Below are 102552 nucleotides of genomic sequence, written 5' to 3' on the forward strand. Positions count from 1 at the left end.
AACTCGACTCTTATCAAATATCCAGAAGCAAACAAACCAACCACATATTGATTTACGATAAGCAGTGAATCGAAGTATTCTCCAACATTATCACGTAAACAGCTCACATATTGAGAATCAAGCGACAACACATTAAGAGCAAGATATGTTTGAAGCAAAATAAGTGTTACCTTCCAAAGTGCAGCGAAATTGGGACGGCTGATGAGCTTGGAGGGCAGCGACTTTCGAAGATTCCGAGAGATTCCGATGAACAAAGAAGCAAGCGAAAGACTCGAGCGATGCCTAGACTCTCACCCTTTCTACTTCTAAGTCCTATTCCCCCAACTTTTATTTGTAAATATTTGTAACTAGTAGCTAACCATGTTTTCTCCCGAATTTCAACTAATTTCTCTAATATTTTCTCCAACTCCCCAAAAATAATCCCCTTTATCCCTTTAAACAGTTGACCATATATAGGAGGGAAATAGGGTTCGGGAATGGGGGGGAAACGGATCCAAATTTGGACAAAAAGAGCCCAAATTCAAATTCAAACTTCAAAATTTCTTTCACCAAATTAGGCAAACACCTTTTTCTTGCAATTTTCACCCCATTCCGGAAGAGGAAAGGGGGGAAAATGCGTGTGTCTTCCTCTGCTACCTGCTGCTGTACGAGCTCTGGGTTTCTTGTCGTTGTTCGCTGGAGGAGAAAGACGTTGGGGTCATCTGGTGTATTGTTGTGTTGTGGGCTGTTGTAATACTGGACAGAATTGGGGGTTGATGGTTGCCATTATATTGGGCTGCAATTGATACAAGATTGGGCCCAAAAAATGGTATAAAATTGGAGATGAGGCTTGGCCAATATGGCAAATTGAAAAAAAATTGCAATCATGGCCATGGAAGTTAAGGCCTTAGCCAAATTGATCAAGTTTAGTAAGCTTGGCTAATCACTAAAATTAATATAAATTAATTAACGAGCTTCTAAATTTTAAACAAAATAAAATAATTAATTTGAACATAAACTAACCGATTTCAATACTCAAAATTGTAACTATAAATTATACTAGACTAAATTAATAAAGTATTTACTAAAACAATGTAGAAACCTTTTTGATATGATTTTCAAATATTTATAAAATATACTAATTACGTATATAATTATATGAAGTATATTTGTTATTCGAAAAACTATAAAAACCGATTGAGATTACTTAAAATCCTTGAAACTATTTGAACTTTATAAAGCTAATTATTCTAAATCGTTCGAGAATCAAGAAGCTCAAAAACTAATTATTATCGGGGAGGGTCAAAATTGGGTGTCAACAGTAAGTTGTTTCTTCAGTTCCAGTTCAAGCTTATGTCATGTTAGATTTACCCTTGCATGCTTGTACATTCCATGTACTGATGTCATTTGGCCTGCATATTTTATGATGCAGATACAAGAAATCAAGATCAGCAACCGACACTCCATTGATCCAGTCGTGTTCCATAGTTGTTTGGTGAGCCTCCTTGCTTCCGGAGGATCACTCTTTTATGTTTTATCATTTTAGTTTTGTTATTGGGACGTCGTTGATCTTGTCCCGATGTCCATCTAAGTTAATAGAGGCTTCATAGATAGACAATAGTAGTTCATAAGTCTTTTCATTTCCTTTGTTTAATGCTGAGAATTGAGTTGCCTCTTTTGGCAGTGAATGTTTTTAAATATTATGAGTTATCTCTTTTAAAGAAATTGAGTAAAGTTTGCTTTTGAGTTCATCTAATTTATGAGTAAGTCTTCCGCTGAGAGTTGAGCGAGGCCAAGAATTCGCTAGGGGTCAGCAATGGTTTTCGAGTGCCGGCCACGTCCAGGATGTAGGCTCGGGGCGTGACAACATCAAATGCCAACTAAGAAAGAAGGTAAAAACAATAAGAAATGATAGAATCTAGACATAGAGAGGTCAAAGCGGATATGAAAAGAAAGCTCACGAGCATATCAGAAATAAACTAAGTACAACTAAACTAAACCTAAATGAACCCCCAAAAGACTAGAAGGTACACTCATTTGCAAGGTTAAGTAAAACCTGAACGAATCCCCATAAGCCCGACAGGTACACAGAATAACTAAATTGCCACAAATTATTATTCCTTCAGTAGCAACACATTTCGCTGCAATAGTGAACTTATGCATTTCTCTTATATTTCAACATATACCATCAATCGAAAAGTTTATTTGGGCGGTCATTGCCTGACAAACTATTCCCTTCCTTTTTTTTATATGTCATTTTTACTATTAATAGTTGGTTCATAATACTTGCAATTTCATAAAATCAATGTATAAATTACAATATTCTTCCTATTATACCGTTGATAGTTAATTAATCTTGAAAATAGATATTTGACCAACTTAGAAAAATTAATAAGTAATTAATGTTCATTGTAATTACTTCATAAATCATTGATTAATTACTCTCATCATTGCATTACTCTATAAAATCTTATTTTGAAAAAGAAATCTCAAAAAACAAATTAAAAATAAAAGATGGATTTATTTATCATTTATTGAAAAGTTGACTTCAAAAAAATATTTAATAAAAGTAGAATTGTAAACTTACTTAGTTTCTTAACGCAAGTGAAATCTAAAAAAATGACATATAAAAAGGAATGAGGGAGTACTTCCTCCATTCACTTTTATTTATTTGCTTTGAATTTTTTCACTCTCTTAAAAACAATAATTGATATGAAGATTTTAATGTAATACTCATATTAACAATGTTTAGTATTAACTTATAAAAAAAAATTTAAAAATAAGTAATTAATGTTAAAAATAAAATATAAAAAAATATATGATTTCATAATATATTAAAAGATACAAGTAACATGGAAAAACTATTTTTGGAATAATATACGAGTAAAAGTGTACTAAAAGGATATATAATAGAATAAACAGAAAAGGAAAAAAAAAAGGGCAAATAATGATTTGGATTTTGGAAAAACTTTCCAAAAATATCAAACCTAAGTAGAATAGGAAAAACGTTTCTTTTTCGTAAAACAAACGCTTTATGCCTTAAAATAAAATTAATCCGATTCCATATTGGAAACAATTTCTCCTAATCCTTTTAGAATAATGACTTTTGCTTTTCTATATAACAATCACACATTAAGCTAAGAAATTACATTCTACATTTGTAAACTTTCTCGTTACTTAATACCCCTACTATTTCATCAATTTTTTTCTTTTTGGTATTTAATCAAATGGAGGAGAAATCAAATAACAAGGATGCAACAACAATTGATTCTACAAAAAAGTCAAAGTACAATCTGGTTTTACAAATCTTATTACTTGTATTAGCCATAGCTCTTGGTGCCACTCTAGCTTTTCGCGTGTTCTATGTTGATCATGAAGATACTACTATGGTACTTCGCAATCCCAAATTCAAAATAGAAGCAGTGTCATCAACTTCCTTTTCTGTATTGACTCGTTATGTTCATCCTTTGATAATGTACAATCCAGACAATTGGAACCTCACTTTCTCAGTTCAAAATCCTAACAACAATTATGATTTCTACTACAACGATTTCAAGGTTAACATATCCTATACTGACACCCTTCTTTGGAGTGGCAATGTGTTTGATAAATTCCATCAACATGCAAAAGATCAAAGCTTAATTGATTCAACGTTTGCAGCTTTACCTGAGGCATATGAATATTGGATTGGTACATCTATTGCTGGTGACTTTGTGTCTGGTCAGACTACAAGATTTTCTGTTAGTCTGAGTGGAAAAATTCAAATAAGTGATCGTAAATCACCTTCTCACATAAGTTGTCGCGAAGTCGAGGTGTCTTGTGGAGGTTTACGCGTTGAGAATTTACAAGACAATACTCAAACAGGAGTATTGACTGTTGATTCTTCAAAAGCTTGTGCTGTTATCTCTCAAGATTCAACATGTTGATTATAAGAAATAAATAGGGGCTGCTTCAAGAGCATAGGGATTAAAGTTTTATATCTTTTTTTCTTTTTCTGTTTTTGTGGAGAATATTATGAAAATATATTAGCAAGTATTGTTCTGTTCTTTATCTTCTATTTAGCATGTTTAATTTGCATTTACTCACGAAGTGGCTTCACTGGAATTTCAATACAAAACCAACTACTATAAGTTACTACAAATCACTTTAATTGTGAATCACTAAGAATACGACTCAACTTGTGCATATTTCAACTATTTCATCAATCACCATTAAGATTTAACTTTGGTCAATTTAAGCGCTTATGGTAGTTCCAAAATGGCAAGTTACATTTTTTAGCATTATAGTGTAGTTCTCAGCCTACCACTGGAGAAAACATACAAATATATCTATACATGGTTTTGTTCAAAACTAATACTTATAAGCATGAATAACAAATATATGAACAAATTAATTGGTTTTAAGATAAAGTGAAATCTCAATGGTTTAGCTTTGCCTCTTCAGGAAATGCTCATTCACAAAGAGAAGTATGTCGTAGAGCCTTGATGATGATATTGAAGCACAAATTAAGCAAAGCAAAGCACTCAACGCATTTGGAGCATCACTCCAAGGCTTAAGCGCACCTTTGATAACATTGCTTGAAACCTAAAACTCCTCCAAAATGTAGTGCATTATGGGAGGATTTGACATGGGCATGGTAGCATTTTTGGAAAGTACGAGCAACACAACCTAAAAGGGGATAGTTGTAGAGGCATAGACACAATAAACACACAATTCTATCTAATTCATTTGTAGAACAAGGATGCTTCGCGCTAAGATACATTTTCGAAGAGTATCAAACTTTTTCATTGTCTTGTCTGTCAACAAGTGATGGATAGAATCATATTACAAGATCAGAATTTTTTCCTGAGGCAATTTCAGAACATACATTACGAAATCTAATTTACTTGAGAGCTCTAGTTAGTCCAGGAGTAGAGAGTAGTTTGTCCGCGCAAGTTTAAGATAGCTGTTGCAAAGTTAATAACTCATTCATTTCTGCAACTATCGTAATCTCCTGGACCCTGCCATGTAAATTATTCACTTTTGTAAACAAAAGCATATATTTTGGTTCGACTTTTGAAACTTATATTACTTGGCTTGCTAATCGCATGACAATTGAACATTGATATATTGATGAATTTCAAGATGTGAAGACTCAAGAAACAGCCCAGAAAAAGAGAGCACGCGAGTTGTTTACCTCAAGCCTTTTCTCGGTCAAAAAGATGTTGGCTACAATCTTCAGAATTGACGTCTGGGTGGACGAGCTTCAGCAGGACTTACACGGATGGCCCTGCCACCTAGGTCCTACACCACAAAGTTTAACATGGAAAAACAATCAAAAACACGATCAACAAAGCAGTAGTAATTACAAGTATGACTAAAAACTCATTTTACTACAAGAAAATCATATAGAAGTTTGTAGAAAAGAATGCAAAACAGATTCATAAATAACATTATACCAGACTAGATCAACGGTATATTACATATCTACAAACGCAGACAAGTCAAAGGGAAAAATATCTAGAAGATTGAAACCCACGCTTGATAACTATATAATCATGCATATCTACATCGTCATTTAGAAGACATATTGAGGGTAAAACTAATCCAACACTCTAAACCATGCAAATCACATAACATTAAGTAGCATGCGCTACACCAAAAATGATCTTTAGTGGCAATTATCACTCTTTGTAAGTGTCCTTAAAGTTTATAACAACATTGAATCTAATGACAATAAACTAATGCCGGTAAAGGCTTTAGCACTCTTTGTTTAATGTGTATATTTATTCCCGCTAAAAGTTGTTCTTGTTGTAGTGATGACAGATATCATCTACGTGGGGGTGGGGGGGTTTACAATAGATAGTACATGTGAAGCCGGTACAAAACCAGCCTGAATGGAAAATGAAATCAACATGTGAAGACACATGCACATACAAAACATAAAGAAAGATAATTGTTTAGCTGAGTAAGGATGACTTACAACACCATCCAAGCTTTCAATTGCATCGTTGACCTCCTTAGCGGAACTGTATGTTACAAATCCAAAGCCCCTTGATCTACCGCTATCTCTATCATAGACTACTTTGGCATCCACGACCTTTCCTTGCTCACTGAACAAGGTCTCAAGTTGTTGTTGGTCAACACTCCATGCAAGGTTTCCTACGTAGACTCTGTTGGAGCTGTCCATACTCCCTCCACCCCTACCTCCCTGGTAAGAAGAATTGCCCCCGAAAGAATTCTCCCTTTTGGGTGGTGCTGGCCCAGAATTCACCCTCAGTGCCCTCCCGTCAATTTCCTGCCAAAGGAATCAAATATGCTTAGTGTTGAATTTCAGCAAAGAAATTTTGCATAAAGAAAGTATTACTAACAACAAGCGTATTAGGATCCACAAAATGATGGTTGAGAATGAGAGCTGAAATCACTTAATCAGCAATTTTTATAGTTTTTTTTTTTTTTTTTTTGTGTGTGTGGGGGGAGGGGTGGATTTCATCATCAAAATTAGTATTGAAATCTGCAGTATGGCACATTGCAAAATATGTTAATATTAAAAGGGAGTACTGGTCTTCCGTTATACCATTTTTAAAATTGTTAACTGAACACAACAGTTGAATTCCAAAAATAGATTAAGATATCCAAGAACACGGAAATTCAGGACTTAAGGGAATATTTGGACACACACGTTAGAGCATAATAACCAAGAAAAGACAACAAAGCAAAAGACTTTACATAGCCATTAAATTGTTGACAGGCGGCTTCAACTGCCTCTTTGGAGGACATTGTCACAAAGCCAAAACCTCTGCTTCTTCCTGTAAGCTTGTCATAGATAACCTGAAAAAGTTAGCAGCTCCAGTAAGTCCGATTAAACCTCTTATCCAATTCTTCACATCCTCACTCTCCCAATCAAGATTGAAAACAACGACCATTTATGCTAAAGTCACACAATAAGATTATATCAATAACAAAACCTTAAATGCTCAACATGGTTGTCTATTCAAACATTGCCAAGCGGAATTTCAATTTAACAAGTCCATTAGCCTACCATCAAATCCTTAATATCCTAACTGTACACCAAAAAATCAAGAAGCTGGAACAATTTCCTTCTATAACACCTTAAGGCATAAATAAAAATTTCTTCTATATGACAATGGAACCACACTCCTTTGCCATAGCTTGCAAACCACACACGAGGGGTAAACCGCACTAGCAAACCCTGTGCAACGAGCTCACCCCAGAAGGCCAACCCAACTGACACAGGCAAGGAGTTTCGAACTTGAGACCTCCATTAAGGAAGTCCCAAGCCAAACCATTTGAGCAACCCCAAAGGATTCGTAAGGCATAAATAAACTTATCCAGTAAAAACCTTGTTGAATAGTATAAAAAGCCTCATCTTCAAGTTTAAGTTGTTAGGATAAGACACATCTACTTGCTACTCTTAGATATGCTATATATCCCCTCATGTATGGGATTGCTCTGATAATATGTTGAATTGTGGGAACATGTTATCTAACAGACTAAACTGTCAGAAATAGCCCCTTTACTACTTTTAGGTTAGCACAAACAATAAAGATTCAAAGGCACAAGGTTAGTTATTTAAACATAGCCAAACAAAACTTCAAATCATCTAAACAAGAAGCCTACTCAAAAACAATTAATCATTTACTGCTCTATTAACATGTTGAATTTTGTGAACATCTTATCTACTCAGAGATATCCACTTCAATTTTACTACATTTATGATTTGCACAGACCTTAAAGATTCAAACTTCACAAGGGTTCTCACTTAAACATAGCCAAACAATCCCTCAAAACTATATAAACACATAAACACCACAAATGAGATTAAATCTTTCTCCCATAACAATGTATTACAAGCAGCAGAGTATAATAAACACTTCAATTTCACTACTTTTTTTTATGACAATGGAATCCAGTGCAGCTACCTTTGGATGCACACAAGGTAAACCCCACACCTATCCAATAGCTCGCAAACAATGCAAGCCCAGTGGGACGAGATCGACCCAAAAGGCCAATTCTACTACTTTTAGGTTTGCAAAGATTCAATTTTTTTATTACCTCAACCATAGCAAACAAAACCTCAAATTACCAAAACAACTAAACCCCACAAAAAAAGATTGAATCTTTTAATTACCTCAACCATTTCAACATCTCCAGCACGCTCAAAAAGCTCAGCAAGAGCCGCACTGTCAACACTGAAAGGCAAATTACCAACAAAGATTTTAAGGTCAGGATTGGCATTACGTTCTTCATATGAAGCACCTTCATCACTCAAACCCCCCTCCTCCTCATCATCACCACCAGCCTCAACTTCCTCAATTTGGTCAAAATCAGAAAGGGTTACTTTACGAACAAAACGAGAAGATTCGAAGTTTCTTGTGGTTGAAGAAGATGATAAAGAAAGGTTTAAAGAGGAAGGAGGAAGTGAAAAGAAGGAAATTGAAGTTGTTTGGGAAGTGGGTTTTGGGAGTGTTTGTGGTGTAAGTGAAAGGAAATGGAGGGAAGAAGAAGAAGAAGCCATTGGAGAAGGAAATTGAAGAAAATTTTGAAGATAAGGTTTTTATTGAAGCAAAAGAATTGTGAAGACAGAGTGTGTTGTATGTAGATACGGGGATTTATAATGTGAAATGTTGGATATTTTATTGGGAAGAGGAGATGTGGTGTTTGAAGAGATATTTTGGGTCCATAATGAAGGAGATTTTTGGGTTTGGGTTTGTTTTTAGAGGATAAGGCCCATGGGCCATGTTTGTTTGAGGCATTAAGCTGGGTGTATTGTCTTCGAAAAATTTCACCAGGGGTCGTTTGGTAGAGTGTATAAAAATAATGTTAAATAGAGTGTATTAGTAATGATTGCATTAGCAATGTATGTATTAGTTATGTTTGCATTAATAAAATTATTTACAAAGATACCCTTCACTATTATGGTGGAAAAGATATATAAAAAAAAAAGGTATTGAGGGGCAATTGGGTCTTTAAGTGAGTTAATGCATGCATTAAAACCATTGCATTGCTAATACCTAGAAATCCATGGTATTAGCAATACACACCTTAATATACAATAGAGTGTATAACTAATGCTTATAGGTTGGAAAAGAGTACCAAACAAGGTACTAGTAATATACAAGGTTAATGCATGCATTATTTTTTTTAATACACTCTACCAAACGACCCCTTAGTTTTTGTATTTTTCTTTCAAATCATAGCAAAATATATTGTATCCGTGCGAACAGTGGCGGAGGCAGGAATTTCACGAAGAGGGTCCAAAAATTAAACAACAAAAACTCTTTTTAAAAATGGGAAAATTTGTTGCAAGTGAGATTTGAACACATGACACTAGCTCATTAAAGTTGTCTAAACACACATTCAAGACATCTTAAACCACTAGGCTATAACAACCTATTATGTTAAGGGTGTCCAAAATATATTATTTAATCACTTTGTGTATCATTTTACTTGTATATGCAGTTTTTTTTGTGATGAAGGTGACATACATGTGCCTACTCCCCTGCGTGCGAATATAAAATCTAATTCTTACTGAAATCATGTGAATACCATTTTGAATATTGTAACTTTATGTGTATGTATGTGTGGCTAATTGTATTTGTATGTATTTATTTTCAGAGCAGAAATTGGATGCATATGTGGTTAATTATATGTGTATGTATGTATTTTCAAAGCAGAAGTTAGATATATTTGTATGTATGTGTGGTTAACTGGGTATGATATATGTGTTTTCAAACAGTAAGTGCACAACATTGACCAACTGTATGGGGGAGGCCAACAGTATGTAAAGTGTATGTGATTTTTCCATGTATTGTGATTTGTGAGGACTGATCCCTAGTCTTCTAGGTAAATAACTCAACATTTAACTAAGTGCATCATTTAGCTTTTTTGTAGTATGAGTGTTGACAAAAAATATTATATCAATTCTGAAAAATATATACATTTACAAAAAAAAATCATGAATTCACGTGCCCTATATTTAGACTATAAACTCGTCACTGGGCAGGGGCAGTTATGTTTTCTAGGAAAAACTATTTTAGAGTCTGAGGACCTTTAGTAGTGTACTTTACTTGAACTAGCAGATGATGTGTGTATTAAATGTTAATTTCTTTCTGAAGTCATTGCACAATATAAAGTAGTAATGGTTTGGACATGTGAAGAGGTGATGCACACATCCCTCAATGTGAAGGTGTGAGATGATGGTTATGGATGATTTTACGAGAGGTATGGTAGGCCAAAGAAGTATTAGAGAGAAGTAATTAGACAGGATTTGGCATAGTATCAACTTATCGAGTACATGACCTTAGGTAGGAGGTTCTCGAGGACATGGAATAGGGTAGTAGGCATGGAGTAGGGTAATAGGTAGTAGTGTTTTGTCTTGTTATCCATTTATTCTAGTAGCCATTGTATTGCTCCTAGAATACAATTAGCCACACATACATACACATATAATTAACCACATATGCTTAGTGCTTTGTTAACGGAAGTGAAAACATAACAAAGCACTAATTATAGTTTCTAATTCTTCAATTTCTGTTATTATTTGTTGTTTCTTGCACTTCAATTATAGCAATATTTTGCTCTGTTATGTTTTCACTTCCGTTACTCTTTTTTCTAGATTGCTTTGGATTATTTTTCTTTGAACAGAGGGTTTATCAGAAATAGTTTATCTACCTATGAGATAGGGTAAGATCGGCGAACACTCTACCCTCTTCAGACCCTATTTTGTGTGACTACGTACACTGAATCTGTTTGTGTTATTTTTTCAAAAGTACCCTCTAACTTCTCCAACAAACTTTAATACAGTGATTAAACTTGTAGCTAGGTTGTAGATTTTTCTCTTCCTTTTTTTTCAGTGTACCAACTTAATGGAATAAAACAGTTCCAGTTGTAAATTATGCAACTTCTAGTGTTTCACAATAATGAAAGAGATGGCAAAGGCAGTTGCCACTTGCAAGGGCACAGCTGCAAACTGTCTCATTTGCTATATCAATTGGCCTTGAAGAAGCCAAACACACAATATTTTGGACCACATCTTTTTTTTCTTGATTCAAATAATACCTATGGTTGGTGCCACTCCACATAGATACACAACTTTCATACAAATTCATAATTCAAATTGTCCATAAGTTTTTAAACTTTAGTTGCCATTTGCAAAGAGATAAGAGTCATAAATGAATCAATATGGATTTCATTAAAGGTCAATATTTGTCAAGATTTTAGTTTATCAAATACTAACAAAAAATCACATTTTAGAATTTAGTTTATAGAAGCTTGGTCAAACGTACGCTTAGTATCTTGATTAAAGAAATCTTAGTATACCATATTTGATACAGTGAATTCATATAATCGATCTCAACTAAGTAAACTTGGGATGTAGTTTATTCATTATTGAATTGATATTGATATACCCAAACAAGTATATACATGACAAGAGAAGATAAAAGGTATATAACAGTGCTAGTAATAAACATGTTATGTTTGTATGCATTTCTTTTCATGGTTTATAAACAAACAAACAAACAAAAATCTGGGCATTGTGCTATGATTTTGAGAAACACAACAACTACTAGGAGAACTTCTGATCAGACTGTCCAAACTACGCCTCAGTCCCAAACAAGCTAGGTGGGCTGTATGAATACTCGCTTCTTCATTTAAGCCTCAATGTGATTAATATCAAAATGGATAATTCCGAAATACAGAGGAAGCTGCAGTTGTTAGATCACCTTCCATCTGATGTCAACATGTAAAATCCCATCTTTAGAATTGATGAGATGGTACTTCTCGTTGATACGTCCATTGAAGATAACATCCTTCAGTTGGATATCGACATAGCCAAGTAACTCCTACAGACGAAAAAGGAAATCAGAATGCAACAAATATCAGTTTTTGTATACAACAATTGCAGTAATGGAAGCTGAGGACATTTGTTGACAATGGTTCGTTTACCTTAGACCGAAAACCAAATCTTCTCTTCTTGCTCTTGACTTCAATATGGATTAGCTCCTTCAATGGAGCTTCTTCCAACATAAACTGGAATTCTTCTTCCCATTTTGGATTCCACGTTTTGTTCCTTGCCTACAGGTAGTCGGTAAATAAAGGTTAAGGCAACAGAAGCAATAAGATGGTTAACCAAAGGTGAACGGAGCATGGGTTCAAGTGAATCTAGTTTTTTTTTAACGAACGTAAACACACACATAAATATTAAATTTTGAATCTTAAAGGTTGAACTATCAAGTTTAAACTATGAAAACGAGTATACAGTTAACTGTATATATGAGAGTGTAAGAATCACCTTAGTTTTCTTTTTTTCTCCTCGAAGCACTACGATTGCATAAGGATTGGTATGGTTCTTCCCTTCTACATCTTCAGCAGCAATAACAGTAACCAAAAGCAAACCTGCTCCACGCAAGGAAATGTCATCTGAAAGGCTTGAAATACTCTCCTTTCTTTCGTGAAAACTAAGAGGTCCACTAAACTTTACACTATCTTCTTGGAAAGGGATGAAGGACATTTCCAACATAAGTTGGCCTCGCGGCTTCTTGTTCTGAGGGTCGTTTGGGTTTAAGCTGTGGACCAAATCAAGAGCTAGTTCTTTCTTCTCATATGGCTTGAGCAATTTCAGTGGCACTACTTGCATACCCAACTTGTCATGTGCCCCAATCTGTGAAACAAAGCAATTTCAGTGGACAATTCGTGTTTTTAAGGAGATTGTTGCAATATATTTTTTTAGAAAGTCATAACACATAAACAAACACTCAAACAGTAAGCACTCCATTTTGAGAGTGCACATTTAGACACCTCAACTGTCAACTAAATGCTCTAACTTATCGCCACTGTGTCTCGTGGACAACCGACGAGTAATTTTGAACATCAAGATGGCAATAAACATAACCCTTTGCATTTTACCACCTCCAAGGATTCAAACTGAAGTTATTCATAGTTCATAGTACACAACTTTGATATTATATCTATTCAGATAACTTCTCTAGTTTACAAAATCTTACGCTTCTCTACCAAGTTGATATTCAACCATTTTACTCTTAAACTCCGAGAAAGTAAAAGAGGGTCTTTGAAATTTGAGATGGATGGTGTACATAATACAATTCCTTTTTAACAGAAAATCAGAACCAGGATTGTAGATATCAGAAAACTGCAAAGAAGTGTACGTATGAATAGCTTTGGAGTACTATGATGGTCTTTGATTCTAAAGTAAAAAGTTTGAAACACCAATGTGGTGCCACAATACCATGATATATCAAATCAAGATTCTGACCTTTTCCCAGTCATATAGATGCAGCTGCAGAACTTGAGCCTCGGGATCCTTAACGGTCAATTTGAAATCCTCATCCCACACGGGATCTAGACTGTTCATCTTTACAGTAGTCTTCTTTGCTGGAAGCATGTCCCCACCTAAGCTGAGTTTAACATATGGATCTGATTTACTCAAAAAGTCCATGTTCAAAAGTTTCTGTGCTCTCAGAACCTTCACGTGTAGTATTCCAACAGGCTTCTTCACAGCTCCTCTATAAAAAAAATACAAAAGCTAATGTTGGTAAATAGATAAGAATTTGAGCATCAAACCCGATACTGTAAGGCTAAACCACTTTGGATGCGTTTAGGTACCGATATAGGAGACATCATATTTCTAAGACTTTCATCTAACCAAACCTTAAGGCATAACCTATATGGCTCAACATACAGAAGAGTGGAGCGGAACAAAGAGTTCATTCAACAGCCTAAAGAGTGTGTCTAGAACAGTGCTAGTGACTCAATGAGCACAAGAGAGAAGCCTAGAGCTAGATTGGGTGAGTGCATAGAGGAAGCCTAGAGCTTTAGAATAGGTAGAGACAACATAAAATTTGGCTTTAAGTAGAGTACCAAGAATTGATTTTAATAATTAGAGTAGACTAGAACCTTTTAAATCCCTTTGGATGCCCTTTGTAGAATGTTACATATTTTAACAATAGAAATTTGAAACTTTTGCAGTACACAAGGAATGGTAAAATACATGAATTCGAAAGACTTGGACAAAGAAAAAAGGAAATTTTAGAGGAATAGAATAAGGAAGATGACTATATTTTGAGAAAACCAAAGTCTAAGAAATTGCATTAGGCTACTACAACAACAATTCATAAGTATCACGACAACAGAAGTGCAAATGGCTGTCAGGAATTAGTCCATTGACAATATTTCAAGTAAATTATTGTTTGTTAACAACTTACATTGAACTGTCAAGAATTGGTATGTCAAGTGTTTGTGGCCAGAGGTAAAGTCTGGCGACTTGCTTGCTTATAGTTTCCTGCCACCCAATGAATTTATCAAATAAAATTAGCTGAGAAGGATAATGTAAAAGATTCCTGTCTGTAATACAGTCAGTTTGAATCTAGAAACACATAGAATGCAAGGGAGAGCTGCAAACTTTATTCAGTCTATGTACTTTTGAGTGTAGGTAAACAACAATGGCCAACTTTAGATACAATGGTATCATAATATTTATATGTTTACGAAGGAAAAATTGATGTAACAGACTCATTCGAGAGCAATACACCTTAACTATTAAGCAGATAAATCATGTTATGTTACTCCCTTTTATAAGCTTTCCTAATTCAGTAACTTTATCTATTATAGTTCAGTCATATCAAAACCAATGCATAAGATTTCAGGGTACACATTTTCTACAACTATTAATCTGCAGCCACGAATTCACCCAAGCCATTTCTATGATGTCCGGTATTAACTATTTCCTGTCTTCTTATTGCATTACAGACTCAAATGCATTTTACATCTCTTAGTAACCAAACATCTTCCAGCTTGTTGATTTACTTTAAGAATTGTACTGTCGAAATAACATAATTAACTCAAATTGCAGATTGTTTTTGTATCAGTGCCAAGTTGAAAGATTTTTTCTGTAAATTCCCTTGATGCATACTAATGATCACGAGTCAAAGAAATAATCTTGTGATTCTATCCTTGGAATCGCAGATCAAATTGGTGAAGTTCTCAGAAATGATTAAACTTGATACCAGTCCCTTTGCAACAAAAAAAGGAGTGAAGGAACTTTTGATTTCATCCAATGCAAGCTTAGCCTATGGAGTTTAGTACTTAAGAAACACACTAGGTAAAAGAGGAAGCATACCTGAACAAAATGGTGTAAACCAGGGATTGCCATGAGATCTCCTCCAATTACTTTTAGCCCAAAGTCTACCTCTGGCTACATATATGATTGTTATTTTTAGTTAGAGAAGTTATAAAGAGTTATTACCATATTATTTGTTGTAATTTAAAACTAATCAGCACGATTAGAATCTTTGAAAACCACAGATATTTTGCAAGCTTACGTACCTTCTTTGTCAATGATACTACTATGTTTGAAAAGCATGGGAAGGTTGGGACAAAAGGTTTCAGTGTCGCCCTTGCTGTAGCAGCCACTTGGAAATCTACCAACTGAAGATAAATATAGCTAAGCTTGGTAAAAAAATAATCCATCAAGAGTTACACTATTAATTTTACCCAAAAGTTGAGTAAAAAATCATTCCTTATGTTTATTTTGTTATTCTTACAATAGCATCTTATTGAAGCAAATTGATTAATCTTAAAGATACACTAAAAACAATAAATTGATTAATCTTATAGCCTTGTAGCTGAACTCTACTAAAGTGATCAAAAGAAATAACATAAATCAGATAAGTTACAAAAAAGCAAATTGCAAAGCACTTTTGTTTGATGATCATGTCAATCTATCCTTCGAAAGAAGAACATAAGGGAAACCAGTCTTACCTGTGCCGAGATTTTTAGAGATAATAACTTCAATGCCACAACTATATTTGGATTTCCAGCCCATCTGACCGCGAACTCAAATACTAGCTCCTTTTCATTGGAATCATATACTTTAATACCTGCAATATTGATCGAGCTCAAATGAAACACGAGCAACTTCCAATTTATAGATGGTGGCTTGTCACAACATTTCATGTACTAGATGAAAAATGGTGTTCACCATGCAATCTAGGAGGAATTGTTCCTAGAATAAGTTGCTCAAACTCGATAGATTTTATCTGATATTTTCCAATATACTCTGCAAAAATAGGTTCGGATGTGCTTTTAATAATTCCACAAATTGCCTGTAAAGGAAATAAAATCAGTCTACACTATTAAGGCATGCTGATATTCTTCAGACCATTTCCATGAAATGATATGTCGGAAATACAAAGTGAAGAATTTGCAATTACCTTATCAAGATAAGGCCACATATTAGCTATAAACTCATTGAACCAGTTAACCTACACACCAATAGAAGCATTGCCTAGATAAGCTTGACTTGGGATATTAGGATGAAAGAATTTAAATTCAAAAAGGGGCAAACACTTACCCGCTCGTAGTCTGGATTCATCACCCATAAGGGAAGTTCAGGTAGAAGATCAACTAACGAGTTTGGCTCAATTTCATCAAATGGTGAACTTTCTGGATAATCCTGCAGATTTGCATTTGAGAAGTTCAGTTCACTTTCAAATAAGTTGGTTTGCATTTGTTAAACCTTATAAAGAAGCAGAAATTTGCTCAAAATGTATCTCTTTCAATTCTATATATTGCATATCAACATGTCTATCTTCATCTTTACATAAGAATACTGGAAATAAGCTGATTCAGGGCGGATTATGTAGGTTCAACTCGGTGGCGGAGCCAGAAATTTATACAAGGGGACTCAAAAGTAGCAACTTTTAGCCTCTTCTTCACTAAAATTTTCACTTATGTCAAGGGGTTCAACAGTTTATACATTATCAAAAAAAAAATTCATTTTTTTCCTATTTCACAGTATACGAATTATAAATGGGACCTAGCTTCACTTCTGGTTCAATTGAACCCATTACTTCAGCCTCTAACTACATGTACATATGAAGAAAAAACTAAAAGACGAACATATAATAATATCACACTCCTTCCAAATCCACCGACTATAGACCCTGAATTTGCCAATGATTTTGCACCAACATTAGTAAAATCAGCTACTTCAGCATCGCGTCATCGAACACTCATCTAATATAACTGAACAAAACTAACAATTTCTAGTGAAACACCATTCAAGACAACAGCATATGCAGAAAACAGAACCAATATACAACAACAACAAAAATCACATAAGGTAGAGACATTGTTTCCGATAGCTTGTCAGCTCAGTAAAAGCATATCAACACCAAGTATTGGAAAGAAATACATTAGTGCAGAAGTCATGCTAAAAATAAAGGAGAAAAGAACAGTAGCAACAAAACATAACCAAAAAAACTACAAAGTTAGTCATTCCAGCTGAAATTTCATCAAATAGCTACTATCCTATTATGATCAAACCAAAACAGTGAAAATAAAAACTCAATCTTTTCCAATTGAAAGCAGTGCATTTTACCTTAATAATCTCTACTAAAACACCATTCAAGACAACAACATATCCAATATACAACAACAACATACGCAGTGCTCAGCTCAAGTAAAGCATATCAAAATCAAATATCAAATAATTACTATCCAATAATGATCAAACCAAAACAGTAACACGAAATAAAAACTCAATCTTTAACATTAAAAAGCAGTGCATTTTACCTTAACATCTCTGGGCTCAAAGTATATGAACAAAAAATACCCCACAATCAAACCAATCGAAATTCCAACTCCAAAACCAAGAATTCCTAATAAACTTCCAAGAAACCCCATTTTCTTTAATCATTCAAAAAATTCAACAAACCCCATTTTTATATCAATAAATAAAGAACATCCAAACCCAAATCCATGATTCCCTCAATAGTGTACATGCCACCCATGAAAATTATCATCTTATAAAGAAAGAAAACAATGTTAAAGGAAAAAAAGGGCTGGCGCCTAGTTATTGATGTTGAGAGATTTTGAACACCTAAGGAACGTGTAGAAATAATCAACTTAAACAAAATTCAAAGACGTGGCATTAATTGAATTATCAATGAATATTATTATAAAGTTTCTTGTTGCACATGAGAAGAATAAATGACATAAATACTCTCGAGTAGGTCTAAAATGGTCACTTAATGGATTTAGTTCTTTAACTATTTAAAAAATTGTCAGTTTTGATCATTTAACTATATACTTATCGGTTTTAATCCCTTAACTATAAATTTATCGATTTTAGTCCTTTAAATATTCACAAACTTATCAAGTTTGGTCTTTGTCCATTTTTTTAATTCAAATAGTTTTGGTTTTTAATACGCACCATCTAAACTTTGATAGTTTTTGTTCGAGAAACTTATCATGCATCATGCTAATCAATGCGAATTTTATTTAATTTACTGAAATTTCTTTACGTAAAATAAAATGAATAGAATAATAAAATTGATCTATTTAAAAAAAAAGTTTAAAAAATTGCAAATCTACCATTTTATAAATTACCTGAAAAATTAAACAAATTCCGTTCAATGAAATCGTTGGAGTACAAACTTTGGATTTAACGGATAATAACTTTTTTTTTTATAATAAAGTTTAACACATTCAAGTCATTAGTAACAATAATATGCTTCATTTTATCCTCTGTTGAATAAAATTATGACTTATATTTTCTTTCCTCGTTAATTTTATTTTAAATTGTTGAGGTTAAGGTTCTTCGCGTAAAGTTAATTTGAAGAAAAAGTAATGGAGAGAGAACCAACAGAAAAAGTTGCTAAGGGATTTAATTTCTCGAGGCATAGATTCTGTTAATATAAACTTAAGCTATTTGTATTTAAAAAAATGGGCAAAGACCAAATTGGATAAGTTTTTGAATACTTAAAAGACTAAAATCGATAAGTTTATAGTTAAGGGACTAAAATCGATAAGTGTATAGTTAAAGGACCAAAACTGACAAGTTTTTGAATAGTTGAAGGACTAAATTAGTTAAGTGTATAGTTAAGAGACCAAAACTGACAAGTTTTTGAATAATTGAAGGACTAAATTCGTTAAGTGTATAGTTAAGGGACCAAAACTGACAAGTTATTGAATAGTTGAAGGACTAAATTCGTTAAGTGTATAGTTAAGGGACCAAAACTGACAAGTTTTTGAATAGTTGAAGGACTAAATTCGTTAAGTGTATAATTCAGGGACCATTTTAGACCTACTCTTATAGTTGAGAGACTATTTATGTCATTTTCTCCACATGAGAAACACCACAAAAAATAGAAAATTTTAAATTTGGGCCTAAAGACTTGATAGCATTTGAAATGTATTTTGTCATTATATTTGGTTTGGGTAAGAAACACAAACACAAGATAGTTTAAATAAGAAATTAGGTAAAAAAAATATTTTAGATGTTTGTTTCCAAACTTTTCTTAAATAGTCATTATTTTTGGGATTTTAAAGTCATTAAAACGAAGGATAATTTTGAAGAAAAAAATTATTCATTATTATAAAAGTCTTAACAATTTATTTATATTGGAGATTGGGTTAAAGGGAGTAAAAAAAATTAATTTACTAATTAATTTCTTTAATTATTCACATAGTGTCATTTAACACTATTTTTAAACCAAAAGAGAGTGTATATCATGCACTTTTAGTACTAGTCGAGTATATTTTAATAAATAATTATATTAAAATTCTAATAAATAAAAAAAGAAATAGTAGGTTCCCTTGTTTCTATAGTTACTTTTTAAATTGTGAGGTCTTCTATATACATTGAAGCTTTATTTCAATTAGAAAACACAAATATTTGATAGTTCATGTAAAAAAAATTCACAAAATATGATATTTTTAGTGTATTTGTAACCATTATCTTATATATTTATTATTTGAGAAAAAACTAGTAAATTCGAATAAATTTGTGTTTGAACTCCTACATCTGCTCAACAAACAAAATTAATTCTGTTTTTATGAATAGAATTTTTTTAATTAAAAATGAAAATATTAGTCCATTCGTCATATCAATATCAATAAATCATGGTACTAATTTTTAGATAGTTAAACAGTTCTTTTTCAAATATAATTAACTAAGTAATTATAATTTACAACAACTTCTGTGTATATGGAGACTAATTAAAATTAATAATTTGTATTTCAAAGAGACTGATTAATTCTGATGTTTTGAACCCCGTCAATCTTCTAGGACGGAGGAATTAATTAATATTATTTGTCACTATTCATGAAATTGAAAGTTTCTTTATTTGAATAAATAAATTAATATGATCAGATTGGTCGAGATTTTTTAAATATCAAATTAAATTATTTGTGTAAAATTTTTAAATTTATAAACCAAATTGATAGTACTTGGGTTTTTCAATTTCGGTTTTTCGAATTTTTGAATTTTTCCGACAAAGTATTTATACAAATTTATAATTAATTTGTGCTCCAAATATTTCGTTAGTCCTACTAAAATATAATTATCTAACGCGTTTCTTAAGAAAACAACACAAAATATGAGATGGGTGATGACACTAAAATATTCAACAAAAAAATAATAATGAAATCGCATAAAATAGATATTGTAAATTAATAAGTCATAAAAAATTATCATCATCATGCTAAAATAATTTGAAAGTCTAAACCAATGTAAAGCTAAAAAATAAATATTCAACAGTATTGTCTTTCTTAATGTTGACTTAATTAATTATTTTGTTAACATTAGTATTGATTTGGTTTGAGCTTTATTAGTTTTACTAATAGAGGCCCTTATTAATATCTATGGACTATAACTTTTATTGAACCATTTAAAATTCAAAGTCTCAAAGCTTGAGTAATATGTTAAAAGAAAAAAAATACATGAAAAAGTATAAGAAATATTTAGAAATTATATCAAAGTAAGTACGTTTATGTATAAAATAAATTTTAAGAATTATATATATAATGTCGGATTGGTTTAGTCTCAATTTATTTATTTTTTAGTTAAAACCAAACTAACCTAGTATAGTCAAATTTTCTTTCCAATATCAAACCAAACCAGTAGTTGGATTTTATTTTATTTTGACTCGATTTTCGATTTTATTTTGTACACCTTAAATAGCTATTATAAAATATTTCTACCGTTTTAATCATGAATTATAAATTCAAGTCTTAAATATAAAATTATTATTGATAAAGAACATTTTATTCTTAAAGCAAAATCTTTTTTACGTAAATCCGATCGAGTTAAGGGAGTCTTCAAAAATAATATTAAAGACCATAGTAGTATTAGTACTTAGTAATTACTTAATGGATAATCAAAGAAAATTAGGAAGGTAGTTGAGTTGATTAAGTTTCCTCTAGGATATTCTATCTAGAAAGTCTACCCAATTTAGGGTTTCATCGATGAGAGTTGGTAATCTTATTAAGGCAAGTGGTTAGCCTATTTTGAAAATATTTATTATGTTCGAATTAACTATATTTATATTATACATCGAGAAAATATATTTAATAAATTATATTTATTTGTATGAAATTATAACTTATCCTCAAATCAGAAAATATCTTAAGTTAGTTCAGATCAAATAATTTATTTCGTTTCATGCAACCCTTCTTATTACTCCACATTGTAAGTGATATTCAAACCTGAAATCTCAAAGAGTTAAATCAATTAATTATATTTTTGGAACATTTCATATGCTTATTATTCTTGTTATTGAATAATGACTATTAAATTCATAATTATAATTTGAATGTCTTTTTCTCTTTGAAGAAATTGGCATGTCTTAAAACAAGACACGTCTTCTTTTGTATATAATATTTAAGGAAATCAAGATTGAAAAAGAAACAAGTAGAAAAAATGGGCACCAAAAAAAAAAAGAGGATGAAATATTTGGTCTGTCTATTTATCAATTTTGTTGTTGTTACTAATTCTGCAATTTGAATTAGGAAATGATCAATAACAAGGCCAACATTAAAACAGTGTCCCTTTCTCTACTATGTGTAGCAAATGAGGCAGTTTTTTCTTTAATTAGAGATTTCAATTTCGAATTTCAAGTGTGGATAATATTTTGATAGGGAGTGTTTTGCCTGAATAGACTCTACGTGATGTGAATTTAAATTAGTCGAGTTTTAATATGAATACTGGACATCAGATAGAAACCAACAAAACGTCCCTTTCTTTCTTCTGATTTCCTAATTAATACAAATATTAACTCAATAAATTTGAATGAATGACTTTCTTTGCTCACTTTCGGACAATTTGGTGGACCTAGATAATATTTTATATTATACATATAACAAATAGCATAGATGCAAAATATTTATATGAGATTTCTTATCTTTTGACTTATGAAATACGTCAAAAAAAAAAAACATTTTACTGAAAAAGTTTTCGAGGGATATTGAAACTACATAATTAATCTCTTTAAAATTGTAGTTAAATATAAAATTTTAAGTATTCTAGGTTCATTTTTAAGTGAAGGGACCTATCCATCGAAAATGATAGTGAAAGAAAAAAAGCGAAACAGAAACTTATTTTACAATCTCTCAACTAATTTTGCCTTTTCAAAGTACTAAAATTTTAGCAATTTTTGAGAAATTGTAAAAAAAACGTAATTGTTTTATCTAAAATTAAAGTGACTTTTCTTTTTTTTTCTGAACTTGGAAAAAGAATTATCTTATCTCGAAAGCAGTTTATCAAAGAAATTGGAAGGTATGATTTGAAGTTAAAAAACTAATTAATTGATCTTGTAATTAAGGTTTGTTTTATTATTTCAACTATACTTTAAATAGAAAATTTAAATTGAAAAGTATGTATTTCAAATGAAATAATGATTTTCACTTACAAAACGTTTACTTTTTATAAAAAAAAAAGAAATTCATATCCAAATTAAATTCGAACTCCTAAATATCTTTTCAACAATTTCAACCAAACTATTATCTAACGCCAACCAAATATCTCAAACGTGATTAATGGAAGGATTAGTTGCTTGACCATAGACTATCCATTATCCAAACTCAGGCAATATGTATATATTGTGTGTGTAATCGTATTATTATTTTCCTTTGCTTCGTTAATCATATTATTTATTATTTATAGTTGTTATTATTTTTTAGTCATTAATTTTAACTTTATATATTTATTGTTTTATATGTTTTACTTGAGTTGGGGTTTATGGCAATAGTCTCTAACAGTGTACCACCTCCCAAATGTCATTTATAGGAATTAATACATTGGATTTATTGTTTTTGTAGTTGTTGATTGTTGATTGTCAGTGTGTGTATGAGAATTATTATTATTTTAGTGTGAAACATATCTTAGGGTCTATTTGGACATGTGATATAAAATTATGATTTGAAATAATGATATGAAGTTGAAGTTTTGTTTAGATATGCAATATGATTTTTTTAAGTTGTATTTTTTCATAAACATGAAAAATCTTACAAGTTGCGAAAACTATCAAAATTTCTCCAATACTTTACAATCTTACCAAATGAACAAATCATATATAATTCATAATAAAAGATATTGAAGTACTATCCTAAGACAATGCATTGGATAATCGTATATCTCCATGTTCATTTTATAAATAAATGTAGGGACTACAAATTAAACTTCCAGATAATGATTTATAAAGATTAACTAGTCAACAATAGTAACAACTAGTTATTTTTTTATATAATTCTTTTACATGAGTACGAACAATCTCTTTACAACGAGTACAAGTCTTTCTTCCAAAAATTTAAAATGATGGTCTTTTTCTTATAAAATACTCAAGTTTTACATTTTTTTTTAAAAAAGAGTCCTGATTGGAAATTCCAAATCACATACCCAAACATTGTTTTACCATCATAACTTCATATCGAATGTTCAAACGCAAGTTTAATGTAATTTTACCTTGGAAAAAATTATGGATGTATACAAATAGTTCAATCTTGCGCATAAATGAGTGGGCTTGTCATCAAAGTTCACTCTTGGGCATAATTTGCAGAGCTATCTGGGCTAAGTTGTCACAATTGGGTTCATTGTTGCTTATTTTGCTATTGGGCTAACTCTCACTATCTAACCTAACCAACGGCCCACTTCATCCTCCACCTTAAAAAAAGGACAAACTGCATAAATCTCACTAGTTTAGGTCCTAATTATTAAGATTCCCAATGGTTTCAAATATTACTTCTTCTACCATATTTCGTATACATGAGTCTGAATCTGCGAGATACATGTATCTGTTGAATTTTAAAATCAAAATACATATTTTATTTATTTAAATTAATTGGTTGTTATAGATTTCCTTAATTAGAGGAGTTATTGAGGATTTTCAAAATACATGGACAATTAATTTTGAAAATTTAAATTAATTAAATCCCTTAATATAAGGCAAAATCAAGGATTATATCTATATTTAATTGATTTCATTTTATTATATTATTAATAAAAGACAAAAACATGTATATATTGGTCATGTAATTTGATTAGTTTTATTTTATTACTCTTAAAATAATAAATTCATTAATTTGATGTATTCATTATCAATATATAATGTATCCAACTAACTAAACACTTAGATACATGATTATCATATAAGTACATTCAAATGTATCATAGAAATATCTAGTATTAAATTCATGTATCTATTTATATGATCTAATATTAATTTTGTGTATCTATTTATATGATCTAATATTATTTCATTTATCTTTTATATGTATAATTTGATGTATCAAGTATCAATTTCATACGTTATATCCAAAAAAATATGTATCTAAGATAAATATGAAAATAGTTAGATACATTGTAATAACACAACAAAAACATATGATAATATTAAGATACATGCTAGAAGACCATATACATAAGACAAGACTCGGATACATGACATAACAAACTATATCAAATACACGCGTAAATTTTTAATAATACGTAAATCTCCAATTTATTCATTATATACATACACACTTAATAAGATACACTGATAAAAACTAGATACATATAATCATATCTCAATAATTATCAGGTACCTCAATAATGTGTCAAATACATGCATAAATTTCCGCTTATTGAAACTTTTCGATTACGTTCGTGACTGGTCAAGGCATCTCACTTCCTCGGTATTGCTCANATTAAGATACATGCTAGAAGACCATATACATATGACAAGACTCGGATACATGACATAACAAACTGTATCAAATACATGCGTAAATTTTTAATAATACGTAAATCTCCAATTTATTCATTATATACATACACACTTAATAAGATACACTGATAAAAACTAGATACATATAATCGTATCTCAATAATGTATCAGGTACCTCAATAATGTGTCAAATACATGCATAAATTTCCGCTTATTGAAACTTTCCGATTACGTTCATGACTGGTCAGGGCATCTCACTTCCTTGGTGTTGCTCACTATGCCTAGATCCGACAGGAGAAGTGACACGAAGTTACTTGGTTGACCTATAGTATACAAGGTATGCAACTGATACTATCGTCAATGTCGAATTTGATAAATCTATTGGGCTTGAAATCTCTACTTTCAACGATACCCATTGTCTCTATGCGTGAGAGGTGTCTCCCCTTGCAAGAAAAAATGGTGGATTTGTGGGAAATTGGTTTGAGAGTGAGAAAATCAATGGCTAAGAATTTGATGTGTGTGTTTACAAACCGTAGAGCATCCATTTTAATGGAGAGTTTCTTCAGTAAATTTTAACTCTTCAAGGGAAGAGGAAGAGGAAAAGTTAAAGTTTGAATTTTACCCTAACTCATACTCTATGAGAGGAAGATATTTGTTTTTAATTAACAACTCTAATTTTGGAGTTTAAATGTAAAGATAATTAATTAATCCTAATTTTAAAGGATACATTCAATAATATATGGTATAAATTATTAAAAGTGGTAATATATGTAATTGTTTAAAAGTAGAGGTAAAATTAATATATTTTGTAGTGATGTATGTCTAATAAAGTAGTTTATCCTTAAAAAAACGTATCTTCCCAACTTCCTCGTGGGCCTTTTCATAGGTAAGGATATTGGTGTTACACAATAATCTATCTTTCAATATCTACCTCATGTAACATGTTATTTTTGGGAATCGAACTTATGACTTCAACTCTGATATCACTTATTCAAATCAAACGATTATCATCATGACAAAAGTTATAGTTGATAGTAAGAGCATAATTTTATTTCTTTACTAAGCCACCAAAACAAACACTATGTTCGATCATATCTCCACTCTAGGGCACTCTATCCTCTAGTGGAACTTGTCATAGGCAAAATGTTGGTGTTACCCAACATTATCAAATATGGATATATAAGATTCTATTACTATTAGTATTTCCTTTACTTTGATTATCTTTAATTCTTTGTGTCATCAACTCGATTTTTTTTCATAGTTTTACTATTGAATTTCTTTCAAACCACTTTTTTTGAAAAACAATTTTTAAAGTTTATCAGAAACATTCTCCACTTCACAAAAATAAAAATAATTAAAGTGTACGTACATCTATGCTCTCTAAACCTCACTAGTTATTTTCTACCATCTGTTTAAACAAATTGATGATGCTTGACTTTTAGTATTTTACTTTAAACGACATTTAATAGTATCCTTTGAACCTCCAATGTATATATTTAAAGAACAATAGCTTTTGAGAAAAAAAATAGAGTAACAATTCCATTGTATTTAGTTTCTACTCTCTCCGTCTCTTTTTTACTTGTTAAATTTTAGCTTGACATACATATTAAGAAAACAAAAATTGATATACTGAATTTATCATTTTATCCCATATTAATTGATAGAGTCTTAAACATATTTACTCACTACATGTTTCAAAGACATTAACTCAATATTAATAAATTGAGGGTATAATAGGAAGAAAAAAATTGTCATTTCTTGATTTGTCAAAAATGACAAGTAAAAAGAAAACTTAAATTAAAAAATACTCCCTTTGTCTCATATTTAGCTGATCACCTTTCTAAAAATATATGTCCCAAATTACTTGATCACTTACTAAATCAACCTAAAAATTATTTTTTTTTCTATTTTACCCCTATAATTAATATTCATCATCATGCTTAATGTTTCCATAATTTCTCTTTAGAAGTTTAAACAAAATTAAAATTCTCAAAATTTATCTTTCCAAAGAGTTCATTAAATACTTAATTACTTATTTGTACTGTTGCTCTCACTCATTTTGGAGTACTGATAATAGAATTGTTTAAGAACAAGTATACACGTGAACAATCAAAAACAACTTATAAAATGAGAACATCAATTTAATGTGAAGATCAAACAAAATAATGGAGCACTAAGTTATAATTAATCTGTCAAAATTTGAAGATTCAAAAATTCCTTTGAAATTTTTTGGAAGAAAGAACTGTTTTCACCATGTTTTGATATTGAAATAAATGTGCATAAGTTCCAATGATACCTTTTGTATGCCTTGTGTCATCATAAATTATGTTGATATCCATCAATATGGATAAATGATAAATTAGTCAAATTAATCATCTTATTTATAATTTCTTAAGTACCGTGTAAAATGAAAAGTGATCAGTTAATATGAAATAGAGAGAGTATTTAACAAGTAAATAAAGACGGAGAGAGTATTCAGTATTTTATAATTTTCTATGCAGTGAGTGTATTGTGAAAATATTATTAAAAAATTGATCAATTTGATAATCGGATTAGAACAAATGTCCCTTTCCATTGAAAACACCTAATTAATGTTATAATTATCACCGATACGTTACGTTGGATAAGCACAAAAATTAAATGAAGATACGATAATAATTAAGTCAACATCTATTTGTTACATAATATTAATCTTAAATGTCCTTATATAGCTCATATAGTTTAATTTAGTCCCAACTTATTTGTAATTGAGGCATAATTTCCGTTGTTATTATAATCATCATAAGCTAATTAAAAGCTTCTTTTAGCAACGACTAGTTAAGGTTTTATTGATTTTAATAATACAAATCATATTAATATGTGGAACCTATCCATCCAGAGGCAAATCCAGAATTTGAAGACTTTGGATGTACCAATATTAATTATCAAAGCTCAAATATGAGCTAAGATAAACTTACAATAAAAAGAGTGGAATAAACATTTTGGCTGGATTCAAATCCAGGTCTCACGGGTGGATCATCTAGCTTGTACCAGTAGCACAACGACACTTCTATGTTTTTCATGGGCGTACTATTAATTATATCCTAATTTTTATACATGATTTTTTCCGAAGTTAACGGGTGCACGTGGATCGGTCCGCCTCTGTACCCACCCCTACAAGTTAAATATCCCAAACCAAAATACAATAAACTGTTGTATATAAATTAATTTATACACAAATTATATAGTGATTATATTGATTAAAATTTATAATATATATATTTCCATGAACTTTATTAGATTGTCGTAAATGAAAAACAATAAAGAGGAATAGAAAATTCATTGTACATTTTACAATTACAAATAATGAGTGTCCCCTAGGTCACAACATCTCTACATTTATAACAAAATTAATCAAAACATGTATATTAATATTATTTGCTTAATCATTAAATTAAACACAGGGACAAGATTTTGAATATGTTAAATATTTATAGGTTTACATGCAATGAATGATGAATCAACCAATCTTAAAATGAAACAAAACTATTCAATATTCACTAGAGAAAATTTGCTCGAAACCCCAAAAATCTCAATCCAATATAATGTAAAAAAAAATTTGTAAAAAATTTAATTATAAAAACAAACAGAAAACTAGATTCTTGGAGCTATCATGTTTGGTCAGATTGATTAACGGTATTGTTAACTGCCCAAAAGGGATGGACTAACAATACTTTGCTAGTAATTTTTGGTTTTTCTTTTCTTTTCGACTATTTCAGGTTTGTATCGAAATGTCTCACTTTAGAAACTAAGTGTTATTTATAATTAAGACGATCATGTTCTCATCTAACTCGATTCAAAGAGTACCCTTGACCTTGTCAAAACGTTTGATCAACACTTTATTTATTAACGATATTGATAATGGATGGATTAAGAGTACATAACTATATATTGATTTTCATTGAGCGTTTGATATAGACTATTTTAAACTTACGCAAGAAAGTCGCAATTTGACTAATAAACACTTCATAGCTATTAAAGACGATTGATCCTATTTTCAGGTCTCAATTTCAAGATCTGATCTCTAATTTGAATTTATCGTACCACCACAATATTTTGCGACCAATACTTTTATACTACTTAGTTTTGTATATTTTCAAGGAAACATTTAAGTTATAGAATCAGATTTTTCTGAGTTTTGTATAGGATTTGTTCCCTAAAAGATTCAATGAACATAGCTTATGATCTTATTCATTTGGCTGGTACACTTAACTAGTCCTTAATTTGGGTGTTATAATTTATACTATTTTGTGGCCTAATAATGTTAATAATACATTATATTATATTGTATTATATTGATCAATTGTTGTTTGGATGTAATGAAAAGCCAATTGTGCCATGTGCCTAATAGATTTTATTTATTTATTTTTTAAAAAAGGGAGGGGGGGATAAATAATAACCTTAATTAATTTTTTTCCTCTCTTTTATGTAATTATTATTTCGTTTTAACTTTAATTAGTTAGCATTTCCCCATGCATTTGGAAATGTTCTTCCTACTCCACCCTTTGATAGGGTCAATGATTGTTAAAATATCAAATATTGAATTTTTTTTCTTTTTGGTTGTTCAAATAAATAACAAAATAAACAAGTTGACTTTGTTCAAAATATCTAATGTAAGTCAACGATTAAGAGTCACCAAGACAATAAAAAATTATCAAAAACAAATATAATTTGTGAAAAGAGAGTTTAAAGTTCAATAATGTTATATATGAAAAAGATATTGAGGATCACCAAAGGCTATGATGTAATGGTATGTACCTTTCATATTTTAATAAGCGATCATCGGTTTGAGTCGTAAGAACGAGATCTTCTAGTTAGGGAGCGTTTTGTCAAACGAAGTTACTCGATGCAAATTTTAACAAGTCAAATTTTAAAATGAGTATCGGACACTAACATAGATTCCTCCCCAATTTTTTTTATTTTTGCTCTCTTTTTCACAAATTGGAGACTTTGTGGTAAAGTATAAGAACTTTAAAGATTTTGATACATCAAATTCTAAAGGGTCGTTTTCGTCCACATATCAGTTAATTAGGGAGGGATTATAATGTAAAATTTGTTTATGCAAGGTATAATGATAAATATAATTGTTTGTGATCAATAATGACAGAGATTATCAAAGGTAAATAGGGTGATTCAGTGCATTAATCTCTTGCTATGCGCGAAATTTGGAAAATGATCGAATCACAAGAGTCTATTGTAAGCAACTTTATTATGTATTTCTACAAGATGTTGTTTCTATGGATTGGATTCATGACCTCTCAATCACACGACAATAACACTACCAGTTCATCAAGCCCAAGGTTACCCTTCAAGATTCTTATATATATGCATTATTTATTTTTTCATGATATTTTTATTTTTAAATAGAGTAATACCCGCATAATTAATACACGTATTAATTATTACTATTCCACATCATGTCCCAGATAAAATTATACAAGGCATATATAACACAATACATGTATTATAAAGTCTATCAAAATACACCTCAAAGCTGACTATATCCAGTATTTGAATATAATTGTCAAAAGGCGTGTGACAAACAAATTTGCCCATAAAATTTTATCTACATGATAATTGATTAATTAATTGTAAGCCGTATGTTGATAAATAATTGACGATAATTTAATTGAAAACTTAGAAAAAAATTGATAATTTAAAAGTGTTTTTGATCACTGTCTCTTTTTCTTATACAACCAATCAAACACTATACTATCTTATTGAAGATTTTATACGTTGGTATTAAAATAAGGAAACTACATGGTAAAGTGTAACGAATTATATTAATTTAATTCCTTATTGGACAAATACTATGATAATTAAAACTAAACTTTTATTTTGTACTTTTTTGTTCATGTAACTTGTTGGATCGAACTTTCTCACCTATCTTGGCTTAAAAAACAAAAAAGAAAAATAAAAGGATTATAAAAACCTTTTCAACACAATTCTATATATGAGCTTTTATAACTCACAAAAGAATTGAGTTGTAGAAAAAAAAAGGTTTAAAGTTTGATAAATGTTCTTTAAAAAGTACATGTATTGTAGTGGCAGAGAATTTGTTTTGGTTGGGGTTGAATTTTTTTTAAAAAAAATATATGAAAAAAGATCTACACCATTATTTTTATCTTTTTTCTTTTTTTATTGTCAAACTCTTTACACGATAAATTTTTTTTGAAAAAAAGCAGGGTAAAAGGAAGAAAATGAAAAAATATTTATGTCGTTTTGGAATATTTTTTCAAATTTATACATATTGACCATTACAGAATTAAATTCACTTAGGTATTGACAATATTGACAAAAGCAAAAGAAAAACATGTTTCACATTAGTCTATATTAAAGTAATCATCGTGAAAATAAGAAAATTCTCAACAAATTTCATGCAAATTTTCAAAAACTCATTATAAAAGTTGTGAAAAATGTTACATCTGCACGGTAAAAATAATACTAGTAATAATGAATTAATGAAATTTATATGCAAAGATTGGTAAATGAGTTGATAAATTTTGAGGAAATAAGTGAGAAAGTAGATTTAAATTTTTTTTTTTGGTTTTATTTTCCTATTTCACATTCGATGTTCGGTATTTATATTGGAGCCTGATTAAATTTGAATTTGCATAAAAAAGTTACACATTGAGGGCAAATGCTCTCCCAAACAAAGAGGACTTTGTATTCTAAGGGACTCAAACCCAAGACCTGTGATTAAGGATTGAGTACTTATCACTCCACTGGTCCCTTGTTGGTAAGTTTTTATTATTATTTTCATGAGCAAAGCACGTACAAGTGTTGTTTGTTGGGTTATGTTAACATCATGGCAAGGACCACAAAGGGTGTTGATGCAGTACGTCTCAGAGTTATGATTGAACATGATGCTTGTTTAGTGGACTTAGTTAAAAAATAAAAAGAGCCCGTTTGGATTGACTCAAAAAAGTAGCTTTTAAGTGAAAAATAAAAAGTCAAACTTAAATGACTATTAAGTCAAAAAATAAAAAGTAGAGGGAGGCGTACTTTTGATTTTTAACTTATTTTAAGTCATTTTAAACTTATTTAAAGTTATCTTTTAACCTTGTCAAACACTTCCTAACTTTTTTTAAGTCATTTTTGACTTATTTTAAGTTATTTTTATATTTATCAAACACTTCCAAAAGTAAAAACTAACTCAAAAGTAGGTTTGACCAACTTTTAAGCCAATCCAAACACCCTCTTACTATAATTAGCTATAACTTATAGCATGATGGTAAGTGTTTGATCCTAACAAGTGGTATCAGAGCGAGTTGTTCCTGTCTAGGTTAACCCCTTCGAGAGGTACGTAAAAATGAATTCAAAAATAACATTACCTGAGGATTAGTCAAGCTTTAGGCTTTTCCATTTAATAATCGCCTTTGTTGAGAATCGAGATATACTAATAATTATTTTTTAAAAAATTATACTTATTATTTATCGAGATGGAAAGTATTACATATATAAGCAACTAATATTTGGAGAAAAATAAATAAAATAATTTCATCCATCAAATATAAACATTTGATATCGAAAAAGAGATAAAGTAAGATTTTTCTCCATTCAATGACCAAACCACCAAAACTATATGTATTATTTATGACAAAAAATTATTAACATTCATTCCACTCCTCATCATACACATACAATTTAATATTCAGCGAAAGGCCTAAAAAGTAATGACTCGATTGGTCATTTGTGCTTATTTTCGTGAAATTACCAATTTGTCCTTCCGATATTGACCCTAAGTTATTTTTGTTTCAGTTGTGGAAGTTGGGTTCGAACTTTGAGTAAAAAGTTGTGAATTTTTGCAAGTTTTGAGTTTGCAAGACTAAAATTGTTATAAAGTGGTTTTCGGTGTCTTTTAGAGTTTCGAGTGTCGAATGAAATTCCATCGATTTCATCAGTCCCAGAATGTGTAAATTGGTCTATGAGAGTTATCGATTTCAAATTTTGAGTTTTTTTTAGAATTTGAGGTCCTAAGTTTGGAAATTTGTGAAATTTTAACCTTTTGGTTGACTTTGGTCAACATTTGTGGTTCGAATGCTTGGATCATATTTTTGAGAATTCCTTTGGATTCAAGGGATGATTTTAGGCTTAAGTGAAGTCTTGGTTGATTTTTCATAAGTCCCGAGTTTGTTTTGATCTTTTTAGGCGTTATGTTCATTTCTTGTGACTTTCAAGAATATCGGATCGAGGACACCTCAGATTCATATTTCGATAGTTTCATTAAGTTCGGAACGTCGAGTACAGCCAAATTGCATAGTTGATTTGTGTGTACAAAATTTCAATCAAATCTTGAGGGTCCTTTTGATAATTTTTGTGTTGAATGATGTTTCAGGTTTTGCAGTCTTCGCGTTTGTGAAAGGCCTTTGCATTTGCGATCTTTGCTTTAGCGAAGACCGGCGCAAAAGCAAGATTGGCCATTTGGGCGGGGTTGCAACATTAGAAAAGAGTTTTTGCTCTGAAATTTTGGGATTTAAGCCCCATTTTTCATTTTTGAGCTTGGCAAAAATCTTGGAAGCGATTTTGCAAAGATTTCTTGTGCTAAATCTTTTGGGTAAGCTTTTGTAACCCTAAAACTTCAATTTCATTTAATTATTTGTGGATTCTAACATCAAATCTTGAGATTTTGATTGGCAAATGACAAGTTTTTTCAAGAACTTGAGTTCTAAACTGAAAATGGTGATCGTGAACTAATTTTAAGTTCTTTTTCGAAATAGTTTTCACCGATGAGTTCCAAATGCCTTGGGTAACTTCTTCAAGTAAAGATTTTCGGATTCAAACCTCATTTTCAAAATTTGGTTTTAAAGTTGAATGACCTATCTTTTAAAGAGTATGATATGGGTATCGTTATTTCCATAATCTTATTGTGACTAATTGATTGAATTAGATTGTGTGGCTTTGGACGTTATTCGGAAAGGGAAGACTCAAGTCTTGGATTGACTATTTGATTAAACTAAGACAAGTCATCTCCCAAATCTTGTAAATCTAGTAGAATCATGTATTTCTTCATTGTGTGTGTTGGGGAGTAATGGTAATTAGATGATGACTTCATTGTTCCATTTGATTAACCTAAATGAATAAAAAATGGGTTAGTGAAAATGCAAGGTGTTGATCATAATGCTTGTGATTTGCCTTGTTGTGATCCCTATTTGATTGATTGATAAAATACTTTGATGCCGTTAATGTGGACTTGAATCACTTGAAATGTTGTCTTTTTTTTATGGTGTGAAATTTCTTGTGCATTGATTGTTGTACATCATGTTGAGACATGTGATATAAAGCAAATGAAAACTGTTCCGACTAGTGATATTATATTGAAGGAAAATGGTTCCGACAAGTGATGTGATACAAAGTCGGTGAGAAATGGTTCCGACTAGTGATATAAAGCCAATGTAAAATGGTTTCGGGTAGTGAAATAAAGCCGATGGAAAATCGTTTCGGCTAGTGATGTGATATAAAGTTAATGGAAAATGGTTCTGGCTAGTGATATAAAGCCAATGAAAAATGATTCCAACTAGTGATGTGATATAAAGCCGATAGAAAATGGTTCGGCCTAGTGATGTGATATTAAGTCGATGGTAAATGGTTCTGACTAGTGATGTGATATAAAGCTGATGAAAAATGATTCTAGCTAGTGATATAAAGTCGATGGGAAATGATTCCAGCTAGTGATGTGATATAAAGTCGATGAAAAATGGTTTCGACTAATGATGTGATATAAAGCCGATGAAAAATGGTTCCGGCTAGTGACATTGTGCCGAAGGAAAATTGTTCCAATAAGAGTTGACTATTATGCATTTGATAATTGGGATTGACCTACATGTTACTTATGATTGACATACTTGTTACTTGTGATTAGCATACTTAATACGTGTTGGTTGTTAAACTGTGACTATTGAACTGTGTGGTTAAGCCTTGTGAATTGTGTAGTTGGATTGATTTCTATGCAGATTGTAGTTTTAAAAGGTACGGTTGGGATGAAAGAAGTATTTCATTTCTAGCTAGTTTGCTTTGTTTATTAGGTTGCTTGTTGAGTATCATGTTGTTAGGTACTCACTCCTTGCTTCTACAATTGTGTAGGTTTCGAGCCCGGTTCAATGTGATTGCTCTTCCTCTTCTCCTATTTTCGATGCTTGTTGAAGGACTTGAGAGGTAGTTGCTTGTTATCTCGATGGACCCTTTTTTTTTCTTTTCGTTATACTTTGTTCTATTTGAAAAACAAAGACATTGAGACTTATACTTATTTTCATTTCCTCACTTCATGTATTAGTGGTTTGTACACGTGACAATCAGGTTTTGGGGTTATCATAGAATGAATAAGTTTTTCGCTTTTTCTCTTGCTCTTGTTTTATTTTCCACGTTTCTTTCATTTTGTTGGGTTGAGACTGTAAACACACAAATTTTATTGGATTTAATTCATACAAAATTTGGATTAAATTCATGTTTATTTGGGTTAAATGATTAATTTGGGCTTTACAAATAAATAAGTCTATTTTTATTAAATTCAAGTCCAAGGTCCATTTCAATTTGATGCCCAAACTCATGCCACGTGTCATAATGATTAGGCATCGAAGACCAACAAGGTGACGCCACATGTCCAAATGAGGTGATAGTCCCAGTCAAATGCAAGAACGAATCACAATGCGCCAAGTGTCAAAATGACATCCTTTGGCCAATCACAAGCAACCTTGTCCACTCCTTACAACTATAAATAGGGGATAGACATGACATTCAAAGGGCATCAAGAAAGCTCTTCAACAAGCATTCTGCAATTGGAGGAAGTTATACCATCAACTAACTCTTCGAAGGAGTCATCAATGGAGTTCTTTCTAGAGATCGACTTGAAACGACGAAGCGTTTTTCGACGTTCTCGGAGATCGACAATCAAGGAGGTCTACATCATCCAACATTTCGAGAAATACGCTATTGAAGGCCCTCAAATCTTGGAGAATCTTAGGAGAGAGAATCAAGAGAACAACATAATTGTACTCACAACGATTCATCAATAAAAAAAAACATTTTTTCTTTTATTTATTTTGCTTGCAGTTGATTTTCAGCGTTTAAGGAAATTTGTTACAAACAAAGATTGACTTGTCTTGGTGAGAATAGACAAGTGACATCATGTCCATTTTGGGTTGTTACATGCCTCTCAACTATATGATTTGGTACAAAACTACTCTTCGTTCATCTCTCTACCTCCAAATACCCCAGACGTCAACTTTTTGGCTCAAAAATACCTTTTTTCTAATGGGCTATCCTCATAAGGTGGATGAATGGTAAATTTATACCAAATTCCACAGTTTAAGGGAATTTTAGGCCTTTCTCCATTAAAATAATTTAAAAAATTATGTAATATATGAACTCGTATGATTGGATTGATTTTAAATTCCATAGTAAATTAAAAATAAAAAAAATTATTCTCTATTATCTACACTCACCCCCTTTCCCCGCTCCACTTCCTCTGTCTTTTATTTTTGGGAAAAAGGACAAATATACCCCCGAACTATTATAGATGGTATGTCAGTACCTTCAATTATACTTTAGGGCTAATTTCATATCCCTACAATTAATATTTTAGGTTGTTTATACCCTTAAGGTTAACGGATGGTCATGTGGCTTCATCTAAACGATTCAACTAGATTTATTTTATTTTTTATCTATAAATTAAAAACCCACCCATATGACCCACCCATCACCCATTTATCTTAAGCAAATTTGGGTAAATAATGGCTACAAAGTTTCCGTCACTTTTATTTCCTTCGATGTATTTTCACTATTGCTNTCCCAACATAACTTATCCTATCATAACTCATTTTCAAACCAAACGACCCCTTAAGGTTAACGGATGGTCATCTGGCTTCATCTAAACGATTCAACTAGATTTATTTTATTTTTTATCTATAAATTAAAAACCCACCCATATGACCCACCCATCACCCATTTATCTTAAGCAAATTTGGGTAAATAATGGCTACAAAGTTTCCGTCACTTTTATTTCCTTCGATGTATTTTCACTATTGCTTCCATGGTGTATTCACCATTTCTGCATCACCCTTGTGTTGAAATAACAAGTCCTTCGATTCGCAAATGTTAGAGAGAGATGGGTTGGACCAGAAAGTTGGTGATTTGGGTATGGCTTTTTAAATTATCGGGTCATGAGTGGGTTTGATTATGGCCATAGGTTTTTAGTTTATTGAAAAAAATTAAAATAAATTTAGTTGAAACATTTAGATGAAGCCACATGTCCCTCTATTAAATTTAGTTGATACACAATCTAAAATATCAACGATAAGGGTATGAATAGCACTAAAGTATAACGGAGGGTACTGACATACCATTTATAATAGTTCAAGGGTATGTTTGTCCCCTTTTCTTCTTCTTGGATCTTGTCCACCATTTTAAATTTTAATTATTTTCAAGTAATGACAAATCAAACACGGGAAAAAAATACCGACGATATTCATTTATAACTAACTAGGTTAATAGATGATTTAATTAAGTAACTATGTACATATACTATAATTTTTCTTGTGTATAACCAAAATTTAAAAAAATAACTTTTTTTTTCTATCCCCGCCCACCATGAAAATAATACAAATTAAAAGAATGTGAATATGTGAGTTTATTTCAAGTTTGTATCATTGATATCCTAATTAAGAATAAGAGATTAAAAAAGAATAAAAAAGAAGGCATGAACCAGACAATTGGTTAATTGATAAAAATTTTATATTAACAAAAAATAATAATCTTATTTTAGATTGACAACCAGATAGGGAGAATACGAATTTTAATAGATCCCAGTTATGAATTGGATAATGATAAATTTGAGGTTGATTTAAATAGGCCAATAGAAAGATATCATGAAATTGATATTTTTTAAAAATATTATTTTCAAGCGTATCAAGTCAAAATATAAATCATATGTAGTTTTTATTATTTATTTTAGAAATGTTTAAATTTGGACCAATCAGATTAGGCAACATAATAAATATATAAATAATTTTACTTTAAGGAGATTTGTTTAAAATAAGGGCAAATATGAGCCAAATGTTTATATTGAGAGTATTTTTAAGTCAAAAGATTAATGTCGGGGGTATTTTGAGACCAAAAAGTGGATGAAAGATAGTTTTATACCATTTCAATAATTAAGGGGCATTTTTGACTCTTCTCCGTTTAATAAATAAAATAATAATAATGATATATATCAAGAATATTTTGTATTTATGAGACTATTCAAGAGTAATATTATTTTTTCCAAATTTGAAAATAAACTGAATTAAATTTAGATAACTGGTATGTGGAGAGAAATAAATAAAAAAATTCATTCGTTATAGATATAAACAATGGATGCATAATAAGCAAACCTTTCCTTCATAGAGTAATTATTAAATTATTAAAATCTAAATAAGAATGAGATAGATCATTATTAATGTAGATAAGTTATGTCTATATAAAAAAAAATGAACAAGCCTTTTTTTTTCAAAAAATAAATTATAACATAGTCCTTTAGCTAAATTGGATGAGTTTTATCTCGATTGATAAGAATTATCTTAAAGAATTTTTACCGATCACACAAATTGCACATATAAAACATGTGAATCGTGATAGCAATATAACAATTAGCTTGTAAAATTTATTTTCACTTTTGTCAATAGACAACTCATCAAAACGAAAAAATTCTTTAGAACTACATATGATGACTTTGAAAGCGAAGTTAAATTTATATTCGTTGTATCAGATTTAAATAGTGCACTAATCGTATGAGAAAGAGATGTCAAATATAATCACTCAACTGCTTAACTTTTTAAACTACATATGATGACTTTAATAGCAAAGCCAATTTTTTTTGTTGTTGTTTCAGGTTTAAATAGTGCACTAATCGTAAGAGAAAGAAATGTCAAATATGATCACTCAACTACTGAACTGTAGAAAGAAGCAATGAAACAATCATCAACCACATTATGCAAGATCCATCGATACCTACTTATTGAGTCAAATTAAAATAAAAATAATTTCTTTAAATTATCGAAATTACTTTTATCTACCATATATCTTTGATTGAACTAAATATTCTCACATAATGACACAAACGGTTGAATAAAGAAAGCAAACCTCTCAATAACTCGATCTATATTTATCATCACACACACAATATATTTTATTTTTAAAGAATTTTATTTGGACTTAAAATCCATCACAAAAGTAAGAGAGAATTAATATTATTTTTACTCCTCATGGTAATTTTTTAAAAGTTTTACACTTGATAAGTAAAAATAGACAAAAAGACCCCCACCCACCCCTAATACACCCCCTATTTGTAGACGACTGACTTTAAAAACAAAACAGAAATTTATTTTTATTATTTTGAATTCAAATAATGCAATAGTCATAACCAAATAGGAGTGTCAAATATAGTCATTCATCTGTAAATTGTCGTTATAAATTTGACACAATATATGCACTGTATTCTGACACAATCATTTAGTAACACTATTTGAGAACATCATATATAGTAGGTCAATTATTGTTCAAAAGGAAAATCTCAAACAACACAATTGTTTAAGTTTGTAACGTATTCCTTATCTATATTGAAATTTTATTAAATTTGAATTTGCGCAAGAAAGTATCAGTGATAGTATAATAGGATAATTAGCAATATTAATCTAACTTTGTTGTAATCTCACACTACAATATATATATATATATATATATATTATTCTATCCATTATAAGCAAACTTTGTGTTTGGCCACCTCTCATTACTTTTAGTATTCTAACTTTTTAATTTTAATATAAAAATACCAACATAAAACTTACAAGACAATATAATATGGTTGTTAATCAATTCACAAATTCACAAATAGAGTAATTTTAATTGTATACTTATCGTACTAATTATTCGTAACTTTCACTAATAATTCTCATTGTACAGGAATTTTTCGTGTTAATGTGGTGGTTTCAGTATATTTAAATTGAATATGATGCCCTTTTATTGATTCAATGATGTTATTAATATAAATTTGGTGATTTTTACTTCAAATTTAATTTAAAAGATTTAATTGTCTGACTTCAATTGAAAATCTTTACCATTCTACAAAAATATATTGAATACAATTTTATAGGAAAATAATTTTATTGCGTATAAAACTTTCCCAAAATTGAATCAGACTTTTGACATTGTTAAATGTTAACATATTATTAACAAATATTATTTGAATTGTAGAGAAATATTAATAAGAAAATTAAACCGTTAAAGAGTAATAAAATAATTGGATAACTAGGAATATAATCTAACTTTGTTGTTATCTCACAATAAAATATTTTCCTTTTTTTTATATTATTCTATCCATTATAAGTAAACTTTGAGTTTGAGCACCTCATATTACTCATAATAGAATATTCTATCTTCTTTTAAATTTTTTTATATTTTCTAAATTTCACTATTTGGTCCGCAGACAGATCCAACCTTAACTTCATTTAAGACCCACAAGCTAGGAGAATTTATTCAAAAGGGAAAACTACATAAAATAGACTTAATCGTAAAACTATTTATTTAAATTGGACTTAACCCAAATTATATTTCTTTAATAGATCCATGACCTAAACTATTTATCTGTTTGTTCATTTTTTTTGAATTCATGACCCAAACTATTTACCTGCTTACCCTTTTTTTTCTTTCTTATATCGCGCATGATGTCCACATCACTACTATGAATCAATCATATGTGATACTTCGTTGGTATATTGCTGATACCATATTGATATTATATAAGACTGAGCTTAATCCTCTACGATACTCCGTCGGTATATTGATACCGTGTCGGTATCATATATGATTGAGCTCTTTTTTAAGAAATAAATAAAAAATAATTAAGAGAAAATTATTAAAGTCACAATCTTATTTATTAAACTATAAATTATTAGAAAATATACTCTTTATGATACTCCGTCGGTATATTAATACCATAGCAGTATCATATAGGCCTAAGCTTAATCAATCCTTTGTGATACTCCTTCGGTATATTGATACCTTATCAGTATCATATAGGATTGAACTCTTTTTTTAAGAAATAAATAAGAAAAATTAAGAGAGAATTATTAAAGTCACAATCTTATTTATCAAACTTTAAATTAGTAGAAATATATTCTTTGTGATACTCCGTCGGTATATTGATACCATATCGGTATCATATATGATTGAGTGTAATCCTCTGTGATACGCTGTTGGTATATTTATACCAATACCCTATCGGTATCATATAAGATTTGACTCTTTTTTAAGGAAATAAATAAAAAATAATTAAGAGAAATTTATTAAAGTCCCAATCTTATTTAGTAAACTCTAAATTAACAGAAAAATATATTTTTATATTTTTTAAATTGAAGTATTAAAGAATTGAAACATACATCAATGATACCACGACATTATGTAGATATACCGTAATAGTATCATGGATGATTGATTAACCTCATCGAAGGACGAAAGCAAACCTCGTTGAAAACATTATTCAATTACTCATTAATATCACCAAATTAAAGTGTGTTATACTTTGATGGTATGAAGGAGAAAGAAACAATCTTTCAATTAAGACACTGTTTAGTTACTCTTTAATACCATTAGAGTATATTTCATATGCTATAATATATTGTAATGGTATTAGAGAGGAAAAAAAGGGTGGCCGCTGACAGATGTCAACGCACATTTTATTTTTGTTGATATATGCAATTTTAAAATAAAAATGAGGGGTATGAAAGTAATGAAGCATTTAAGGGTAAATATTTTACTTTTTTAGGATACAAGTGTTTTTTTCTCTATTCAAAAAGACTTCTTTTAAACTGGGCTTCGAAAATTTTAACGCTATCTTATTGAATTGCGGATATTGACGATTCTATTATTTTTCTGAGTTGATACAATCTTTAAAAAATATTTATTAAGAAATTATTTTGTTAATAGGGTCATATTAAAAATTGAAATTTGATTATTATTAATACTCGTTAAATTAATAATCTCTCTAAGATAATATTTTCCTCCGGTCCCGACTTGGACCAATGAAAAAAAGCACACATTTCGATAATATATTTTCAGGAGACCCCTATATAAATATATGACCCCATTAATATTATAAATTAATATTTCTTTTAGTGAAATATGATTCTCTAGTGTTTTGTTTTTTGTTAAAATTTAATTCTAGTTGAAGTGCATCTCTAACTTTAGTTATTGTATCCAAAAATTTCGGTGTTGTCTTTTTGAACTGTACCATAAAATTGTGAAGAGTTCTAGATGCAATAAGTGGTTCCTTACGCGTCATTAGCTTCAAATGTATTGTATCATCTCCAACTTCATCATCAATATTGTTTTTTTTTCCGATGATATCCTCAATTACTTCTAAGCTCTAGACCTCTAAACATGTATCATTTGCATCTAGGTAAATCAACAGGTTATTGGCGTTCATTTTACTACGGTAACTGAGATCATTAATCATGACCTCAAGTTCATGAATGACGTTTTCACAAGTAGGTTCATTCAAATTCTGTGAGATTCCATTCCCCCAACGAATTTACAGTGTTGAAAACAATTTGCTACTGTTAGGTGCTGAACATTTGTTGTTCAAGTCGGAATTGCAAAATTGATAGCATCCAAAACATTAATCTTTCCTAGATCTATTTGTCCCACTTCATAGACTTCTAATATCCTATGATAAAATTTATTGCGATAATACATCTTAAAAACTCTTATTATTCCAGCATCACAAGGTTGAATCTCAAAACACTAAACACTCTTTAAATTAATAAATATAATTTATCGATTAAATAATACCTCTACAAAATAATAATATTTCATGATCCTACCTATATTAATTTAGTGAGATTTTACAGTAGTTGCTTGATGATAAAATAATATATCCTTTTAATAGTTAACTTCTAACATTAATAATTTGTTCTCCAAATTCTTTTTCAAAACCTAAAAATAAATATCAATTAATATGAATATTATAATAAATACTTATATTAATTATTATTCTTCCGTGAATACACAAAATCTTAAACTTAACAAATAAAAATAAACGAAAAAGGTTAAAACGAGAGATACGACAATAAAACAAAAAAACCCAACTAACTAGCGCGCGAAATTCTGAACTTGGCAGGTAAAACTGAACGAAAAGATACAAATGAAAAATATAGTAATAAAACAACTTTTACCGAATTCCTTCGATATGATTCTCTCAAACGCCTTAATATACTGTATTTGTTCACGTATCTATGTTGAACATAATGGAGAAAAAAACCGTTAAAAAACCATTAAAAGGAATTTCAAGAAAAAAAAGATACTAACAAAGAAAATAAAACTATCTTTTTAGTTCACTTTTCTTCTTCATAGCTTTTGGACTCACATTAGTGAAGTGAAACCTCCTCACCTTTTTCTCTCTCCAAGATAGCTTTAAGACCCTACCCACCCCGTTACATGATCCCTTTTTCCCTATAATATATATATATATATATATAGTTTCTCTTTCTACAGTACTCACAGCTCACATACCATAACTCTCCATCTCTCTAGGATATGTATTACGTACAGGTTCCTCTCTTTTATCTCTTAGTAGTATATATAGATATTAGTGCTTTTCTTAAAAGCTTCTGATCTGAACTCTGAGCACTGAAATATATATAGAGAAGAAGACTGAAGAAAACCCATCCAGAAAAGGAAGGAAAACTATTTGAAGAAGGTATAAAAAAGAAATGGAAAACCCTAATGGTCTACACACCCACTTGGGTAAATTTTATTATTTTTTTATTTTACTGTTATGGGTATGTTTAGATATAGGTATAAGGATTATCTGTTTTGGAATCTTGAAATTTTTTTTGGTCTTTATAGGTCATGTTTGTATCAGATCCGATGAAGTGGGTATTGAGTTTTTAGCTGATTGTTTTGATTTGTTGTATTAGGTTGTGTTAAAAAGGTTGGAGAAGTGTTATTTATGGGGTTTTGGTTTTTGGGTTGGAAAAAAATTTGATCTTTTTTTATTGGATAAATTTGATGGGGTTTTGTTGTTTTGTGTAATGAAGATCTGGATGGTTGAGGAGGAGAAGGTGTTTCATTTGCAGTTCTCTTCTTTTCTTTTTGAAAAGTAGTATTGCTTTTGAAGTCAAGTTGAAGTTTTTTTTTTGTTTCAAAATGCAGGAGATTTTTGTTAAAGCAATCATGTTTAGCTTTAGATGCCAGGCTGTAACATGGAGTTTACTGAGTGCTTACATTTTTTTTTGGGCAAGTTGACTAATTTTGAAATATATGAATAATGCTGGGTTGGTTTGTGAATTGTGATCTCAGTGAAAGTGTTCATTTGCCATGTTTTTGTGATCCATGTTTCTCGCGCTACAGGACACTGTGATGTATTGATGATGTATATTAGGTCGTGAAAGATCTAATTTTTTTCTGTTGGGTAGTTTATTCACTTCAGCATTTTTGTCTTTTAACTAGGATTAACAATGTAAATAGTTTTAATTTGGATAATAATGCTTCTCCAGCTGTTTTAAGTGTTTGATAGTCATGGTTGCCTAGTTATTTTTCTGTAACTACAATTTGGACATTTGACTGAAGCTTTGGTATTTAACTCAATTCAGAAATCAGAATCGGCAATCGGTTTATTGACGGATGCAAAGGTGTTAATGCGGTGTATTTGGTTGAAGTTGGTGGATTTAGCAACTCGAAAAGACTTCCATCTTTATAAGGCGCACTTCTCAAATTTCTTGTTTGGAGTTGGTTGATTTTAGCAGCTTGAAAAGACTCTTAATAAATTGCTTTTGTCAAGTTCTTCATGTCCATTGCTTTTGGGTGCAAACTTGCTCAAAATTCTCCAGAGATTACGAGGGGTTTTGGTATCCAGTTCTACCCGTGCTACATTGAGCTACAGTCTACAGTTGGAGCTGCAGCTGCTACATAGAAAAGCTGTGTGGTCGGAACTTGGAACTTCACTGGTTGGATTTTAATATTGAGCTTGTTCATGTCAAACGGGTTGCTTCGTGATGTTGTAGTGCTAGTTTACTGCGATCTCTGGGCTTGCTAACTATCTAAATCAAATTAGGAGTCTGAAACTCTGACTAGAGAATATAGGCAGCCCAGCATGCTTCAGCGAGTACTTTCTGCTTCTGTGCCAATGCTGCTGATTGCAGTTGGCTATGTTGATCCTGGGAAATGGGCTGCAATGGTTGATGGAGGAGCCCGGTTTGGGTTTGATTTGGTCATGCTAGCACTCTTGTTCAATTTTGCTGCCATTCTGTGCCAGTATCTGTCTGCTTGTATAGCCTTGGTTACAGACCGAGATCTTGCGCAGGTAGTGTTCTTTCATTGGAATTTAACTTTTGATTGCGTATCTAAGTAGTGATGAATCTTAGTAAATCGAACATGCATGGATGTTGATTCTCCTGCTCTTGTATGTTTCATTTAGAACACCCATAGCATGCCCAGTTCTTTTTTTTTTTTGATAACTTGGTGTTTGGGCCAACTTGTGCACATCTTGACTAATTCCACCGAAACCTGTCACCTCCCTCCAACAATAGGCACCAGGTTTACCTGTCCACTAGGCTAGAACAGAGAAGTCTTGAACCGTGATCAATGGTTGTGTCTTGTTTTTGTGTGTGAACATCTATTTCTTTTTTGACAAATTAGTCCTTTCAAAGGTCCTTAACCAGCAGAAGCCCCCCCCCACCCACGGTAGTGTCTTATAAGTTGGCTAACACTATTGAGCGGGGGGAGTAATGGAATGAACATGTGGGTTGGCCAGTTTTTTTAAGTCATTCTTTTGGCAACTCTAGCTATCAGTTTGTCCTTCCATCTTACAACACACTGGTTAAGAAGAATGCATGTAACAAAACTTGCATTGTTATTGACATCTTATTTTAAGTTTGGCATGAGTTGAAGTTACATCTTCTGCTTAAATCATTAGTTTGTATTTTGTTTAACCGATGATGTATAATAACTTTGTTGTCCTTGATGGTGTCAAAGATTTGCAGTGAAGAATATGACAAAGTTACATGCATATTCCTAGGAATTCAAGCTGAGGTTTCGATGATTGCTTTGGACCTCACAATGGTAGTTTCACTATTTCAATTCGTGTACACTCTGACTTCTGAGATTATGACCTTTTCTAGCACATCAACTTACAACCACTTGACTCTGATAGGTTTTGGGCACTGCACATGGGCTTAATGTTGTGTTTGGAATTGACCTGTTTAGCTGTGTTTTTCTGACTGCAACCGGTGCCATTTTGTTTCCACTGCTTGCTTCTCTCTTTGTAAGTCTTACTGCTAACTATCCTTCTGGACTTTCTGTTATTGACATCTTGAATTATCTCAGATTCTTGTCGTATAGTTCTAGTCTCTCATAAATAATAATGATTTCAAAATACTATGTCTAGGACAATGGCAGTGCAAAATTCTTATGTGTTGGCTGGGCAAGCTCTGTACTGCTCTCTTATGTTTTTGGAGTGGTCATAACTCAACCTGAAACTCCATTCTCCATTGGTGGTATGCTGAATAAGTTTAGTGGAGAGAGTGCATTTGCATTGATGAGTCTTCTTGGAGCAAGTATTATGCCTCACAATTTTTACCTCCATTCTTCTATTGTACAGGTGTCCCTTCTCTCTCTCTCTCTCTCTCACACACACACACATGTGTGTGTGTGTGTGTGTTTGCGCATATGCATGCATAAATATTGATCTGTGCTTGCAGAACGGAGGCACATCTGTAACTTAGAAAACAGTCTGTCACTGGACTTATTGTTAAGATAATTATTGGTATGCGAGATTGGGCCCTGATAACTCAAGGCTAAATGTTTGTTCAGTCTATTTTTGTTGTTCCAACTAGTTCTACTGCTTTCTTAGATTTTGTAGCTCTTTAACTCTCAACTATTCATAGTCATGTGAGGTCTTCTCTAGATATTTTGGTTGTGGCTGGCTCCCAAGTCTTAACTTTTATCATGTAATGGGGCTAGCTTATCTACTTATATACTCTTTGCATCTTCTAGATGCCAGTAATAAAACAACTTACTTCATGAAAAAAAAGATTGGCCTGATAAATCTTTTACACAACAAATTAGCAGACACTAGCCCCTGAGTAAACAATATTGGCATGTATGATTTGTTTTTCATGATGTTGATCGTATGAATTCTGTATTTGCTTTTATCTTTTGGTTGTCAATTATGATTCCTGAACTTACTACTCATCCTTGGGATTTAAGTTGGCTTGACCATGATCAGCTCAGTTGCTTAGTTTGATTCTTTGAAGAGATAAAATCTGTTGAAGCAATCCGTGTTTCTGAAGCCTCTATTGTTGTTAAGATTTTCATGCTAGGGATCATAATTTTATGGTGGATGAGTTTATTTCTTCAGGAAAAAAGAAACCAAACTACAACAAAAAGAGTGTTTTCTCCCTTTTTCCCCTTTTAAGGGGGTGGGGCATGAAGGAAGTGAGAAGCTTAAAGAGCATGTCAAAAATGACCTTGTGTTGCCTTAGCTTTTTCATCTGTACTGAGTTTATCTGTATTATAGAATATATATGTGTATCCCAGAGCCGTAAGAGCCAATATTCACAGGGCAAGGGTACATACACATGATTCCAACAGTCTAATAGTGTGGAATATGTTCAGACATGCTCAAATCATCAATGATGTGTCTTCAACATCCCTTGTGAAAAAAATGATGTGTATTTGACATTACCGGTGGATGTGGTCCTTTTGTGCAGCCAAAGTATTTTATGTTTCTGATGCATTTGTTTTTGGATATTGAAATGACAGATTTTTAGAAATTTCCATGTTTCATGTTATTTGTATGGTTTCCATTAGTCTCAGTAATTATCACAGCTTAGAAATAATTCTTAACTCCACAGCATTTTGATTTTTTGACTCCTTGCTACTTGTGTTGGTGAGATCAGTACTAGACTATCTCGTCTTTAACTCTATATAAATTCTTTTTTTGCAGCAAGGTAAGGAATCAACAGAGCTTTCCAGGGGAGCTCTGTGTCAGGACCATTTTTTTGCCATTGTTTTCATATTCAGTGGCATTTTCCTGGTCAACTATGCTGCGATGAATTCAGCAGCCAATGTGTCTTATAGTACTGGCCTTTTGTTGCTGACATTTCAGGACACATTGTCATTGCTCGATCAGGTTAGATTCAAACAGCAAAAGATGGTTCTGTCTAAGCTAGGGCCTTTGTGAGCTAGAGATATTAATGATTTTCGTGAATTATTGATGCAGGTGTTCAGAAGCTCAGTAGCACCATTCACCATAATGCTGGTTACATTTATTTCCAATCAAGTTACACCACTAACTTGGGATCTTGGTAGACAAGCAGTTGTGCATGACTTATTTGGAATGGACATCCCAGGCTGGCTTCATCATGTGACGATCAGAGTTATTTCCATTGTCCCAGCCCTTTATTGTGTATGGAATTCAGGAGCTGAAGGCCTATATCAGTTACTAATATTAACACAGGTTGTGGTGGCTCTTGTGCTTCCATCTTCTGTCATACCCCTGTTCAGAGTTGCTTCTTCCAGATCAATTATGGGTATTCACAAAATTTCTCAGTTAATGGAGTTCTTATCTCTTGGCACATTTATTGGCTTACTTGGCCTAAAGATTATATTTGTCATAGAGATGATATTTGGAAATAGTGATTGGGTTAATAATTTAAAGTGGACTATTGGGAGTAGTGTGTCTACTCCATACGTTTTTCTCCTCATTGCAGCCTCTTTATCTCTTTGTCTGATGCTGTGGTTAGCAGTTACTCCACTGAAATCTGCAAGTTCCAGGTTTGATGCTCAGGCATTTCTGCAAACGCCTATGCCTGAGCCATATTTAGAGTGTAATCAACTTGGTGCGAGTAATGCTATGTTTGGTCTAGTAGAAGGGTCCTCCCAAAAGCAAGAAGGTGCATTTCATGTGGATAAATCCTTGGTAAGCCATCCAGATTTATCAACTAAAGATCCTGATCAACTCTTGCCAGAATCACTCTTGGATTTTGAAAAGGTCCATCATTTGGCTACTATTGATGAGAGCAAATCTGAAACAACATTTTCAGCTCCTGCTGTCGGTCATCCTGAGGTATCTGTATCAGCAGGAGCAAGTTCCGGTGTGAAAAGTGTTTGTAATGAGGTGTCTGGTGTTGTATCTGTGGATACCAGTGTCTTCAATACTGAATCTGTGGATGTCGTAGAGAAGACTCTCAGAATTGAAGGGGACATAGCAAATGACAGGGATGATGGAGATTCGTGGGAGGAGCCTGAAGAGGCAATCAAAGGAGTATCTGAGAACACTCAATCTTTTATTTCTGATGGTCCGGGGTCATACAAAAGTCTAAGTGGAAAACTAGAGGACACAGGGAGTGGTACGGGAAGTCTATCAAGATTAGCAGGTCTTGGTCGCGCAGCTAGGAGGCAGTTAACAGAAGCTCTAAATGAGTTTTGGGGGCAGCTTTTTGATTACCATGGCATGGCCACAGCAGAAGCAAAGTCCAAGAAACTGGATATAATACTTGGTCTGGATTCAAAGATGAATCCAAAACTTGCCCCTGCATCATTAAAAGTGGAAAGCAATGCGTATATTCCATTGGGGAGTGCAAGGATACCAGAGTCTCTGATCAACTCGAATATGTACTCTCCCAAGCAGCAATTTGCGTCAAGCATTGTGGACTCTGCTTATAGAGTCCCAAAGGAGCCTTCTTCGACATCTTCTATGTGGTCTAACCATATGAAATTAGTAGGTGCATACGTGCAAAGTTCCAACAGCAACATACTTGACCCAGGGGAGAGGCGCTATTCTAGTATGCGGATTCCAGCGACTTCTGCTGGCTATGATCAGCAGCCTGCCACTGTGCATGGATATCAAATTACTGCTTACCTTAATCAACTTGCGAAAGAAAGAGGATCTGATTATTTAAATGGGCAACTGGAGTCACCATCTCCTCGTTCTGTATCATCACTGACGTCAAACTATGCCGAACCATTGGCTCGTGCTTCGGGGCAAAAACCTCAGAGTGGAGTCAGTAGTCGAGCACCACCTGGTTTTGGAAATGTCCCTGTAGCCCGAAATAATTCCATGCAGCCCAATAACACCTCTATCGACCTTAGCTCTACTGAAACTGCTGAAAGCGTGGCTGGCTCAGCCAACTCTAAGAAGTACTACAGCTTGCCTGATATCTCAGGGCGCTATGTTCCTCGCCAAGATTCTTTAGTCTCAGATGGGAGAGCTCAATGGTACAATTCCATGGGATTCGAACAATCTGGTGGTCGATCTACGTACGAACAAGCCTATATGAGTGGTTCACTTAGGGCAGGTGGTCCTCAGAGGTATGAACATTCTCCTAAAGTCTGCAGAGATGCGTTCTCCTTGCAGTACAGCTCCAATTCAGGGACTGGATCCCTGTGGTCTAGACAGCCTTTTGAGCAATTTGGTGTAGCTGGTAAGCCAGATGTTGGTAGCGGTGATCATGGAACTGTGCAGAGTTCATCTGCTCAGGAGAGTACATCTACGGTTGACTTGGAAGCTAAGCTGCTTCAGTCTTTCAGAAGTTGTATTGTGAAACTTCTGAAACTGGAAGGATCTGAGTGGTTATTTAGGCAAGATGATGGGGCTGATGAGGATCTTATAGGTCGGATTGCTGCAAGAGAGAAATTTCTCTATGAAGCTGAAACTAGGGAGATTAGGTTGACCAACATTGGTGAATCACACTTCTCTTCCAACAGGAAACCTGGTTCTGCCCCAAAATCTGAAGAGATGGATTACACCAAGTTCTTGGTGATGTCAGTTCCTCACTGTGGAGAAGGTTGTGTTTGGAAAGTAGATCTGATTGTAAGCTTCGGTGTGTGGTGCATTCACAGAATTCTTGAGCTTTCACTTATGGAAAGTAGGCCAGAGTTGTGGGGCAAATATACCTATGTTCTCAACCGTCTTCAGGTAAAGCCTCATATCCTATCTATCTTTTGTTCATTCACAGAATTCTGGAAGTTTTCTGTTTCTTTCAATAATTTTTTAATGAAAAGCTATTTTTAAGCATTGAAGAAATGAAGCATGCTTTTTGGTGTTATCCCACAATCCTTCATGAAAACCCGCTTCAAAGCTTATATCACATCATTTAAGGTTTAAATAACCGTATTTTGTGTTAGATTCATCGTTGGACCTTGTACCGTGCCAAAAAAGACATTGTAGTGACTATCCTGGTCCTTCCATTTTAAGGTGGCTAAACAAGTGGTAAAAGCATCAAAGACGCCATGAAACCGTAGGGTGGGGGTCATTTGTTTGAAATTGTCTTTTCTTGGAACAGTGTGAAAGTGCTATAATTGAGTTGGTCTTGATGCTCAAGAAATGTTCTACATCAATGTGTCAACCTCAATAGCTGCTAGTATAAGATTTATTATTTATCTGATGAATCATTTACCAACTTCAGGGCATAGTAGATCTGGCATTTTCGAAGCCCCGTTCTCCTATGAGCCATTGTTTTTGTCTTCAAATTCCGGTTGGCCGCCAGCAAAAGGCAAGCCCCCCTCCAATTTCAAATGGAAACTTGCCGCCACAAGCAAAACAGGGCCGAGGAAAATGCACGACTGCAGCAATGCTCTTAGAGATGATCAAAGACGTGGAGACGGCAATTTCCTGTCGAAAGGGACGAACGGGCACTGCAGCTGGGGATGTAGCCTTTCCTAAAGGAAAAGAGAACCTGGCGTCCGTCCTCAAGCGCTATAAACGTCGACTATCCAATAAGCCAGTAGGAAACCAGGAGGTGGGTGGAGTTGCTGGACCACGCAAAGTAATGCTGTCGGCGTCGTCACCCCCGTTCGTCTTGTAATGCTCCTTTCTCAGTTCATAGCAATTGACTGGTGAGATCACCATTGTTAGACTTGTTCTTAGTTTCTGTGAATTATCCCCCCCTCCTCAACTACCTCCCTGTATCTCATGTGTATTTGAATCTTTGCAGCTTATTCACCCCACCCCTTGTACCTCAATCTGTATACATAGGATAAAATGTTGTAACGAGGTTAATGTAAAACTGCAATGGTGAAATGAAACGGGCTAAAAGGAAGGAAAAGATGTTATTACAAGATATGTATTATGTGGTGCAATTTGCAGTGCTCTTCCTTTTCTTTCCATAGTGCTATGTTGAACCAATGGAAACAACCTCTAGCTCTGAATTAACTTTTAATATCGAAAGGTTGTATATTACTACTTTCCTTCATCCGAGGGTCTATTGGAAACCACCTCATCCTCTAGCTCTGAGGTAGGCATAAGTTATGCGTCTCAAACTCATTATGTGGGACTACACTGGGTATGTGTTGTTGTATTGTATATTACTACTTTCCTTTTTATGTGGTGGGAATGTTAGTTGTAGCTGATGTAGTTTGCACTTAGATGCCATATAAGTTAATAACTTTACTAACTTTACCTCTTTTTTTGTGGGGAACTATTAGTTAAGTGTAGAATAATAGAGGAACATTCCTCTTTATATGGTCTCATGATTCGCATCGCGCAAGGCCAATATAAAGGGGAAAGTGCTACCTAATACGAGACCTTGAAAGCTGCTTTTTCAAGTGTCAGTAGCGGAATGTTCTGTCGATCGGGGAAGGTTTTCTTACTTAGAGTTTGAACTCGTTACTTCTTGTTTAAGTGAAGAGAGTTTAGTCATTCCATCACAACTCTTTATTGGTTGTTAGAGGAGATTACCAACAATACTTCTCTCCATTCTATTTTTGTGACATAATATGAATAGATCTTTGAAATTTTATCTTCTTAAATATGTAAATAACTTTGTGTGACTAATTTCTTCTTTTTTTAGATTTGTGACCTAATTGCAATAAAAGGAGATTAAAGATCAAAGAGGATGAATGTGAAAGGCTAGAAGGACAACCATATTCCAATAAAGAATTCTTATCCTTATCGCTTTAGTTGAAATTATTGTCATCATTATAGGTTCAGTAAAATTTTATAATTTATATTTTTATTGAATTTTTTTTCTAAACATATGTAAATAATCCATTTTGAAAAATCAGTATATTATTCTATCTTATATTTCAGATTTCATAAATTTAAAATCTTAAATTTACTTCTGAGTTGAATTTAATCATTAAATTTGACATAAATTATTGTGTGATTCGCTGCTTAGGACATCAAAATATTAGACCATTATCGAAGATGAGATAATTATGCTAGAGTGTGATTTGGTGGTTGATATTTCACCCTTGACTCTTAGTCAAAGATTTTTAATTTTTTTTGATTGAAATTTAATTAATCAGATCTATAAATTTCATTATTCGAAAGAAAAAGTTAAATGTATTGTGGTCTTACATCATACGCGTAGAATTAAAGTTGCTGTCTTTTTCAATCTTTTCTTCTTCTTCTTTCTATTGCATTATATCACTCTCCACTTGTCTTTTCTTTCTTGCAAAGTTTCTATAACATTTGCTTAACTTCTTCTCTTTCCCATTCTATTTATGTGAGTTTTAGCTTTGTTTTATTGACAAACAAAGATCAACTAGAAGTTTTGGTAGATAAAGGTATGTATTTCTATCTTATTTTATATACTTTAGCATGTATAATCGAACTAAATTCGAAGAATGTGGTTGAATTATTGATTTACGTTACTAAAAAGAAATAATTAACTAGATTTATAATGAAATCTAAATATCGATTATTGATCCAATTTGAGTATTAGATAAGCAACCAATCCATTTCTATTGTTTCCTCATGTATTAAGGTTCATGCCCTTTTGTCACAATCTTTTTTTCATTTGATTTCCTTTTTACTTGAACGCTAAATAATTAAGATTATTTGAATGATTTTGTATGATTGGAAAAATATATTTAAAAATAAATTGTGAGCAATTATTGTCGATGATTGTGCATAGGTGGACCAAAGGTGATGTTTGAACAGTCATAACCAATAATAGAGGTGACTATTTGTAACGATCAATATTTATGGTAACATAATAAAAATGAATGATAATTGATAGTCGATGTGATTAACTATAGTGACAATCAATAGTAAAAATAATTTAAATTCGTGGTTTATAGTAATTTTAGTCATGGTTATTGAATACGCGGTTGAAAAAAAGAAGGAGATCTACTTAAAAGATCGAGATCCAGATAATTTATATTCAAATTCTCTTGAATGAAAATGAAACAAAAAATCATTTAAATCTCAATTAAAAATGTGATCGAGTGATTAATAAAGAGTTTTAGATTTTAGCGGAGATAAAAGTTATTAGATAAGATACATAAATTTAATTGAGGCATACGAAAGCTGATTTTATTCTCTATAGAAATTAATTATTCTAATGATTAGTTAAGGAGAGTAGCATTTGTATCGTTGAGTCGTTTAGTTCATAGATAAAAATATTTTGAAGTTATAATTTTGTGATCAATTTTTTTTTAATTTTTCGAGTGAGATAAAAGAACACTTAATTTAAGGTATAAATATATTCTGAGATTAGTTATATCTTTTAACCCAAATAAAGTATAGATTTAAATATTTAATCTTAAATTTAAGAATATCCAATCTTATTCTATGAATCGAACAATCTTTAAATTTTACTTGGGTGTTGGCTTTGTTATTTATCTCCTTATCCTTATTTATGTTATACATTTTTTTTTTCGAAATTCAAATTATATTGACTTTGATTTATATTTTTTATAATATACTCTTTTCATTTTATTGGCATGAGAATACTTTTTTGCAACTTACAGTACTTCTATTTTAAATTTTAAAATATTAAGTTATTTTGAACAATTAACTATTAGTTAAATTAAACTCTCAAAAATGAAAAATTACTTAAATTAGAACGTAGTGAATAAATTAAATAACTAAATAAATCAATTGATTTATTGATAAATTTATTTTTGTGTCAATGCAGGAGGGCTAAGAGAAAATATATAGAAGATGTATGTAATAGTGATTTCATTGCCTTTGATTATATTGGTATTAATAATAGCCATTGTTTGTTACATGTGTGGAAGATCAAGGGGTTGTTGCTAATACAATTCACTCCAAAATGTTCTATTATGCTTGTTCTGCTCGATGGAGCTAGAAGTCTAAATACAAATTTGTCTAAATTTAATAATATTCGTTTAAATAATATATTTATGTTAGTAAATTTGTTATATTTGAATTTTAATTATAGAACCCAAGGTAACACTATATATATATATAATCTCATGATTTTGTATGATTGGTGAGTGATTATTGTCTATGATTGTGCATAGGTGGACCAAAGGTGATGTTTGAACAGTCATAACCAATAATAGAGGTGATTATTTGTAACAATCAATATTTATGGTAACATAATAAAAATTAATGATAATTGATAATCGATGTGATTAACTATAGTGACAATCAATAGTAAAATATAATTAATGGTGGAGGTGATTGATACTAGTAATGAGTTGGTGGTGCTTGTTTATTGGTGCCTTATAGTAATTTTAACCATGGTTATTGAATATGCGGTTAAAAAGAAGAGGAAGAAGAAGAAGATCTACTTAAAAGATCGAGATCCAGATAATTTAAATTCAAATTCTCTCGAATGAAAATGAAACATAAAACCATGTAAATCTCAATTAAAAATGTGATCGAGTGATTAATTAATAAAGAGTTTTAAATTTTAGCGGTGATAAAAATTTACTAGATAAGATGCATAAATTTAATTGAGGCATACAAAACTGATTTTATTTTCTATAGAAATTATTATTCTAATGATTAAGGAGAGTCGCATTTGTCAAAAACCACTTTTCTTTTTATTTCAAATACTTTCTTTCATGTTCTTGCATCGTTGTATCGTTTAGTTCATAGATAAAGATTTTTTGAAACTATAATTTTGTGATTAACTTTTTTAATTTTTGGGTGAGATAAAATAACACTTAATTTAAAAATATATTTCGAGATTAGTTATATCTTTTAACCCAAATAAAGTATAGATTTAAATATTTAATTTTAAATTTAAGAATATTAATCTTATTCAATGAATCGAATGATCCTTAAATTTTACTTGGGTGTTGGCTTCGTTATTTATCTCCTTATTTTTATTTATGCTATACATTTTTTTTTTTGAAATTCAAATTATATTGACTTTGATTTATATTTTTATAATATACTCTTTTCATTTTATTGGCATGAGAGTATTTTTGTGCAACTTACAGTACTTCTATTTTAAATTTTAAAATATTAAGTTGTTTTGATACAATTTAACTATTAGTTAAATTTTAACTCTCGAAAAATGAATAAAGCTACGTAAATTAGAACATAGCGAGTAAATTAACTAAATAAATCAATTGATTTATTGATAAATTTATTTTTGTGTCAATGCAGGAGGGGCTAAGAGAAATATATAGAAGATGTATGTAATAGTGATTTCATTGCCTTTGATTATATTGGTATTGATAGTAGCCATTGTTTGTTACATGTGTGGAAGATCAAGGGGTTGTTGCTGATAAATTTTACTCCAAAATGTTCTATTATGCTTCTTGTGCTCGATGGAGTTAGAAGTCTGAATACGAATTTGACTGAATTTAATAATATTAATTCGTTTAAATAATATATTTATGTTAGTAAATTTGTTATATTTGGATTTTAATTATAGAACGCAAGGTAACACTATATTATGTTGTCACTTCTTTCTTGGTTTTGTATTTATGAAAGTACTTCCTATTACTCCCTTCGTTTGTTCTAATTTATATCCTCCAACTTAGGATAGATATGAAGTCGATAAATTATATATATTTGTGTAGTTATAAATAAAATAAAAATATATCACGTAAATTAAAATGAAAAGTTGATATTATCAAAATTAAATTAATCGAGTCAATAAATTTTATATCTGAGCGCGGTTGTCATGACAAGGAAGGAACCTCGTCTAAACTCATACACGTATAAAGTTGAAAGCATTTCGTGTCAGTTTATGGTAATTCCTTTCCTTTTGTCATTTTTATTTTTTATTCTTTTAATTTGCTTATATCATATGAACTCTCCAATTTTTCCTTTTTGTGTCTACTAAAACTTCTCAAACTCTTATTTTTCCCTTTTTGTTTATGTGAGTTTTGGGATTTGTAATAAAAAAAATACAAGAAAAGTTCAAGCTAAATAGTTTTGATACTAGACAAGGTATGTACCTATCTTCTTAATTTGTCTTATGGTAAAGGAGGAGTTTTGCACCTTTTTTATTTTTTTTAAAAAAATTATGAAATGTATTTTTATTTAAATTTATATGATATAGTTTTAAATTTTGAGACTAAATATTTTATTTTGATCGCACATTCAGACATTAAAAATATATGAATAAATTGCATTTAAAAAAAATTTACTCTCGAAATTTGAGTGTCATATAAATTAAAGCAAAGGAAGTATGAATTTAAAGCATATTTTAAAGATATGGCATATCTAAAATTAATTTGAGCTTACCTTACAATTGATTGGAATTAATAAAAAAATATTTTTGTATGAATGCAGGAATATATCATATTATAAAAAGAGAAGATGCATGTACTAGTGATATCATTGCCTTTGGCTATATTGGTATTGATTTTAATAGCCATTGCTTGTTACTTCTTTGGAAGATCAAGGGGTAGATGGTGATTATATAATTATTCAAATAATTCCTCATAATAAAATAAATAAAATGGAACGCTTTAATTTTGTTTAAAGAACTTTTTATATCTTGTTGTATCATGTATGTTTCTTCGATTTTGTATTTTTATTAGAATGAAATATCACTTTTAAGTTGTGTTATATGATATTGTGGTGTTTTGTAGAATAAAATCGAAAATCGAGCCTTACATTTTATCGCGCTGTCATTTTCATATTATTTATGGAAAAATTGTATGAAATAGTAAATTATTAATTCAAATTAAATGATATAGCTATAGTTTAATCAACATTATCTTTATAAAAAAAAAGATATAGCTATAGTTTATTTTATTTGTAATTTGCAGCAAAGATCTCATTTTTTTTATCATCTGATTCGGTATACAATTAGATATTTTCGGTATACAATTAGCTATTTTATACATTTCGGTATAAAATGCGTTTGTGTTTGTATAAAGCGAGAGAAAAGTGTATATACAAATACAAATACATATATTTTCGTCCTATACACTTATAATTATACAAATACAAATCTTATTATACAAATTACAATGTATAAATGAATTTATACAAAACTGGACAATTTGTATAAAAATGGATGTATCTAGCGAATTATACAAATCAAAAGTTTCATAACTAACATAAAATTTGCTATGAAGCGCAATTATGCAAACTATAGTTAGAACATATAAATATAATTTTTATGTTTGCTATAGGTGAAAATGCTCATTATTTATCGTGTTGAATTTGGGCTCTAATATCAATTATTAGGTTGAATCACTTTTAAAATATTTTAAATATATAATATGATATTATTAGTTTCAAAGTTAAATTTTACATGATTTTTTTCTTCCAAAATATCATAATGAGTTATGAGATTCTTTTATCTTAATTAGTAAGTTCTGAATCTACTCAAGTTATTAATATTAAAAACTTTATTCGCTCTACGTCCATATATAAGGAACACTCTGGAAAAAAGAATTTAAGTCCAACATACCCTTATAAGTTAATCATAAAAAGATATTGTGTAGTGGATGATATTGCATTTTTTTTAATGAAGAGATCTCAGATTTAGGTTTTGAGAACATAATTTTTTTTGATAAAATAAAATCTTATATGATGTTGATTGACATCACGATTAATCAAATTTTAATTCGGATAATCGAATGAGCGATCGAATATGAAATGGAAAGCATCTCGTGTGTATGTGGTTATGGATTGGAAAAAACGCAACCTATTAAACCTATGTGCCAAGTGTTGATGCTATAAATGAGTTGTCTACACTTTCTTACGTCAACTGAACAAAAACTATGTTTTTGTTCCGTCTATTTTTAATTGTCATGATTTTTGTTGAATTATATAAATTTTGACTAATATTTTATGATATATTTTTTTCATTAATGTATAGTAATTTTGGATAGTTTTTGAATATCTAATTTTTTTTATTTAAAATATCAAATTAATGCAATTTAAATTAGTTTTAAATTTTTTAATCAAATTAACTTTTGAGAAAATATAAAATGACAATTAAAAGCGGACGAAAGTAATACCAGTTATAAAGATCAACAAAAATAAAAAGCTGTCATTCACTCGTATTGAAAGCCTTTATATTCAGACACGTCATCATCTTTATCATAATTTTTTAAAAAAAAACACCTAAAAAAAGGAAAAAAAACAGCACCAAAATCCTAAATCCAATGTCTTTTTCCAGATTTTAAAGAGTGAAGAAATTAAAGTTCTGTTTCAGTTTCAGTACGAGGTGATCCATCAGTTTATGAATTTTGTGGTGTTGTCAGAACAACAAGGTAAGTTTTATTTTTTCTAATTTATTCTTTTCGTTATCGGTTATAAAATTATATCGAATATGTTCAATTATTATTTGTTTGCTCATCTTGTATTTTTATTTACTCTTGATTCCCTTACCTTCCTGTATGTCGGCATGATATATGGTTGATGATCTCCTGTGTCCGATTAATTTAGATTCGAGTGATTTATACAAATAGGGTATTAATTTTATGAATTTGAACTTGAACTTGAGATTCACAACTCGGTGATAAGTTTTGACAGATCATCAGAAGTTTTTTTTTTACCATATATAGGTGAAGATTTTGAAATAAATTGTTCACAAGTTTTGACGAATCATGAACGAGTTGTTCATAACCAATTTTTACCTATGAAATTTCAATACAATAAGGGGTCGTTTGGTACAAAGATCAATAGCGCATGAATTAGCAATACAAAGATTAATAATACATGAATTAATAATGTTGAAATTACTTTTTATCAAGTGTTTGGTTCATTGGTTGCTTCCCACCGACACCTAGTGTTTGATTAAAACTCTACAAAAATCATCTTTCCAATAATATCCTTGAATTATTTTTAGGCTTGTTTAATCGAGAAATATGATGTTTCTTTACTAATTCTTAAGACTATAAAGAAATTGAGGGGTAGTTCAATCATTTTATTGTCTTATCCAAGTATTATTAAGTATGGTATTAGTAATCCCTAGCTATCCTAGGTATAGATAAGACCACATATAAAGAAATTCCAAGTACATCATGTTGGAGTATTAGATGTAACAATTTTGGAGTTACTTCAAAAAAAATTCTTGTTTTAGTTATATGAAATACTTTTTATTTAAATTTAGCTTACATATTAAAAATCTACTAAATCGAATAATTTTGAAATCGATAAAATCCACTCTCTTCCTTTTTTTATAAACAAACACGAGAAGAAATTCGTAAGTTGTTTTTGTTATTTTATTGGGGAAACTTACATAAATATACTATTTTAAAAAAATATTTATCATTTATAGCAATAACATTTTTTTCCCACTTGATTACTTTTAATACATTTATAATACAGTTTTAATACATATTACAAAGAACAATTTATTATTCACATATAATACAAGTTTTATTGATGAATAATATATTTATCACACATTTTAATACACTTATAATACAATGTGTCAATTTCTTACCAAACAAGCAAAATATATTTAAAAAACAGTTATAATATATANAAAAATTACTTTTTATCAAGTGTTTGGTTCATTGCTTGCTTTCCACAGACACCTAGCAATTAGCATTGTGTTTGGTTTAAAATTCTACAAAAATCATCTTTCCAATTATATTCTTGAATTATTTTTAGGCATGTTTAATCGAGAAATATGATGTTTCTTCACTAATTCCTAAGACTATATAATGAAATTGAGGGCAGTTCAGTCATTTTATTGTCTTATCCCAAGTATTATTGAGCCTGGTATTAGTAATTCTTAGCTACCTTAGGTACTAGATAACAAATAAAGAAATTCCAAGTACATTATGTTGGAGTAGAGTTAAGAATTTTGAAGTTGCTTCAAAGTTTTTTCTTGTTTTAGCTAATATGAAATACTTTTTATTTAAATTTAACTTACATATTAAAAAGGGAAAATTTTCAAAACAATAATATTTTAGCTTTTAGTGAGACTCCTTAGCATCAGTTTCATTATTTATTAAAAATGTCATTATTTTAGTTTGTTAAGGGATTAGTTATGTATTTATTTTAATTTGATTAATTTGGAAGAATACTAATAATTAATAACATAACATAGAAAATCATGGAACAAAAAAATTCAAAAAGGTAAAAAATTTTTTAAATACAAACCAGTTACGTTTTGAAAAGAGCATAAATAGCCATCTTTTCGTTGAGCGTTTTTTTGCTTTCTTCTTAAGAACATCAAAAAAAAATTAAAATAATTTAGTTTGTCTTTCGAATCATTCATCTGATAACTTTCAAAGCTTCTTCAAGTTGAATACGACATATTTTTGAAACAAAATTTTTCAAAATTGACAACTATAAATTTGTCGCATTCAGTGAACAATCGAAAAACAATCAGGTATTTTTTTTCAATTTTTTTATTTGTTTGGATGAGATATTCGTATATGTGAAATCTTTCTATGCATTGGAATTTATAGCTTTTTTCAGATGTTTTGTATTCAAATTATGATGTATAATGAATGAAATTGTTTTTTTTAGTTTAGTAGTTGTTTTTTCTGTTGAATGCATACAACCCATTAAGTTAATGTAACTAATCGATCATGAACTATATGTTGAATACAACAATATATGAATACAAAAGTGAGATGAAAATACAAAGTGAGATTGAATATAAAGTTGTGAATACAAAAGAAATACTCTCTTCATTTGAAATACAAAGTGACTTTGAAAGGTAAAATACAAACTAATGGATCACGAACTCTATGTTGAATACAACAATATATGAATACAAAAGTGAGATGAAAATACAAAGTTATAAATACAAAGTGAGATTGAATATAAAGTTGTGAATACAAAAGAAATTAAATACTCTCTTCATTTGAAATACAAAGTGACTTTTTGAAAGGTAAAGTAGGCACATAAAATACAAAACTTGTTGGTATACAATTAGGTTTACAAAACAAAAGAGAAATACAAACTTGTTCAGATATAAATTGAGATTGAAATATAAAATGAATAGCCAATAAAATACAAAATTGTTAGCATACAGTTAGGATGAATACAAATTAAGAAGGAAATACAAACATGTTGGTATACTAATTGAGACTGAAATACAATGTAAAAAAAATGTAAAACTTGTTGATATATAGATATAATGAATACACAAATAAACTGTTGATTCAGACATTGTAGACAGACAAATGCTTTCTCCAAATCTAAAACCCTAAAAGCAAATATAAATGTTTTAAAAATCAAACAAAATAAACATATGAATGAATTTGTAGATTCTAATAAATCTGAAATATTAAAATGAAATCAGAAAAAAATCAAAAAAATATTGTTTAATCGACTAAAAATCTAAAATACATAAATTTTACATGAATATATAAACAAACTTGCATAAAAATAAAAAAAATTAACGGAAAATGCATAATATGTACAATGCGAAAAATAAATCATAAACGGTGATATTGAAAACAAATAAAAAAAAATCTAAATAACTAATTGAAATACATAAATATTAGATGAATATGTAAACAAATTTGCATAAAAATCGAAAAAATTGACGGAAAATCCGTGATATGTACAATGCGAAATATAAACCATAAACAGTGATATTGAAAATAAATCAAAAGAAATCAAATAACTAATCGAAATGGATAATAGAAATTACCTTGCCAACCGAGAAATCTGCTTGAATTAATAAAGAGATTTCGTTTAACAATAAAGAAAATTTCTTGATGAACAACAATTTAGCATCTTGAAGAATTATAAACTTGAAACGTGAAAGGTGGGGAAGAAACGTGAAAGTTGGGGAAGAAACGTGAATGGTGATGAAAAAAGGTTAATGGTATTGGTTTAATTTATTTATTTTCACTTTAAACGGTTATTGGTATATAATTTGGTCCAATATAGGACTTTTTTCATAAATAAAATTAATTTAAAATACTAAAATCTGAATACATATTATTTTATAAAAATATTGTCATTCTGCCATTTTAAATAAATATTTTAAAGTGTTGTTACTTTGCCTAATTATGTTAGGTATTATGATTTACTTGCTAATTTTCCCTATTAAAATTCTACTAAATCGAATAATTTAGAAATCGATAAAATCCACTCTCTCCCTTTTCACAAACACGAGAAGAAATTCATCAATTGGGCTGGACCTCAGTTGTAATTGGGCTCTAATATGCGGCCCACTTTAGTAAGGCTGAAACTTGTTTTTGTTATTGAGGAACTTTAACATATTGCCACTCAAAAATAACCTAATTACTCTCCATAGCTATAGTTTGATAATTACAATTCGTAGCTACATGTCATAGGGAGGAGAGAGGCGAGCGAGAGAGGGCAAAGAGTGGGAGAGAGGTGAATTGTATATGTATATCGGTTAGATAATTGTATATTATACATATGTATATATGGTAAGTGAGATTGGGAGAGGGAGGAGAGAGTCGAGCGAGATTGGGAGAGGAAGGAGAGAGGCAAATTTGAAGCTTCCAAGTAAAGCCCATTTCTTTTATAAAGCATGTCGCATGCTATCATAGGTGTTAATTACTGAGTGAAACGATAGTTTGTTTAATAATTATATAAGTTACGCGAGATTAGCTCCAAATACATGTATCTGGCATGTTGAATTTCATGTATTTCAGATACATGTGCATTAAATTTGCACTATTTTTGGTAGTTTAAGATCTTCTGTAACTGAATCATAACACCTATTTGTGATTTTTAAAATCCATATAAAACTTTTATTTGTATCGTTAGTACATATAACTTAGGTATTAAAAGTCGTCTTGTTTTAACGTGTGCACACAATAATTTTGGCAGGAAATTGAAGCCTTTAGGTTTAAGAAAAACTTGAATCAATGGGTTTTGTGATTGTAATATCACTGCCATTGATTCTGATCATCCTTATCTCAGCTCTTGCTTGTTACCTCTTTGGTAAGTCACGAGGCCGCCGAGAAGCCGCCCTGGTTCCTCCGTACTATGGACCGCCACCACCAGCACCTCCTCCCGGAGTCCTTTCTCCGCCACCCCAAAAATAACATTTTTACTTCTCAATATTGTAAATGTCATATTGTTAAAATTTGAGCTATACCTTTCTTTGTTTAATTGTATGTGACCAAATGAATTGTGTTATCCAAGCGCGTTAATTGTCTCGTTTCAATTTTATCGAATATTTTTAAAGGGACGCAAGTATTTTTGTTAAAGAATTGACTAGCATACTTTTCGGATTCAAACTTCTTTGTTCTTCTAGGTTTTTTGAAGTATGTAATTGTTGTAAAATACAAAAATTTAGTAGTAAGCTATTCCCCTCTTAAATATTTCTTTATCACGGGTTCTTCCATCATTTTAATTTATTGAAAAAAGGATTATACAGCAAAATTTAAATGAACTATGATACTTCGATTATAAATCAAAGAAAAAAAATTAAAAATTCTACAACCTTAATTAGTCCATTATTGTCCCCTTGACTTCAAAGTCCATGTAAAGTAGCAACCACACTACCTACTTTAACATCTTTTCTCCTTCTTTTTCCAAGAATTTCACTAGATATATGAAGTAAAATGAATCAAAATAATTATGTCTACATTACATGCATATACAAATGAGTGGCAAGTGACAACAAAATGGTCCCAACTTTGTCAAAATTAAAAATAGAAACTTGTTGATACCATTCACTTCACCAAACATATTAGAATTTATCTTTAACGAAAAAGAAAGGTAATTTATTACAAAACTTCGACAATGTATAATTAAAGAAGAGTTTTAGGGGTTTAACAACCTTAGCCCATTGTTGCAAAAACACTCAAAGAAACTTAAACACCCTCATCCAATTATACAAAAATATCCAGGAAACATCTATATATACACACATCCATCATATTTTCTAAATGGTCTCATCAAATATATGTACATGCATCCACCTATATTTTTTTTTATAGAAAAATCGCAAAAATGTAATGGATTTTATTAACAGATCTCTTGTGTTATTTCACCGATCTCGTATAGAAAAGATCATACAACCAAAATAAAATTTGTAATAGACAACAACACTTCAACTACAAATTAAAGAAAAGATTTAACAACCTTTCCATTTATTGACCTTGGTATAGTTTAAAAGAGCTCAAATTTTGATCAACAATTAATGTACGAATAATTGGGCATGATGATTGTTATAAAGGCCAAAAGTGACCATTAATGCTTCTTTTATGTCATGCCAAGAAATAACAGCATATTCCTAACAAACAGCTCCAAAGGAAATAAAATGATATAAGTTCAAAACATATCTAGTAAATTCACCATAAGGTAAAAAACTGAATTTGGAAAATAGCACTTGACAAACACCTAGCAGATTGGAAGAGGAGCACCATTCCAGCTCTTGAGACACTCCAACAATGGATCAATGATCTGTCCATTGCACATTGCTGTGAACACCTTGTCAATCTCTTCACCGGGCGATCGAACTTTTTCACCTGTCAACACTTCTGTTCCAAGTTCTTGTCTCACCAACCTGTACAATGGATATGATCTGCATTTTGTGATCCTGTTAGGAATTGCAGGGTTGCCACTTTCAACAACAACTCTTGCACTCTCAACTTCTTTAGGCAACACAACTTTCAATTCGTCCTCGAAAGCTACAATCTTTTGGAAGATTGAGCTGTTCACATTCTTCTCACTTTCACCATTATTCATAGCATGATCAACAAGGACTTGTCTCAACTTCTGCATCAAAGGGTAGTTGGAGTTGCAGGGGTCATCAGCATAGGCAAATAGGTATTCCCTGTCCACAACTTGTAGCAATTCCTTTTTGCAGAATCTTGCAGGATGAAGTTCACCATTAGCACCCATTGTCAAAGTTCTCTTAGCTACTTGGCTCACTGTGTTCTTAACTGCATTCCTCAAGTTCTCCTCCAAATGCCTTAAGTCGATAGCTTGGCAAAGCGCAACGAGATAGGTTGATGACATTAGCTTCAAGATGTCGACAGCCTCAGCGGTTTTCCTTGCTGAGACTAAGCCCAAGGAATTCACATCTTGGTTGTGTTGCTCAGCACTTTGTACATGGTTAGTCACTGGATTAGCCAAAAATTGAAGTTCCGAGCAGTAAGAAGCCATTGCGATTTCAGCTCCCTTGAAACCATAGTCCAAGCTTGGATTCCTTCCTGCTGAGAGATTAGATGGCAACCCATTGTTGTAATAGTCGTTGACAAGCTCCGATAATTGGGCAAACATCAATTTCCCTATTGATGCAAGGGCCAATCTTGTATTATCCATGGACACACCAATATGGGTGCCTTGAAAGTTGCCACCGTGCAAGGCCTTGTTTCTTGAAACATCGATCAATGGATTGTCGTTCACTGAGTTAATCTCCCTCTCAATCATCTTAGTTGCTGCGCGTATGACTTCAATTTGAGGGCCAAGCCATTGTGGAGATGTTCGGAGAGCATACCGATCTTGCTTTGGTTTTTGAAGAGGATCCATTTCATGGAGCTTCTGAGCTTTCTTGACATAAGAGCTGCCATCCAAAATGTGTTCCATAATAGCAGCAACCTCAATCTGACCAGGGTGATGCTTCAACTTGTGTGTCAAATAGTCTGTGAATTCGGGCTTTCCATTCATCACTTCAGCAAAAATTGCTGATAAAACTTCAGACATAACAGCAAGAATGTTGGACTCAAACACGACTATTGATGCCATACCAGATGCAACTGCTGTGCCATTCACAAGTGCAAGTCCTTCTTTAGGCTGCAACTCGAAAAATCCACCACTAACACCAGCCACGCGCAACGCTTCCTCAGCATTAAACTTCTCACCATTGGGTCCAACAGCCTTGGAATTAGGCCTGCCAGTGAGCAAACCAACAATGTATGACAACGGGACAAGATCACCCGAGGCAGTGATCGAACCACGAAGGGGCAAACACGGGGTGATGTTGCTGTTGATCAACTTAGTAATTGCTTCCATAATTTCAAATCTAATGCCAGAGTATCCTTGAAGCAGAGTATTGATCCTAACAAGCATAGCTGCCCTTGTTGCTGAATGTGGCAATGTGTGAGATGATTCTGTTCCATTGCCAAAAACTCCAGCATTCAAGAACCTGCAAAATCAATGTCATCAAGATTAGATTTCGAACTGAATTCTACCAATCAGGGGGCCGAGGGAGTTCATCCCAAATTCAAAGTCTAAATTTGTGTTACACATATAAATAAATTTAAACATGTGTTGTTTTTAATTTTAGATGATGCAATTAATCGAATTTGTTACTTAGCTAATTTATAATCAACTATGGTTCCAAATGTTATAGATAGAAAACAAATAACATTAAAATGTATTTCATCTTCAAAAGAAAATAAAAAAAACTTTTTCAATAGAGTGGTGATGTTTATGGCCCGAGATGGAGCACTCAAGGTAGTCGATAAGCTATATATACGAAAAATATAAAAATTCTTTACGTTGTGAGTGTATATATAACGGGTAAAGTAGTTTACCTAATAAGGTCCTTTTGAAGAGCACTACCATTTTTTGTTCTTCTATGAGATGTGTCACCAAATCCAGTAGTAACACCATAACTATCTGTACCTTTACTCATACTATCCATAACCCAATCACTACTAGCTTTCACACCAGCCCTTGCACTTTCAGAAAGTTCTACTTTGACCCCATTACTTTTGTTATCAGCATTTGCAATGGATGCAACTTGTGCAACTGTCAAAGTTTCACCCCCAAGTTTCACAATTGACTTTCTAAATTCATCCACCATCTTTTTCACTTCATCCAAATGATTCCCTCTTAAAGATTCAGCAGCCATTTCCCAATTCAATGGATCATGAACATTAATTGATTTCTTGCATAATTCCATGGCTACAACTTCTCCATTAACATGTCCATTTTGTGCAATTGATGATGCCATTGGATCAAGAAAATGGCTAGATTTGTAATGGAGAAATTTTACTTAGGAGAAAATGGAAAAAAGATGTTGTGAACTTATAGAACTTTTTGTTGTTGTTGTGGTGAGTATAAATAGAGAGGAACAAATGATGGTTAGGTAAATAAAATATGTGAGAGGGGAGTTGATAGGAAAAGACTAAAATAATGGTCATTGGAAGATTAATAGCATTAGATATAATATATCTTTATTAAATTCTAGATTTTGTTTGAAAGAGACAAATTTTATTTATATTGGTCAATAATATTAAGTATAATATAGTTTTATTAAATTCTGAATTTTGTTTGAAAGAGACAAATTTTTTTATGTTGGTCAATATTATTAAGTATAATATATTTTTATAATTTTAAATTTTGTCTGAAGGAAAGAAATTTTATTTATATTGGTCAATATTATTAAGTATAATATATTTTTATTAAATTCTGAATTTTGTCAGAAAGAGACAAATTTATTTATGTTGGTCAATATAATTATTAAGTACAATATATTTTTATTAAATTCTGAATTTTGTTTGAAAGAGACAAATTTATTTATATTGATCAATATTATCAAGTATAATATATTTTTATTAAATTTTGAATTTTGTCCGGAAGTGACAAATTTATTTATGTTGGTCAATATTATTAAGGATAATATATTTTTATTAAATTTTGAATTTTGCCTGAAGGAAACAAATTTTATTTATATTGGTCAATATTATTAAGTGTAATATATTTTTATTAAATTCTGAATTTTGTTTGAAAGAGACAAATTTATTTATGTTAGTCAATAAATTAAGTATAATATAGTTTTATTAAATTTTGAATTTTTTTTCTGAAGGAAATTTTTTTTATTTATATTGGTCAATATTATCAAGTATAATATATTTTTATTAAATTCTGAATTTTGTTTGATAGACAAAAAAATATTTATGTTGGTCAATATTATTAAGTATAATATATATTTTTAAAATTTTGAATTTTGTATGAAGGAAACACATTTTATTTATATTGGTCAATATTATCAAGTATAATATATTTTTATTAAATTCTGAATTTTGTCTGAATGAGGCAAATTTTATTTATATTGGTTAATATTAATAAGTATAATATAATTTTATTAAATTTCAGATTTTGTTTGAATGAGACAATTTTATTTATATTGGTCAATATTATTAAATATAATATATTTTTATTAAATTTTGAATTTTGTCTGAAGGAAACAAATTTTATTTATATTGGTCAATATTATTAAGTATAATATATTTTTATTAATTTCTAGATTATGTCTGAAAGAGACAAATTTTATTTATGTTGGTCAATATTATTAAGTATAACATTTTTTTATTAAATTATTAATTTTGTCTGAAAGATACAAATTTATTTATGTTGGTTAATATTATTAAGTATAATATATTTTTATTAAATTTTGAATTTTGTCTGAAAGAAACAAATTTTATTTATATTGGTCAATATTATTAAGTATAATATATTTTTTTATCAATTTCTAGATTTTGTTTGAAAGACACAAATTTTATTTATGTTGGTCAATATTATTAAGTATAACATATTTTTATTAAATTTTGAATTTTGTCTGAAGGAAACAAATTTTATTTATACTGGTCAATATTATTAAGTATAATATATTTTTATTAATTTCTAAATTTTGTTTGAAAGAGACAAATTTTATTTATGGTGGTCAATATTATTAAGTATTATATATTTTTATTAAATTTTGAATTTTTTCTGAAGGAAATAAATTTTATTCATACTCGTCAATATTATTAAGTATAATATATTTTTATTTCTAGATTTTGTTTGAAAGAAACAAATTTTATTTATGTTGGTCAAAATTTGACCTTTTTAATTGAAAATTTATGGCTTTGAAGAAAATAAAGTGAGAAAAATTGAAATCTATAATTAATTCAGGATTAGTCAATATAGCCCTTTAAGGATAGTCAATACATAGTTTAAGAATTGCCGCAACATTTTATTTTTTCCTTCATTTCATCGTGTTTAATAATATATGTTTATTTATTTGAAGTCCCTTTTAATCTCCTTAAAGAAAAAATAAAAAAGAAAAGAAGATTATGTAACGATCCGATCTGTCGTTATTCAAAGGCATCTCTTGCGAAACAAAAAATTCGACAGTGCAGAGCAAGATTTTAAAAAAAATTGAGCATGCGATGATTTTGTCCCAACTTGATTTTTGGGCTAGGATGACTTTACCCTGCCATAGCAGGAGGCTTCCCGCTATGACGGCGGAGCTATAGCGGGCTGACAAACATTCTTCAACCTAATTAATGTGTCGTCTTTTATTTTCCTCTCATTTTTTGAAAGGAGAAAATAGACAAGGGTTGCTCCAAAAATCCTCAAAAAGCACCCGGGGCAAGGGAGTAATGAAGGAGAAAAATTATCGCGTCAAGTAGTTGGAAGCCTAAGGGATTTCGGTTCTCGTTTTCAGTTCTAAAGTCTTTATGTGATATGAGCCCTTGAGTTGAAAGTTCAAATGAATTTAGGCCAAGAGTTGACTTTAATCAATATTTGGAGTTCGGACACCTGGATTGGATTCAGGAGGTAATTTTATGCCAAGCGATGTCTTGGTTCAATTTTCAGAGGTTCCGAGGACATTGTGGTCTTTTTGGGCGAAAGTTAGTTTATTGTGACGTTAACGGGTGCTGGATCAATGAGACCTCAAATTTGTGTTTCGATGATTCCATTGAGTTCAGAACGTCGAATTTGGTTGGGTAACATATCTAACTTGTGTGCACAAGATTCTGAAAATTCTGAGGGTCTTTTTGGTGAATTTGGTGTCTAAGTGTATGTTGTATTGGTGATGTCTAGTGTCTCCTTCGTGTTTCTAGAGCTAAATTAGCTGTGTTCAGGAAGGGTCTTGTGGTCTAGCCACCGTGTCGCGGAAAAAAGTCTTTTTTTTCTTGTAAATGCATTTTTTTCTATTTAGAGATGTTCGCATATCCGCTCAAGCAAACCTGTCCCAAGTCGGCCAAGCCTCTGCTCTTCCGGGAAAAGTCGCTTCCTTTTTTCAGGCCTTGACCGTAATCGCGGAGGGTCGAGGTGTTTACCCTTCACGTTTGCGGATGGGAAAAGGGTTTGAAAGACCTTTGCATTCGTGAAACTTTGATCGCGATCACAAAGGGTTAGCTAGCTGGTCTCCGCGTCGTGGGGCTTTGACTACGACTGCGAAGAGCATATATCTAGTAGTTTATTGAATTCTAAAATCGGGATTTCTTTCCCATTTCACCATTGTTGGACCTTGGGAGCTCTAGAAAGACAATTTTAAAGAGATTTTTCAAGATAAGACTATTGGATAAGTGATTTTAACTCCCTTCCTTTATTACCCACTTATGATTTTATGATTTTAACATCAAAATCTTTGTTTTTAAATTCAAAGTTTGGGGGTTCTCTTGAAATTGAGTTTTTGATAAATTGAAATTTTAAAGTTGATTGCAACTTTTTTTCTTTATGATTTAACGTATGAGTTCCAAAATCTTTGGGAACTTTGATTTTCTATATAAAAAAAATTCAAAATTATCCCTATCCCTCGGTTTAATAATTTGGATCGATTCAAATCCGATTTTCCAAAATCAGTTTTATAGGTATCGATGTTCATGATTTTTTCTGAGGATTTTTTATTTGATTAAATTTTGTGGATTCAAAGATTCATCATAGAGGGAAGACTCAAGTGCCGAGTTGATTTTATTCTCTTTTAAGGCAAGTGGACCTCTTTGACCTTTCGTTAAGTGAAAAAGGTATCATAAGATAAAAGTTTAGACATCATCAAAAAAATGTATAGTATCGTCAAATTTAAAGGGGAAAAAATATCATAAGATAAAAGTTTAATTAATTCTTTTTGGGTACATAAGCATTTGGGGTGATAGGCTATACATGACGAATTTGAGCTTATCGAAAATATGACCTATTGACCTTTGATAGGAGAGTGTGGAGGGCTAGGATTCAAATAAAAGGCAAGTAATACTTAGTTTTGCATTTGGTTTTTCTATTCAGTAGCATTAATATTATTAATATTAAAAATTTGAAAATCTTTCAACAACTTCTTTTATGTCATGACAACTATCTATATATTCTATGTCACAAGATCTGATTCTCATATTGGGAGAGACTTGACACTTTCGTTGAGCCAACATTACAAACAGTCGGAAAGAAGAAAAAAAATTGATATAACTCTAGTAATTCACTGAAAAATTAAGACTTAGACAAACATCTAGCATATTGGAAGAGGAGCACCATTCCAGCTCTTGAGACATTCCAACAATGGATCAATGATTTGTCCATTGCAAAATGCTGTGAATACCTTGTCAATCTCCTCACCGGGCGATCGAATTTTTTCACCTGTCAACACTTCTGTTCCAAGTTCTTGTCTCACCAACTTGTACAATGGATATGATCTGCATTCTGTGATCCTGTTAGGAATTGAAGGGTTTCCACTCTCAAGCATAGCTCTTGCACTCTCAACTTCTTTAGGCAACACAACATTTAATTCTTCCTCGAAAGCTACAATCTTTTGGAAGATTGAGCTGTTCACATTCTTCTCACTTTCACCATTCTTCATTGCATGATCAACAAGGACTTGTCTCAGCTTCTGCATCAAAGGGTAGGTGCAGCTGCAGGGGTCATCAGCATAGGTAAACAAGTATTCCCTTTCCACAACTTGTAGCAATTCCTTTTCGCAGAATCTTGCTGGATGAAGTTCACCATTAGCACCCATTGTCAAAGTCTTTTTGGCTACTTGGCTTACGGTGTTCTTGACAACATTCTTCAAGTTCTCCTCCAAATGCCTCAAGTCGATTGCCTGGCAAAGCGCCACGAGATAGGTTGATGACATTAGCTTCAAGATGTCCACAGCCTCAGCAGTTTTCCTTGCTGAGATTAAGCCCAAGGAATTCACATCTTGGTTGTGTTGCTCAGCACTTTGGACATGGTTAGTCACTGGATTTGCCAAGAATTGAAGCTCCGAGCAGTAAGAAGCCATCGCGATTTCAGCTCCTTTGAAACCATAGTCCAAGCTTGGATTCCTTCCTGCTGTGAGATTAGATGGCAATCCATTGTTGTAATAGTCGTTGACAAGCTCCGAAAATTGGGCAAACATCAATTTTCCAATTGATGCAAGGGCCAATCTTGTATTATCCATGGACACACCAATAGGGGTGCCTTGGAAGTTGCCACCGTGTAAGGCCTTGTTTCTTGAAACATCGATCAATGGATTGTCGTTCACTGAGTTAATCTCCCTCTCGATCATCTTAGTTGCAGCACGTATGACTTCAATTTGAGGGCCAAGCCATTGTGGAGATGTTCGGAGAGCATAACGATCTTGTTTTGGTTTTTGAAGAGGATCCATTTCATGGAGCTTCTGAGCTTCCTTGACATAAGAGCTTCCATCCAAAATGTGTTCCATAATAGCAGCAGCCTCAATCTGACCAGGGTGATGCTTCAACTTGTGTGTCAAATAGTCAGTGAATTCGGGCTTTCCGTTCATTACTTCAGCGAAAATCGCAGATAAGACTTCAGACATAACAGCAAGAATGTTGGACTCAAACATGACTATTGATGCCATACCAGAACCAACTGCTGTGCCATTCACAAGTGCAAGTCCTTCCTTAGGCTGCAACTCGAAAAATCCACCACTAACACCAGCCACACGGAACGCTTCCTCAGCATTGAATTTCTCACCATTTGGTCCAACAGCCTTGGAATTAGGCCTGCCAGTGAGCAAACCAGCAATGTATGACAGAGGGACAAGATCACCTGAGGCAGTGACCGTTCCACGGAGGGGTAAACACGGGGTGATGTTGTTGTTGATCAACTTAGTAATTGCTTCCAAGATTTCAAATCTAATGCCAGAGTATCCTTGAAGCAGAGTATTGATCCTAACAAGCATGGCTGCCCTTGTTGCTGAATGTGGCAAAGTGTGAGATGATTCTGTTCCATTCCCAAAAACTCCAGCATTCAAGAACCTGAAGAAAATAAATCACAATTCATCAACATCACATTTTTAACTGAAATTCGACTAACATGTATCATCAAGTAGAGCGTATGATGTCGATATCACACTGTACATACAAAGTCAAAATTAGTTTCATATATACATACTAAAAAACGAAGCATTCATCATTAGAGTACCAACCATATTCACATTTAAACATGTTTTTAATTTGAGATAATGCAATTAATCGAATTTGTTACTTAGCATGCTTTCATCTAATTTAAAATCAACTACAGTTCAGAATGTTTTAGCTAGTAAACAAGAAAAATAAAAATGTGTCTCATAATAATTAATTGTTTCAATAGAGCCTATGATGACTATGGCCACTCAAGGCAGTCAATTAGCTATATATACGAAAAATATAAAAATTCTTTACGTTATTAAGTGTATATAAAAAAAATCAACTACAGTTCAGAATGTTTTAGCTAGTAAACAAGAAAAATAAAAATGTGTCTCATAATAATTAATTGTTTCAATAGAGCCTATGATGACTATGGCCACTCAAGGTAGTCAATTAGCTATATATACAAAAAATATAAAAATTCTTTACGTTATTAAGTGTATATAAAAATTAGTTTACCTAATAAGTTCCTTTTGAAGGGCACCACCATTTTTTGTTCTTCTATGAGATGTTGCACCAAATCCAGTAGTAACACCATAACTATCTGTACCTTTACTCATACTATCCATAACCCAATCACTACTAGCTTTCACACCAGCCCTTGCACTTTCAGAAAGTTCCACTTTGACCTCATTGCTTTTGTTATCAGCATTTGCAATGGATGCAACTTGTGCAACTGTCAAAGTTTCACCCCCAAGTTTCACAATTGGCTTTCTAAATTCATCCACCATCTTTTTCACTTCATCCAAATGACTCCCTCTTAAAGATTCAGCAGCCATTTCCCAATTCAATGGATCATCAACATTAATTGAGTTCTTGCATAATTCCATGGCTACAACTTCTCCATTAACATGTCCATTTTGTGCAATTGNGCCATTGGATCAAGAAAATGGTTAGATTTGTAATGGATAAATTTTAGTGAAGAGAACGAGAGTTTTATTTATATAAAAAAAGAATGTTGTGAACTTATAAAACTTAATGTTGTTGTGGTAGATGGGATCATATGTAGTGAGTATAAATAGAGAAGAACAAATGATGATAAGTAAAGCAAATATGTGAGAGGGGGTTGCTAGGAAAAGACTAATTTTGGCCACTGATATAAATCAAAGAAAAGTTTTAAGAATTTAACAACTTTAGTCCATTATTGTGCCCTTGACTTCAAAGTCCATGTAAAGTTGAATAGAAGAAGAAAATAAAGGTCAAACAACCACACTACCTATTTGAGCCAACATTTTAACACCTTTTTCCCTTCTCTTTCCAAGAATTTCACTAGAAATGTGTGGAAAATTAATCTAAATAATTATGTCTATATTACGTACATGCATTTACCAATAGCTTTTCAATATTCTACGTGTCATGTTAAAATTTGAGCAAGTTAGAGTTTATTTAATTGTATGAGATCATATAGTGTCTTATTGCAATATTTATCTCGTTTCAACTTTATCGAATAACCACAAAGGAACACAAGCATAAATTGTCAAATATATCCATCAATATAGTCGATAATCTCATTTTTTTTATTGATCTTTTACAAAATGATCATATAATTAAAAATAACATTTGTAATCGATTACAAAACTTCAATTATATAAAAATTAAAGAAAAGTTTTCGGGATTTAACAAGTAAAAATTAGGCAAATGACATAGTATAAGAAAGAAATTACTTCCTTTCCCTACTCTTTCATTAATTACCAAAAATCCCTTTTTGTAGTGTTTTTCGGATACATAATATAGCAGCGTGGATACTTAATATAGCAGTGCGGATACTTTAATTAATAACGGGTGAATACTTAAATTATTAAGTTGTTAGCAGCACGGATACTTAATTAACGGGCGGATGCATAATATAGCAGCGCGGATACTTTAATTAATAACGGGCGGATACTTAAATTATTAAGTTGTTAGCCGCACAGATACTTAATTAACGGGCGGATGCATAATATAGCAGTGCGGATACTTTAATTAATAACGGGCGGATACTTAAACTAATAAAGTATCCAGTTAAGTTGAATTGGGGGAAAATAAGGGATTTTTGTATTTTAGTAAAAGAGTAGGGAAATATTGANGATTACAAAACTTCAATTATATAAAAATTAAAGAAAAGTTTTCGGGATTTAACAACCTTATCCCATTGTTACAAAATATACAAAGAAACTTAAACATCCTCATCCAATTATACAAAAATATCCACGAAATATATATATATATATATATATATATATATATATATATATATATTGATAGAAGATAAATTGAAGAAATCTAATGTGGTTAATTAATTACAAATTTCTAGTATTATTTCACCAATCTTGGGTATAAAAGATCATACAACTAAAATAAAATTTGTAATAAAATACAAAACTTCGATTATAAATTAAAGAAAAGTTTAAAAACATTTAACAACCTTTATTGACCATGTAAAGTTGAATAGAAGATATGACTTTTCTCTATTTGAGTAAAGCAACCACACTGTCTATTTGAGTCTAACATTTTAACACCTTCTTCCCTACTATTTCCAAGACTTTCACTAGAAATGTGAAGAAAAATGAATCATAATTATGTCCACATTACATGCACTTACAAATGAGTGGTAAGTGACAACAAAATGGTCCCTAGCTACTTCAAAATATAGAAATTTATTGATATCTTTTACTTCATCAAACATATTAGAATTTGTCTTTAACAAAAAAAAAGAATTGTTTTTTAATTTAATTTGCTTCTCAATATTGTATAGGTCAAGTTGTTTGTTTGTTTATTTATTTGTCTGAGACCAAATAACAAGCACATTTATCTCATTTTAACTTTATCGAATGTCCACTAAGGATCCTCATCCAATTATAAAAAAATATCCATAAAACATCTATACAATTTATATACATGATATTTCCTAGTATATGTATTGCAACTAGGAGATATTCTCTTAGATATATCCACCTATATTTTTGATAGAAAAAAATAACTCTGCAAAGGTCTAATATATTTTATTTATAGATTTCTTGTATTAATATTTCACCAATCTTATATAGAAAAGATTATACAGCTAAAATAAAATTTGTAATAGACTATGAAACTTTCGACTATAAATTAAAGAAACGTTTAAAGGATTTAACAACCTTTTCATTATTGACCTTGAATTCAAAGTCCATGTAAAGAAAAAAAATTAGTCAAGCAACCACACTATCTATTGGAATCAACATTTTAACACCTTTTCCCCTCCTATTTCCATGAATTTCACAAGAAATATGAAGGAAAATGAAGTTAAATTAATACTCATATTATGTCTACAGTTCATGCATTTACAAATGAGTGATGACAACCTACTTTTTATAAAATTAAAAATAGAAACATTGTTGATATACCATTCACTTCACCAAACACATCAGAATTTGTCTTTATTCCAAGAAAATAAATAAGAGCAAACTTCAATTATTTAAGAAGAAACTAAAGTTATTCCCCAAAATTATGATCTAGCTATAGTAGAAATTAATTGTAATGACCCGGAAAATTATTTTTGGAAATTCTGAACTATTCGTTTAACTTTAGTTAATTAGTTGATGGGTAATTATAAATAATGGACTTAATTGATAGTTAGTGGGCTAAAGTGATAATTTATTTAAGACCTTCTACTATTTGACCCATATGTAAAACATAATTAATAATAATTAAGGTTCCTAGGTTGAGTCATAAACTCAAAAACGACCGCGACACTATTAGCAGAGAAAGTTGACGGCGGCTTCAGGTGAATGCAGTGCCGGCTCTACAGCTTTGAAAAAAAAGGCAACTGCCTTAGGCCCCAAAATTTGAGGGGCCTCATTTTTTAAAAATACAATAGATTATACATATATTTTTTTTAAAATATCACGTATAAATTGTAGAAAATATAATTTTTTCATCAAAGAGCAAGGAAATAATAGAAGTTTGATAAATTATAAATACTATGTCTCAAGAAAGATTAAATAATTGGCTATAATAAACTTCATAAAAAATATATATTCGAATTTAAGGCCTCCATTCGGATTTTGCTTTAGGCCACCGATTTATTAGAGCCGTCCCTGGGTGAATGTTTCTCAATTTCGTTCCAGTAACTTTAATTATATGTAGAAGTTTGAATTAATGAATCATTAGATGTGGTGGGTAGTATCCTTGTTATCATTATTATATTATAATTGAAATTGAAAGAGAATTAAAACGTGAGAAAGTTGTCATTGTAGACATGAAAACTATTATTTTTTTAAAAGGGAGGAAGGTCATGAAATTGTAATGATGGGGAGTGATTATGCATATATATAAATCGAGTGATGTTGTGAAAATTTTGATTGGAAAAAATTTGGAACAAGCAATTATGACCAGTAACTATACGTTAAAGTTGGAATTGGGTCCTGGGTGTTCTAATTATTTGGAATATTTTAGGGTGCATGGAATCTGGGTATTGTTGACTATAGTAAGTTGACGTGTTATTGTTTCACTAGTTCTTAATAATTTTCTTATGATATTTGGAGAAATTGAAATTTAACCCTACGCTTGAAATTTAGAAAATATTAGAGTTGACATGTTAATTGTCACCAAGATATAAGAACTTGATTTTAGGTTTGGGTGAGCTCTTGGGTCTAGTTGGACATAGAGTAATATGAGTGTTGTTAGTTTCGAAATCTTATCGTGGCCATTTATTTGAATAGATTGTATTGATTTGGAAGTCCAACGAAAGGGAAAGGCTCAAGTTCCGGAGTGATTGTTCGACTATTTGAGGCAAGTGGATTTCTAAACTCTTGTTAAGTGTATGGAATTCGTGTACTTCCTTGTAATATGTGTTTGGGGGTAACGAGACTTGGTGATGGGGACTTGTCCACATTGATTCATTCCAATGATGAAAAAGGGGTAATAAAAGCCAATGTGATAATTGTTTGTGTGTGATGTGTTGAGGATTGATAATGGTTTTAAAGACTTGTTGAATCATTGTTGATGTTGTATCATGATTGTGTTGTTGTGAATTGTGCAATGTTATGAAAATGGTCATCTCTTCATTATTTGTGTGAACATGTCATTTGTATTGTTCTGAGACATGGTTGTGACAAGTGTTATGTGAATTGAGAAAGAATAAGAAATTAAAGAGGATGTACCATTTCGAGGGACGTATCGCGCGCCGCGATGGATACTATATTTCGAGGGACGTATCGCGCGCCGCAATGGTTACTATTATCGAGGGTCGTATCGCGCGCTGCGATGGATGCATAGACAGATATGTCCCCCATGGGTCCCGACTGAGAGACAGCAGGTGTGTATCATTAGGGCAGATATGCATCATTATACTTGACATTGCATTCCATTGCATTGCACATATTTATCATTAGTGAACTTGATATTGTGTTTTGCTGATCTTGTGAGTACCTTTCTGTGGAACTTTGATTGATGAATATTGAGCTTGTTGTTGAGAATATGTGATTGTTAGAATGTTGTTGTTAAGATATGCGCTTGTAAATTGTGAACTGTTAGGTTGGGCTGGTTTATTACAGGTTGTAGTTGTGGAGTTCAGTTGGGGTGTAAGGAGTACCCGTATTCTATCCCCTTAGCTTGTGTTTAGAGGTTTACTTGCTGAGTACCGTGTGGTTTGGTACTCATCCCTTGCTTCTACAATTTTTTGTAGGTTATGAGCCTGGATTTTGTGATACTTTCCATTCTCTTATTTTCCGAGGCTTCTTGGAGATTTGTGAGGTAGTTGTTTGTCATGTTAACGAACTTTCTTATTTCTATTTATGATCTTGTTCTATTCTAGAAACAGGGTCATTTGAGACTTGTATTTCTTTTGAATCTATTGTAATACTTTAGAGACTTGTATACGTGACAACCAGATTTTGGGGGTATTTTTGAGTTGATTATAAAATTTCCGCATTTTATTGTAATGATTTAGTTTTAGGCTGACTTGTCTTGGTGGGATAAGACGAGTGTCATCACGTTCATTTTTGGGTCGTGACATTAATCTAGGTAGACGTAGGATATTTATCTCGATTTTATCTGAATCAAGTATATAATATAAGTTCAATAGTAGAAACCTTATATTTTGATCCATGTATTGTAGGGGTGTGCAAAAACCGATTTAACCAATAAATCGAATCGAAAAAACACTATTGGTTTATTGATATTGGGTTATTGGGCTAACGGGTTTTAAACGGTTTTGCAAATTTTTTTATTGGGTTATTGGTTCGGTTTCCGGTTTTATAATTTTTGTTAATGGTTAAACCGATAACCCAATAAGACTATACTAAATTTACTAGTCTTATTGTTAATGGTTAGACGATTGTTACTTTCACACTTTTTGTTAATGGTTAAACGATTGTTACTTTCACACTTTTTCCTTTGAATGTGTCTAGTGTCTAAACTTGCAAGAAAAATGATTGTTACTTTTATGATTATTACTTTCATGTCAAATGTTGGAAAAATCATATGGTTTATTTGAAAATTTTCTTATCGTGTATATAATATATATGAGTATTTTCTTATTGGTTAAACCGAAAACTGAACCGTTAAGTACCATAAACCGATTAACCAAAAACCGCTAAGAAATATGTTATTGGTTTGGTTATCGGTTTGAAGTATTTACAAACCGATAAACCGAACCAATAACACCTAAAACCGAACCGAACCGACCGATGCGCACCCCTAATGTATTGTCATACGAAGGAAAATATTTTCATTTTCACTGAGAAAATCATTATCTTACATAGCATAACTCATTGTAATTCATAACATAATCCAACATATACAATTTTATTTCAAGCACATTTTGCTTATATAGTATTATACTACAAATTAATCCAAAATTAAATTTAAAAAGCCACTAGGATAATATGACTAAGTGAGTTGAGGTGGTTTAGAATAATGTCATTAACTCTAACAACTTCTATCCAAACACTATTTATATTTCCTTTAATTTACTAAATAATATTAGTAGTTATCATTGACGTATAAATTTCATTGCTAAATAAAAGAAAAAATCGTTGATAATTTTATGTAGCGATAACTTGCATTGCTTTTTTTCTCTCTTTTTATAGTAATCTTTTCTTCATATTTGTTTTTCAGATGCAAAAGGAAAATATAAAACTTTTTTGAAAATAAAATGATTGTAGTTAGGCGTGTTCACGGTTTGGATAAAAACCGATCCAAATCGAAAAACCAAACCAAATCGATAAAATAAAATCGATTTTATTTGGGTTTGGTTTTAGATTTTTGAAAACCGATAGTATTTGGTTTGGTTATGGTTTTATTGGAAAAAGCCGAAGAAATAACCGAACCAAACCGATGAATTATATACATACTTAATATATTGTTTTTATAAACAATTTTAAAGATCTTATATATGTTTTCATTTTCTTTATAATTTACTTATTGAAAGAAAAAATGCCCAAGATGAAACATTTATCTTATTAATTTCATGTATATGAGTGTCTATGACAATTCTTTGTGGGACTAAAAATGTTATTTTCTCTTCCTTCTAGACCAATATAGTGAATTTTAAAGTTTTATTGATATTAAATTCAGTGATCGAAAGTTCGGTAATTTAAGTCATTCTAACTATTTTTCATTTTGAATGGATTGTTGTCTCTTTTTTCACATTTTGAATGAATTGTTTCTTTTAATTTTGTGTATGGTTAATAACCGAATAACCGACCCAAACCAAACCGAAACCGATAACCACCAACCCGATAAATGTATATTATATTTGGTTTGGTTTGGTTTTGATAATTTTAAAACCGATTAAATTGGTTTAGTTTTGGTTTTGATCAATAATCGATCCAAACCAACCCGTGAACACCCCTAGTACTTATTTAATGAGTAGTTTTATGTCAAAATGAAATGCAAATGATTATGCAACTTGCTAAAGCTGAGGTATGGACTTCATCATCCTCCACTTATGGCCCTATATCGAGGAAATCTATATATGGTTCATATTTATTTAAAAGTTTTTAGTTCAAGCCTTTCAAGTTGAGTTTTTTAAAATTAGAAATATTATGTTTAGAATTAAATTTTTGTAATATACGAATTCAAATTCAATCTTAATTTTAATACTAATATAGAACATCAGGAAAAAAAAACAATTTAAAGAATGAAGATCCATATAGATTTCTTTTATTATATTTTGTCACAAACTAAGTAATTAGTAGTTTGAGTTTGATTCATAAAAATAAAATCATTTTTAATTAGAATGGAAAAATAAAATCATAACATAATTGGATCACATGTTTCTAATTATGTCGGATAAAAATATATTTTCCCTTCCATTTTTTTTTTTTTTTTTTTTGTATTAGAAGATAATCCTAGTATTAGGTACTACACAACCTTTTTTATTAGCAAAGCATCTCAAAGTTTTTCATATATTTATATACGTATCCAACATATAAATGTAGTAGATGTTGAAACATTGTATTATGTATATAACAGGGGCGGCTCTAAAGCTTGGCCAGTGAGGCCGTTGCCTTAAGCCTCAAAAATTTGAAGACCCCAAATTTGTTTAAATTATTATTATTAATTTTATTATATATTAATATAATTTATATAAATAAAATTATTATGGTATCTTTTTTTTTTTATTTCTTTGAGAGTATTTTTTATCAATAAGTTCATAAATTCTCATAATCTTTTCACTCATTGTTTGATATATTTGTTTTAACTTCAAATTTTAAATTATATCCTTTTTATATTAGAACTAAGTTATATATATTGATAACATAAGGATTTTTTTTCAATCTTTTTCTTAAACTACGTGAACACAAAAATATTCATGCACAAGTTTCTTTTTCGTTTTAATTTAATATATTATATGAAAATTTTATAATTTGTTTTAGATATTTACCAATGAGTGCTACTTAATGGAATGAATTATATCATTTGAAAAGAAATATATCATTTAAATTGATCAGAAATTTGGATATTTTTGTTACTATCCATGCTCAAAACTTCAACTATTAAGTTGTTAGTGAAAAACTTACAAGATAACAAAAAATACAAGATTACAATTGAAAATATAATGAAGAAATAAAATATCTGCAGGCTGAGGCGTGGATATCTCGCTCTCTTTAAGGAGATTCAAGCCCACTGCAACAAATGTTTTTCAACGGTCCAGCAGTAGTCCTTTTTGACTTGTCCCCTCTAGGATACAACAACCCATTCACAAAGTATAACTCAACAACTCTGGACAAGAGTTGAGTCCAAAACTCCACAAAAAGAACACCTCCCTTCAACTAATAAGAACTTTCTTTTTTGACTAACTTTTTCCTCTCTATCTTTTCTTATGTTTTTTCAACCAAATGAAGACCATCACTATTTATACTATAAGAAATCTTCCTAGCAATGAATAGGAAAATAATGGGGTAGTAAATAGTTAAGATAATGGTCTTAGGAGTTACATAGATTACAAAGGATATTAGGGAATAAAGAGTGAAATAAAGTAGGCAACTAAAGGCCACCAACGTGCAAAGCAACTTAACGGACAAAAGGAAGATGTTGCACAAAGATCATAACTTCCAACGTTCCCTACTACATTTATCACTAATGAAGAATGTCAATAAAGCCTAACAATAATAGGCATTACATAACCACTGACACCACTAACAAAGGCAGCACCAAATGAAAATATTAGGCGACCTTAAGATATAATATGATGAGCTATTATAATAATTATTAAAATGCTCTCAATAACCAACAATCCCCACTCATTTCAATATTAGACAAGAGAGTATACCAGTTGAAGAAAGATTACTATGCATAATGAAGGTGTGTTCTGCATTGAACCTCCACTTAGTGATACAGTAACTTTTACTTCAGAGTCGTAGTGGTCTTAGACTTAAACTATGATCGCTTAAGGGAAATAAAATATTATTGCTCACACATAATAATCAAGGTATTGACATGAGCTTTAAAGCCAACACGTTATGGCCATGTGCTATCCCGGTTTCATGAGTGCCTTTGAGAATAAGCCAAATTCTCATAGGAAGCGACCTACTTCCACACTCACATAGGTGAAATCTGCCGAGAGTGCTCTTATAAGTTTAACACTCCACCCATACGGGCTACAAATATTCATTAAGAGTTTTATCAACTCAACCTTCACAAATCACTACAGGAACCAATGCACTCACATCATAGGGAGGGAATAAATAGATAATGCATTTTTCACAACAAGACATCATATGATTAGTTTTTCCCTTTGAACCTGGTTATAGGATCTCTAGTCCCCAGGTTAGGTTTCCTCATATATGACTCACGGATTTATAGGCTTCAATCCCATCGCCCTCGATGTGCTCCAGACCTTTTCTCTTGTTAAGGCCTTAGTAAGAGGATCTGCAAGATTATCACAAGATTTGACATAATCAACATTAATGGTACCATTTGTCAAATACGATCTTACATTACTGTGTTTCCTTCTTATAGGACTGGATTTACCGTTGCAATAACGGTTTTGAACTCTACCAATCGCAGCGGTGCTATCACAATGAATTAAAATAAGAGAAATTGGTTTTTCAAAATAAGGTATTTGAAACAATAAATCTCTTAACCAATTCGCTTCCTCACTAGCTGAAGCTAAAACAATTAGTTCAGCCTTCATGGTAGAGTTAGCAATTATAGTTTGCTTTTTTGATCTCCAACAAATAGCACCACCACCCAAAGTAAAAACATAACCAGTGGTAGAGCATGAATCACCTGTTAAGATGTTCCAATTTGCATCACAAAAGCCTTCAAGTACAACAAGATATTTTTTATAGAACAAACCACAACTTTTTGTTCCAATTAAATATCTCACAACTCTTGTCTAGCATGCCAATGTTCATTACCTGGCTTGCTTGTAAACCTGCCAAGTACTCCTACTGCATATGCAATATCAGGCCTAGTGCAATCAGTCACATATCTCAAACTTCCGATTATGCTAACATATTCCTTCTGATTTATTACATCATTTTCACTTTCAACAGGAAATAACTGAACACTTGAATCAAAAGGAGTAGCAACATGCTTGCAATAGAGAAAGTTATATTTTTTCAAAATTTTCTCAACATAATGTGACTGGTCAAGGAAAATTTCCGTTACATGTTCTTGTTATTTTTATTCCAAGAATAAAATATGCCTCACCAAGATCTTTCATATCAAAATGGCTTCTAAGAACATTTTTAGCTCATCAATAACATTCATATTAGAGCCAAAGATCAATAAATCATCAACATATAGGCAAATAATCACGTGAATTATTCCAAGACTTATGATATATGCACTTATCACACTCATTTGTTTTAAAACCATTTTCAATCATGCAGGAATCAAACTTTTCATGCCATTGCTTTGGTGCCTGTTTCAAGCCATATAGGGATTTAGTAAGTTTACACACTTTGCTTTCTTGACCTGCTTCAACAAAAGACTCGGGTTGTTCCATATAAATTTCCTCATTTAGGTCTCCATTTAAAAAAGCAGTTTTTACATCCATTTGATGAATTTGCAAGTCAAAAATTGCAGCCAAAGCAATTAAAAGTCTTATGGATGTAATTCTTGTTACCGGTGAAAAAGTATAAAAAAATTCTAGACCTTCTAGTTGTTTAAAACCTTTTGCAACTACTCTAGCCTTGTATTTATCAATAGATCCATCCGGTTTTAACTTTTTTCTTAAGACCCATTTGCAACCAATAGTTTTACAACCCGGTGGTAAATCAACTAACTTCCAAGTTTTATTAGAAATTAGAGATTCTATTTCATCATTGACAACCTCTTTCCAAAATATTGAATCATGTGAAGATAATGCTTCTTTCAAAGTGAGTGGGTCATCTCCAACATTAAACACATAAAAATCTGGACCAAAATCTTTTTCTACTCTAGCTCTTTTACTTCTTCTTAACTCAAAATCATCAATTTCTTTATTTTTCAAAATAGAAGTAGAAGAACTAGGTAGTGACAAAATATTTTGTTCAATCTTTTGACCCCCACTATTTTTAGAATCAAATGGAAATTTATTTTCATGAAAAATAGCATCACCGGATTCTATTATAATATTATCTTCAAGATTAAAAAATGTATAGGATGTACTATTTGAAGCATAACCAAGAAAAACACAAGTAATAACTTTCTTACCCAACTTTTTAATTTTGGGATCCATTAGCCTCACAAAGGCTACACAACCCCAAACTCTTAGATATCCCAAACTTGGCTTGTAACCTTTCCACAATTCAAAAGATGTCAATTTAGACTTTTTATGAGGCACACGATTCAACACATAACAAGCAGTTAAAATAGCTTCACCCCAAAAATTTAAAGATGCATGTGACTCAATAAGCATGACATTTGTCAAATCAACCAAAGTTCTATTTTTCCTTTCCGCTACTCGATTAGAAGAAGGAGAATATGGAGGAGTAGTTTCATGAATTATTCTTAATGATCTAACAAAAGAATTAAACTCATTTGACTCATATTCACGACCTCTATCACTTCTAATTCTTTTTATTTTTCTACCAAACTGATTTTCAACCTCATGGAGATAAGTTTAAAATTTTCAAAAGGATCACTTTTATTTTTCATCAAGTAAGCATATGTAAACTTAGAAAAAACATCAATGAAAGTGATAAAATATCTATTACCTCCACGAGTTAAAATTCCACCAAGTTCACAAATATCAGTATGAACTAATTCTAACAAATCAATTTTTCTTTCAACTTGAAAATGAGGTCTTTTAGTGATTTTGGCTTTACTACAAGCCTCATACATTTCAAAATTCTTTTTAATCATTGGGATTAATCCTAAACTACTCATGATTCCAACATAACGATCATTAATATGACACAACGAGCATGCCAAAAGTTAGTAGAAGAAAGCATATAAATAGAAGTAGAAGCTTTATTCACTTCTACATTCAATTTGAACATCCCATCACAAGCATACCCCTTTCCCACAAAAATATCATTCTTCACAAACACATATTGATCAGATTCAATAATTTATTTAAAGCCTGCTTTATTAAGAAAAAAACTAGACATCAATTTTTTTCTCATGGAAGGAGTATAGAGTACATCTTTCAAAGTTAATACCCTTCCAGAAGTAAAACACAATTCGACATCTCCCGTTCCAAGCAATTGATTTTTATGAGAATCACCAAGCATGATGGTTTTGGGCTCCTCAAAATGAGTATATTTTTTAAACCAGTCTTTGTCATAATAGACATAACGGTTTGCACCAGAATCAGCCCACCATCCATCAACACTCTCAACCATATTTATGTCGGTAATCACCGCCACAAAAGGTTGTTTGGTAACGTTTGCCTGAGGGTTAGGACCACATTTTCGGAATCTGCAAAATCGAGCAATATGTCCACTCTTGCCACAAACAAAGCACGTTCCCTTATATTGAACTTGTTGGTTTTGTGCTTGATTATTTTCACCATTATTTTTCTTGGGAGGTCTACCATTATTTTTCTTAATTTTTTTCTTCTTAGGCTTCAAAGAAGTATTTTTGTGAGTTTCAGAAGTAGCATTATTTGAAGAAATTAAATTTACCTTCGTTGTGATGTTGCGCTCTTTTTTTTGTAAAAGTGCATCTTGGTCCCTTACCTTTTCACCATCGTACTTTTTCACTTTCTCATGAAGAGAAATAAGTACATCATCATCATCCATGGAAGTGTCATCAACTTTATTAGGATTCTTCTCAGTTAACACATAAGAAACATTGAGAAGACTTAAGTAGAAAAGTACTTTATCCTTCCATCTTTTGAAATGGTTACCATTGAACTTAAATGGCTTGTTAAGGTCTCCCATCTTGACATCCGCGATTTTCTCAATTGTAGTCATCCTGAAATCTCCTTAAAATTGTTAGTGAAAAACTTACAAGATAACAAAAAATACAAGATTACAATTGCAAATACAATGAAGAAATAAAAAATCTCTTCAGGCTGAGGCGCGGATATCTCGCTCTCTTTAAGGAGATTCAAGCCCGCAGCAGCAAATGTTTTTCACCGGTCCAATAGTAGTCCTTCTTGACTTGGCCCCTCTAGGATACAACAGTCTATTCACAAAGTATAACTCAACAACTCTGGACAAGAGTTGAGTCCAAAGCTCCACAAAAAGAACACCTCCCTTCAACTAATAAGAACTCTCTTTTTTGACTAACTTTTTCCTCTCTATTTTTTCTTATGTTTTTTCAACCAAATGAAGACCATCACTATTTATACTATAAAAAGTCTTTCTAGCAATGAATAGGAAGATAATGAAGTAGTAAATAGTGAAGATAATGGTCTTAGGAGTTACAGATGTTACAAAGGATATTGGGGAAGAAAGAGTGAAATAAAGTAGGCAACTAAAGGCCACCAACGTGCAAAGCAACTTAACGGACAAAAGGAAGATGCTGCACAAAGATCATAACTTCCAACGTTCCCTACTACATTTATCACTAATGAAGAATGGCAATAAAGCCTAACAATAATAGGCATTACATAACCACTGACACCACTAACAAAGGCAGCACCAAATGAAAAAATTAGGCGACAATAAGATATAATATGATGAGCTATTACAATATAATAATAATATTAAAATGCTCTCAATAACCAACAGTTATGTATGTTCTTTTCTTTTTCTTTATTTGTGATGATAGCTAAATTAAAAAAATTATTTGAGTTTTGAAGCTTAACATCGATAATTCATCATTTTTATTTTTTGTACTCTACTTCGTTTCTTTTTTTGTGTGAAATTTGATATTTTTTTGACTTAAATGATTAATCTATTGGATAGAAAATAAATTTTCTTGTTAGTGTATAAATTTTATAAAATAAATTTAAGGGCCTCTTAATATGATTTTGCCTTATGCCACAAGATTTGTTGACCCGCCCCTGGTATATAATATTGAAATTATTTGTTATATATTAATATATGTTAAATATTTGCTTCTTCATATATTTGTTATTTTATATTTGTAACATCTCTCAAATTGAAAGAACTAGAAAGAGCTAGAATTAGAAAGAGTGATTTTTGGAACTAATAAATATCTAGAAAATTGGTCAAGTTAAGTTTGAGGTTTTGGTCAACTTCAAACAACCATAACTCCTATCTCAGAATGAGTTAGATGTGTTTCCAGATATTGTAGGAAAGATCTTGGAATAATATTTCCAACACCGTTGAGTTTGTGCGATTCCGAGTTCGTATGAGTGAGTTATGCCCATAGGAAGTTGGGTTGTTCAAATAAGGAAAGTCCAATTCGGATTTTAGAAGGGCATTATGGTCTTTTCATCACCCAATTAAGTTAATTCTCTTTTAGCAATTAAATTGGGTTCTAAACTGAATTGGTTCGGTTTAGACAATTGGAATTTTACGCTAGGGTTTTTGGAGAAAGAACGCAAGAGGAGAAAAGAGGAGAAAGAACAAAGTTCGTCGTTCTTGAAGGTTTAGCTTGTGGATTTCGACAAGGGTTGATCCCTAAAGAGGTATGTGAGTCTTTCATAGCATTGGGTTCGTTCACCCACGCGCCAATAATGTTATTTCCGCGAAGATGTTCTAGAAAGTTAAAAGTTGATGAATCTTGAATGGTGTTCTTGAAATTGGCCTTCGTTCTTGAGTTAGGTTGAGATTGAGCAGTTCCTTGAGGTTAATATGTTGTTTCCTTGAATTGTTTGAGTTAGATTCTTGTGTATACATACTGGGTATCTGAATCTAAAGGGAACTTGAGAAAAAGAACAGAGTTTAGGTAAATTGGGACTGAAAACGGAAGAAGGAAAAAGTCAGGTGAATCTGGGTAGTAGGGCCGCGTCGCGGACCTGCTCCTCAGATTTGAGAAAAATCTCTTTGCATCACGGAGCGGTCATAGACCGTTTTGCCTCAAAAAGTATTTTTGCGATCAAAATTTAAATACATCTTCGCGTCGCAGACCTGCCCTCAGACAGTGAATTTTTTTTTATCATTTCTCATGTTTAGCTATCTAAAATCATTACTAAACATCATAAGATCTTTCCTATTACAAATCACAATCTTGGAATCCATAATTCAATTCAAGGAAAGTTAAGAGTCAAGTCAAGAGAAGTTCATAAAGTTTTCCAAAAGCCTTTTGCAAATGTTTTAACTTTGTTTTAAGACTTGAGTTTTGAGTTGAGTAAAGAGTAAAGTTTGAAGTTCATTTCTTCAAAAGAGTATATAGGGACTATGTATTCCCAAAGAGTAAATGTTTTCACATTTAAACAAGAAAGGAAACTGAGATTTTCTAAAGAGCCTTTGAGCTAGTTTTCAGTAAAGAGTAAGAGTAAAGTTCATTCTTCAAAGATTATATGGGAACTAAGTATTCCCAAGAGTTAAAAATGTTTTCACATTTACCATTTGAGTAAAGAAAGGAAACTGAGATTTCCAAGAGAGCTTTTAAGCTAATTTTTTGAGTAATTATCTCAAATCAAAGAAATAGTTTTGTTTTTTACAAACATATGAACTAAGTATATTTTGGGAGTAGTATTGAACACCGATATGGGGACGAGTTTGAGTTCAGATAACTCACGTCTCCATAAACCATGTAGCCATCATGGGTAGTAAAGGATCATATTTTTTAGATGACTCCTTAAGATGCTTTTATCATAGACTAGTGGATCCACTTAGTTAAGTGTTCTATATGACAGCAAAGTATAGGACAGTTCTGGCAGCGTGGGCAAGATGTTGTATCACCACTTAGGCTCATAGTGGTGGTTGTCGGTTAGAGAATCTCCTACATAAACTATATTACTTTATTATATGAGTAAAGTTGAGTTTGTTAGTGCATTTTATTTAACGAACTAAGTTGTTTTCTACTGTTTTAAAGTCTTTCTACATATTGCATGTGTTTTATTGCTTTATATTGAGTTAAGTTATTCAAGAGTTGAGTAAAGCCAAGGTAAATGTTTCTTTCAAATTCTTTTCAAGCTTAAGTTATGTTTAGCATTCCAACTCGCATACTCGTACATTCAATGTACTATTGCCAGTTGGCTTGCATCTTATTATGATGCAGACACAGGTAACCAGGATCAACATCCAGCGCCACGTTGATCAAGTTGAGCACTCAGAGTCAGTTGGTGAGCCTCCTAGCTTTTCGGAGGATCCTTTTTGTTGCTTTCAGTATTTTAATTCATTAGGATGTCGTGAGTCTTGTTCCGACGTCCATCTCAGTTGTTTAGAGGCTTCATAGATAGAGTTAGTAATGTTAGGTCATGAGTCTTTACTTTTCCTTTTCAGTTAAGTTGAGACTTGAGTTTTCATTTTGGCCAAGTTGAATGTTGACTTATAATACATTCTAAGTTATATTTTGAGCAGTTCAGTTTACTTGTTTTAAAAGTATTTATCTTGAGTAAAGTCTTCCGCTGAGTAAGTAGGGCAGGCCAAGGGTTCGCTTGGGGCCATCAATGGTTCTCGAGTGCCAGTTACGTCCAGGGTGTAGGCTCGAGGCGTGACAATATCCCTTGTGAAAAATATTTTACGTATTGTTCGCATTTGATGTTTACACTGAATCAAATAATTTTAATATAATAACTAAAACTTGAAACTTAACTTACAACTACATATTGTTTAACATATTTCAATGACAAATATATGTATTCAACATCAAAATATGTCGAAATATAATAAGTAAACTCACAAAGAATACGTTTGTTAGATACGTGTATAGGTACCTATTATTTCTTTTAATTATTGTTAGGATTTGAAGTTTTGATGATACTCACAAACATGTAATCTTGTCCCGTATCTGATGCTGATAATTGAAGTCAATTGTGGAATAGTTGTAAAAGTTATTTTCTCTGACACGGTTGGTGAGCACCAGCAACGAGCTAGGAAAACGTACTCAGCCAATCAGAGAGCACTAGATTGTTTTGTTTCAAGGGTAATATATCTCTCTAGATGTGAAACAACCTAGTTAGGGATTCAAAGCATTTTTACAGAAAGCAAATTTTGTCTTTGAAGAACTCAAGCTTTCAAGAATAACAAGGGACCTGATAGAGCTATCAAAAGTGTCTTTTAGTTGTCCGTTTTAAAGTTGTGTTGTGAGTCTTAACATTGTAAGATCTAATCCTAGGATATAAAGGAACTTTTATTGTTTTCTCAATCAGTGGTCAAATGATAAACATAGCTAGAGTTAGTTGTGTGAAGTATTGTTGAAGTCTATGTTGACTAGAGTTAGTTGTGTGAAGTATTGTTGAAGTCTATGTTGACTAGAGTTAGCTAACATAGTGGACAATAGAGGTATTGCTTTGGCTCTTCTTGTACTTCCTCCATTTCACAAAGAATGGTCTAGTTTGACTTGACACAGAGTTTAAGAAAATAAATAATACTTTGGAATCTTGTGGTCATAAATTAAAGTTATGTCAAATATACAAAATTGTCCTTTAATCTTGTGGTCTTAAACATGCCACGTGAAAAGTTGAAACTAAAATATTACCAAAAAAAGAAAGAGAACATTCTTTTTTAAACAAACTAAAAAGGAAAGGATGTCATTCTTTTTGAAGCAGAGGGAGTAATAGAGTTATTACAGGTTTGTAAGATCAAGAGCTTGATCTATGTGTGTGTGGAGTCATTATTCACTTGTTGCTTGAAATAGTGAAAACAGTTGAAAAATCTTGTGAGACATGTCGTGGTTTTTCTCCCTTGAGCAAGGAGGTTTTCACGTAAAACTTTTTGTGTCTTTACTTTACTCGCATTCCTAAGATAATATCAACCGGTCCCTTATAGCACGGTGGACTAGTACACGTAACAACGAAGAACAATCCGCTCATACAACCAAAAGTTTGACAACTAACAAAGACTAAATTCGGATCACACTCTGCTGGGCCCATTTGGGGGTGGTGCTCCCAACAGGATTTTCTCCATACTCAGGGCTCTAACCCGAGACCTCTGATTAAGAATGAAACACTCCCACCCGTGCACAACAACCCATGTTGATAACATTATCCTTGTCAACTATTGAAACAAAAATGGTGGACTTTTTCAACAAAGTAGTTGTGTTTCATAAAAAAACGCAACAACTATTTAGAAAAAAAATAAAAATTAATAGTATAACAGGACTTTAGGGAAAAAACAAAAATAAGTTTAAGTTTGACTATGAAAAATAGAAGATTGACTGTCAGGTCCTCCGCCAGCCATTCAAAACCAATATATAATAATGGGCATATTCATACAAATTTCTTAATTTTGATTAATTTGAATTCGTATCGAAAAATTATATTTTAAAAATAAAAAGCGTTTTACTAAAGACACTTTATAGTATTCATAATTTGGATTTAAATCGAAAAATTTAATATTTAATTACTAGATCAGAATATCTTTTATTTGTTAACAACAATCACCATTGAAATGACTAAATCATACACATGTATAGGCCATGCATTATAAATATTGATTTGACTCAACAGGATAAAAGAAAAACTCTAGCCTAGCTAGAGTGTTTCTTAATTAAATAAGATTTAAAGAAGTGTTTTTAAAAATATATTAATAATAATTATTTATTCATGTGTTTAGTTATTTCTTTTTTAATTCTAAGTTAGATCACCAACGAAAATGATGATATGTATATATATCTACTTTGCATCATTGAATGTATTTATTTGTATTATTTTTTCTCTTTGTTATTCGGTATCAAAATTTAGCTAGTTGTTTTGTTCAAAAGGAAGCTATAATTTTAATTTTTTAAATTTTGAATTTGATCGAATTCATAGCTAAATTTCTACTTTCATCCTCAAGCTAGATTAACATATTTGTCTTTCGTTAAGCACACTACAAGATGTAAAACTCTACCAAGAAAGTTTTTATTTTCAAACCTCGAGCACAATATTTTATACAGAAATCTTAATCGCCTTATTTAAATCTCAGCAAAAACAAACTATATTAAGTAATTCCTTTCATCAATTTGTCTAAGTTTTAGTAAACATAGCCCATAGTTATCCAGATTTATATTAATAAGAGATATTAGATATCCGATGAAATAATAATCAAATTAACTTGGGCCCACAATCATTATAACATCATTTCAACCACCCTGGCATGTTAGTAGTATGTATTTATTGCTCTAAAATAATATTCTTGGTAGGTTTTATGGTCTGGTCTAGGACACGTTTGTCCATCCAGTTCTTATTAGAAAATAGTGTGCTCCTTTTAGACACGTAATTATATAATATGACTATAGACTATAGAGGTCTAGAGTTAGGTAATTAAATTTATATTCAAATATATAAAGTTGTCATCGTGTAATCTAGTGATCACAAATTCAAATTATAATAGAAGTCTCTAATATTTGTCTTAGAATAGATTATCTATATTATACTTTTTTCAGTGCGATTTAATTTTCTCTTAATNTCTCTTTTAAAGTGAATTTAATATCACCCTAACAGCTGACGTGGCAATTCAAAAAATTTACTGCGCGTAAATATCAAAAATTAAATAGAAAAAGAATAAGTGGGCCCCANATAACTTTAATTAGTTAATTATAACACGTTTACAAGCAGACCACATATATTGAATAAAACGGCCATTTTAGGTCATGTTAAATTGGAATAGATCCTTACACGCTTAATCAAATGTTTCGATTTTAAGTATGATAAAGACACAAATATTGCTTCTTCTTTTTTTAGGTGACTATAGATTATGTTCATATTTTGAAAAAATGGTGTAAAATATATATAGCTCTTACAAAATTATCATTTAATATAATATTAAACTCAAAATTTTAATTGATAAGATATTAAATTGTCGTCTAATATTTGTAATAACTGATATTTCACTCATAAATGATCTTATACAATAAAAACCTAAATTAATTAAATTAGTAAATATCAAATACTAAATAATTAAAACTTTTTTTGACTAATTAATCTAATAATGTGGAGGTGAACACTCAAGTATGCATGCAATTTGAAGCGTATTTTAATTAGTTAATGGATATTACATTGGACAAACCTAACAAAAGTGTACCCACTTGCTTCACAAATAAATTTTCTTCATCTTATTTCTTCAAGTGTAGCCTAGTCAACACCATGAATTTTCTATCAACCTTCCTAGCCTATTTTAAAAAGTCAAATTTAAATTATTATTATTTTTTAAAAAAAACAAGAGGAAAAATTGACTGAATTTATACTACTAGTTGTTAAATTTGACTTGTATTTGATATTTGACGGATTGATATTTAGCTACTACTAAAAATATAAATAAAATATATTTCTTTCATATAGGATAAATTCAGAATTAAATATTTTTTTCGTAACTTATAATAAATTGGTTTATAGATTCATGTAATACTATTAAATAATATTGAAATACCACAAATTATTTCAATCTTATTTGTGTGGATTTATTTAAACTATAATTATCTCACACTTTTCGAACTTCGAAATTTAAACAAGTTTATCTTTGATCATAAATTTTTCATAGATCTTTTAAATTTGAATTATCAATTATTGTGATTTATAGTATTTTTACGTAGTTTATAAATATATAAATTTCATTTTAAAAAAATGAAGATTACATGCGTAAATTCCCAGTTAAACTTAAATTGTTTGACTCTCGAAAAATGAAAAGTGTCCATAAAGAATCGAGGGAGTATTTATTTATTTAAATATATTAAAGTGAGATTCCACCTAAAATGAGAAACCCACGTTTAATATAAATGGGGGGCTTGAACTTTTGTGGAGGCGTTCTTGTTTGATCCTTGTGCTCAGTCAAAAAATAATACTATAAACAACTCTAATTGACATTATGAAAATAATAACTAAGTTTTTAAACATGTTTTTATGTTTGAGTAATATATAAAAATACTTTTAAACCAAAATAACTAAGGCGTTCTAATTCATAAAGTGCTCTTATACTAGCTTTTATGAATTTTATTTTTGCTACTTCATTAATTAAAATGATTTAGACAAATTAAATTTCTTAGATAATTCTTTATTTATTACAATTTACATCTATATTAAGATGTAAAGATTACAATTTAGCCCCTCATTTTCTCCCAACAATCCACCAACCCCCAATTTTATTTTATTTTATTTTATTTTATTTTATTCATGTTGCATGAATTACCTACGTCATCCTCAAATCTCAACCGTTAATCATAATTAAAATCGATGGCCATAATTAATCTTCCAACAACCACTATTTTAGTCTTTTCTTGGCAAGCCCCTCACATGTTTTGCTTACCTACCATCATTAGTTCCCCTCTATATATGTACTCACCACATATCCCATCTACCATAACAAAAAACAAACATAAGTTCTATAAGTTCACAACATTTTTTTTAATAAAAATAATCTCTAGCCATTTTTTCTTCACTATTTTTTTCCCATTACAAATATAACCATTTTCTTGATCTAATGGCATCAATTGCACAAAATGGACATGTTAATGGAGAAGTTGTAGCCATGGAATTATGCAAGAAATCAATTAATGTTGATGATCCATTGAATTGGGAAATGGCTGCTGAATCTTTAAGAGGGAGTCATTTGGATGAAGTGAAAAAGATGGTGGATGAATTTAGAAAGCCAATTGTGAAACTTGGGGGTGAAACTTTGACAGTTGCACAAGTTGCATCCATTGCAAATGCTGATAATAAAAGTAATGGGGTCAAAGTGGAACTTTCTGAAAGTGCAAGGGCTGGTGTGAAAGCTAGTAGTGATTGGGTTATGGATAGTATGAGTAAAGGTACAGATAGTTATGGTGTTACTACTGGATTTGGTGCAACATCTCATAGAAGAACAAAAAATGGTGGTGCCCTTCAAAAGGAACTTATTAGGTAAAACTTTTTTTTATATACACTTAATAACGCAAATAATTTTTTACATTTTTGACTACCTTGAGTGGCCCACCTTGGGCCATAGACATAATAAACTCTATTGAAACAATTTATTTTTTTTATACTTTTGAAGATGAAACACATTTTTATTTTTCTTGTTTACTAGCTAAAACATTCTGAATTGTAGTTGATGTTAAATTAGATGAAAGCATGCTAAGTAACAAGTTCTATTAATTGCATTATCTCAAATTAAAAACAACACGTTTAAATGTGTATATGGTTGGTGCTCAAATGATGGATGCTTCGTTTTATAGTATGTATATGTAAAACTAATTTTGACTTTGTATGTACAATGTGATATCAACATCATACGCTCTACTTGATGATACATGTTAGTCGAATTTCAGCTAAAAATGTGATCTTGATGAATTATGACTTGTTTTTTCAGGTTCTTGAATGCTGGAGTTTTTGGGAATGGAACAGAATCATCTCACACTTTGCCACATTCAGCAACAAGGGCAGCTATGCTTGTTAGGATCAACACTCTGCTTCAAGGCTACTCTGGCATTAGATTTGAAATCTTGGAAGCAATTACTAAGTTGATTAACAGCAACATCACCCCGTGTTTACCCCTCCGTGGAACGGTCACTGCCTCAGGTGATCTTGTCCCTCTGTCATACATTGCTGGTTTGCTCACTGGCAGGCCTAATTCCAAGGCTGTTGGACCTAATGGTGAGAAGCTTAATGCTGAGGAAGCGTTCCGTGTGGCTGGTGTTAGTGGTGGATTTTTCGAGTTGCAGCCTAAGGAAGGACTTGCACTTGTGAATGGTACAGCAGTTGGTTCTGGTATGGCATCAATGGTCCTGTTTGAGTCCAACATTCTTGTTGTTATGTCTGAAGTCTTATCAGCGATTTTCGCTGAAGTAATGAACGGAAAGCCCGAATTCACAGACTATTTGACACACAAGTTGAAGCATCACCCTGGTCAGATTGAGGCTGCTGCTATTATGGAACACATTTTGGATGGAAGCTCTTATGTCAAGGAAGCTCAGAAGCTCCATGAAATGGATCCTCTTCAAAAACCAAAGCAAGATCGTTATGCTCTCCGAACATCTCCACAATGGCTTGGACCTCAAATTGAAGTCATACGTGCTGCAACTAAGATGATCGAGAGGGAGATCAACTCAGTGAATGACAATCCATTGATCGATGTTTCAAGAAACAAGGCCTTACACGGTGGCAACTTCCAAGGCACCCCTATTGGTGTCTCCATGGATAATACAAGACTGGCCCTTGCATCAATTGGGAAATTGATGTTTGCCCAATTCTCGGAGCTTGTTAACGACTATTACAACAATGGGTTGCCATCTAATCTCACAGCAGGAAGGAATCCAAGCTTGGACTATGGTTTCAAAGGAGCTGAAATCGCGATGGCTTCTTACTGCTCGGAGCTTCAATTCTTGGCAAATCCAGTGACTAACCATGTCCAAAGTGCTGAGCAACACAACCAAGATGTGAATTCCTTAGGCTTAATCTCAGCAAGGAAAACTGCTGAGGCAGTGGACATCTTGAAGCTAATGTCATCAACCTATCTCGTTGCGCTTTGCCAGGCTATCGACTTGAGGCATTTGGAGGAGAACTTGAAGAATGCTGTCAAGAACACCGTAAGCCAGGTAGCCAAAAAGACTTTGACAATGGGTGCTAATGGTGAACTTCATCCAGCAAGATTCTGCGAAAAGGAATTGCTACAAGTTGTGGAAAGGGAATACTTGTTTACCTATGCTGATGACCCCTGCAGCTGCACCTACCCTTTGATGCAGAAGCTGAGACAAGTCCTTGTTGATCATGCAATGAAGAATGGTGAAAGTGAGAAGAATGTGAACAGCTCAATCTTCCAAAAGATTGTAGCTTTCGAGGAAGAATTAAATGTTGTGTTGCCTAAAGAAGTTGAGAGTGCAAGAGCTATGCTTGAGAGTGGAAACCCTTCAATTCCTAACAGGATCACAGAATGCAGATCATATCCATTGTACAAGTTGGTGAGACAAGAACTTGGAACAGAAGTGTTGACAGGTGAAAAAATTCGATCGCCCGGTGAGGAGATTGACAAGGTATTCACAGCATTTTGCAATGGACAAATCATTGATCCATTGTTGGAATGTCTCAAGAGCTGGAATGGTGCTCCTCTTCCAATATGCTAGATGTTTGTCTAAGTCTTAATTTTTCAGTGAATTACTAGAGTTATATCAATTTTTTTTCTTCTTTCCGACTGTTTGTAATGTTGGCTCAACGAAAGTGTCAAGTCTCTCCCAATATGAGAATCAGATCTTGTGACATAGAATATATAGATAGTTGTCATGACATAAAAGAAGTTGTTGAAAGATTTTCAAATTTTTAATATTAATAATATTAATGCTACTGAATAGAAAAACCAAATGCAAAACTAAGTATTACTTGCCTTTTATTTGAATCCTAGCCCTCCACACTCTCCTATCAAAGGTCAATAGGTCATATTTTCGATAAGCTCAAATTCGTCATGTATAGCCTATCACCCCAAATGCTTATGTACCCAAAAAGAATTAATTAAACTTTTATCTTATGATATTTTTTCCCCTTTAAATTTGACGATACTATACATTTTTTTGATGATGTCTAAACTTTTATCTTATGATACCTTTTTCACTTAACGAAAGGTCAAAGAGGTCCACTTGCCTTAAAAGAGAATAAAATCAACTCGGCACTTGAGTCTTCCCTCTATGATGAATCTTTGAATCCACAAAATTTAATCAAATAAAAAATCCTCAGAAAAAATCATGAACATCGATACCTATAAAACTGATTTTGGAAAATCGGATTTGAATCGATCCAATTTATTAAACCGAGGGATAGGGATAATTTTGAATTTTTTTTATATAGAAAATCAAAGTTCCCAAAGATTTTGGAACTCATACGTTAAATCATAAAGAAAAAAAGTTGCAATCAACTTTAAAATTTCAATTTATCAAAAACTCAATTTCAAGAGAACCCCCAAACTTTGAATCTAAAAACAAAGATTTTGATGTCAAAATCATAAGTGAGTAATAAAGGAAGGGAGTTAAAATCACTTATCCAATAGTCTTATCTTGAAAAATCTCTTTAAAATTGTCTTCCTAGAGCTCCCAAGGTCCAACAATGGTGAAATGGGAAAGAAACACCGATTTTAGAATTCAATAAACTACTAGATATATGCTCTCCGCAATCGTAGTCAAAGCCCCACGACGCGAAGACCAACTAGCTAACCCTTTGTGCTCTCGATCAAAGTTTCACGAATGCAAAGGTCTTTCAAGCCCTTTTCCCATCCGCAAACGTGAAGGACAAACACCTCAACCCTCCGCGATTATGGTCAAGGCCCGAAAAAAGGAAGCGACTTTTCAATTAAAAAGGTCAAATTTTAAAATATTCTATTACAAAAATATACAAACAAGAAAAACAAGAAGAAATTGCAGTAACATTAAAATCACTTGATTTGTACTATACAGTAGTTTTTAAATTTGGCTTATACTGAATTTTGACTGATTAATATTAATAATATAAAATATTGACCAATATAAATAAAATTTATTTCTTTCAGACAAAATTCAGAATTTAATAAAAATATATTATACTTAATAATATTGACCAACATAAATAAATTTGTATGTTTCAGACCAAATTCAGAATTTAATAAAAATATATTATACTTAATAATATTGACCAACATAAATAAAATTTGTCTCTTTCAAACAAAATCTAGAAATAAAAATATATTATACTTAATAATATTGACAAGTATGAATAAAATTTATTTCCTTCAGACAAAATTCAAAATTTAATAAAAATATATAATACTTAATAATATTGACCACCATAAATATTTTTTTGTCTATCAAACAAAATTCAGAATTTAATAAAAATATATTATACTTGATAATATTGACCAATATAAATAAAATTTGTTTACTTCAGAAAAAAATTCAAAATTTAATAAAACTATATTATACTTAATTTATTGACCAACATAAATAAATTTGTCTCTTTCAAACAAAATTCAGAATTTAATAAAAATATATTACACTTAATAATATTGACCAATATAAATAAAATTTGTTTCCTTTAGGCAAAATTCAAAATTTAATAAAAATATATTATATTTAATAATATTGACCAACATAAATAAATTTGCCACTTTCGGACAAAATTCAAAATTTAATAAAAATATATTATACTTAATAATATTGATCAACATAAATAAATTTGTCTCTTTCAAACAAAATTCAGAATTTAATAAAAATATATTGTACTTAATAATATTGACCAACATAAATAAATTTGCCTCTTTCTGACAAAATTTAGAATTTTATAAAAATATATTATACTTAATAATATTGACCAATATAAATAAAATTTCTTTCCTTCAGACAAAATTTAAAATTATAAAAATATATTATACTTAATAATATTGACCAACATAAAAAAAAATTGTCTCTTTCAGACAAAATTCAGAATTTAATAAAACCATATTATACTTAATTTATTGACCAACATAAATAAATTTGTCTCTTTCAAACAAAATTCAGAATTTAATAAAAATATACTACACTTAATAATATTGACCAATATAAATAAAATTTCTTTCCTTCAGACAAAATTTAAAATTATAAAAATATATTATACTTAATAATATTGACCAACATAAAAAAAATTTGTCTCTTTCAGACAAAATTCAGAATTTAATAAAACCATATTATACTTAATTTATTGACCAACATAAATAAATTTGTCTCTTTCAAACAAAATTCAGAATTTAATAAAAATATACTACACTTAATAATATTGACCAATATAAATAAAATTTCTTTCCTTCAGACAAAATTTAAAATTATAAAAATATATTATACTTAATAATATTGACCAACATAAAAAAAATTTGTCTCTTTCAGACAAAATTCAGAATTTAATAAAACCATATTATACTTAATATCATTGACCAATATAAATAAAATTTGTCTCTTTCAAACAAAATCTAGAATTTAATAAAGATATATTATATCTAATGCTATTAATCTTCCAATGACCATTATTTTAGTCTTTTCCTATCAACTCCCCTCTCACATATTTTATTTACCTAACCATCATTTGTTCCTCTCTATTTATACTCACCACAACAACAACAAAAAGTTCTATAAGTTCACAACATCTTTTTTCCATTTTCTCCTAAGTAAAATTTCTCCATTACAAATCTAGCCATTTTCTTGATCCAATGGCATCATCAATTGCACAAAATGGACATGTTAATGGAGAAGTTGTAGCCATGGAATTATGCAAGAAATCAATTAATGTTCATGATCCATTGAATTGGGAAATGGCTGCTGAATCTTTAAGAGGGAATCATTTGGATGAAGTGAAAAAGATGGTGGATGAATTTAGAAAGTCAATTGTGAAACTTGGGGGTGAAACTTTGACAGTTGCACAAGTTGCATCCATTGCAAATGCTGATAACAAAAGTAATGGGGTCAAAGTAGAACTTTCTGAAAGTGCAAGGGCTGGTGTGAAAGCTAGTAGTGATTGGGTTATGGATAGTATGAGTAAAGGTACAGATAGTTATGGTGT

The 102552-nt window shown here is 31.2% G+C and overlaps 6 protein-coding genes and 4 long non-coding RNA genes across 16 annotated transcripts in view; 7 read left to right on the forward strand and 3 right to left on the reverse strand.

Annotated features, from left to right (window-relative positions):
- Positions 1 to 4720: 4720 nt before the first annotated feature.
- LOC125870425 (29 kDa ribonucleoprotein A, chloroplastic-like) lies at positions 4721 to 8565 on the reverse strand. The gene is made up of 5 exons (XM_049550860.1): positions 8111 to 8565; positions 6688 to 6789; positions 5942 to 6256; positions 5156 to 5262; positions 4721 to 4979 (listed from the first exon to the last, which is right to left on the reverse strand). Exons 1-4 carry the CDS (start codon positions 8495 to 8497, stop codon positions 5197 to 5199), a joined length of 870 nt encoding a protein of 289 aa, XP_049406817.1. The 5' UTR covers positions 8498 to 8565; the 3' UTR covers positions 4721 to 4979; positions 5156 to 5196.
- A 2885-nt stretch (positions 8566 to 11450) lies between these two features.
- On the reverse strand, positions 11451 to 17819 carry LOC125871685 (synaptotagmin-3-like). Of its 3 annotated transcripts, XM_049552330.1 has the most exons (12): positions 17575 to 17819; positions 16352 to 16453; positions 16212 to 16262; positions 15980 to 16103; positions 15760 to 15878; positions 15325 to 15426; positions 15119 to 15193; positions 14205 to 14281; positions 13256 to 13505; positions 12275 to 12643; positions 11929 to 12057; positions 11451 to 11825 (listed from the first exon to the last, which is right to left on the reverse strand). In XM_049552330.1, exons 1-12 carry the CDS (start codon positions 17683 to 17685, stop codon positions 11697 to 11699), a joined length of 1638 nt encoding a protein of 545 aa, XP_049408287.1. In that variant the 5' UTR covers positions 17686 to 17819; the 3' UTR covers positions 11451 to 11696. The 3 variants fall into 3 exon arrangements, with proteins under 3 accessions (XP_049408287.1, XP_049408289.1, XP_049408288.1); XM_049552332.1 differs by lacking the exon at positions 17575 to 17819 and having other exon boundaries at positions 15119 to 15189; positions 15980 to 16057; positions 16352 to 16459; XM_049552331.1 differs by lacking the exons at positions 16352 to 16453; positions 17575 to 17819 and having other exon boundaries at positions 15119 to 15189; positions 16212 to 16234.
- A 25695-nt stretch (positions 17820 to 43514) lies between these two features.
- LOC125871822 (ethylene-insensitive protein 2) lies at positions 43515 to 52117 on the forward strand. Of its 2 annotated transcripts, none has more exons than XM_049552501.1 (8): positions 43515 to 43752; positions 44648 to 45357; positions 46029 to 46115; positions 46207 to 46317; positions 46441 to 46653; positions 48001 to 48186; positions 48277 to 50973; positions 51464 to 52117. In XM_049552501.1, exons 2-8 carry the CDS (start codon positions 45148 to 45150, stop codon positions 51860 to 51862), a joined length of 3903 nt encoding a protein of 1300 aa, XP_049408458.1. In that variant the 5' UTR covers positions 43515 to 43752; positions 44648 to 45147; the 3' UTR covers positions 51863 to 52117. The 2 variants fall into 2 exon arrangements, with proteins under 2 accessions (XP_049408458.1, XP_049408459.1); XM_049552502.1 differs by having other exon boundaries at positions 43530 to 43799.
- A 1288-nt stretch (positions 52118 to 53405) lies between these two features.
- LOC125871100 (uncharacterized) lies at positions 53406 to 56636 on the forward strand. The gene is made up of 3 exons (XR_007446972.1): positions 53406 to 53564; positions 54920 to 55312; positions 56368 to 56636. It is a non-coding gene; the product is annotated as an uncharacterized LOC125871100 (long non-coding RNA).
- A 337-nt stretch (positions 56637 to 56973) lies between these two features.
- Positions 56974 to 57783, forward strand: LOC125871121 (uncharacterized). Its single transcript, XR_007446973.1, has 2 exons — positions 56974 to 57159; positions 57505 to 57783. It is a non-coding gene; the product is annotated as an uncharacterized LOC125871121 (long non-coding RNA).
- Positions 57784 to 59244: 1461 nt separating this feature from the next.
- Positions 59245 to 64277, forward strand: LOC125871122 (uncharacterized). Its single transcript, XR_007446974.1, has 2 exons — positions 59245 to 59444; positions 63952 to 64277. It is a non-coding gene; the product is annotated as an uncharacterized LOC125871122 (long non-coding RNA).
- Positions 64278 to 65461: 1184 nt separating this feature from the next.
- LOC125870205 (phenylalanine ammonia-lyase-like) lies at positions 65462 to 75162 on the reverse strand. Of its 4 annotated transcripts, XM_049550576.1 has the most exons (3): positions 74652 to 75108; positions 72421 to 74042; positions 65462 to 65600 (listed from the first exon to the last, which is right to left on the reverse strand). In XM_049550576.1, the coding sequence occupies exons 1-3, from the start codon at positions 75020 to 75022 to the stop codon at positions 65473 to 65475; spliced, it is 2121 nt and encodes a 706-aa protein (XP_049406533.1). In that variant the 5' UTR covers positions 75023 to 75108; the 3' UTR covers positions 65462 to 65472. The 4 variants fall into 4 exon arrangements, with proteins under 4 accessions (XP_049406533.1, XP_049406534.1, XP_049406535.1 ...); XM_049550577.1 differs by lacking the exon at positions 72421 to 74042 and having other exon boundaries at positions 65462 to 67222; positions 74652 to 75162; XM_049550578.1 differs by lacking the exons at positions 72421 to 74042; positions 74652 to 75108 and adding an exon at positions 67614 to 68075 and having other exon boundaries at positions 65462 to 67222.
- LOC125870207 (uncharacterized) lies at positions 65972 to 73234 on the forward strand. Its single transcript, XR_007446872.1, has 2 exons — positions 65972 to 66082; positions 72903 to 73234. It is a non-coding gene; the product is annotated as an uncharacterized LOC125870207 (long non-coding RNA).
- A 21248-nt stretch (positions 75163 to 96410) lies between the features above and the next one.
- The window catches only part of LOC125871462 (phenylalanine ammonia-lyase), a 42985-nt gene continuing 36843 nt past the window's right edge, over positions 96411 to 102552 (forward strand). Inside the window, exons 1-2 of the mRNA XM_049552052.1 lie at positions 96411 to 96927; positions 97376 to 99137. Of these exons, the coding sequence (XP_049408009.1) occupies positions 96509 to 96927; positions 97376 to 99125 (2169 nt within the window). The 5' untranslated portion in view covers positions 96411 to 96508 and the 3' untranslated portion in view covers positions 99126 to 99137. The remainder of the gene's footprint in view (positions 96928 to 97375; positions 99138 to 102552) is intronic.
- The window catches only part of LOC125870020 (phenylalanine ammonia-lyase-like), an 11058-nt gene continuing 10708 nt past the window's right edge, over positions 102203 to 102552 (forward strand). The window contains exon 1 of the mRNA XM_049550390.1: positions 102203 to 102533. Coding sequence (XP_049406347.1) covers positions 102203 to 102533 — 331 coding nt within the window. The remainder of the gene's footprint in view (positions 102534 to 102552) is intronic.

Source organism: Solanum stenotomum, chromosome 7 (assembly GCF_019186545.1).
Source record: "Solanum stenotomum isolate F172 chromosome 7, ASM1918654v1, whole genome shotgun sequence".
NCBI classification, from domain to species: domain Eukaryota; kingdom Viridiplantae; phylum Streptophyta; class Magnoliopsida; order Solanales; family Solanaceae; genus Solanum; species Solanum stenotomum.

Bases quoted from the DNA above. Each gene is read 5' to 3' on its own strand.
- LOC125870425 (XM_049550860.1), bottom strand. From the start codon at position 8,497: ATGGCTTCTTCTTCTTCTTCCCTCCATTTCCTTTCACTTACACCACAA. The intron at 6,790-8,110 runs GTAATTAAAAGA...TAACTTTTTCAG, and splicing joins GAGATGTTGAAATGGTTGAG to GTTATCTATGACAAGCTTAC. The intron at 6,257-6,687 runs GTAAAGTCTTTT...TTCCTTTGGCAG, and splicing joins GTCAACAATTTAATGGCTAT to GAAATTGACGGGAGGGCACT.
- LOC125871685 (XM_049552330.1), bottom strand. From the start codon at position 17,685: ATGGGGTTTCTTGGAAGTTTATTAGGAATTCTTGGTTTTGGAGTTGGA. The intron at 15,879-15,979 runs GTGAACACCATT...TCAATATTGCAG, and splicing joins AATTCCTCCTAGATTGCATG to GTATTAAAGTATATGATTCC. The intron at 12,058-12,274 runs GTGATTCTTACA...GACTACCTGTAG, and splicing joins GAGAAAAAAAGAAAACTAAG to GCAAGGAACAAAACGTGGAA.
- LOC125871822 (XM_049552501.1), top strand. From the start codon at position 45,148: ATGCTTCAGCGAGTACTTTCTGCTTCTGTGCCAATGCTGCTGATTGCA. The intron at 45,358-46,028 runs GTAGTGTTCTTT...ATGGTGTCAAAG, and splicing joins CAGACCGAGATCTTGCGCAG to ATTTGCAGTGAAGAATATGA. The intron at 50,974-51,463 runs GTAAAGCCTCAT...TACCAACTTCAG, and splicing joins ATGTTCTCAACCGTCTTCAG to GGCATAGTAGATCTGGCATT.
- LOC125870205 (XM_049550578.1), bottom strand. From the start codon at position 68,035: ATGGCATCATCAATTGCACAAAATGGACATGTTAATGGAGAAGTTGTA. The intron at 67,223-67,613 runs GTAAACTACTTT...TTGATTTTGCAG, and splicing joins CTTCAAAAGGACCTTATTAG to GTTCTTGAATGCTGGAGTTT.